Source organism: Molothrus aeneus, chromosome Z (assembly GCF_037042795.1).
Source record: "Molothrus aeneus isolate 106 chromosome Z, BPBGC_Maene_1.0, whole genome shotgun sequence".
Lineage (NCBI taxonomy): Eukaryota > Metazoa > Chordata > Aves > Passeriformes > Icteridae > Molothrus > Molothrus aeneus.
Window position 1 is genome coordinate 52,340,031 of NC_089680.1, and position 144,179 is coordinate 52,484,209.

The window sequence follows — 144,179 nt, forward strand, 5'->3', positions numbered from 1 at the left end:
AGTTGGATTGGATGATCCTTGTGGGTCCCTTCCAAATCAGCTTATTCTGCGATTCTGTAATTCTGTGATAAAAATGTTTTTGTGGAAACAGAAATTCTTTGCTTTTCTTTAAACAACCAGCTTGTTTGACTGGATGAAAGACATGCAGAAATGAAAGAAAGCAGAAATGCTGAAAGAAAAACTCATATTTCCCAGACTGTTTCACTGGTGAACTCAATGTTGAGCTCTCTGGCCTGCAAGAGGGACAAGCACTTACCACAAAGACCCATCAGCCACCACCAGCAGGAAAGTCCAGGGGAGCAGAGCTGTTCTTGTAGTTTGTGTGATGTAAAGGGAGGTATTGCGTTGAAGATGTTGGCATAGAGATGGCAGGGTGTAAGCTTATCCATCCCCAATATGATCTGTGCTCTCACTCGAATGAAATCAGTGACACTTAGACAGAGGGTCAGTTCAACTGCTGACAACATTATGAAGCCAATGCTCAGCTCACAGGGCATTGATACAAGGTGCACCACCTGCAGAAACCAAATTGCCAGCCTTTCTATCACTATCTTGTTCCTGTTTATTTCTTTAATCATTGTTTGCACAGTTCAAGCTGAACTTACAGGAGGCTGCTACCTTTCTGCAAAGACATTGGAGGAGCTGCAGTTTTTAATTCTGCTAAGCCTGCTCGCAGACCTGAGCAAACCCCATAGGGGAGAGTGGAGCAGAAGGGGCTCTGTCACTTTCATCAGCTGCCAAACCAATTTAGCTGTAGGATGAAAGCGCAGCCAAGGCTCACACCCTCCAGGGAATTCATGCAACTGAAGTGGCCTTTAAATTAATCTGGATTCCAGTGCTCTTGCACAGGTTACAGAGGACAAGCAAGGCAAAATCAGGTCATGTACGTATGAGTGGTGGTACTTACAGAGGGAAGAGTGTTTGCCTGCCATAACACCACCACTCCCATTCACTGTCCTTCCTCTCCTCTCTTTCAATCTTTTTCCCCTTAAAATGCAGGTTCAGCACATCCTGGCTGAGGAGAAATCAGCAGGGTCACTGGTGGAATCATTGTTTTTCCCCTTCACCAGCCAGAGAAATTTCTGACAGGAGGCCTTCTGTGTCTGGAATTGTCTGGATACCTTTCTGTGGGATTGATGCTCTCTCAGCACCTCCTGCTCCGAGAAGCCTGCCAAGGTCTTCCAAACTAGGTCTTGGTCTGACCCAAGGCTTTTCTTTTTTTGTACACAAGGTTAAGCTGGCATTAATGTGTCCAAATCTAAATATAGAACAGGTGGCAGGATTCATCCACTACTTTGTGTTTTCCCACAACTCTACCCTTGTGCTAGAACAGTGTGCTCTAGTCCTTAAATATTAGTTTCATTTTATCAGTAGAACTTCAGGTGTTTTCCAGTTAATGGGTAAAGAGCCAGCAATGATATTTGACCTTAGAAGAGCAGAACCTCAGAGAACAACAGCAGCTTGTCCTGCAGTAACACAAAGCCCACATGGACCTTCCCTTTCTACCTCAATTTTACTTGTCAGGGCACTACATTTTTCTCATTTCTCTCTCTCATCAAGTGAAAATCTGCTGTGAATGTTACGTTTTAATGTAATCTCAAAAATATGGGCAGTAGAGCTAACTGCCTCCAGAGACAGGGGTCAAAACACTGCAGGCCCTTTTGGGGTAAAAATAATTACCTGTATTGAAACAAATCAGGTTACTTTGTTTTTTAGTAAAGCAGGTTCAGCCCAGATCAGTTCAATAAATACCATTATAAGCATGTCCTTAAGGCTATGCGGTGATCTGTTTGTGTAGCAGTACACATGAAGGAGTTGGCTCTGGATATTAAAAGAATGATGGACTTGAAAGAAAGTGCTGCCCGTTGGAGATCAGAGCCTGTGTCATGTGTAATGAGGCCTGCAGTAGGCAGCTGACAGCATGAACAATGATATGTATTACACATGGAAACAAAGACATAGTGTAGCTGTACACTTTGTTACACACATTTAGTCCTCTGCAAAACCATGAAAAGGCAGGTGTGGGATTCATGCCTTCTACACAGCATCCCCAGAGCAGTGTGTGCTGTTTGTCCAGCCATGCTCTCCATGGCACAGGATTTATTTTCAAATGTTTCACTGAAGTTTGGGCTTATTTATTTAATTTGAAAGAAAACAGAAGGAAAAAAATGAAATTCAGAGGTTTGCTTTTGCAGTAAGAGCGAAATAACAGCAGGTTAAGTGCTGTAATTATAGTAAGGCACAGATCTCCTGTCCTAATGATTCCTTATATTCCCATGTGACCTAATATAGGGCCAGGCATGCAGTTTCTCTGCTTGTTTGCTGCCCTCTCTTGGCAACATAACCAACCTCCGGGAAAGAAAACTGAAGGAGAGCAAAGTATCAAAGCAAACTCATTTAGAGAAATGAAAGAGTCTTGTGCCAAAGAAAAAGAAAACATTTACATCTTTTCACACATTGGAGAAAGAATTAATTGCATCTAAGAAATCAAATTTCCTCTCTTTTCTATGGTTCATTGACTCAATGAACCATAGAAGGGGGAGAGAAGGAGAACTGATTTGGGTGATGTTACCAAGAAACATCAGCCTTTCCTATACGTTATTGTGAGCATCTAGCAGCTACCTGTCCCTTCTTCCTCCACAAAAACAAGTTTCTATAGAAGAATGATTTTTCCTTTTCAGTCCCTAGCACAATATTTGAGCAGGCCTCAAAGACCTCAATTGCTTCTCTGTAGATTTCCATCTGCAGTACACATATATGTATCTTTTGTTATCAGTGTCAGAAAGGCTAAAAGAAACTGGATCCTGTGAATAGCAGTAATCCTTTATGGGAAATATGAAATCTGCTTTTCATGACAAGTCTTTTCCCAGCTCTAGTTTCAAGAAAAGGAATCCATATCATTCAGGATCCTCTTTGCAGATAAAGAAATGCAAGGCACATAACAGTGCTTAGATCCCTACATCACTTCTGCTTAGGGGTCACACCTCCTACATCAGCAGACGTGACGTAGCGCTTGTGTGGCGCTCACTGATTGGCTCATTCAAATGAACTAACTCACCAATGATGTGACGTAGGAGGTGTGACCCGTAAGTGGAAGTGACGTAGGGATCTGACATCACTGGATGTGACATAGCGCTCTCGTGGCACTTGCTGATTGGCTCGTTCGAATGAATGAACTCACCAATGAATGAATGCGTGCAAGCGCATTATATAACCTATGTATTTTACATCACTTCCAGGCAGGAAAGTCTCCATGTGCTTTGAGTTTTTCATTGGTGAGTTCGTTCATTCGAACGAGCTAATCAGTGAGCGCCACTCGAGCGCTATGTCACATCTAATGACGTAGGAGGTGTGACCCAGAAGCAGAAGTGACGTAGAGATCTGCCATCACCAGATGTGACGTAGCGCTTGTGTGGCACTCGCTGATTGGCTTGTTTGAATGAATGAACTCACCAATGAAAATCATTACAAATGATTTTCAGATCCCTTCTTCACTGATTGGCTCATTCATCACTTCCGCTTCTGGGTCACACCTCCCACATCACTGGATGTGACGTAGAACTCGAGTGGTGCTCACTGATTGGCTCGTTCGAATGAACGAACTCACCAAGGAAAATCATTACAAATGATTTTCAGATCCCTATGTCACTGATTGGCTCATTCGAACGAGCCAATCAGCGAGTGCCACGCGAGCGCTACATCACGTCTGGTGACGTAGGATGTGTGACCTGGAAGCAGAAGTGACATAGGGATCTGACGTCACGCTGATTGGCTAGTTCAAATGAACGAACTCATCAATTTGAGTGCGCCAATGAAAAACTCATATTTCTGGGTCAGGAATGACTGAACTCACCAATGAAAAAATCAAAGGACATGGAGACTTTCCTTTTTCATTGGTGAGTTTGTTCATTTGAACGAGCCAATCGGCGAGTGCCACCTGAGTGCTAGGTCACATCCTGTGATGTCAGAGCCCTACGCCACTTCCACTTCCGGGTCACACCTCCTATGTCACCAGTGGTGACATAGTGCTTGCGTGGCACTTGCTGATTGGCTCATTCGAATGAATGAACTCTCCAAGTGTCCATGTGCTTTGAGTTGATTCAAATCTCTATGCTCACATATCTTGCTTTGACCCCATGTCTTCACAGACTGTGCATGCAGGTCATTCATACTCTAGAAGGCTGCAAACATCCAGTTTCTGACTACCCAGTGAGGAATACTTTTCTACATGCAAATCTTTTGTGTCTGGTATGTTCAACATCTCACTTATGCATAAGAAAGCACATATTGCCTTTTCAGATAACAAAGGTTCTCCCACGGAGGAAACATGCCTCATATTTTTTCTGGATAGTAGCACTTTCAACCTTAACATTCTTCTGCCAACAAGATCACATTGACACAAACCCTTGACCGAGGAGCACAAGCAGTATCCTCCAGTCAGCTTCCTTCCTCCAGGTCATCCTTCCTCGAGCATGCAGAGAGACCACCATCTGAAATAACACTGCCAAAGAGGCTTGCCAACAGATCCTGTTGGTTTGATTCCCCAGGAAAAAAATATGTATCATATTTTTCACTGAACATTTCTGAAAAATTAAGAAGATGGAGAATTAGCGGTGCATAACTTTTAAGACTTCTCAGAAGGATGTTTTTAAATTTCCATTATGAAAGCCATCCAGTAGTCTCAGAGTATGAGAAATATTATTATCCATAAAATATTTCAAAGCTGTGTTTAAGATTAAAATAAGAATAAAACACAAGGAAAATTCTAATTTTCTATATTTGAAATATGTATTCCTTCTATTTTCAGCTTCTAGTTGGGATAATATTGCTCAGGAAGCCAACATTGACTCTTCTCCCAAGACAGAATCAAGATCTATCTGGACTTAATCCTTTACAGTGTGCTTGAGGATGACCCAGTTTGAGCAGGGAGGCTGGAGCTGCTAACCCACCATGGTCTTTTCCCATCTAACCCATGGTGTGACTCTGTGAGATACATAAGAGGATGTAGCTCTGCCTTTCCTTGCACCTGCTTTCAGCTGTATATGTGTGGCCTCTGGCCTCAGTTCCCTCTTATTTACTTAGGGACATGTTTTCATGTTAATTTGCTGCTGGTTTTCACTCACTAGAGTGAAATTATTTGGGTCTCACACCTCATTTCCATGTTCTTGTGGTTCAGGTTGAGAGCACGGACACTTGAGCATGAGCCAGGAGGAAGCTCATGTACAACCAGTGTCTCCAGAAGAGGGAAGAGCAAACTGTCCACTTCTTCATGAGGACTCCATGGCCCAGACCTCCACGGCCCAGACCTCCACAGAATCCTTGCCTGTGTCCCAGGGGTGGGCCCACTGTGCAAAGAGCTCTTTACCTCCAGTAACTCATCAGTGTATGTACTCTCACAAGTAGGCATCAGTGCTGAAGGAAAATCTTTGGTTTATTGCAGACATTTACTAAGCACACAAGTAGGCCTGGAGGTGGGAGCCAAGCCAAAGGATCAACAAAAGGGAGCCTGGGATTTTCAAAGGCTCCTGGCAGTACAGACTTGGATCTGTGATATCATCCTGCTGATATCACTTGAGAGGTATTCCATACAAACCAACTGAATCTGTGCTAGTGCTGGCAAGTGTATGTTCACCAATGCTCATCACAAGTGGTCTGGGCCATCAAAAGCAGGGTACAAATGATGATTTGTATGATGATTTTCACTTCTGAGTTGAAAAGAAGTCTGGAGGCTAAAGAGATCTTTCTGGGGTTTTTTCCTCCACAGAGCTGGGAAAGGAAGAAGCCCTAGGACTCCTCTCCCACAATCCACACAGACCAGTCCCCCTCATCCCACCCAAAAAATTCCTTGGGCTGGAGAAGAGCCTTCCCCTTTGGAAGCAGGTATCTACTTCCCCTGAGCTATCATGTCATTTGGAATTCCTCACTACAAAGTGTTTTTGCCCAGTGGCAGCTTTCTGTGGGGAGGGCACAGAGGATCTTTGCTCTTGTAGCCTGCTGAACAGCAGCCACAGCACTGGCAGTGCCCGAGATGTTGGCACTGGGACCTGCAGTTCTTAGCCACCCTATGCTCTCCTTGGCTCACTCTGGCACCAGATGTGACATCACTCCTCCCTGCTGCTCCACAACACAAACATGTATTACACAGCAGGGGGACACCAGGACCATTGCCTGTGAGACCTTGTACCTGATGTCCCTTCTCTGAGAGGGGCATCCCACCAGAGGAAATCTCAGATCCCTGTGGAGATGTGAGTGTTGAATCTTACCCCATCCCTCCCCATGACAAGGCCAGCAGCAGCACCATGGAGTGCCTTACAGAGGGGAACCTGGGAACATGCTGGGAGCAGGAGGCCATGGACTGAGGAGGAGGTCCTCTCACACATGGAAGTGACACCACCTCTGAGGAAGGAAGGCTGCAGAAGAGTCAAGCCCTTAACTTCAGGGTTTGGGGAGGGGAGGGGTCTTCTTTCCCTTTCCCTTTCCCTTCCCCTTTCCCTTTCCCTTTCCCTTTCCCTTTCCCTTTCCCTTTCTGTTTTTCTTTCCCTCTCTCCTCCTTCCTTCTTCTTTAAATTTTTTTTCCACATAGCCTACAGTAGCTACAACGTTCGAGAAATACATCTGGTGAGCTTCTCTGTTTTCATTTCAAGTGCCACCACAGGCATGCAAAAAACATGCAAGAGATGCAGGTGGGCAGATAATGGTCTCTGCAGGGGTTGGGTGGTTCTGTGCTGCCGTGAATCTTCTGAAAACCATTTTGCAGTTGCTACAAGCACACTGGTTATGTTCCTTTGGGACAGCGAGTGTTGGTGACAGACATCTTTCCCCGTGAGCTGCCACCAGATGGCAAAATACCCATCAGCTGCCCTCGCAAGCCTGCTCACCAGCACCACTGGCTGGAGATGAGGCTGCAGGAGAGTGATGCCTGAAAGATAGGCTGTAAATAAATCCCCATAGACCGGTGTCTATAGAGCAAGTGTTTGTTTATTGCAGCACTGGTGGTGAGGAGAGATCTCCACCTAACTCACCCACCCTTGTCAAGTGCTGTGGTATATTTATACAGTACCTGTTGTTGTAGTGTTGTAGTGACTTCGTGTCACTATGTCACTACAACATCATCACATACATGCCAGAACTAATTTACATGGTATGATCTCATGGTTATAAAAAGCTCTTCTGCACTGCACTTGTCCCTCCCCAGTCTGGGGGTCATCAGGGGTCTCTGATGAAGGCTTCCAAGGTCTTTGCATCTGAACTTTTCAGCTTTGTCTTCAGAGCATGCACAGTTATGGTGTTCCTTGGTCCTAACCTGCCTGAATTCTTTGTTTTCTGGCTAACTGGCTTCACATTTGCCAATTTCTCATTAGTACTGTACTTATCTGTCTCTGAAGCCATCCACCTGGCGTGTTTTTATCTTCTTTTTTGTCTATTCAGCATTAAGCAGCTAGTTAACCATATACTAGCCTTTACATTGTACAGAAAGTTATTTTTTACCAGGTTGTAGAGGTATAAAAAGTTATGATTCAGGTTATATAGGTATAAAAGGTATGATTTAGGTTACTTACATATAGAAAGTTATGATTCAGGTTGTACTGATCTCAGGTTATATAGATATATCAGGTTATATTGATGTCCTATAACTCAAGCTATAGAAGCACAATGTAACTTTGACCTAAGTTATATAGGCATCAAGAGGAGAAAGTGGCAGTCCAAGACAGAGCATGCAACTGCTCCCATCAGGGATGAAACACTCCAAAATGTCTCTGCTGGTCACTGGGCCTCAACCTCAAGCCTGATTTCTCACAGATCTGATTGATTTTGGCAGTCTGTTTCACAGGTCTCCCTAGGAAGTTCAGGTTTCTTAACTCTCATATAATTTAAGCGCTGATCCATTAAGACTGCCTCCTGACTTCGTTAGAATTCCAAATGGGAGGTGTGTTACAGTTGCAGTAGTTGGAATTGAACAAACTGACCCTGTGTATAAAACTGAGTTGCAGACAATTCGTTCTAAGCTAACTTCATTATACAGTAACCAATAATGTGGAATGCATTGATCAAAGTAATGTTATATTTACAATGTGTTTGAGTGGTCCCTGGGTGTTTTCAGTTCTATGCTGGCAGCAGTTTTAAGGTATTTCAGAGTTGCCATGAAATGTTAGTTAGTTCTGGATGTCTTGCTGGGCATTAGCATGAAAAATGACTTTGACTGATATAACTGTACAGAAGTGGATATTTTCCTTTTGAGGGTATGTATATTAGAAGAAGAAAGTATTGCACAACTTCACAGCTTCAAAAATTAGGGTTATATCATTTCCCTCCATTTTGGAAAAAGAGTTCTGGCAATACTTTTCTCAGCCTAGAAAGATCAGTAACCACTGTACTTATACATGGGACTAGGCTTTCCAGGTCCATTTGGTCTAAGGATGCTGGCTGGATCAAATACAACTCCTCACCTCTCAAACAAGACAGGAAGGTTTTTTTCTAGATTGGAATTAAGAATTAACACTGAACTATTCCATACCAATAAGCCTCTAGCCCTCCCAGACATGGCCCATTCTGCCCCAAATCTGTAATATTCATGGGAATGTTATCCAGAAGGAGGGATGCTGCTGAGCCATGTTTCCTGGGAAGGGGATCTTTGCCCTTCAAAACCTTTGGAGCTTCACATGGAATTTGAGCTCTTGAATTCCTTTCTCTTTTGATCTTGTGCCAAGTCTCCAGAGGTTGTAGGCTTTGATTGAACTGGATATTGAAACATAAATGAATGGGGTTTTTTTCTGCTATCTGTACATATTCCTGGGCTTGAACTTAAATATGTATCTCAAAGATATGAAAAGATATAATGCCTTTGTAACAGACAGGTAATGTCAAATATCTGCTAATTTCATTCTTGTTAATTCTCTTCCCTAACTCTCTCACCCCTGTTATTCTAATATGCTAGTTGTCATAATGAAATCCAGATTCATGTTAGCTAACATTTGGATGATTCTCTTTTTGGTTTTGCATTTCTTAATGTTCTTGTAGCCATTTTCTACGTGTATCACAGAGAACCCTGCCTAATGCTTGTATCAGCTGCACAGCCAACCTTTCTCATCAAGCAATGCTACTGAAAGACCAAGAAATGCAAATCTGCAAAGCACTGGATAATTACATTCCCAGAGGGGAGCTGCTATTTTCACAGCAACTTTACCACCCACATAGGCATTGAGCTGCTAAGTTACACTTGAGAGAAACCTTTGCAAAAATTGTTATGATGGCTGCACAAATTTCTTTAATTTCTTTACACAATTTAATTTCTTCACACAATTTCTTTAACTCCTTCATAGTCAGGGTTCTATCATAAACACTTCAGGAGAAGAGACACAAGTTATCAGCATGGGAAAAATGTTGAATGTGACTGGCCTGTTGCTTCCTATCCTCAACTGCTAATCAACAGGTAGATATAATATATAGCTCATGGCCCCAGAACTATTAGGAGCACAAAAGTCCTCGCTGGCTGTTTGAATTTCCAGGTAAGCCCCTTTAAACAAACAGGTTTTTTTTCTGTTGTTTTTTAAGTCCCACCTTTCCAACTAATTTATGATCTGGTGTTCTGGGATTTTTTTGTTTGGTTGGTTTTGTTTGGGGTTTTTTTTGGGTTTTTTTGGGGGTTTTTGGGGGTTTTTTGGTTGGTTGGCTTGTTTTTTGCTTTTTTGGGGTTTTTGATTGTTTATTTGTTTTTTTGTTTTGTTTTGTTTTGGTTTTTCAGGAGGTTTTCAGGGGCTATTTTGGGGTTTTTTTGTGCGGGTTTTTGTGACGGTGTTGACAGGGGTCTCAGGTTGAGGGAAAAGACGAGGATTTGACTCTATGTTTCAGAAGGCTTGATTTATTATTTTATGGTATATATTACATTAAAACTATACTAAAAGAATAGAAGAAAAGATTTCTTCAGAAGGCTAGCTAAGAATAGAATAGGAAAGAATGATAACAAAGGCAGCTGTCTCAGACTCTCTGTCTGAGCCAGCTGGGCAGTGATTGGCCATTAATTAGAAACAACCATCATGGGCCAATTAAAGATCCACTTGTTGCATTCCACAGCAGCAGATAACCACTGTTTACATTTTGTTCTTGAGGATTCTCAGCTTCTCAGGAGAAAAAATCCTAAGGAAAGGATTTTTCATAAAAGATGTCTGTGACAGTTTCTCATTGTAATTTTGTTTGTTTGTTTGTTTTGTTTTGTTTTTTGGTTTGGTTTGGTTTGTTCATGTGGTAACACGAAAATTGGTGATTAAACTCTTTCTAGGATGCCTACTTTACATGGACAGTCTTGCCCTGTGTGAATAATAAAGTTGTTCAAAGATCCGCATGTATATATTAAACACTGCCCTTTTTTCCCCCCTCCCACGTGGTCTAGTTCTCAGCATCATTCAAAATGTATGTCAAATCCCTCAGAATTTTTCAAATATGTTCCAAATTCTTTTGCACCTCTCCTTGTCCTTCTGTCTGTTGCTCATATATTTGACTCTAGAATTACACACCCCACACATGCCAAAGAATCATGGTAGGGGCTTTGGAAAATCATTAAGTCCTTTTGTTGGAAAGGGAACCTAAAAGAGATTACTTAGCACCTCATCTAATTGCACCTTGAAAGCCACCAGCAATGGGAACACTAGGGATTGTTCTTGTTGTAAGAAATGCCTTTCTTACCTCAAGATGATACCTCACCCAGTGCAACTTGTATCACTGCCCTTTGTCTTCTACATGTAGCACTTTGTGAAGAGAGCCTCCATCATCTTTGCAGATGCCCCAGAAGTACTCAAAAAATGTGATTAGGTCCCCTCTGAGCCTTCTCATCTCCCTGAAGAAGAGACCCAACTCCTTCAGTCTTTCTTCATGGGGCAGGTTCTCTAGCCTTTCGCCACTGCTGCTGCTGCAGTGCGCTGCTGAATCATGTCTGGCTTGCTGTCCATCAGGACCCTCTGATCCCTTTCAGCAAGGCTTTTCCCCCACCACATAGATCCTAGCCTGTCCTGGATTCTTTGGTTATCTCCTCAATGCAGGACTTCACACTTACCTTCACCCTCTTCTTTCCTGCCCACTCCTTCAGTCTGTCAGGGTTTCTCTCTAAGATGGCTTTCCCTTCTGATGGATTCACCTCATTACCCAATTTGGCATCAGCAGTGAAGTTAGAGAAGGTGCTTTCAATCCCATCATCAGACAGTTTATGGAGATGTTGAACAGTGGAACCCAGTATCAATCCCTGGCAGAGCCCACCTGGAGACAGGCTGCTAGCCTGACTAAAATACATCATTGATCACCATTTATTCCACCCATTAGTGTAAAGATATACACGACTCCCATGTGTGTGCACAAGGGTTTGCCAAGTGTGTGCAAGGTGGGTTTGCTAGTCGTTTTTACATTACTAAGAGCTGTTATTTGCAAAGGAGAAAGTGCTTTTAGTACAGTTTTGGTCTATATGAGAACTCTAGAGCTGTAACACAACTGGGACACTGATAATGATACAGTAGCAAGGCCTGAGGGCTAAATATCAGATTGAAACTTAAGTCCAAAGGGATTTCCCTCATTAGTGTGTGAAGCAACTCCTCTGTATTTCCATTTCCTTAGAGATGAAATGGTGGTCACTTACTTAGTAATGATGGTCACTTACTTTCTAAACTGCCTTCTGCAGGTGGAAAAGGCTACATAAAACGTAGAGGAACTTGTTTTGGTATAGGTCATCAAGCTGCAGCCAGGGATGCTTTCATTTTAAATGGAATAACTGCAACTCACTGGTTACCAGTGCATGGTCAACATGGAAAGAGGACAAGCCAGAGTGCAGAGGTTGTTGCTGAACCAACTTCCTTCTCAGCCTCAGATCCCACTGAAGTGATCTTCTGATCACTTCTTGTATTGAGTCATTGCTGACTGTTGCCAGATAAGATAATGTTGCCCATTGCACTGTAACTTGGAGCTAAATATGCAAAATCTGTTTTTGAGCATGCTAAGTTCCTTTTTGCATTGTGCACATGACAAGATACCTTGTTTGGCTTGTTGTTGTTGTTTCCTAAAACCTCAAACCATTTTGTCTTTATGGGATATACAACATATATGCCTATTTCTTAGGATTGAAGTGATTTCTGGCAGATATCACTTTCAGTGCAGTGTAAATAGGAAACTTCAAAATATAAGTGACTGACAGACTACAAAAGTGAAAAGCACTGATTTGAAATATCTCAGGTCAAGAGAGACATTTTGTTGTTTGCTTTCCCCCCTATAGATTTGACTATTTTGAGAGCATGAATCACTATAGTTCTTTGAATTCCTTATGTACTACCACTGAGAAAAATACACAGTTCCTTCTGAAAATGAACTGAAATCACAGTCATGTGAACAGGACAGAGGAACCTGCTGCTCTGAGGCAAGGCTCTGTCATGCTGTAAAAATATGTGAAATGAAGTAAAATTTTAAGCATGTTTTTGGAAGCTTTCCTCCTTTTCCTCCCCACTCCTCTTGTTTGAATTGCTTGTACTGTGTTGAAGCTGTGTTGAAGTTGTTCTATATTCACAAAAGTGTAAAGGCTCTGGGACCTCCTGAACATGGACATTTGGCCTCCACCCTCTTTGTGTCCAGGTACTGCTCCTTGGATATTGCTTTAAAGATGCAAGGAACTTGAACCTTTTCCTACAGATGAGAAGATAAGCAAAGAGGAAAGAAGAATTACATCTGAAGAGCCCTGTAGTCAATCCAGAACCCAAGAGCACAGTTTCATGGGATTCAAAGTCTGTCTCGTGGGATATTGCTGAAGTGCTTCCCTTTCCAAGCCCCTTTGACTACAATGTTTCTTACCCTAAACTGGAGCCAAGAACTCCTGCAGCAATGCTCAACTGATCAGATCTGGAAAGAAGGAAACTTTGATAGACAAGATGAAAACATATTTCTACCAACTTTCACAAGCATCACTGAAATTAATCTTTCCATATTTTCTTGAATGCTTTGTTTGAAGTGAAAATTTTAGCAAACTTAATTATAACCTTATGGCAGAATAATATTTCATGATCGGTTTTAAATATCACAAATTTCAAGATGTACTCTCAGTGGTGGATACAACACATCTCAGTCAGGGAGAATGCAAATTGTCATGTTAGCATGATCACAAAGCAAAGTAAATTTACCATAGACAGATAATTTCTCTCTAAAACTCTGACTAATAAAGATTAAAAATATCAAGGTCAGGATGCCCATGTAGAACAAACAGAAAAAACCTACATACAGTAATGTGATGCGGGGCTTCTCCTCCCACTCCCACCTCCATGTATGTGGCTGTTGCACAGTGTTTTTATATCCTGCAAACTCCCCTGTGATTAGCCTTGCTCTGCAGTTGTGGGACAGAGCACACATTGTATATGTTTTTTTATTTCAGACACTGCCCTGAATGCACACCCCATTGTGTATGCAACTTCTGAAGACCTAGGTTTAGATGTGGACCTGGACTGGACACAGCAAGAAGAAAAAAAGCTTGGGCCCCTTGCTAAGGTTGGATGTAGACCTAAGCACATGTTTTTGCAGTGGCTGGTTAATTCCCATGTGACCTGCACAGTTAGCCTTAGCCCTGCATCATGATCACTGGCTGCTTGCAGACAAGCTGGCCCCAGGTCCCTCCAGAAAGGACTTTGGCACCACTTGTCACAGTGATATTTTCATCTGCTTGGATGCTCTAGAGCAAAAAATATGAACAGAGCCAAGTCAGGCACAGTGCCAGGGTTTCAGATTTTCTCTGTGGCTCAACCAGTAGCTACAGCACCAATAGCTGTGTGCAACTGTTGCTAGAGAGCTGCCTGCTTATGGTGATGAGAAGAGACTGTGGAACTGAAACTCAGCTCCCATGCCCCAGCTACTGCCCTGAGAGTCCCACTTTCTTGCTAGAACACAATGCATGCGTTGCAGCTATGTGGTTGTGAAACACCTGTTTGATTATGTAAAGGTATATAAGGCCAAAAAAGGTGAAGGTCTGCAGAAAGAAAACATTGCTACCTTTTTGATACAAGTTTTATAGTGTCCAAATACATTTTCCAAGTAAAAGAGACAATTGATTTAGCACGCAGCAAAGACAAAGGCAAAGCCAGCTCTTGAACCTTGCCAAGATTTTTTACTCCTAAACTCTTTACACCATCCAAAAATATTTTTCATTTGAAAGAATTACTTGAACAACCATTCCTTAAAGAGCAAATTATTATTTATACTTAATGCAATTCACATCAAGGAAAAGTGTTTAGCTGTGGAAAACCAAAAAATAAACAGTGGCCTTTTTAAGGGCAGTGGCATTTCTTTTTTATGCTATAAGTATGTTCCATCCTATAAGCTGAGACATTTCAATCTTAGTATTGAGGTTTATTCCTCATTGGTTTGGTCATTCAGAAAATATTGGATCTCTGAAAATGACCAATATTTCATTATCACAATGAGTCATCTAAATTTTCAAAGCCACTGAAGTGTAATTACAGTAAAAATATGGGACAGAAATCACTTCCAGTTTTGCAAGGTGAGTGCATATCAAGTAAGTGTGTTGGTCCTGCATATGGGAAATAAAAATGTTGTAATTTCACAAACTGGCATGTAGATAAAGTGGCTTGCTCAGAAACCAAAGACACTGAGATTTTTAACTGACATTCAAGCATGGTATTGGAGAACAGAAAGAATTGTGCATACTCCCACATACTACTATTGTTGCATAAGGACAGCTACATGTTTTTTCCCTTGTTTTGATGCCCCTTGTTCTTATTTTCTGCAGCAATTAGAAACACCTGACTTGGGGATGCCTCTGCCCCTGCAGCTCTGGAAGGGTATATGGAATCACACAGAATCACAGAATGGATTGTGTTGGAAGGGAGCACAGTGGGTCATCTGGTCCAACCTGACTGTTTAAGTGGGGTCATCCCAGGGTACATGGCTCAGACTTGCATCCAGATGGTTATTGAATATCTCTAGTGAGAGAGACTCCAACTCTCTCTGGGCAATCTGTTCCGGGATTTAGTCACCTGCACAGAAAATTCTTCCTCAGGATCAAGTGGAACTTCTCCATCACCAGTTTCTACCTGTTGACTCTCATCCTGTTGCTTGGCACCACTGACCAGAGCCTGGCTCTGTCCTCTTGCCACCCTCCATTCAGAAACTCATAGACATTGATGAGGTCCCATCTCAGTCGTCTCTTCTTGAAAAGCAGCAGAGTGTGGGTGGATTTCGGACAGCACACGGGCTGAGCTGCGCTGCCAGTGCGGGTCAGGGGGGCTCGCTCGGGCAGGGTCAGCAAGGCCGAGTCAGGGGGGCCGGGTCAGGGGTCCCGGCCAGGCCGGCCAGCGGGGCCGGGGCGGGCCGGGGCGGGGCGGGGCGGGGGGCGCGGGCGCAGCGCCGCCAATGGCCGCGGGCGGGCGGGGCGCGGCCGCCATTGCCCCGTCCCCCCGCGCTGGCGGCCGCCGGCCATGCTGGGGCTTCGCCGCGCTTTCGCTGCGCTGCTGCCGCTGCCGAGGGCAGGGTCGCCGCCGGCCGCCGCCATGTCCACGCTGCTGATCAGCCAGGAGCGCTACGCGTGGCTGCGGGAGCTGGGGCTGCAGGAGGAGAACCCGGGCGTGTACAACGGGCGCTGGGGCGGCCGCGGGCAGGTGCGGGGGGCGCGGGGGTGGGGAGCGGCGGGGCCTCGGGGGTCGCGCCCCGTCCCCTGGGGGAAGGGGCCCTGCCGCTCATCGCTCTCGTCCTGCTCTAGGTGGTGACCACGTACTGCCCCGCCAACAACGAACCCATCGCCAGCGTCCGGCAGGTGAGCGCGGCCGGGGGCAGCACCGGCGCGGCGGGGACGGGCGGGAGCCGCCCGCGGGCCCCGTCACCGGAGCGGGGCGTCCTGGGGCCTTGGTTTGGGCGCTGCCCCTGCCCGCCACCCGGATGGCGAAGGGCACGAGACTCCCGATTCCACCTCAGGGTCCGTGGGATGTTGAGTCCAGGGCGGCCGCTGGTGCTCGTCGCAGCGAGGGCCTACTGCTGGCAATATGCCTGCGGCTTTCCTGGGAAGAAAAACAGTCTGCCTTTTTCTTTTTTTTTCTTTTTTTTTTTTCCTTTTTTTTTTAACTTCTTGTCTCTCCAGCCCTCCGCCTCGCACTCTTGCAAGCGTTGTTGGGAAGAGCAAGGGCTCCTCCCTTCCCTTTTCGTTTGTCCTGAGGGAAGTTGCAGAATAGGGGCAGATTGTGCCTATTTAGTAGGGATGAGAGGCCTGGGAGCAAGTAGTTAGGAGAGCAACGTGACATTCAAGTAGTAAATTTGTGAATGTTTTTACTGTAAGAATAGCACTATTGTAGTAATCTACTCCTTTTGTGTATTAGGACTCAACTAACCCTTGATGTGCCCAGTGATGCTGATGGAGTAGGACATATTTATATATGTGTGTATGTATGTATAGATACAAACATATATAAAACCGTTATTCTATATGGAGCTTCCTCTAACACCTGAATGAAAATTTCTGCTTATGTTTTTTTTCCTTTCTTTTTTTTTTTTTTTCTTTCTTTTGTTTTGTTTTGTTTGTTTTGGTTTTGGGTGGGTTTTTTGGGGGGGGTTTTTTGGTGTTTTTTTTTTTTAATTTAGGCAGCACATGTGCTTTTCATTGACAGTGGCTTCAGATAATTTATAATATTGGATCCAAATTGTGTCAAGTTACAAGCATCCTGTAGTGCAAGTACTCTCTATAAAAATATCTTGAGTTGGATGCAGAAGCTTTTTTGTGGCATTTCTTTTGGGGATTTGATTTTCCTAACTTTGATTTGCTTCTTCATGTAGGGTAATTTGGAGGATTATGAAGAAACAGTAAAGAAGGCTAAAGAGGCATGGAAGGTCTGGGCTGATGTAAGTTAATGGAGATTTCTCTTTTATTACAGATCTCTGGCAGAGACAGGCTATTAAATTGCCCCATAAAGTGAAGGTGTAAAAATGTGTTCATACTGTGTTTGGTGCATTAGCGCAAAATTCTGCAATGGAGACCTCAAGAAACAAACCCAGATAGTTTGTGTGTGATACTATTGAGGTACAAAGATGAGGGCATTGACTTGTGGGATGTGTTTGTTTTGAATACCCTGGCTGATTTACCAAGGCTTGTGCTTGTGTGCTGTTGCCAACAGGTCTGTTGAAGTTCAGAAACCTTGTGGCAAGTAAAATGTCCCTGTGCATGTTTCACTTCCTGTTGCCCCCTCTTCTGGGAGAGAACTGTGGATTATTTGGAGGAGTAACTTGTGTCGATCTTCTTGTTCTCCTGGTGTGGGAAGAACTGCTGGTTATAAGCATGGGGTTTTTTGTTTCACCTGCTGTCTTGGTATTTCACAGAACAGCGGTGTGGTTCAAAAGCATTAGTGTTACGTTGTATATAATAGCTAAGCTATTTTTCCTCAGCAAGCTGTAGTTCCCCATGCAGCCCTACCAGCTGTGTCCAGCCAGCACCCATTCTGTTGATGGCTCTACCAGGCTTGGTTCTTACAGCTACCTGTTGTTTCTTTGGTAGAAGCTGAAACCTGGATTTCAAAAGGTGATGTGCACTCTATGTTTTAGCCAGCAAAACACCTTGTCTGAAGACAAAGTTTAGGATAAACAAAACAACTTCCTCAGGATATGTTAGTGTGGTTTTTTGTTACAATTTGTGAGTATAATGTTGGTAGCTCATAACATGTTCGGCAATAATCTGAAAGCAATCCAACAGATAAAGAATCAACACATCAAATGTTTCTTGAAGGCTTTTCCTCAAAGCTATTTGTTATTAATTTGTGAACTTTGCTGTTTGTAATGAGCTTATTTGAAAGATATTGCCTGTAAAGAGATATGCTTGCATGGTTTATGCATTTTTCCTCAGTCTTGTTTTTATAGAGAATTGCTTGCATATAGTTTGCAAATTGATCTTGGCTATTGATTATTATTTACCATACTGGTACCATACTGGTATATTAAAAAAATATATTAAGAGTTGGTGTATGAGCTTAATGTTTTCATGATTGAGGTTTTTGTGTGTCTTAATTTCTGCTAACAAGGTAAATGTCGTACTAAAAGGAAGTTTGAAAGTGTGTTATTAAGTACACTTCAAGGCTCAGAAACCAGTAAGTGCACTTTTATGAAAAATGCTTATTTCTTGAGGTGCAGCTGATTGGTTGCATTGGGGGTGATGTAGTTGAACAGCAGTAAGAGAATTAATCTGAATGCTTTTGTCAATATTTAGTGAAACTGAAGTTTTGAACAGACAAAATGTTTGTACTGCTATCAGTCTCTGAGGCAGAAAACAGTTTCTTGTAAAGCAGCGCACATGATAAAAATGAACAAGTAACAGCAATCAGTGCTTGCTTAATACAAGGACAGAAAACTAGCAATATATATACAGCAGGAGTTACAGATTTTCAATCTCACATAGATTCTTCTGGGTTTTTTTACTAGATCCCTGCACCTAAACGTGGAGAAATAGTGCGACAGATTGGTGATGCCCTGAGACAAAAAATCAAAGTTCTAGGAAGCTTGGTAAGGTATTTTCAGAAGTAGCCTACATTTTTTGGGGGGTGAGGGTGAGCAGTATGTCAAAACTGGTTTTTTTCAGTAATACTAAGTTTTCTCTGCAATACTAACCTTAGTAATTGTTAAGTAATTGCTGTTAGTGCCATTAGCATGCCTAATTAACTTTTAATTTTAAAAAGAAGAAAAAAAAATCATTATGGCATAGGAATGGCATGAAGCTGTGTCAGCTGAGAGTTTGGTTACTTGTTGAGAAAAGGCTCTTCACCCAGAGGATGTTTGGGCACTGAACAGGCTCCCCAGGGAAGTGGTCACAGCACCAAGCCTGACTGAGCTCAAGAGGCAGTTGGCAATGCTCTCAGCCACATGATGTGATTCCTGGAGAGAGTGCTGGGCCAGGAGCTGGACTTGATCCTTGTGGGTCCCTTTGAGCTCAGGATATTCTGTGATTCTGTGAATTGACAATTTATAATAGGAAAAGAAAGTTTATTATGGGCTTCTCTGGGATGAGTGGTACACCTGCTTTTTTCCCTCCTGTCTATCAGACAGGGCACTTCCTCATACTAAAAGTATCTTGAAAAAACCTTTCTCTAATACACAGCTTTTAACTTTGAGCTCTTTCTGGTGATCTGCAGGATTTTGCCAAGTGACATGTGGAAATATGAGGCTTCAGAAGTTGAGATGGTCTTAATGAGATGATCTTGCAGTGCTGTGCAGGACATGAAGGCTGAAGGACCACTCCTTGAAAACTCTTGCTTTACTCCTTTTCTTGCTAGGGAAGAAAAGGAGTCAAGTGGGGAACTTCCACTTTCTTTTTGCAGGGCTTGCCTGTCTGTGCTGCTGTTCAGAAACAGCTGTCAGTGAATAACTCCGCGTGTAGTCAAGCCCATATTGTTAACCTTCAAAACCTTGTTCTGCTGTTTCCCTTGATGTTGTCTCCTCAGCACAGTTTCTGTTGTGGAATTAGAGTGCTAATATACTTCTGTATTCAAAAACAATAGAGCTTCCCTGATGAGTGTGGAATACAGAAGTTTGTTCTCTATTCTTGACCAAAACTTACGTCTTCTTGCCATATTTCCTTAGTTTTCCCAAACAGATAATATGTGTGTTCAGCTCTGCTAGGATTGGGGATGAATTTCAGGGTGAAAGAAGTGCAGTAGGTATTCAGGTTTTAGGAATTTGCCTGACTTTAGGATATGTAAAAAGGAGCTGTATAGAAACTCATCTTTCTCATACACTGTAGGAAATTTCCAGCCTCACCTTGCCATGCCCTGATGAAGTATCCAGGTGTTTCTACTGCACTTACAGACCCACTGCTGTGTTTCTTAGTAGATATGTCTGATGCTGCTCTGTTTTTGGTCACAGATAAGGACTGTTCCTTCTGTCTTGAGATAACCACAGGCATCAGAGAAATACAGTTAGTCATCTTTATGTTAACTTTCACATGGAGAGAAAAATCCTGTGGAAATCCTTTGAACTTCATTCATCATTTAACAGCCTTTTTAAAGTACAGTCATCACTGTAAAGTGGCAGGTGTTATCTGTATGAAGTCCACATCTAGCTGTCAGAGCATGACCACAAAACTGCATGGAGATAAGTAGGTGATTTTTCAGTTCCCAAATTTTGAGATTTTCTCATTTCTGGATGGCAATATCTTCAAATACCAGATTATTCTTACTGATATATTTCAACGGAGTAAGTCTAACATAATTTTAAGAGAAGGATGTAGTTTAAGGTCAACTTCAGAAAAAAAAAACCAATAAATTGATCCTAAACATCCCAGGTTACTAAAATACTAAGCATGTAAAAGCATTTTCAGCAGTGCCTGCAAATGAAATCTTTCAAATTTGCTTTGAAATATTGTAAAATGAGTAGTTTGCTTATGAAAAATGTAAGTGGCTGTTTTCTTTTGCTGGAGCAGAGTAATCCCTCTTTTTCAACTTGTTCCTTGCCTGGCCCACAATGCAGGCAAGCCTGCTGATGTAAATCCAAGATATTGTTGATAAAAACATATCATTAGTATTGGACCCTCCTATCAGTAGTTTTTTTAAAAATTTTTCTCCATTAATTTCCTTTTCTAATTTCTTCCTGTTGTATTGGGATATGACCCTTGTCCAGTTGTCTAGTGTGTTGTTTCTTTAAGTTCTGAATAACTGGGGAAGAGGTGAATCTCCTAATGAAAAAGTGTGTGTTAACATCTTACTTGATCAGCAGATACACCTGACATTAAGTGGAGACAAAATACATTAGGGATCCAAGGGAATTTTATAAAAAAGTTTGTCTTACTCTGAATTTTTTCAGGTCTCTTTAGAAATGGGAAAGATTTTTGTCGAGGGTGTTGGAGAAGTGCAGGAGTATGTTGACGTCTGTGACTATGCTGTTGGTTTGTCCCGAATGATTGGTGGACCTATTTTGCCTTCAGAAAGTAAGTATGTGTTATTTTTTTGGTTTTGTTTGTGGAGTTTTTTTGTTTGTGTTTGGTGGTTTTTTCTTAAAAGAAATTAAGATATGGAGGTGTTACTTAAATATACGGTCTTGTAGTGCATCAAGATCTCTGTTCTGTGTGTTATTTAGGGAGCTTTAGGAATAGATGTGGTGGGCAGTAGTGCCAGCTATTGAAGTACCTAATGAAGTGACAGATAAGCAAGTCAGTCCATCCATTTTCTCTGTTCTTTGAAGCATTAGATTCTCTTTGGTTTTTTAATTGATGAAAGGTAGTAGAGAAAAGTATGTAAAAAGTTTTGAAGTGTACTTAGAAAGGAGAGACATCCTTGTCAGTTATTGATTACCACAAGTCATCATTATGTTTAAAATAATAAAACTTTGTTGTCAGATCATTAGCTTTTTACACAATCTAGCTAACCTTGATCCAGGTAAGCTGCAGGACACAAATAACACAGCTCTTTGCAAGCTAAGCCTATGGTGGACTGAAGAGTGATGCTAGGTTTCTTGCTTACATATTTTCCCTTTTTAGAAAAACCCCAGACATTAAATGGATGAAAACTGCATTATGTTGTGGCTTTGCTTTCAGGACCTGGCCATGCCCTTATAGAGCAGTGGAATCCTGTTGGGCTGGTGGGAGTCATCACGGCCTTCAACTTCCCCGTGGCAGTTTATGGGTGGAACAGCGCGATTGCAATGATCTGTGGAAATGCTTGCCTCTGGTAAGAGCTAGCTGTCCACCTTGCTAACAGTATTCTTAAATTGGGAAGCTGTTAACTCAGGCATGAAATTGCTATTGAGTGTCAGGTGTTTCTGGATATTTGATTCTATCTAGTGTAGGCGTAAATCGTTTTTAGTCAGAGCTTTTTTTAATTTTGTGGTAACCTCTTTTTTGAGGTACTATGGTGCAGATCCATCCAGGACTTAGCCAAATGGCCTATGAATGAAGAACCCAGGGTGAGGTCTTGCAGCAGTGGCAGTTAATATATTCCAAGTTGGTACAGCTAAGATTAAAAATCTAAATAAGTAGCTTTACTTTCTCTCCTATCTCCTAGTTTGCTTTCATCTACCTCCTTCATTCTGAAGTCTGGCCTAGCCATTGTCTACATGGATTTCAGTAGAAGTTCTGAATGCTCAGCTGCAGAAGGAAATGCTTGAGTTCCTGTCTTAATTTGTACCTGAAAACCAGCCTAATCAAAGAGTGCTGTAGATCAGAGACCCTAAAAATTGCTCATTTTAATTATTTCTTATTCTTAAAGAATTAAATAAGAAGATAATGTAAATTTTTTTTCCCTTTCTAGGAAGGGTGCTCCTACAACATCCCTTGTTAGTGTTGCTGTTACAAAGTGAGTTCTGGTTTCTTTGATCTTCATCTCAATAAAAAGGAGAACTTCTCCAAAGAATAAATTTCATAGCGATACTTCCTTTAGGTTTATTGTTACTTTATATCAACATTTTGAATACTTACTGTGCATTACACATAACATTTATTTTAAAATGCTAAATAAAAGTAGGTCCCTTAAAATAGGTAATTACTAAGTCTTGTAGATCTAATATTAACTCCTGAGAACAATTACCCCAAACCACTACTACCCCAAAAACCCCCAGACAGTTCTAATGGTTCATTCCCCATTTGCACTTGTCAGAAATCTCTAACATTTTTACATCTTTGATTCCAGGATAATTGCAAAAGTCTTGGAGGATAACAAGTTGCCTGGAGCAATCTGCTCTCTGGTTTGTGGTGGAGCAGACATTGGGTAGGTAATATTTCTTGTGTTTTGTGAACGTTTATAAATGGAAAAAAATATTCTTTTGAGGTATTTGTGAAGTTATTCTAGTCTCTAGGAATACACATGTTGCCATGATTTTTATCAGCTGGTCTGAAACTCTGGCTCAAGTCCTGCATTAAATATAATACATATGTCTACTTGCTGTTGTGAGATCAGCTGCAAACAAAGAACTTGTCAGATATTTAATGAAGAGGCATGACTAAGTTTATATTCCACTTCTGCATATGCTTACACCCAAAGAGTACAGCTAATATTAGGTTCCCTTACCATGTTCTTGAGAGTTTTCAATGTATAGTGCCTTTTAGATTAGTTGTGGAGGAGAATAATTCCCCTTTTCCATGTTTGTGAAGAACTCTGCACTTGCTCATAGATGTGTATCTGTGCTTGGAAGCTGTACAATCGGAATCACTTTGCTTGATTTTTACTATGAGGAAATCCCCAGTACAAATGTATATTCAGATATATCTTTTGAGTATTTTAAGAGAAGGCAAAGCATATGGCAAACATTAAAAAAGTCATAGATTTGCATGTTTTCTTGTGGATCATAACAATTGGAACTAATCTCACAATATACTTTAGACTGAATGTCAGTGTTACTACAGGTGATGCTTTTTTGGCCTGAAAAGGTGGATGGAAACAGCCTTGTTCCTTTTTTTCTGGCTAAGGGGAAGCTTTCCTGCCATTAGCTCAGTTGCCTGATGTTTCAAAGAAACTCTAGCTTTAAAGCTCTCCCTGGTTGAAGCTGATGTATGTGGAAGGTGCAAGCTGCTTTTCTGTCTGCATTTCTTTTGTTGAACACAGTGCTTTGTGTCCCATTGTGTAGGACAGCAATGGCTAGAGATGAGAGAATGGACCTCTTGTCCTTCACTGGCAGCACAAAAGTGGGCAAACAAGTAGCACTTATGGTTCAGGAGAGATTTGGTGAGTGTGTGGGTTCTTCTCTATTTATTTCCATGTTTGGTGAAGGCAGCAGTGCCCCATAAGATTTTAAAATAACAGTAACACAGTTTTCAGCTGTGTTACCTTTTTTTTTTTGTCTTGGATAAATGGGAGTTTCAAACTGCTCATAGATACATACGGCATTTTCAGTTAGTTCTGTTACAATTCAGTTTTTTTTTCCAGTTTATCTGCAAATCCATAGTCTTACAATTAGTGTGAGGAGAGGTGTAGTGGTGTCCATTAGTGTTTAGTTGTATGGGGATTCTTAGGGTGAACAACCAGGGCTGATGGTCTTTTGCCAATGTGAATAGAATACATGAATACAGTCCCCCTCACCTTTTACTCCTGATAAATATAATGATGATTTTGGAGGTGCTGTTTTTGTTGCAGATATTTAAAAGTGTACAGGCAAGAATCTCAGCTGCTAGATTCTTACTTCTTAGTTTATGAGCAGCACCTTGCAAACATATTTTTTTGTTTTATACATATGAAGTTCATGCAAGTGTAAAAAAGCCCCCCAGAAACCAGAACAGATAGCAAATATTCACTCAGATGCAGGTTGTGATTTTTAGTCTCAGATTGTAGATAAACAGAAATAAATGAGCTTAGTTAAATTTTGTGTGCATTTTGATCTTTGTAGGACCTTATTCTTTATCTATGTCATACTATTTATGCTGCAACTTTTTCCTGTTTCAATTTTTTTCTTTCCAGTGCTATTTTTTTGCCTGTCTTTTTAAACTTCATTTTGTCATAGCTGCTGTGCACGTATCTTCATGACATGTGATAGATGTAGTATTTGGTGTAATTTTCTGCTTTGGCTAGACTGTGATCTCTAAAATGTTTTGTTTATCCTTAAAAATATGTTTCATGAAGCTTAGCTCTAGTTAGAGGTAGTCTCATTGACTGAGGTACAATGAATACATGTGGCCATGGTATAACTTATTTTTTTGTGTTTTTCATTAGGTCGAAGCCTGCTGGAATTGGGAGGAAACAATGCCATTATTGGTAATATGCTGTAGAAATTTAGTCCCATAGATGATATTTGGAAACTAGTATTCATAGCAAATATTCATAGCTAATTGTCACTTTTTTTTTGTTTATTTGTTTCCCCCCCAGCCCTGGGCTTTTAAAAGTACATCTAGTTTGTGTAGAATAATAGAATGTTGTGGGATTTTTCTGTCTTTGGTATTGTGGAGGGAGCAGTGTTTTGAGACAAAAAGTAAGATTCCAAGGTCTCTTAAGTAATCAGTGTTGAAGAGGAGAATGAGAGAAGCAGTAAGCTTCAATAATGGGTTGTGGACAATGTTAAACTAAGTAAGTTTGATTATAGGATAGTTTTAGTTGTAGAATCATTAAGGGAAAGACCTTTAAGATTGACTTTAGCTCTTAACCCAGCAACAGCATATTCATCACTAAACCATGTCGCCATGTGCCTCATACCTTCTGGATGCTTCCATCCATAATAACTCCACCATTTTCCTGGGAAATGCCTGTCTGCACTTTATATATAATCTTGTGAACACTACACTTTTAGCATTTTAGAGTATAAGTATATATATATATATATAAAGTATAAGGTCCTCATGATACTTGAAAGAAAAGCATAAAGGTATTTATTTCAGTAGCACATTTTTCAGGTTTAAGTACCTTAGGGTATGATCCAGTTCCTAGAAAAACAACAAATACTACAAGGCTGAACAACATTGCAGAAAGAATATATAAGCTCAATAAATACCTAAATTGCTGTCCTGTTGTGCTGTTGCCTTTTGATTCACCTTTCTAATATTCTGGACAAATGTGCTTATTTACATATATATAGTCTTTTGAAGTACAAACATGATGCTACATCATCTACTCTTTTGAAAATCACATTTGAGCAGGTCCTTTTTTTCTATGCTGCTTTGTAGCCAGCAGTATAAACTTGTTTTATGCTTGAAAATTGTTTATTTTTTAATGTTAAAGTCCTGGTTTTTTGGGAATTGACTTTGAATGATCACATAATCATTGTTTGGCTGGACTTCATCCCAAACTTCATAAAGGTTTTGGATGCTTAAGAGACTTTTTTTGGGACCGGTTAAGCCAAGTGATATTTTGGGGATTGTTTGAGCTTTATAAAGCATCTCAATGTCTTCTAGCCAGATGTATTTGTTCAGCTCATTGTACATTTTATATTACTGTACACCTGTGTGTTGTAGCTGTGCTTTTTGCAAGGCCATGTGGATACACTTTATGATTGTTACTTTATGCTGATAAACTTCTCAGTGAGGGACAGATTGGAGAAATGGCAAGAAATTGCTTGTGGTTTCCTGAATTAAAGGAAGCTAGAATTATTTGCAAGCTTTATTGCAAAAGGCTCCCTTCAGTAGTTCAAACCTATAGTTATGTCCAATTGCATGTGACTAATTCCAGCTACAGAGAAATAGTAGGAGTTTCAAGGTGTTTCTTTGTATCTTACCATGTGCTGTGCAACTGTTCCAACTACTGCAACTATTCCTAAAGATTCTTGACCAACCCGTCAGTTTCTAATATTGTTTAGCATCTTAAGTCTTGTGAACTGCCTGTTTACTCCAGTAACATGCTCATATTTTAATTTTTTTTAAAGTGTTTGAAGACGCAGATCTGAACCTAGTCATTCCATCTGCTCTATTTGCTGCTGTGGGAACAGCAGGTCAGAGGTGCACAACTGCTAGAAGGCTGGTGAGTAAATGTGTATTGTCTGGTTTGGGTAGCTCTGAATTTGAACTTAATTCCAGATTGGCTCAGAAAATGACTAACAACTCCTAATATTGTGAAGAGCAACAAATAATATTTGAAACATGTTTTTATTTTTTCAAAAAAAGTATGTGAGGAAAATAAGAACATAGTTTTATTCCAGTGTAATTCTAGCTCTAAACATTTTCTTTGTATGTATTTCTAAATGTGTTTTAAGTCAGGAAAATAGTACTTGGCAAAGTTCTGTATTTCTGTTTTCATTGCCAGAGCTTTGCTTGTGACTGCTACAAATTTTGGTTCAGTGTTTATATTGCAGCAAAGCAAGGGGGTGTGTGTTACCTACTTTGTTATTAATTCTTAGCCAATCGTTTTCAACAAATTCAACAGTGTTATAGTGTCATTGTCTGTCTTGTCACTGTTGGGTTGATTCAGTAAATATTAGGTAAAATGGATGGGGGTAAATTGATTCAGGTGTATTGGATGGGCAGTGATTCCTCAAACTGGAGCAATAAAATTTCTGGAATGTTTGTTCTAGAATACTAAACTGAAATGTTTACAGTGCACATTGATAGTACTGATCTGAGATGGGGTAAAATTAAAACAGATTTTTGTTTCTTGGCTTGTTTTAAATTTTTATGATGAAGGTTTTATATCTTCATTTTCTGGTGTTAGTGCTGTTTCAGAGGCCTTGGCCTCTGTCTCTTTTTAATTTTTGGATTTGCTGAATATGAACAACAGTATTTCCATTCTTTCATTCAGCCCCCTTCAAAGGGCAGTAGTACTTCAGGAGTAGTTACATAGGCTGCGCTATCTTACAACTTTCTTACCGTGTTTTAGTTTCTCCATGAAAGCATCCATGATGAGGTGGTGGCAAAGCTTGCCAAGGCTTATGCCCAGGTCCGCATCGGTGATCCATGGGATTGTAAGTAGCTATTTCCATCTCATGGGTTTAGGAAACAAGTTGCTGTTGGTTTCTTTCTGTTTAAATTCTGAAGTGATTATAGATCCAAATTATCTAAGTTTAGCAATTTACCAGGGGGTGGAAATAGCTGGTTTCATTTAGAATACAGACTCAGAAAGGAAGATGAAGAGTCTGGCTAATACTGCTCATCCTGGACAGATTAAACAGTTAATTCTAAGATAAGAATATTTGCAAACATACACAGTCTTGATTCTAAATCTTTTTTCAGCTGACACTCTGTATGGGCCTCTTCATACCAAAGAAGCAGTGAAAATGTTCCTTGATGCTGTAGAACAAGCAAAACAACAAGGTGGCTCTGTGGTCTGTGGTGGAAAGGTGATTTAACTTTTTTTTTCCCTGCTACAGGTTGTGCTCTAGGAAAAAAAATACAGTAACATGATAGCTTAGGCTAAACTTGCACTTCTGCTTGTCCTGTCAGCCACTACAGGATGTTTGGTTAGTCAGATTGAGAATTGTTTGAATTGGAATCCTGTCTTCAGGGTAAAGGCAATTCTACTTGGAAGCTACTCTTACACCACTCCCCAGATGCAAGTGTATTAAATATTAGGCCCCGAATGTTTTGGGGTGTGTCCTGCCTGGCTTCGTCTGGCCTCGCTGCTAGACCAAAGGCGGCAGCTGTGGTGTTTTTACCCCAGAGATGCCTTTGGCTGGCTGGGTGCTGCAGCTGGGCGCTCAGAACAAATCCAGGCAAAGTAGGAACTCAGTTTACCTCTGGTGGAAAAGGTTCAGGCGACGGTGAAGAGAAAAGGAGCGGGTTCTGCCGTGGAGCTTAAATCCAGAGTTTTATTGTAGCATGGTAGACTTTTGAATGTGGTAACAGCTCTCAGACAGACAGACAGACACCCGGCCGCAAGGTCTCTGTGTCCTTTTAAGCCCTGGGGACAGGGGGAGGGAAGGGACAGGTGAGGGCCAACCAGGTGTGAGGAGGGGAGGGGGCAAGGGATGTGGATGCTAGGACAAACCAATGAGCCCAGGCCTGGGGGGCATCTGCCAATCACACGACGCCTTGCTGGAAGGTGAAGATTAATGGACAGCTCCCAGGCAGGAGGGCAAAGGGGGAGGGGGAAAGGTTGGTGTACCTGAGGGGGATGGGATAGGTGAGACAGGAAACCACACTGCAACACAAGTGATAGTGAAAATAAAAAAAACCCAACATAAACGGTGAATGTCAAACATGTAAAAAAGGAAAATTGCAGTTCTGTCCCTCACAATATCTAGCTTGAGGAAATACTGGAGATACAAGACAACCACTTGTACATCTTAATCATATAGGATGTTTAGTTCTCACTGACTTATTGTTCTGGGGCTTCTTGTCTTTCATTTGCAACCTCTATATACTTTAAAATTCTAAGTAGCTTACAAGTAGGAGAAAGGAAGTTTCAGCTGCTAGACATTACAACTTGATTATATCTTTAGAGGACATAAGTTGTGCTTATATATTTTAAATACTTAAATAAGTAAAATTTAAGTTATTCATCCTATCTGGCCTTCTGTTTCTGATTTCTCAACTGTAGTGGTCAGACTGTGTAAGATTCCTTTTCTACACTAATACTAAGCTGGATGCTGATTGGAACTTACTTGGTTATTTTTTATTTATTTTGAAGGTTATAAATCGCCCTGGGAACTATGTTGAACCAACCATTGTGACTGGCCTTCCTCATAACGCGCCCATTGTCCACACTGAGACGTTTGCCCCCATATTGTATGTGCTGAAATTTAAGGTAAAATAACAGTGGTGAAACAAGTGTCAAGGATGGTAACAGTAGAGTGACAAGAGAGCAATCAGACATGTGTCACATCTATACAGTTGTCCCAGCACTTCAAGAAGTGGTGGCTCTTGTTCTACACTGTGAAATAGCCACTGTTCAACTCAGTGTGTAGCTCTATTTCTGTGAAGAGTGCTGGAGTTACGACAAGATACAGGAACAGATTGCTGTTGCTAGTGTTCATGGTCGATACTGTTCACATCTGTTCAAAAGCAGACTGTGTTCTGTGGAGGTATTGCTGACGTGGCACATATGTATTTGCCCAGTGCCCTTCTGTACGTTTGCATTATGGCTGTGGTTTGTTGAGTTTTTTCTCACAGAGCTTCTTTGTAACTGCTTTGCTTTGGATAGTCATGGCTTAACCATTGACACATGCTTCTTCTAGGAGGAAGAGGAGGTTTTTGCCTGGAATAATGAAGTAAAACAAGGTCTTTCCAGCAGTATCTTTACCAAGGATTTGGGAAGGATTTTCCGCTGGCTAGGGTATAATTTAAATTATTATTTTACTTTCCTGAGGTACATAAGATTAGTCTTTCATGTCTTTTGTAAACCTCTGCATAATGTTAGTTGAGCATTTTACAGCCCTCATTTTAGGGAGGTAACCTTTCCTGATCCTAAGGAGGAATTGTACCTTATCTTTGTTTGTAGGCCAAAGGGATCTGACTGTGGCATTGTGAATGTTAACATCCCAACCAGTGGAGCTGAGATTGGAGGTGCTTTTGGTATGTTACTTGTGCTTTGTCAAGGTTCTAATCAGTGAATTTAAATGACTAAATGTGATGATATCAAAGTTAATTTTGAATCATACTGCTTTAGCAGAAAACAGATATTGACAGTTAGATTTAAACTTTTTAAAATAGCTGTATTAGGTTTTTAAAAATTCCATGTGTTATTTCGTTCTCCTCCTCTCCATCAAAGGAATGTTACTCAGATATATATTCTGGAGGTATTTAAAGATATGGCCAGGTGGAAAACTATATAAAAGTTTTAATTAAAACAATCTTGGGCAATTCTGTGTCTATTGGTAAGTTTATATAAGATGTATGGCATGTAGCATTATTGTCAGAAAATCCTATAATAAAAAATTTTGCCTTTTTTTCCCTTTTTTTATATACTTAGGGAACTAAGAGGGTGGAAGAAGCATTAACCTTACCATTTAAGCAGTACAAGAACCAGCACATTCTTGTACTCTTGTCTTGTGTTAAGACAAATGTTTTTAAAACGAGGTCCTCTAGTGCCACCATGAAGGGATTTTGAACTCCAGGGAGATATTTTTTTTACGTCAAGCATGAGGAGAGAGCTAGCTGTGTGTGTTGTGTGGGATGGTAATTTAATTCAGATATAGGACAAGGAAAAGGAATCGTTTTTCCCATGTACTTTTATAAAAATGTCTTACCTCGTGGAATTAGTCCAGATTGCCATATCCAAAAATAGGTTTTAATTTAAAATGTTTTTGCTACAGGTGGTGAAAAGCACACTGGTGGGGGAAGAGAATCTGGAAGTGATTCATGGAAACTTTATATGAGACGGTCTACTTGGTAAGACAGACAAATAAATTTAAATTACAGATTAACTTCCCCAAGTTCAAAACATATAAATCTTTGGCTACAAGGCTACTGTCTTTACTGAATGTGAGATAACCATCTATAAGTGTAATTGCTTTTTCTTCACATTCATAGCTAAAGAGCATTGGAAGGGTTTTTATAAAGACATTTTTTTTAACTTTTCAAAGGAAAAAAATAAGGTGGTTTTGGGATTCCCCCCACCATTGGTTGATTTTAAATTCATCTGAAAAATGCTTGAAACTTCTCAGGAAATACACTGAGTTGCAGCCACAGTGAGGGGCCACCACTATTGCCTCTGGTAGGTGATTCAGCTATATATTGGTTATCTATCCACAAATCTCCTGACAGCCAATAGTGGATGAGCATTAGTGTTCTCTGCTGACTTCCATAGCCCTTACCTGTGCTATCTTTTTTTTTTTCCATGCAAAGACTTATGAACATGAGAAATCCCACCTTGATTTTTCTATCTGGATGTTCTCCTAGTAAGGGATTAAATACATAAAGAGAAGTAAGATCCTCCATAAAGGAAGAGAAAATGGCAAATGTTGTCTTTTCCTGTACATGGTTACTATATTGAAAACTGGAGTAAAGTTAGTTCATAATTTTAAGTAGGCAAACTGCTTTAGAGAAGTCTTGTTTAGATATAACAGCTTATACATAAGAAGTGTACTGCACAGTCTGTCTCAGTGATTAAGTCTGGTCTCTAAATTGTTGTTTCTCTTTCAGTACAATCAACTACAGCAAAGATTTGCCCTTGGCTCAAGGAATCAAGTTTCAGTAACAACCTTATGAGTGGCTGTGCTATGAACCATCCTAGAATTTCTGAATCAAGCAGCTCCTAAGCATCATGGGGATAAAAATTAATTATATGAAACCAATTCTGTCAGAAAATCAGCTACTCTTAAATTGCTTCACTTTCTATGAATGTATTTACTAATTAGTCTTCAGATCAGAAGTCTGTGGTCTTTGGGAGGAAGGGAGGGTGACTGAAACTAACCACCTTGGGTCCAGGTGGCCTGGTTAACCTGTTGCCTTAACACTGTATTTCAGTACTAACACTGCCTCTATCCCCTCCACACCTTTTGCTCATATTTCCAGCTACGGCATCTGTGTTTCAAGCTGTGTGCCAAGTTTCTTGCAGTACCAGTTACTGGGGGATATTTGGGAACCAGTACAGGGCTATTTTTCAATGAATAAATAAAGGTACATTTTGTGAAATATCTTGGGCTTCTCATTTGTTTTACTCGCTGGTTTTGAGCAGGAATATTCAGAGGACTATCCATTTTCACACACTGAGTTGCTAGCTGGGAAAAGAATCTTTGGGCTAAAAGTTCTGCTTTAGTTTTCCTGCCTCTCCAGAAAGGAGACTTTCAGGATACGTTTGGGAGATAGAGGTCTACTGTAGTGTCTTGGAATCTCATTTAACACTTGAAGGGGTTACAGCCAATTCAGGTTGTCCATATCAGGTTGTGATACCCTACAAGCAGACTGGCTGGAGATGAGACCTGGAGATGCAGTCAGAGGAAATACTTTTGTAGGGAAAGACATATTGTTTACTTGTGTTTCACCTCAAATGAGAGCTTCTTTTGGCCACTGGAGACCACAGGCAACAACAGCTCATTTAGGAACCTTGCTCAGGACTCAGGATGAGAAAAGACACAGTGCTATTAGACTCTAAATCTATTGGAGATTTTAGATTTCCACAGAGGAATTTCTGAGGATCTTAATGTATTGTTTCTGGGGATTTCTTTTCTTCTCAATGTTATATACCAAATTTCCACTATCTCTGAATGTGACAGAACTGTTTATTATGGGCTCAGATTCTAGGAATCTGATTTGACAATTGATTTATTTTGATGTTATTTTGATGGCAATGCCATTCAAACTGGATTGAAAGTCCACCATACCACAATGCTAGTTGGTCTCCTTTCAGCTTTGTGTTCAATTTTAAAATGCATAGTGTTTAGAATTTATACAAGGTATTTTGGTGTTCTGTAAATCAGACATTAGGCAGCCAAAGCTTTTTTTCTTATGGAATCTCTTACTACCAGGAGTATTCTCTCCTCTACTTCTTTGTGTCTGAGCATTTCATTAAAGAACGTTGTACCTTAGCACACAGAATGAAATGGTGTACCCTAAACAGGCAGATAATCACTAGGACATATGGCAGAGAAGCAATTCAATTCCCAAATATAACTGCTTAGCAAATACCACCAATTTATAGAAATTGTACTCTTTAATGTTATTCTGTGATACTGAATGTTACTATGAAACTGTTAACAATGAGAAATTAATTCAAGAATTCTCTTTTCTTGCTGCTTATAATTGTTTTTGGATAGCCTCATGTCACATCTGATTTTTTCTTGAAAATAGAAGCTCTTCTTAAGGTAAAACAATCTCACAAGTCCAGTTGTTTAATTTACAGAAATAAGGTTGATTCTGCCACCTGGCTTTAGGTATGGGAACTCAGCTCATGAAGAGAACAAAACTGGTATGGTGAGTCTAGTGTTTGACTGGTCTTCAAATCTTCATGTGCAAACTAATATGAATGGAATAAATGTACAAATGTGATGAAGAGGTGGCTGCATAGCAAATACACTAAACTTCTGAAGGCTAACTTGACATCTTGATACATAATTCCTCCTTCAATACAAGCTTTTGTAAGGGTAGCCTTACAGGGGACTCAGCATGAAGTACTCGTGTAACTGCTTCTGTGTGTTAGGAGTAAGTGTGTTAGATCCATGCTGTATCGGCAGAGAGAATGGGCTCTCTGTAAGTAGGTTACAAACTCAGCCCCACTTTTGCTAAGTATGGGAATTACTATTCCAAAGATGTGTTATCTGTGCTGTCACCAGATTGCAAGCGTGGCATCAGAGCAGGTAATCATAGTGCTGCTTCTCTTTCCAGACAGCTTTGAATTCCTTACATGTGGTGATGAACAATCCTACTAGAATTGGTTTGCTGAATGACTTCCTGTGAAGTGGCTCTGGGAAGAGCATCTTTTAAAAACTGCAGCAGACTGTAATATGCTTTGGCAGGTATGCAGGTGCCTATAAATAGTTATCGTTATGATGAAGTAATGAACTAAGGAGGTTTAAAGATGCTGTAAGCACACAGTTTCTCAATTTCTGCTTTAATTTTGAAAGTCCACTCAGGAGACTGTGAACTGCATTAGCTGTCAGAGGGTTATCTCATCCAAGGAAAGCAATTTTGAGAATTCATAAAATGTGTCTTGGAGCTACTGGTATGTTCAACATAATGAACTTGCCGTTTTAATACAAATTCTATCAGCGTCTTCCACTGTTGCATAAACTTAATTACCACTGAGTGTGTAACACTAGTGAATAACAAGTGTTAAATGACACATGCTCAATAATTCATTTGTTAGCACAGTATTGCTTACTGTGAAATGACCTTGATGGGAACAGTCTTACAAGTAACTTCCTTTCTTTTTGCCATATTATTACCTGAAGAAAGATGATAATTCTATTAATATTTCTGCTGATAAACAGAGAAATTGATTTTTAATGAAATGTGAGAATGGGAGATATAGGCTGCTTTTCTTCTATCCTGTTGTGTCCTATCACAGCTTCTTGCAGAGGTGATGATTTTTAGAAACCAAGAACACTACTTGCCAGTAGTGGGTCCCAGCTTTGGACTTTGCAAAAAGTGGTCCTGCAGTGTTGAATTTAAATCAATGGGAAAAGTGTTCACCATTTTCTTTCAGCAGTAATACACCAGCCCATTCATGTTATATCATGTTATTTTCATCTGGTGTTTTCATCATTCTGTGTTGTTGCTGGGTGAGTTCAAAACCACATGGCTGCCAGAACTTTTGATTTGTGGCATCTGTGTTTCTGTATGAGAAATCATGTATTTAGGTGCTGCATTCAAGATTCATTACGTGTACTAACCCGTTCGTGTCTCTGCATTAATTTCATTAGTAACTATGTGAAAAAGTGTAAATTACAGGAGAGTAAGGAGACTTTGCCTGGATTTCCTTTTGAATCGCTGTCATTCTTGGTCCTGCACTAATGTGTTGGTCATGTATTGCACAAGTGTGTCCTCCTGTTTTCCTAGGTGGAAGCAGAAAAATAATTAAGGCTTATAATATAGGGGTAAAATGACTTAATCACACAGAATCAAATTCTTGAGTAAAAAACTGTGACTTAGTAAGGATTTTTTTTAGTATCTTCTCTTTGGTATTCCTTAATCAGCAACCATGCTGTCATGTGATACATGCTTGGTGTTTGAAAACTAATGGATTAATTGCATTCAGTGTACAAACATCTGCTGCCACTGAAGTGTTGCTTGAAGTAAGTATCTTGGCTCACATTTTGAACAGGGTTGCCCAATGGATAGCTGGTACAAAGGTAAATACTGGTTAGAAGTCTTTAATTTCTGCTAAATTATTAGCGCTGATTTTCCATACAGCTGATTACTTTCCTCCAAATAATAAGAAAATGCATATGCATTTTGGACAGGGACTTGCATAGCATAGCCTTTTTAAAAACCTTTATGTTCCTCCCGGTGTCGCTGTTGGCCAGGCTAAAGCCCGCCCGGGGCAGCCTTTTCATTTGCTAGCCAGCTGTGTAGAACACAGACCTCTTTGTCTGAATGCTTTTTATGTTCCAGTACATCTGGGACTGCTGCCTCTGAGCTAGTAATTAAATACACTCTATTCTGCAAAAGCCTCAGTTGATTAGTGCAATTGTTATACAAAACATTAACTCCAAAAGCCAAAGGTTAAAATGTTTCAGCCAGGAAGAACAAATGGTTTAATGCCTACTTTACTCAGTATGCTGGTGTTCTCTGGCATTACAGCTATTTTCCTGCAGCCTGATTTCAAGATGGACTTACAAGGAACAAACAGCTCAAATTAGATCTCTGAATTTCAGAGAAAGGCACATCCTTTCATTACATTAGAGTCTGAAAAGCTGTCAGTGTGTGGCATTTGTGTTTCATGCTTCCCTGACACCCTCCTTACAGGTGTCCCAAACTTCCTTAGCCGTGACAGTGAAGCTAACTAACATCACCTGCTCGCTTACTGAGCAGTCTTACAGAGGTAATGAAATGGCAGCGTGTGAGTTTAAAAATGGGAGATTCAGAAGGAACAGGATAAATATAAGCTCTCTTGCTTCTAAGGATTTTTGGTTAATCCACGAACTGTTACTAAGTGGTATTGCCTCCTGTCTTCTGTGGATTTATAAGATTACTCAGTCACTGGCCTGATTAAACTGACCTATAATAAAACAGCTCAGTCCAATGTGGCAGCTGTACTAGAAATAAGTCTAAAAAGTGTAGCACATGCCTCTCCTTCAGTTGTAGTTTGTCTAACTAAATTTTTTACCACAACTGCTGATATTTTGTTTAACACATGTACCACAAGAAGTGTTCAGGATTTCTGTAGAATCTGAGAATATAAACCTCTTCCTAGCTCCTATTTGACTGTATTCATGTACAACTGTATGTGCTTGTGATTATGTGTGGGAGAGATGGGGGCTATCTGTTTGCTACATTCCTCTTCTCAGTTTGACCTAGACAACAGTTGATTTATGGTGTTGCTTTAAAGCAGAACAAATAGCAGAATAAAGTTATGGTGATGTTTCATGAAACAGTGTAAGTCGAGCTATCCTCTGAAGATTTGCTGTTGTAGTGAGTCCTTGTAGGTTAAAAATCCAACATGAGGACTTCAGTTTGGCTTAACCAACACTGGCTGCTGTGACTCTGTTTTGCCAGCTTGTTTTCTTCCCATATTTTTTAGTTAGCTGTGTTACTGATTTATTTATTCATTTTTTCCCCTGCCTGAAATGCTGAAGTGACTCCCTGCAAAGTCTGAAAAGCACCTTAATTTTTCTGGAGAACATGTTGGAAGACACCAACTCATTGTTAGCTGCAGAAAATGAAAAGGCCTTTAAGGTGAGGATGAGGAATTCAAAATCACCAGAAAAATTATGAGATGCTGGTGATGGGGAAGCCAATGTGAAAGTCACAAGCAGGATTCTAGGCAGATAAGACCCAGTACCAGGATTTTAGCTGCTGGATAATACATTTGGAATGCTGGGAAATATCAGACTATTTCAAGTGGGAGGTGGGGCAGAGTGCACAAAATAGGATAAATTGAAAGAGTGTGGTTTTGAATATATAAAAAGATAAGAGAATTACTGTGTGAGGAAAATGCAGGGAAAGGAGCCAGATGTAGTTTAAGCTAACACATATGGTAGATGAGACATAGATAGACATATTCACTAAGGTACAGTATCACCCCAAACCTCCAAATCTGTTCAGAATTCATCGATTGAAGCATGAATCTAACAGGCTGTCAAAACTATCTCTTGCAATTAAGGAAAAAAAAACCCACCAAGAAGACAAAGACATCTCAGAAAAGAAGAAACATTATTTCGAAAGTTGTATTCCTCTTAATATGTTCTTTGCTGTAAAAATTGTCCCATTGTCATGAAGCATGCTTTGTGGGAAAAAAACCCAAGCCAAAAAAACACATCAGTCTCTTTGTTCTCTGTTTATAAAAGTCATCTCTGATGTTGCAAACCCTGCATTTCAAATCTCTGTAAGATTTATGACATCCATTGTTTGTCTAAGTACTCTGGCTTGCGTGCTGCTCATATCATTTTCTCTTCCGGCTGTTCACTGCCTTCTTCTTCACAAACAAATGCTGAAAGTTCACAGAAAGGGTAACTCTTCCTTGTACTTAGCCTGGGTTATTCCATGCTGTGTTATTCCTATGGGAAACAGTAAATTTGAAGAATACTTTGCACAATTCTTTTTTGAGTTCTTCACAAATTTCCTAATTAAGTGAGAAGATTGTAATTCCTCAGAGTCTTAGCTTGTTTCTTTGGGATTTTTTTGAAACTGGGATAAGACATTGGTATTTTGGAGCCTGCTGAATATGCAAAAGATGAATGATTTTTTTGGTTTTCAATAACTTTCGGCTACACAGAAAACATATTTTGAATTCTGTATTTAAGCTGCTAAGAAAACTTTTTCTGCAATGTGGGTTAGAATGTGGAAGCCATGGTCTTTCACCATTTGCCTGCTGTAAATGGGACCAAGTTCTGTTGCAGAAATATAGCAGATATTATCCAAGTCAAAACAGTTAATTTTCCCCCTTAATGCCTGTAGACTGACGTAATAGTCTCTATAGCATCTCGACGAATTTGCTATTAAAAAAAAAAAATTATCTGTTTTGTCATTCGGTAGCTTCTCATTCCTTGGTACTGAGGGATTAGTTAACTTTTGTTATGGTTCAGTAAATCATGAGAGCAGAGCCAAAAATATTTGTGCTCTTTCTTCTTCTGAATTTGTACTCTTTCTGTTTGCATAATTCTATCTAATTACTCTAGATTTGTATTTTCTGGGGATGGAGAATCTGGATCTACCAGGCCACTTAACTAAAACTCAACATATAAATTTTTGCTCTCTTCCACCCAGGCAAGATGAGTGCAAGCCAACTCACAAAAATCTGGTTCTGAACATTTCCTTTTCAGCTCTTTCCCAGGAGAGTGGCTGCAAAAAGCTGTATTTTTCTCCAATATGCTTTTCTGCTGTCCTACTTGTTCAAGAAAAAAGCTGTCTGTGCTTTTCTGCTGCCTTTCCCTGTGGAAGCCTACATCCACCCAGCTGGGGTTGCCTTCCAATTTCTCATCAGCAGGGCTGACTGCCAGGGGTCAGAGTTACCAAAAAAGGCCTCACACTGCATGAGCCACAAAAATGTGATGTTTTGACTGCAGTATATGCTGACTGCTGGGAGAGAGCAATCCAGGAGCATCTTGGGCTGAGCGGTCTGCTCCTGCCTACAAGATTTCCAGAGGAATCATTATTGCTCCACAGCCACACAGTGCAGTGACAAATTTCTATATGAAGAGAATTCCTTTACACAGATGTGGTCAGAGCATTGCAAAGTAAGATTTTGGCTTGTGTGTTGAATCAGAGGCTGACCAGGATCTTGGTTACACTGTTGCCTCATCCTGCTTTTTCCACACAGGGCATGTGCTCCCCTCTGAAACAATGCTGTTCTCTCTGTGGCCCATCAAAAAGTCTGCACCTGTTGCTGTCCCAAAGCATTTGTCAGCCTAATTTGGTAAGCTTTCTTTATGCTAGGACAGGGAATCTAACAAAATTTTGCTGCAACTGTTTTCTTTTTTGTCTAGGGATGTGTATGATGGTTCTACTCAACCTTGGCCTAAGCACAGGAAAGTCCTGCTAAAAGGGAAATAGCCACCTAAAGCAGCATCTTCCCCATCTGCCCCTAAGATATAAAAGTATTATTCTCATAATTTCCAGTTCCACATTCCTCCACCAAACTGATTACTCAGATGTTCTAATCTGTTTAGCAAAGCTGATGCAGCAAAGGTGATGCAACATGCCTTTGCGATATGGACTTTGCACAAAATAACTCCAGCTGATTTTCCTGGAAGAAAATAAGGGATACTGCACCACAGGTGTACTAGTAGGGATGGGAAGCAGCAGCACATGATCAGTAAGGTAGTGATGGTAGGGTGACAGCAATACTGGTTTGTAAGGAAAGCAGCTGCTGGCAGGTTGGACAACAGTCACAACTGAATTAAGTGCTTAATGGCAGAGGGGACAGACATGCGCAAGAATCTGAAGGGACTTAGGCAGATGAATGACTAAAACCTTAAGGATCAGACACTGCTGATTTTTTAAATGAATTTTTAATCTCAGGAAAGACACCAGAGTTGTGTAGAAGCCTAACTTACTGCTGCTGACAGATCTGGCCCATTGTCTGTGGTCGTGGCTCTCTGGGGAAGCACACAGGTAGAGGACAGGTGTGCAGAGAACTCGCCTCAGGGTTCTTGCCAATATTCTTGCCAAGTTTCCAGTGTTTCTTCACATTACATCGAATACAATTAGAGAAACAATTGAGGAAAAAAAGTTGCAATGTCAGCAAAGCTCCTAAAGCACTATTTTAGGCATTGCTCAACATGCCTGCATTTAATACTAGGCTCTTTTACAGACTCTTATCCTTGTCTCTGGTGGAAAGTTAACTGGTTTTGGATGGGTTACTATTAAGAAGTTCAGCTTTTGGAACCAGGCTACATCTGGTAGAACAACATGGGAAAGGGAGGCAGAGGATGGTCTACAAAGAGAAGAAGGGAGTAGCTAAATACTAGAACTCTCAGTATTCAACTACAAGCAGTCTCATATCCTTAGTCCTACACCTAACACAAATCTTGTATTTTCCTAGTTCAATTAGACTCCAACCCACAAACTGTTTTTGTGGTAGCATTTACTGTGATGGTCAAAGAGTGATTGCAGAATCAGAAATACGTGAAGAGACTTGGAAAAGAAAGTGTGGAAGATGTGTTCATACAATCACAAACTTGGTCTTTCACACAGCATTCTTACAGCCATTATTATTGATCAGAGTCTTTAGAAGTGTGACCATTTTCAAGCCAGCTAATGTAGATTATATTGTTTTCTTCATGTGTGTTGTCAGTGGCATCGTTTAAACAGTTTTTGGAAAAAACATAGAAGGACATCTCTTCATGTGAGTATCATAAGCCAGTGCTGAGGCATTTAAGTTTCATGATCCATTTGTGAGAGAAGGTCTGTGGATCTTTATATGTGTTGTGGAAACAGCTGTTAGTACAAGCTGACTTTCCTCCTACCTTGCCTTTGTTCTGGAATGAGCCCACGTGTGCACACTGCCATGATAGCAAGCTTTAAGTGCAGGAAGAATTCAGAGCTGGTTTTTGTCCTGCATGCCAGATCCAGCATGTAAGGTTATAATTAAGTTACTCATTACCTTTTCTTCTTGGAGGGAGCCTTTATCCATCTACCTGTAGATAGTGTGAAGAGCTGATTTTTAATTTAGTACTTGACAGCACATTGGAATGACTTTCCTTTAATCTCCTGCTAAAATGCCTAGTCAGTGGAAAATTACCTTATCAATACCATTAAGTGAGAACAGGAGTTGAAGGAGCCTTTATTGTACAGTCCAAAGTACCTGCATTGCCAAAGACTATAAAATCCTTGTTATAAAGCTTAATGTAGGATGTCACACCTCCAGAACATGATGTAGCCACTACATCATCATGACATGAGCTTGCTGTTTATGTAAAGCCAGGGAAAGGTATCTTTTAAAATTTAAGAACATAATGAACATTTAAGCAGTTTCCTAATGGACTTAGTACAGAAACTGGAAAAATAAAAAAGTCACATAGACAGTAAAATACATCAGTAGAAGCTCTATCCACAGTGGACAAATTTAAAAAAAACAATCAGGCGGAAGAGCTATCCAGACTGATCTCATGGAGGCTGGCAGGGCAGGGCAATCTTTTCTACAACAACTGTCTTCAAGAACTTGAACTAATTTCCAAAGTCATTAGCACAGGTGTTTACTTAGTGAACAGACATCCAACTCAGGGTGAACTTTTTGGCACAAATACTGCCCATTGTGGGGAAAATAGATAAAGTGATTCAAGCAAAGCATTTGTCACTTCAGTAGGGGATAACTGGAATATTCTTGTCCATTTTGTAAGTGAGACACAGTCTTGGGAAAGGCTTCACTGACATACCTTTAATTCCTGCTCAAAGTCTATTTGCTAAGGGGCTGCATCCTGACCCGTTGTTTGTAAATTTTAATAGATAAGAAACTAAGTACAGGAGAAAAAAACCTGCTTCTGATTATCATACTAACCCTGCTAGTATCCTCTCATAGCACACTTCTAATCAGTTCCTTCTTGGGATCATCCCTTTGAGGGTACTACAAATAGCAAGTGTGATCACGGTCTTATAGATGCTAGATCTAGGCTTTGTCACCCAAATAATTTGAGATTTAATCCAAGATGAGTAGGCATAGTCTCACTGGCCAGTTTGACTAAATGGAAACTTGAGGGGAAGTAGGTGCCTCCAGGAAGAAGACCAGAAGGTCTGAAACAACAACAGTATAAGTGAAATGCCTGTATTTTGGACAGGATTAGTGACAGGCATGACAACATTCCATGACGCTCAGGGAATAAACTCTCACACATGCTGTGGATTTACTGTAGATTGTACGTTGTTTTATTGTTTGCATTTGACTGATTTTTTGTTAAAATCCAGGCTGGGTTGTGATAAACAGGGAGTAACTTTAGATGCATTTAAATGAAATTTACTGACATACATTTTTGTGGCTGTTCAGTGAAAAACAGGATATTATGAGGCTCTACATTCAAAAATGATACTACACCGATTTTAAAACCCAAGAAGGCAAAAAACCCATCTCTTTTGTAAAGTCTCATTACATGCAACCATGTTTAGCAGAACGGTCCACTGGGTTCAAACCATAAACCTAGAAGCGTCAAATGAGATGAGTCAATTTTCCCTCTTGAGCAAATTTTCTGTCAGACTCAGATAGTCTCACCAGGGAAACTGAAAAGCAGGTGCTGGTAAAATCCTTTCAAATGACATTATTCCTCTGTTGTTTATAGAAGCATACACACAGGCACTGAACACAAAAAGAACTGTTTGCTCTGTGTCACTGTTTGCTCAGTTTTCTGTCTAAACAGCCAGCTTTTTCTGATCATTACTACATGTCACACCTGCTCTGTAAATGCAAAATCTCCTATGTATTTGGTAATAACACTTCGCTAGCAATAGCCTGAACCAGCTGAGCAATAGCCTGCAAAGGCCTGGATATCAGCAACCCGGATATTTCTTTATCATTTGTCAACTGACTATGAGGTGGAAACATGGAAATGAAAGTGCAGATGTAGGAGGAAGCAGAAAGCATTACCACACACCTGTACAAAGGTTCACATGCAAGAAGTTAATAATATTAAATTCAGATATACTCAGACAAAAACACATGCAAAACTGTTTGTCTTTCCTGCAAATGCTAATGGGACCTACTACTGTTGAGAGGGAGGCTTTCAGCTGATCATACTTCCCGCCTAGAGTGCTAGCTGCATCCTTCACACCAACAGCACTGTAAACTTCTGTCATGGTTTGACACTGGCACAATGCCAGTGCCCCCATGAAGATACCTTCTCCCTGGTTTCTGCTGTGAGATGTGACCAGGAATAAGCAAAGCAGGCTCCTACTTAGGAAAGAAAAGAACCAGAACTTTATTAACTACTCTACAACTACAAATAAAAAGGAACACACACATACAGGGAAAATGAAAACCTCACAAATGCATTTCCTCCTCCCCCCACCAAATTTCCAACACAATACATTTGTTCCTCAAATCACCAACTCTCGGTCCAGCACCACCCTTCAGACAATCAATCCTCAGTTCATCAAGAGGAGAGGAGTCCTTCTTGTACCATGGGCTTCCCCTGGAAACACAGTCGAAGCCTCGTGTGTTCCTGTGTCACTCGTGGCACCGCCCGTAGTGCATCTGCCGTTGTGACTTCTTTCTTTCCATGTCCAGTGCTCTCACCACTGAACACGGACCAGAACTGCTTCTAGGGTTGTCTTTTAAGGATGCTCTGTCCCGATCCAAAAAAGGCACAGTCTCTCCTTTGGGACACCTGTCCCCACAATCTCTCCTTTGGGACACCTGTCCTCCCCATATTTTTTCACCCCCTGGGGCCGAGGGGCATCAACACTGAACCCTCTTGGTTCTGAGGCCATTGCCTCCCCCTAGAATGCAGTCTCTGTATCACAAGGAACATGGTTCTGTCCATGGCTATACAAAAAGAGTCCAGCAAAAGCCACTCCATCATCTCTTCCCACTAGGATTCTTCTCTATTCTTCCACTCTTTCTCACTCGCCCAGACCTCTCTCACACTGGCCCATTTCCTTCCTCATCTTCCACTCTATCTTCTAGGAAAGGTCAATGTTCTGTAAAGTTCTCATTCTCCAAAAAGGGGTTAAAAGCTCCTACAAGCGGCCGGCTGCACTCCCCCCCCTTCTCCGTCTCAGCTGCCGGCGCAGGCCCATGTTTATCAAGCTTCAAGGTTACAGTCCCAGGCAGCGGCTCTCTCTCTCTCTCTCTCTCTGTGTCTCTCAGGGGGGGCTGCCCGATGGCTCCAGGTGTCTCTCTCTCTCTCTCTCTCTCTTCCACCCTTCCACCCCCGGGCTCAGGCCTACCTCTCTCGGCCTCATGGCTTTCCCCTCCCCCTGCCCAGCCAGCAGCTGGGCCGGGGGAGAGACCCGAACTCTTTCCCGCTGAAAACCCAAGAGCACCTCCCAGGAGAGAGCTCTGCTTTTAACCCCGTGTTCTCAGAGGCGTGTCCATGTCCCAATGGCCAGGTTAAATGCCAATATTAAAGTCTGAATATCCATTGGCCAAAAACACAGCATCCCAAAAAACACATTTCCTGTCAAACCACCACAACTTCATACCTTGATACCTTGACAGAAAACTAATTCAACAACCCCTCAATCCAAATAGCCATTACAAATCCTCATTACTTTTTTCACTAACCACAACTAGAGAAAGCAAAAGTGATGTGCCCCTCTTGCCTTCCACCTTCAACTCAAAGCATCTTCCCAGAAACTGGCACTATCAATCACTAGTCCTGCATGGCTGGCAGAACTCAGCTGGTTTTCTTGTTTGTTTTTCTTCTTTGTTTTCAGCCTCTGTGCTGTCAAGGACAAAAGGCAGACAAAGCTGGAAAAAGAAACACACAAGAAATTTTAAAACCATCTTTTAAAAGCAGATATGCAGCAAATTATGAATGATTGTTACTAAGAGTGTGTGCTAAGAATTTTGTGTGCATTTTTGACTTCCCTAAAGTCACACATCTTTCCCATCTACTTCTGCAAACTTGCGCTTTAGCCAAAAGGCAAAGCCCCTCCTTGTTGCCTTTGTATGCACTACCTGCCACAGATACTGGAATAAGTCTCCTTGTTCTTTAACAGACTCCCAGCCTTGGGAGCAGCAGCTTTTCCTTGCTTATCCCTGCTACTAGTTCTTCTCTCCCAAACACTGGGGCAAACCCCCTCCATCCCAAGTCTAAAAGCCTAAATCACAGGATTTAAATCACTCCACTCCCTTCTAAGCTTCCTCCATGTGGGGCCTTGCAAGGCTCCCTGGGGTACCTGAACACTGCATGCTGCCCACCTATGCCCTGATGCCTGAAGAGCGTGACATCCTCGTCCTCCCTCTAGGAAAAGGGGGAGTGAGGGTAGCACCAGAGGGGCAGGGTAGGGGACCCACAGAACTGCACCACTGCGCTCAAGTGGCTGCTGTGACTGAATTGTCACAATCCAATCCTTTCTCTGGAGCACAGCTCACTTTCCTGCGTTAGAAGAACAGTTACACCTTTGTGCAGACTCACCTCCCCTGGCATGCTGCTGCAGCAGGCAGAAGGGCACACACCTACCTCTGATTGCTCATTCCATACAGTAATTATTGTGTTCCATATGGCTAATGATAAGGCCTTAGCCTGCCTGATTCACTTAAGGCACCTATCAAATATTATGTTCCCTGTTCTCCTATAGAAAAGCACAGACTTGACAATGTAAGGTAAGTAAAAGGCTAACTCAGTTCAGCTGCTGGATATAACCAAGTCTTCTTTTTAGTTCCTTTGATAAAAGAGACTCATGGCATCAATTTTTCAACCACAGAGCTAGAGACTCCTGATACAGAATTAAAGGGAGGGAACAAGGTAGAGGATGAGGTGAGAGTCCAAAACATTACATAAGCTGTGCAACTGTAGTGGAAAGTAGGGGGAAAAAACCAAACTTTTTTCAACAGTTTTCTTGTGAAGCTGAGTTTTCCAATAAAGTCACAATAGCTGAGGAAGCAAAAGCAGGTATTTTATTAGGGAGAACAGTCAAATCTCAATTTCTTACATACTGTACTCATGTGGAATCTTGAGCCAGGCAGGCATGTTAGAGCCTGCAGAGCCCTCAAAGCTGCCTTGGCATTCTGATACCCATCCAATATCCTCCAAGGAGGAAACTTGAGAAACATGGGGAATTTGAGAAAACTATTAACATGTCCCCAAAACTCTGGGGGCCGAATTTGCTCTTACCGTTGTCACTGAGATCCAGAAAGAAGTCACACACAATGGAGTCAGAGGAAGGACTGAAGCAGGATGCAGTTCCTAACCCCTTGTGTTGAGTGCTGGGTTTTGCACAAACTGTACCATGAAGTATGAGCCTCATGAACATCACACTTGACTAAAACTGATGGATGGACTTGGGTTCATCCAAATTACAGTACTGAGTCACTGGTTTTAAAAAAGTTTATTTAAACAAAGTAGGTACATTTCACAGAAATGGTTATAAAATGCATAGCATATTATAAAGAGTACTATTACTTCACAGATAGTAGTTATTCTACTAAATATTGCTTTTTAAAAACTAATGAGCCTGCTTGGTGAATCAGAAAGCTAAAAATCCCCATCTTAGGCGCTCTGGGAAAAAAACAGTATGTGATACAATGAAGCAGGTGTCCACTTTTTCATTCACTCTACTGATTGTTTGTATTGCTGCACCATTAATTTGCCAGTTCTCATTATGTGGAAATATCCAGTCCCTGGAGTCACATACCAAGACCAGACTTCCATTTAATGGACTACAAATTGCACTTGCTCAGCCAACCAAAACCGCATGAACTCCAAGGAAAGCTGACTGAGGATCTTCACATTGACTAACTTAAAGGACAGAGACCACATGAGTGGACAGAAAACAAACAGTTTTTCTAAGTTGTGCAGGTGTGTCACACCCATATTGCTATTCATAAGCAACTTGATTGCAAATTGGCAAGTCCATACAGATTTCAGGCTTGACTTCAATGGAACCTGAATGCCCAGCAGAAACAGACCTTACCCTCAGTGGTGATACCATGTCACAAAAAGTGGACTTGAGCTTTTTTACAGTGCTGGAGAACTGAGCAGACCTCAAACATTCGTGACAGCATAACCAAACACAGAGGCATCTGTTTTCGTCAGGGTGCAGAGAAGTAAGTAAAAATGAAGAGCACAGCACCAATCTATAATCACAGCTAAAACAGATACCTGCTCATTCACACAACACTTCAGTACATGAATCATGACTGACATTCTTCACATCTATACTTGTATGACAATAGGCATAAAGTAAATGTTGAGGTAAAAGGATATGCACAAGGTTTGCACTGGTGAAAGCAACTCTAAAATCAAGCAAGCTATAAAATCCATTAATTCACACACAACAGAGAAAGAAAAATCCCCACATTTTTAAAACATAGATACATGTAAACCAAACCATATATGTTTGCAAAATATATAGATACATGCTGAAGAATCAACTGACTTTTTTGCATTATGACATGAGCTTTACAGTAGTTTAAGCTTGGCTTGGACTGAAAATAAAGAAGCTTGAACTCTGGCCAGCAGAGCTCCTTTGGAACAGTTTGTCAAGACAGAAGAATGAGGTCTGAAGCAGTCCAAGAACATTGATGTTTCATTCACCATCTTCAAGTAGTTTTTGTAAGTTGTTCTGTATCTTAGAAAAAGAGAGGGAAAGAGTTGTGAGGCAAGAAGTGTTACACTGCATTTTAAATTAAAAAAAAAAAAAAATCAAGACATACTCTTCAATACACTCTGTCTGCATGTTAATTCTGTCACACCTTTTCATACCTCTGGTATTCCTGTTAAATGCTTCCCTTATTGTAAGTGTAATAAAAGTGCATCAAATGTAACACCTAGACAATCAACCAGCAAGTTTCATATAATGAATATCCTCTGAAATTTTCTCCTATAGATTGTCTCCACCATTAGTCCTAAGATAGAAATAAAAATCAGAGCTAGAAGCAATGGGACAAGAAAATGAATTATTTTCACCTTGATCAAAATCCAGTAAAAGCCTCAAACTTCCAAGTCATAGCTCTATGGCTAAATGGATAATTCAAATAGTTTTTTAACAGCTTCAGCCATGATATGTGCACAGTACAGTCTTGTAACCATTAGCAGACATGTCCCATTTAACAGATTCAGTGAACTGATTGTGGACTATTTTCCTTTAGCTGCAATGAAAGTAATGTCAGCCAGCTGCATCCTCCAGAATAATTTGAACAGATCTATTTTTACACAGCCTAATTATCCACTTTTCATCTCCTTGTCCTTAAAAGCAGAGAGGAGGGAATAGAGTGGGTCACATCCCCAGACACACACATTCTCAGTATCTCAGTATCTTAGTAACTTGCTGGCACTGGTTACAGATATAGTCACAGCTACTTTCAGGCTTTAATTTGAGGAGCCACTGTACTTCCTGTTCAAAGATACCACTTTTCAGTCCTACGTCATGATTTCCATCCCAGATGCACACCTTTCTCAAGAAGGACATTTTGAGGAAAGGGAAACACTAAGAAGACCTAATTTTATGAGAGTTGCTTAACATGTAAACAGGAATTTCCTTTTAGCTTGGTAAGTTAGTGTAAGGGAATGAGTAATATTAGGCCACATTTTCCCTCCCACAATTTAATGCTTTATCCTTTGATAGACACGCTGCATTTTAACAAGCTGCTAAATGCAATTAAAAGCCAAGTTAGCAGAATTGTGCTAAACAATGGCAGTTCCTTGACTCCAAGTATGAAGGAGAACTTGTAAAAATCACAAGGTCACACTGAAAAAGTCATTGCTACATATTCATGCATTAACCAATTTTTAACTGCAGAGTAATTTTTAGTTTTTAATCTAGATAATCTCAGTGCTCCAGTTTACAGTGATGTAGTCACAGGGAAAGTAAGGGAAGACATGACAAGTTATACTAGAACATGTATGCTACCTTTGCTGCTGCAGCCACTTTTCACTAAGGCATATGAAACTGGTAAACAACTGCAGCAACTTTGCTCAGAGAACAAAAAGCTGTTAGATTTCTAACCATTGCTCATCTAGATTAGAACAGGATGTGGCAATATGCAGGTACAGGCAATTCTGATTTGGCTTGTATGCAGAGCACCTCATCACCCTGAATATCTGGCAGATAAAGGTAAATCTTTAAGGCTCCAATCCTGTAGACACTAAACAAAGAAAGCAAGACACTAAGCAAAAAATGCACACCACTTAAGACTCTAATTCAGGACAGAAGGTCACTTCTCTGGGAACAGCTGAATGACCTAACCATCCAGCTGTCCATTACTGTCTCCAAGCAGAGACTATATAAGGGAGTGGGACAATGCCCAGCCTTGCTGCAGAGGGCTGGCCAGCTTCCCACTGAAATGAGGTCTCCTATGAACCATCTTGCCAGCCTGTCCCAGACAGCCAGAAAGCAGTAACCTCTTAAATGACCTAATTTGGCTGAAGACTGTATCTGATAACCATCTGGTTACCAGAGCATTTTTCCTTTGTATTCACGCTGTTATTATCCAGAAAATACAGAGGGGTTAAGCCAGCATTACTCTATATTTCCGTAGCCAAGAGGGTGAAGATGTGGGGGAAGAAACCCATTTTTGGCACTATTTCTAAAACCTATGCCATACATGTAAACAGTGATATTTTATATTCTTAGCTTTATGCTATTTGAAAAATTTGGTTTGGGGGAAAAAAGGCATTGAAAGACTTTGGCACAGACTCAGTTTTAGAAACAGAGGCAAAAATATCCCACGTGACTTAAGCACAAAGGAATTCAAGTAACTTTTGGTTTTGCTCCACTAGTGCTTTTATCATGTTCTGCCTGTGTATGTGTACCCAACACACAGCATTTCACCCACCTGTACTGGGCGAATTTGTCAAGGTTTGGGGGCAGGTGGGGCAAGGTCTGCAGGGGCAGCAGCAGTGTGCCAGGGCCAGGGGCTGCCCTGTGCTGGACACAACTATTCCAACAGCATCCAGCAGACCCACCCCATGGCACAGCCACAAGAGCAGTGGAGTCTCTGGTAAAGTATTTTGGAAAGGTGAAAAACACCAAATAAGGAAATAAGGTCTGCACACCCACTTGTTTTGCATAGGCTTCCAATTTAAGTCACCAAATATGTTTAGTTTTCCAATTACAGATGGTAAAAAGCAAGGGTCAGGTATAGGGAACTGCACAACAGGTGCAGCAGCATTTGCGCTACTGGAATAAAACAAGCAGATCTCAGCCACTCTGTGTGAAGTAGCTGACTGCATATGTAAGCAAGCGCCACTTTTCTTAATCAAAACTCCAAAAAAGCCCCCAACAGGAAAAATTAATCAAATACCAATAAAGGTTGATTTTAAAATCCTTAGCCCTGATGGACTAAAAAGAAAAAAAAAAGAAAAAAAAAGTTGAGATCACTACATAATGCAATAATCACCCTGAAGTGTCTGCCTCAGGGACACTTGGCCTGCTTATAAGCTTCGATTTAAGGCAAACCTTTTACACATGCCAATGTTTATACTAGGGTTATTTTATAGTCTGAAAATTAGTCCTTTGTCTAGGAAAACATGCCACCTTTTGGTATCAAATTTGGGGTAACTTGACACTTTTCAAGATACAGGATCATAGAAACACAGCAAGAACCTGATTGGTCTATCAGCATTTGCATTATATCATACAATGTTACCTTTTCCAATTTTCTAAGATTAGCAGTTAACTCATCACAAAGGGCATTGGCATTAATTTGCAGGTGAGATCCCAAATCTTGGTGCACTTGATGCCTGTCAAATAGAATGAAAAAGTTAAGTATGACAGACTCAAAAAATAAGGAAAACAGAACTGGACACATACGTAGATGGCAACAGTGCCAAAATTGTAAACTGTACTAGTTTACAGAAATCTCATTCTCCAGAAGTTTGGATAGAACACTTTTGAGCTATTTCCCCTGAAAAGTTCTGTAAGTTCCACATCCTTGGAGGAAATTGGAAAGCCCAAGCCCTTGATACTGCAGAAGCGCACATTAGATCTTCCTTCCTGTATCTTGTACTGTTTGGGATCAGAGCAACAGAATCAGTACTTTCTTGTGTTAGTGTTTCTGAAGAGGGATACAGTATCCTGCTAATAAAAATATGCCAAAAGTGAGAAAAATGCTTTTGACATTGCTTAATATGTGGGACATGTTTACCCCACCTCTTGGATTATAAAATGGTAAAATATAAATGCAAGGCTGCATAGATAGAGCATCATTTCCTTCTATCCCTTTTTTAATGAAGAACCTGGCTCTGTCTTCTGACACATGCATACAAGTCCTACTGCTTTTCACACATGACAGCTGAGACCAGTTGGATCATAAACAGCACAGTCATTGTTTGATATGACCACAAGTGCAATGTCAGAGTGACCTGTTTTGTCATGGATGGGTAATCAAAGAAAGCTGAATTTAAAAGCACACTTATGTAAGAGCTTGCTAAATTTGAACCACTTTACAAACAGTTCCACCATGCCTGAGTCAGCTCTGTCTTGAATTTTATTTTTCCCTTCTCTTTTTTACGTGGTGCTTTTCCAGCTGTCATCACTTCCACTCATGTTGCATGTGGCTGCAGGTTTTGCACTGAGTTTATAAATGACTTTCAAAGCCATATTTTTCAGAGCAGTTCAGGGAAAAAAATCTGTTATAAGAAGGGGAGAAGAGTTAATGCAAAATCTAATACTCAATAAACTGATTAGTATTCTCAGCAGTATCCAGTTTAACTTCCAAAGACAAGAGCAGGGAGCCCATACAGCTTATAGAGGGAAGTAAACTATTCTGGAAAAAAATCACATACCTCTGCACTGCTGCTCCATTTAATATTTGCATATTCCCATTTATGCAACATGGAGACAAAAAAAAAAAACCAACCAACCAAAAAAAAAAAAAAAAAAAAAAAAAAACAAACACCAAAAAAACAAAACAAAACACCTAACTGCAGGGGCAGATGACAGCCATGACTTCAGCTACAGAAAGGAATTATTTATGTAACTATGGTGCCTTTCTATATTTCCTCTTCAAATACACAGATACCTGTCCCTTGGTGTGTTTGGATTTTGCTTTGGTTTGTTTTTCTAGTGTGGGGTTTTTTATTTCAGAAAGACAGGATATCAGTTTCTAAATGGTATATAGACAACACAAAGCTTTATACAAGCAAAACAGATGTATTAGCTCAAAGAGCATGAAGTATGTTTCGAATATACTAATCAAATTACACTAAGACTGAAGACAGAAGTTACACCTTTTTCATGGAATCATTGCTCTGGAAAAAGATTTTAAATCCCCAATATTTTTCCAGAGTTTATCTTACTCCTTAATATGTGAATCAAAGGCTGTCATGGACATAAGGCGTTCCTCCAGGACACTGATTTTATATCTCATGTAGAAGGTAGAAAGTATTAAAACACAAACACTGTAAGAGAGAAAAATAAAGTGTATCAGTTAAGGAAACTTTAGCAGCATCTGACAAATTCGTTGTTAAAAGCTATTTAAATTATTACTTACACATGTTCAATAATAAAGGTATTGTTCTTAGAAACATTTCAGGAATAGCATCAATGGCATTCAGACAGTTATGAAAATCTCAAACCTGAGTATGTGTTTGCTAAGTGACATGCAAAAGGAACCTCTGTAAGTACTTAAACACTTTTAAAATTTTCTGACTCAAAAGACCCTTTGCTTTTAAAAGTAAATGGCCAGTTAAGTGTAAGCCTGACGCAGCAGGCTTATATAGATATATGTACATATGTATGTATGTATATACACATTTCTGGGAAGTATAAAGGCCACAATTCCCAATAATTTCCTTTTCTCAAGTAAAGCTTAGATTATATCAATCATGTAAATGTAAGAAAATCCTAGTTTTTCACAATCTTGTTATTGCTAACTTACAGAATTGCATAAAATACAAGTATGTGGTTCAGAGATAACAGCTTCTGGGACTTCACTTTGTGGAGGAACCTGAAGGCTTCAGAATGGCCTGCAAAGGAAAGAACCAAGTCTTACTTTGAGCAGAGCAGACCACAGAATATAAACAGTGTTTTGAAGAATGCAACAGATAATGTAGAGAGAGAAACAAGAAAGAGCTTTTCCATGTTATGTGAACTGATGTACTTTGTAAACTTATCTCAAGTTATTCCAGCTGCAGATCTGTCCTTGATTTCTTACCATTTCGAGGACTGTTTCGGGCTTTTCCATCAGGCCCACGTTTACTATGTGGATCTGAACGAACAGACTTGGCCTCAGGCTTGGAAACTTTCAAATGAGTCTCTGTTTCAACAACATGATAATCTGTCAAAAGAAAGAATTTTAACAGAGGTGAAATTGTTGATAGCTTATTTTGGTCAAGAAATAGAAAAAGAGGAAAATTTTAAAAGGTGCATTTCTGTACTTTTGGGTGAAAAGCAGAAGTTGGTTCAAGTATCGTTGAAACAGTTTATGTACTAGTTCCACATCAACATAAAAAGAAAAGCACAAATAAAAAGAAGCACTTGGACTGAAAAAAGATAATATATGTTGCATTTATATTCCAGATCTTTTAAAAGATAGCAACCCATGAAAATCTTGAAAGCTACTATTGAATTTCCAGGCAGAAGATTATAGTCACAAAAGTAATCTCTCAAAAGGCCTGAATTTGCTAGAATAATGATTCCAAATTACTTTAATAGCAACACCAAATGAGGATAGTGCATTGTTACTTTAAAAAAGACATTAAAACTTCCTCTCCGGACTGTCTTTAAAAATGCCAGTGGTATCTTGAAAGAAATGGAACAGAAAAATCTAATCACACTCAGTTTTATGCTCTACTGGTTTACCCTGGACTTGCTCTAATGATGGACAAAAAACAACCATGAGTGAGAGACGTGCTACCTTTCACCCCTACTTTCAACTCCTTTTCCTAGGATGGTTCTTTGCCTGCATATTAGTTTTCATTTGTGGAAAAAGAAATGGCTTGAAGTAGTTACTAGCCAACAGGAAGTAAGACAGCAAGTTAAAAAATTATTTAGAAGCACTCTGTGGCATGTGATGACGCCACAATTTAATGAACAGCACCACACAATTAAAGACAGATGCACTGTAAATGTAAAATACCAATGAAAGCAAATAACTCCAAATTATTTGGCTGAACAAAAGACACAGAGAAAAAAGGAGTTAATAAAAAATAACATGACAGAGAACTGCTATAAAAAATGACACTGTCTTTCAGCAGTTTCTTATACAAATTAGTCAAGATGGAACCCAGAGTACTAACAGCATAACAACACATTAATATCTTAATATATATTAATTGTGTAAGAGAATACTCTAGGTTTTCATAACAACATTCAGCATGAGCTACACAAAACAAATATTGCTGTACTCATGAAGTTATGAAGTATGATTTATGAAGAACAGCTGCTAGTTAGGTGAAGAACTTGATACAAGAGATTACAAAGAGTGTGGTAAAGAAAGAACAACTTTGGATGGTATTTTCAAATATCTTAATAGCAGCAAAGAATAAAATGAGTGTTTAAAAATCCCCACAAAAAAAAAGTCAAAAATAACCTTGATGACCAAAAGTGACCATAGTACAAAGTGTTATTTGTATAGATCAGAAGTTGCACTGTGACTTGAACTACTTTAAAATGGGTTTTGATTGTTTGTTTTTCCTTCGTGTTTTAAAGCATGAATGGCTCCTACATTCTATCTCTGTTCACATGGCTAAGCAACTGGAACAAGCAGCAACAATTTAGATCTACTGATGACAAAGTCATTGCCTGAGTGTCGACTTCAGAGGGCCATAGTAACAGAAATGCAGATACTGGGGCCTTGAGGAAGATCTGAAAATGCACATAATTCTCCAGGACCAAACAAATCTAGATTCCACATCAGAAGGGGATACAGAAGCAAAACTGAGAGCTAGTCCATTCTCCTTCTCTTGGGGCACCATGATCTCACTCACCTTGGAAGCACTCCAGCTCTGGTGTCTGTGAGCCTGTGCTGCTGGACTCTTCCATCTCTTGTCTTCGCTGCTGCACTATTCCATCCAGATCAGAATAATCTTCATTGAAATCCTGATGGGGAGAAAAAAATCACAAAAAGCCTTAGCCCTGTTCTAAATCAAAACAATCTAATTTCCTCTAGAATCTGAACCAAAGATCCAAGCTTCAGAACTGTTTAACCAGGAACAATCTCTGACATCAACATGTTGAGATCAAACTAAAAAATAAGGTCCATAAGATCACCAGAATTCAAGCTTCATCTCCTGCCTTGTCTATAAGAAAGACTGTTAAGTTAGACAAGCTGTGAAGTCTAGGGCAAGTCCATAGACTTAGACTCTGGTTATCACAGGCAGCTTCAGAGTTCTTGCACATGAGTAACTGTTTTACAGAGGAAGGTTTGCTACTAGAAACACTGCAAAAACTGCCCATGGCAGACTTTATGTCAGTACAGTGAAATCTGACTGCTAGACAGAGATATGGAAAACATGCAGACATTGAATAAATCCAAAGCCTACGCATGTATATAAACTGCACGTCACAGATAATTATGCTAATTATTCCAACTGTTTTCCAGCTTAAAGACTCATGGAAATTTTAGAAACAGATGTCACAATTCTCTTCAGTTTCCCTTCTTCAGGCATTATAAATAGTACTTGCAATGAAAGATGCCATGCAACAAAAGAACAAACTTTTAAGCCATTTACCAGGGGCAGAGTTCTAGGGCGATCAGCCCTGAAGCTGTTTTCTGCAGAAGAGGGATTTGGACTGTTGCCCATGCTTGTATCCTGAAAAAAAGTAGCACTGTCAACAAGGAACACAAGCAGAAAGTACCATTTCACAGCAAGATAGCAGTAATAATGAACACAAACTACATACCATCTTCATTGCCACTAGTACTTACGTCAAGATGTGTACAGATAGATTTTAATAGCTTGTAGGTGGTATCTCTGGAGAGTAGTGAGACAAACATGTACTGCAAAATAGAAGTTCCAAGACTGTTTGCAGAAGACATACAGTTTTCCTCTTATCTAAATAAAACTTGACAGGTGATTTTGCTGGTGATCAAGTAACAAAGTATGGTAGCAAAAACCTGTAGTCCTTTCTAAGCCTTTGACTTGATGTTTATCACACAAACACAGAACAGGCACATATAAGTTACCATGTTCTGCTGCAGGAACAAGAGCATAATCCAGATCTGTTTTTTCTTTTAAAACGCTTTTCATGCTACATTTTACCTAACCCTTAAAAAAACTCCAAACAAACAAAACCCCAAACTTGCTTTTAGGTACTGTCTCCTGCACCCACAGAATATTTGTGCAAAGAAAATGCATTGTTTCTGAAGCTGCTCATAGGATAATCATATTTTCTACTGATTGATGCAAGTACAATTCCTGAATATCACTGTAAGCAACAGGTTTTTATGTGTCTAAAGTATGACTGGTTAGGTAAGAGATACAAATAAATGGAAGAACACTGACAGAGCTGCTAACAAAGAAGGTAACCCTCTGTGCATGCACCTCCTGACTCAGCTTTTCCAGTTCCTCTGGTGCTATGAGTTCTTGGAAAACAGGGAGTGAATGATTACAGAGACCATGTGGCAAACAGAGATTCTATTCTTTATTTTCTCACTGAAATACCTTGTCCTCTACCAGTACTTACCCTATCTGTCACTGTCGCTATGATCAGAGCATTTGGCACAAGAAGGGCAGTTTTGGTTTTCTTCAGAAGCGTCACTGACAGTACAGGTATACTAATCTGAAACAAGGTAAATGTAGCATTGGAATCCCAATACTCACATACAAATCTGCATCACACTCTCTGCTGAGGGGCCAGCCCAGCTACTGGGATAAGCTAGACCTTCAACACTCACCATTTAAAGATGTCTCCAATGCCCTTCTGATTATTATTATTTCATGTAAAATAAGAAATAGTAATAATCTGAAATCACACCTAACTACTTTTACTTCTCCTTTTATAATATGCTAATCCAGGCATTTGTTTGTGTCTTCCTTTCCTGATCCCTTCTGGCTCCCACAAGACTATGGGCTTAGTGCACTGCAGATCAGCAAAATGAACCAATCTTAAAGCTATGCTTCTTTGTCTAGAAACCAAATATTTCAGAATGTGTCAGACAAGAAAAGCTTGTTGAATGATGAGCACAAAAGTCTTCTCACCACTTACAGATCTGCAACAAGCAGGTGAGTAAACAGCTCGTCCTTCAGCAGGTTGAAAGACCCAATACTGATACACCTGCTGACTTCAACTGATTCCTGTGTGTGCCAAGGAGGCAGTCTACATTTACACTGAAAAGTTCTCAATTTTCCTTCCTCCTTTATGTTTACATCCAACACCATTAGAGTAATGTCTGCTAAGTTTCAGAGTATTTTGCTTCAGATATTCTGCATGGGTTCTTTCTGTAAATCCCAATTTATAATGGTAAAAATCTGTTTGAAGACAGTGAGTTGAAAACCCTAGAGATTTAGTGAGTTAGGCAAATATAATAATCCTGGATATGTATATAATATAATAACACCCATGATTAAGAAACAGATCCTGTTAAAAATATTTTTGGCACAGGCTCTCAGATCTACCTGAGAAATTTGGAAGCAAGGTTAGAAGTGTTCATAATTTGTTCAGTCTGCAATCACAACACTGAATTAAAATATGCCATTGGAGGAAAATGAATTTACTCTGTGCAGTTTCTTGTTAACTTTTGTTCAGACCAGTAACACAAAATCATGAAATGAAAAATTGTACCGGGTAAAAAAAAAAAAATCTTTGTAAATAACAGTTTGGTTGCAAGACTGCCAAATACTGCTTGAACACAAATCCTGCTACAAGAAAGCAGCTTACAATTTTTCTAGTTGGTTCAGTTCACAATTCACCTTAAAGAACTTTAAATCAGAGATGTAAACAGCATTCTACTGTGTGTAGTTTAGATGGACAACATCACTGTAATCAAAACTAATGTGTGCATTCAGCACTTGCTTACTGCACTGCTCCCACAGCATTAGATTGGAAGGGTGGAATCACTGTTTGATCACAAATACTTTTATCTGGAACAGTAATTGTTTCAGAATAAAAGATTTACCTGAAGGCAACATAGAAAGTAATTTAAAAGGGTAAAACAATGTCTAAATCCAAGAAAGACTCAAGGCCAACACATACAGCCAAATGAGTGCTACCTGGAAAAAAAGTTTTTCAACACCTATTCAATCCTGCAGAAGCAATCTTTTACTTTTGAATATACACGCTGTTTTTACTGCATACTCAAAACTCCTGAATTGCATAGCTGTTCCCTGCATGAAAGCTTTCAGAAAAAAAACCCAAACCTGCAGCTAGAACTCCTATCAAAAATTAACTGGAATGTGTAGATCTGCTGTTTCTCACAATAAAACACTTTATCCCTAAGCTTATATGGTTTTACAAGTTTTAATCAACAGAAGCTTTGTGTACTGAAAACTTTGTCAGTGTATCTGACTGCTAAGAATGCCCCTCTTCCTGTCCGGCTTGATTTCCTCCTTCCTTTCCCATGACATAATTTTTTACTGTATCCCTGATTCTCAAGCTTTTTTCTTGATGGTATTCCTAAAAGCAGAATGAAGCTGTAAATAAATGATAAGGACTATCTCCTTCACTCTTAATTTTCCCTGCAATGTTTTCTGAAAATAAGACCCAGAACTGCGTAATTTGCAATATTGCTATAATTACATTTCCAGTGTTTATTCTACCCTATCTTGTAAAATGTTTTCACTCTTCAGCATATATGTAAGCATGTATATATTCCTGAATTTAAAACCTTGTTGACAAATAATTTCCTAGTACTACATCATCATTCTGCATATTTTACCAGTTTTTCTGCTCAGTAAAGTTTTACCATATTCTTGTATACCTTTAGCTTAGTTGGCACTCCAAAGCTGTTCCACAGTTTGAAGTAGCTGTAATTGTTCACACTGAACCAAAGATTGCTAGTACAGCAGCTTAAATGTTAAGAAATTGCAAAGATAGCTGTTACTAATATTGAATGACAGTAGTCAACCATTTGTTTTTTATTTTGTGTCATACAGCTTTCACCAACATACACACCCATCCACATTAACGTACTGTCTGTGACTAGTAGAATCCATTCACTAGAAATCAACAATAGTCCTGGGACAAGTGGTGGAAGACAATAACCCATAAGGTCACTATGGACAATGCACTGTCAATAATATTAAACAATCTCTAAACCTTTTATACTTTATAAAAAGCCCTTTAACAACAGATGGTACACCATCAAAACAGTTGACCCCAGAGAAATGACATAATCTCAACCCCTAATCAACCCCTAGATCACTGGATCTAACCAGAAGCTTTGTTCAAGGATACACCTGAAAGGAAGAAGCCAAAGAAATCCTTGAAGCATTTTGATCTGTTTCCCCAGACGCAGTCAAAACCAAAGCAGTTTATGTAAAAAAAGCGCAGTCCAAAAGCTCCAAATCAACAGACCCAAGTCTTTGATTTTTCTGTATGCACATCATTCACCTCAGGGGTACTAAGCTTTAGGTGGATCACCAAGAAAGACTAATTTATGATCTTCCCAACAGTTCACATTGCAGTTCTGATCTGCACACTGGGCTCACAAATAAAAATCTTGCCAACTTGTTTTTCTTTTATCCTGTTCTTTGTTTATGCAAAATAGGACTGCTAGAAGAATCCTTCAGAAAGCTTTGCTACTCAAGTCAGAAGCCAGTTTTAATTCTTGCTTTCTAAATCCCTTAATATGCTTGATCCTTCTCTCCAGTGCCCCAGCTACAGCCTTGAAGGCCTTAATATTTTTCAGCCTTCCTTCCTCCAGCTCCTCCTCCTCTTTTATGTACTTAACCCAAGAGAAACATTTTTGCAAATTGTGTTGCATGGTTTTGCCAATACCCTCACTGCTGCTTGTCAGATCCTCTCCTCTCATCTGTTTCTTTCCGACATGAAGTCCTTAAACAAAAGATTCAATCTCTAATAATAATAGTGTTCAGTTCTAGACTGTATTTCAAACATCACTTATAAACAGTGATTGTATTCAATAAAACTTGGAAATATTACTATTCTAGCCTCGCACAGTAATTTGAACTTCTGGTGATGAACAAGTTTTTAAGAATAGCATTACTGTTCTATATACAAACATTTTACTAACCTTAGTGTCTTTACCAAAGACCTTGGAATGGAAGCAAATCCAGTTTTCAGAAAGGAATAACTTTCCTTGGTACAGAATTTCTTTCTGCAGAGCACATGTAAAGCCTGAAACAAATAGAATTCTATAATCTTGAATGTAAATCACAACCCAAGCCAAGCCAATCTGGTTTCTGGGGTTTTTTTGTTCTTTTTACAAAGCTATGATATGTTTAGGTTTATGCCTTTTGATTAACATTGTCAAACCTTAAAATTTTCAGTAAGTTTAACTAATACTGACAAGCTCAGATGATGTCACAGGCCTAAGTTTAGACTCAAAGTATTTGAAGGACAACAACTGAAATGAATAAAATGAATAGCAACATGCAAGTGGCCTCCAAAGGTCAAAAATCTTTTCTGAGAGAATGTGACCCATCTTCCTATGAACTTTTTACTAACTTCTAGGTAACTGTATTACTTAAATGTGAAGAATTTTAATGAAAGATTTTGTCTTTAAACTTCCAGCTCTACAGTTGTTGTCTAAAATGGATGTCCAACAGAGATAGAACACATGTAAAGTAATACTGCTTTTACTTCACAGACATTGAGCAAACCAGTTCTTGCTCATGAACCACCTTCCCTGCATTCCTTTCAAGAAACACTTGCTATACATGTCTGTGTACAATTCTCTTCTTTTAAATACTACATCATTAAAACATCATTAAAACATCATCAACAGCAAAAACTCCAGCTAATCACTTGATCAATGCTGTCTCAAGTAATGTCTTTTATTAAGAAAGATTCAGTACCAAAAAATACTGCATTAGATTAGGCTACTCTCCAGGAATGGCAAAGTGGGCTACAATTTCCAAATAGACCAAACATGTAGAGATTTAAGTTTTCCAAGACTATAATAAAATGCCCATTGCACGTGGATCAAGGCCCTGTAGCTCTAAGTAAGTGGAGTTAAAAGTTTTTTAAATTTAGGTAGCTTCTCTTGTACATCACCACATTGGTTGGGTAACATTATCTAGGATCCACAGACAACAACAACACAGGGATAATACTTACTTTGTTTCAGCGGCTCATCAATGGGAACATCTAGAAACAGCTTATGAAAGTGTGCATTTGCCTTCAGCTAAAAAACAAAAAGCCCGACAACAAAACCACACACACTTTATTAGACAGTCTGACAACCAAGTGACCTGCTTCACTTCCTGTCCTCCACACACCTTCCCATTCTGCCTACTTGTTTTACAAGAAATCCTTTTTTTTTTTAATGTGGTTATTAATACTATATTGTGCTTTACCCAGACTCAAATACACTGATGACAAAGGAACCTGTGTCCTTATACAACCATGAACTATAGTGTTGCTAAACAAAAGCCCTGTCATAGTAGTTGTGTTTACTTTTACTCTATATAGGCAAACAAATAGAGTCTCTGTCTTACCTGATTTGAGGCACGTTTTTTCCTTTCAATCTTGGAGTCACCCTTGCTTGTCAGGACTGGACTATCTGTGCTGCTCTTGGTCCTGAAGATTTAAAGCATTTGATGTAAGCCTGGCCCCAGTTCATTGGTCTTGGTAAGTTACCAACAGGATGTGCTTTTCCATGGAACATAATAATCCTTTAGATAACTTATCTAAATCATCAAGGATTATGCAGAGATAAAGAGGAGTCTATCTTTTCTTAAACTGCTGACTGTGACAGTCTGATGAAGGGGTCCTTTTAATTTAGAAGGGGTATTCTAAATAACCAACTATCTGGTAAGGAAATACAAAAAGTTCAAAACATTTTTCCAGCTTAATGAATTATCACATTGCTTAGCTTCACCTTCGTTTCTGGGCAACATATGAAATACTAATACTAAGCAAACACACTCCTTACTAATTCAAGATAAAATGATAAAAAGCTTAGTAGTTGAGGTGGAAGGCAGCGTACAGAAAGCTATGACCTTGTAACACAAGCTACGAGCTCATTTGAAAAGTGCAACAAAGAATAGGTGCACAAGTCAGAGGATGGCTATGAACTGTATAGTGTAGCGTAATGTAATGAAATCATTAAGATAACCAGCAACCCTACAGGAAATGAAATGGAATTCTGAGTGCCAGCTGTATAGGTAGCTGTACTTGTACAGCTCCAGCCATTTATACTGGGAATCCAGACAAAACCTCAAACAACTTTAAAAAATCAAGTACAGATCAAATTCTCTGTGGATGGCTGGGAAAATCAGTTTTGCTATTTTATACAGGAGGAATTAATGGCATGGATTCTTCAGAAAAACAAACAGAGAAGGGGACAACTGTTTCATAAATCAGAAAGAGGAGAGCACTCTCTGAGAGCACTCTCTCTGAGATCTATGTGGCACAGAATAAATGCATATTAACATACTATAAAAATCAGGTAGCTCTTTTTCAGAGGCCCTCAGGATGCAAACTGAACAGTAGAAGAAAAAACAATTCACATGACTCATACTGAATGAACTGAAAAATATGTTGTGCTAAAGATATAGTAGGGAAATAAAGGTGCTACAAAAGTTTCCATTATTGCACCATATGAGTGAGAGGAAGAAAAACCCTAAGTGCTATGGAGACACAGTAGGAAAGAGATTTTATAGCAATCTGACTTAGACACTGACTTAGCAGAGAAACCAGCTGCATATTTCAGGCAGTCCCTAAAAACTCAAAAATATGTGAGTACATGTATTTGTGTGCTTATATAAAGTACAGGTCAAACTGAAACAAATTGTGAACCTGACAAAAATCTTATATTTAGCCTTCACCAAAAGTACTCAATTATAGCATATGAGAGGTAAGACTGCAGTGTTTGGAGGGAAAAAAAAGTGATAACATATTCCTTCAAATATCTTTTCCTCAAAGATGCTTAATGAAATTAAATTAGGTTTTTTTTAAATATTTGCCTTGTGACCAAAACAACAGTGTCAGGCTCACCACTGACTTTTGCACTGACTGTTCAGTTGACAAAGTGAAAGGGATGCAAAGGTTCAAGCCATCCACGTGGGATTTTAGCTTTTAGAAGCACTTAAAATGCATTTCAGTTCTCAAACAAAAGAAGAATGAATATCTTTGTGGAGACATTAGAAAAATCTGATGCAATATATGGCACAGAGTCCAAAATTAAAACTTATGTCATAGTTTTACCATGGACAATCAATATTCAGCATGAAAGTGTTCTGGAAACAGGCCAGGACTAAAACTGCAGCTCTGTTTGACTGCCTGTCAAATTGATTACAAAAGGAATGTAACTAGCAGTGGCACCAAACAGTGCAATATATTTTTTCCTAGAACAGGGGAACTAGGCCAGCTCAGAGTCTAAATTCTATTGTGACTGCTTGCAATGGGTAATACAGCAACTAAGGAAGGTGCCTGGATTCCAATTCACGTGCATAGTGTATCCTAGGGCAAATTAACCCTAGGATAGCTGATAAATATTGCTACCCAGTCTAGCTTTTGAAGTGGGTTGCAGCCATTTTAATTATCTTACTAGAAGAAAACTAACAGTATTTCTGGCATTACCTATCAAGATCAACTTTTTTCCGGTCATCAAAATACTCCATTTCACTGGTAGGGGTCTGAAGTAACACAGTGGGTGATTTTCCAGCCTTTCTTTTTTCATCAGTTCCATTTTCTCCATCTGAACTGCAGGGGGGAAAATAAATAAAAAAATAAACAAACAAAGAACCAAAGAAATAAAAGTGTGTATTACAGGACTCACAGTAATGTTGAGTGCCACTGCAACATGTTGACAATACAGCATATATTAAAGAACAAAATTGTTCTTTATAATTGTAACTTATATTTATTCTGATATCCTGAAAAAATCTTTATCTACTGACTCAACAGTACTATACATCTGAGCTCCAGATGGAATTTCAGCAATGAAAAATGGAAAATTGAAAGATTGCCATGGATATTCCAGCACTCATAAAATTTGTAGCTCTAGCTTCCGTTCTGAAAAGAACGTCTCGTTTAGGAAAAATGCATTCCATATTCAGTACTCCGACTCAAATGACTAATGGAAATTAATTTGATTGGCAAACCACGAGAAAAACATCTTGCATGGCAGCACGTGGTGCTTAGCAGACTATTTGTGGCTCAATATTGCAAGAGGAAGATAGGTCCTATTTTGCCTCTCACTTCCCATCTTCTGTGTGAATCCACATGCAGTATCTTTGCAATAAAGATTTCTTTCCAAGTACAAAAAGCATTGGTTTTATTTTAAAAAGCAACACTGCCACCACAGTGCACTGTTTTTTCACAGCACGTGCCGCTGCTTCAGAAATGTGGACCCAGAGTCTGAAGGCTAAGCAATGTACCATTAGAGCCTCCCCCTGGCTTCCCTTTTCATAACTTTCCAACAAAATGACAACCCAGAAAACTTAGAGAAAAAGAGCTGTTATTAATAACAGGTGTGAAGAATGATGCTATTCTAAAATGACATGACAAATACATACACACACTTGCCTGCAGAAACCCGAAGCTTCACAAAAACCATAGAATGCTCTTAGGATTAAAGAGGAAAGCCAAACGATGTCACCCACTAATTTAATGCCTGGCCTGAATGATTCCATTTACAGAAGCTTTCCATTATAATATTTAATTTCTGCTATTTTACAGCAAGACTACAGCCATCATGTGGCACTGTCTTTACTATGAACAGTTTTTTTTCTTACTAAGGCAAAAGTTTTGTTAACAGAACTTCTCAAACTAATTTAATCTTCTTTTAGGAAGGGCACAAAAAGATCTTTTGCTTTTATTACATTCTGATGAGTAAGATCAGAAGATACACCTCATTCTAATTGAGGTCTAATGAGGTGCTATCCTACCTCACAGATAAACCAGAACTTATGTCACAGGACAAATGCTGCATTCTCAAGGCATCTTATATTCACATAGAACAGTTATTTCCATATCTAAGCCTTCCTCAGCACCCTTAGCACTCCCCACCACAGGGGCACTGAATTCCTACTCCCAAAGTCTCACGTTATTACTGTGACTTTCAATTCTTTCAATTATACACAAAGCTGATAAGGAAAAAACCCTATTATATTCCCATAACTTCACTCTTGGATCAGCTCTCCCTTGACCATACATCATTAGCTTTTATTTTCAGTTGACATAAATGACAACTAAATAGGCAATTCATGAGATTCAAGTGGAACCCAATCTGCCTGAAAAAACTGAATAAGCAGTTTTATGCTGTTTGAGATTTTAAACGGACAGACAAAAAGACTACCTACTCAAAGTTCTCCCTGCAAGCATAGGGGAGTTTGTATTCCAAATGTCTGCAAATCCTGAAAATGTCTTATTCACAGTCTTGCTGTATTTCTATTACCTAAATCCTTGGGCTCCAAGAGTGGCCAGAGAGTGCCAGAAATGAGTGGGATAAGGAACAGGGTGAGGCAAAACTGCCAGGTTCAAAAAAAGCAGCTTAGCATGGAAACTCCCAAGTGAATAGAACTACGTAACACAGCATTGTTTTTAAGATCAGCTGCTTGAGCCTGAAGCCTGACTGGTATCCATCATGGCCTTGGTCAGCCTGCTATTCTCATATGGCAGTACTACCAACTGATCAAGGAGGCCAGTCTCAGGCCTCTATAGTACAAATATCTTTTAAAAAAATCTATAACACAGGTTCTACCACTTACTTACATCTGTCAACATGGTTAGATGCTTTGCTGCTGCTTTTTTACTTACAATTCACACTCCCTTTTCCTCATCCATTCTTTCTATCTTCTTTACTAACTTCTACTACTCCTGAATCTCTAGCGTCTGAACCCATTCCACCCAGCTGCTTTCAGGTGGCAGAGAGCTCAGGCATCCCAATATGCTAATCCTGCTGACAGCTGTGTGTGGGAATGCTGAGCTAACTTGTGCCAGCCTTCTCCCCTCTCCAGGATACCTCCAGAGAACAGCAGCACAGCTGTGAGGAGACTCACCCATGTAACACATGACACTGACAGTAGCAATAGGGTGTTTTCCTACTAGAAACTGATACAGTTTCATCATGTCTATCCTTCACCCTATGTCCTTATGCCTCCTTCACATAATGAAAAGCTACAGATGGATTTGTCCTTTTATTTCTGATAATTACAGCTCTACACAGCAGGTGCTTTGAAGAACCATCCCTTCCCTTCCCTTCATCACAAGGAAATTAAATCACTTTTCAAATTTTCATGAGTGAGTCAGTACTCATAAATGCTTTGTAAAAAGAGCACAAAAGTCAGGAACAACAACAACAAATTAGATTAAGAGCACTTAAAATCACTGTAATGATTCTTACTACAACTGTTGGGAGTAGATGCACATAAAAAAAGAGCTTGGATTTGCAAACGTCAGGGCAAAGCAGAATAACTTTGTGACATTGCAACCATTGAAATGGGAAAAACCCCCACAAACCCAAACCTCATATATTTGGTACTACCATCAAGCCTATTAAAATAATAGCTAAAAGAAAAGAAGTTCTCTCTAGTTTCCAAATAAAGAACAGTTGTCATAGGGATTATTTTCAAAGCCAAGTCCTGCACTTACAGTGCAATCATACATTGCATCTAAACTACTTAACACAAACATTAGTTATGTTTAAGGGAAAGTGCTATGAAATACATAAACCAAGGCAGTGGGCTTAGTCTCATTCTAATGTAGTTCAGAAACACATTATTCATCAATAAATTTTAAAAGCTAGAGGAACTTCATCTCTTCTGATCTGAATGGTTTATGGGAAAACAAAAGTTTGTGGCAGGCACATGTCAAATTCCTTGTGTTGCATAAAATTCTTTGAACTTCAAACTTTCTTGTTTGGCATTAACCTTCACCAGGACCTGAAAAATTCAGACTCACTGTGTAAGTTACCACATTGCTGTACCACATTAGTGGGAATTTTTCAAGAGAAAAAAGATTAAATACATTAATCTCAAATAGCAAGTTTTCCTCTATTCCCTTCAAGTATAGTTTGAGTAAGAAGCATAGAACAAAAACAATGAGAGAGAGAGAAGTGGTAATAGGCCAGAGTTTGGAAAGTGAACCTCAAGGAACAACTGCTGTCTTTGACAACCCCAGTACTGAACCAAACACAACCACTTCTCAGGCATAAACATGAGAGACCAAAATTCCAGAACTATATGGTGGCTACTGTCTTCAATTCCCTGCAACCACACAAATCCTTCTAGAAAGCTTCCTCAGGACACCCACGCTACTTGGTCTGCCTGATAACTGCTCTAGAAGTTCAGAAACCACAATAAGTTGTGACAAACCAGTCTGCCAGTCCACAAATTGCAGATCAGTTATGTAGGAATAAAAAAGACCTGTTGAATAATCTAAGATGTTAGATCTTCATTTGTTTACAAAACTGGAGTCAAAGCATATTTCCCAAGGGTTTAATGTGATTCAGCATTGGTGCAACATTCCTTCTGGGGATGGAGCATATATATTAGATCACCATGTTACCTTAGAAGCCTTGTTGGTCCAGTTTCACTTGTGTTATACAAAAAGGATTAATTTTGCAACAGCAGTTAAATTGCTGCATTACTGCAAATGATCAACCCAAGAAGTTGGGGAACAATTTCACCCCCAAAGTTCACAACTGTGCTTGGTACAACCCAAGACAAAATATCCATCATAAATAAAATGACATTCTGTATCTTTTGGTTCTGTTTGATTAATTGGGTAGCTGTTGGCAGACTGACAGGATTTGACAAAGAAATCAAAGTAGTGTGAATAGTCCTAATGCTAAGAGATAGTTATTTAAGCTATTCTTAGTCTCTTACATGAGTCTATTCAGGTAAAGGACTGTGTCACTTTTACAGAAATTTAAAGTCAAAGGGAGAGACTCCAAACATTTAAGGGTCCCAAATAAAGACGACAGACTTTGGCAGGTTTTTAAAAGCAGAGAATATGGAGCAGGATGAAGAGATTTATCTAGGCATTATCCAAAAGACATACCAGCAACATGCTTCAAGCAGAGATGACTACAAGAGGGTAAGATGGAATGCACCAGTGCTTGGAAGGACATTGTTTAGCATGCTGCAGGTCACAGGTCTCCTCCTAAGCACATCGTTTCCTTGACATATCATGTGCTAGCAAAGCAATCATCTCCAACTACCTTTTACTAGGACTTAAGTCTTGAAGTTTTCTTTCAGAAGAGATGTCCCATCATTCTACTAGATATTTTTTCTATGCTACACCAGTCTGAACAAACCTTTTTGGCATGTGTAATCAGATTCTGGATTTCTTTATCTGATGAGCTTGCATTCATACTGTACACAGTTCAATTACTTCACACCTGGACTGAAGCAAATACCTTTCCACTGTAAACTTTCCTGCTGTCCTCTCCATCCTGGAAAAACTAGCAATAGTGCTCAAATTGAGGATTTAGGTGTTGTCTGTACAGTCTGGTCACTCAGATGCAAAATGCCTCCTGCAGCTCTGCAGCTCTACAGCCATGCTCGTGTTATGTGGCATACAACACTGTTTATGTAGGATAACGCATCCCTCAGAAACAATTTTTCAGAATGTTGTGATTTAATCCACTTTGAAGATCACATACTATTCTTACCATGCAAATGGACAACCAAACATTGACTATCACTAAGACTCTCAAACTATCAAAACAGGCAGAAAACAAGCTACAGCTACTCTAAACACAAAGGGGAAGAAAGCTGCTTAACAACCGCTAAATAGATTCTAGATTAATATAATGTATCTATTTGGTATTTGTATAATTCTATATACTTAGTACATAGCTTGTACTTAAGGCTGAAATCGGAAGGTAAGAAAGCAGCTGATTGTGAAGTGCACAATTTTGTACATCTTTTGTATAGTTAATCTACAGCCAGCAGATGTATTTATACCAAATCAGAGAGCAGCAAAGCATTAATGATGGTGCGGAGATGCGAAACCCTGCATGACAGAGAAGGTCAGTTTGCCAATATGAATAGGTATGAACCAGACTGAGATTTAACTTCCTCTCGTTGTTCAGGGATCAGGCTAAGTCTCTTCTCATGAGATCAGAGTCAAACACGGCATAATGGAGGCAGAGTTACACAGCTGCACATCAGCTGTGTGAAACATGCATATGGATGGGCACAGTTGCACATACACCACGTGCTTCTCTAGGCATTTCTAGGATGAAACACATCAGTAGGCACAGCTGGAACCTTGATGTCAGATGGCACCAAAAGAGAAATGAAACCAATTGTAGGACTTCCTCAAAATCTGAAACTAATTTTATGTATCAAGCTAATTAATTGCAGAAATGCTTACTGTGTTCTATAACTCATCTATCTCTTAGAAAACAATTACTCACCTGTGAATAGTTTCATATGTTTGTGGTGTAATGCTTTATTAAAAACACAAATGAAATTTTGGAGTTAGTACTGAACAGAAAGCCCTCCAACACTGTTAAGCACAGAAAAAGCCAGGTTTTTCTCCTCAACTGAATAGACATTTCACATAATAACTAGATCAAGTTTCACACTGCCTTACCACTTGGACATCAGCAAGATCACTGTGACACCGCAGACGTCATTAGCAAGTATGTAAATTCTCTGCTCTAAATACCATCTATTATTAACTGTCTGTATTCCCTGTCTAATCAAAACCAGACTGCTATCAAGTTCCATAGAAAAAAAAAACAAAAAACACAACCACAGAAGAATTCCCTGTGCTCTGAAACCAGAGACACTATAACAAGATATTTTACTAAGTTAACACTAGAACAGGAACACAAGCCATTTAGCTCTCTTGTCTTCTCAAGAGTTTCCGTTTCATATACCCACTTCAAAAAGCAAAACCCCTTTCATATGTATCTTCACTCAACTCCACAAGATTCCCATCAAGCAGCTTCCATGGGAGTTTCAGTAGGATGACCAACAACTATTTATCTGAACATAGGCATAGCCAAATCTAGCACACAACAGAAATCTTGGACAAACACATTTCTGAGGGAGAAAAAAAAGGAAATGAAGCAAGATACACTAATTTATCCCTGCTTTGGATAGGAGCATGTGTTTTTCTCATTCTTCAACCTGCTTGCATCCTTTAGGAGAAAATGTTTTCATAACTCCTTAGTTCTAGCCTACCTAATCTTCTAACCCAAAGCAAGACAAAAATAGAATCACAATTCATACTGAAAAGGCAGCGTACAGTCTTAACTCACGTTTTTATCTTTAGCTTTCAGAAGTGGCAGGAGAAAGGGAAAAGAAAAAATTCCTGATTTATGACTCATTAAGGGTGCAAAAAAGATAAAAAAGGCACTTACGTGCCAGGTCTACCAATTGTTCAATACCAAATTCAATGAGAAAGAAATTGTATATAGGTGCAGTATTTATCTATGTTCAATGCTACCATATAAACATCTATCAATCAGAGCTTTTCCTTAACTCAGCCAGAAACAATATGTACCTATCTGAAAAAATAAAAGCATCTTTACAAATAAGGCCTGATCACCATAGAATAATCATAAAGGTTTGGCCTCATTGCCTGAAGCTGCACCTCTGGTTCTGGAAGAACTCCAGAGAAACACAGCTCAGCACACTGCAAGACTTGGATGACAGTTTCCAGCATTAATTGTGCTTTTGAAAAAACTCTAAGTAGTTACATCAGACTCACACACTTAAAAACAGAACAAAACAAAAACCCCAAAACCGCTAAAAAAACTCAAAAACCAAAATGAAAAAAAAAATCAGACACCTGCAATTATATTAACAACTGTTATTAAGAATGCAGTTGGAAAGCAGAGGTTTGGGAATAATCTTATCAACACTTTGATTCCATTCTCTGCCATTAAAAAGTGAAACTGCCATGAAACCCTTGACCAGCAGCTTCTCTTCTATGGTAGGTTTAGAAATAGTGACTCACTATGCTATACAAAAAGTGTTTTAATCAATGTACATGAGAAAAAAATAAATTATTCTTCTGAAAGGTTATATACAAAGAGAAGGAGGATTGAATTTTCTAATAAAGCAATGTCTTTGAAAACTGGCATTGATAAAAGATAATCCAAAATCATTGATAAGATTTTGCTGTTTAAAGTGTGTTAGATTCTGCTCCTAAATATCTTATTTACATTTTCTCTGAGGTTCCCCAGCAAGAATAGTGCACAACAAAGCCAAATGAAAAACAATGAAATGAAAATGAACTTCTCATTGCTTCTATCTACTGTGCTTTACCAGGCTTTCCTAGTTTAAAACACATCTAATCAAGGAGACAAAAGTTTCAAGAAACACCCAAGTACATTTTGATGCTTTTCACCAAGGACAGAAGTGAACCATTCACCAAGGATCTGGCAATGCTGAATTTCCCATTATTATCTTTTCAACCTATGACTACTCTTACAGACCTGCTCATGTGTTCACGGAAAAGACTAGAACAATGTGGATAATTGAATACAAAAGCTACTATTTCACACTAGGAAATACTAGCTCCCAACAACGGATCTAACCAACACCAGTCACAACAGTGCTTTTGACTGTGACACCAAATATAAGGAACCATTTTCATTCCAGAGTCTTGGAAAAAGGTAGTCTTATTAGGATCAGATGTGACACATGGTAGCCAGACATCTGCTAATGACAATTGGTTTTCTATTTTCACAATTTTTTTTCTATTTTTCTATGTTACCATGACACTGAGTCTGAATGCTCTCAAAGCTTACTTCTTCAGTCTGAGCCTTTCCACTGGCAACAAGCTGTCCTCCACGGCAAAACACACCCACTCTTATGCTGGCCATAGCACATTTACATATATTTTAAACTTTCTCAAAACCAAATAGGAATAGATATAATCCTGTTATTTAATGGACTTTTTTAAGATAAACTTCCTTCCTGTTGAGAAAAAGGCTGAGCAAATCTAAACAGCTCTTCTTGAACTAGTATAGCATAGATGGCAGCTACAAAAGAACATCAACAGTCTTTTGTGCTCTGTCTTTCACAAACAGACTGAAACTACAGTCAGAGGGCTAAACTGAGGCATGTGCAGGTCATGCCAGGGTATGGCTGGTTTTATGGGGCATGTACAGAACTACTGTTTCATAGTCAGATAACTAGGTTTGCCTTTTCTATCCACTGAGGGTAAAGGCTTCAGTCTGCCTCTATGTTCTCTGTTCCGCTGAAATTGTCTGCTGCCTATCTGCACCCTATCTGCACATATTATTTCCTGTCACTCTTTCTGGAGCTTATTAACCTCCCTAACCTTAGTGTGCTATTTTTCAAGGACAGAGGCAAAGATAGTCAGTGCCAAGTAGAAGTTGAGTTAAAGTAACACAGGTCTGAAAAGATTCATTGGAAAGGATATACGTGGACTTGGCAACAGCTATGTACAGAGCATTCAGATCACTAGTCTCAGCAGTGGCCTCATTAGATAAGCACATAATTTCTAACCACATGACTGCAATAGTTATGGAGATGGAAGTAAGATGGAAGTAAGTAAGACAATACTGTGATGGGATGTTTATGCATCATCTGTCAAATACCAACAACAAATCCTGCTGCCCAAAGCTGTAGTTATTATGTTGCCTAATAAGCATTTCTCACAGATTGCATATAACTAGTAAATACATTAGCCACATGAGGCATCTGGGTGGAAAGAAAAATCTCTTCAGATCCATACCATGCATTTACACACAGAAAAATTATTTTTAAAAATCTGCTTTTATAACTTAAGCATGCACATAAAGTGAACACCATAGTAATGGCAAGGAGAAGGGAAAAGAGGGAAGTGATCAAAAAACATCATAATGAACAAATGAAGGTTCAAACCTAGACTGGAAAACTCTTGTCACACACATAAATTTAAATGTTTCATTTACAAGCCTCTCCTTCTTTGGAGATCATGTGTCACAACTTTTGCTATAAAAGTAAGGAAGAACTACTAGGGAAGAATTAAAAAATATGATACTTAGTATGCATTCATATTTTCATCCCCTGAAAATACATACTTACACTTTTCCTCTTTGCAGAAAAAAAAAAACAAAACAAAAAAACTCCCCACTTTTGCTGGAAAGGAGTTAAAGTTTTATTTCAACTTTGATCTAGGTTAAGTCGGTAATAAATAATTTCCCCTTTTTTCTCTGCACTTTGTATTTTTCTCAAGTAAGAGACTTTAAGAAAAAGAAGTGAATTTTGATTAAGCACAAGCCACTCAATTAATTCTGTTTTAATTTATCAATTGATAAATAGTTATTAAGAAACATCTGTTACAGCAGAATAATGTGGTAGACAAACAAACCATAAAAATCACATTCTCCCTGCCCAGAAGTACCCAAATTGCTTGCAAGCATTTTCCACTGCTTGCAGTAGCATATCTTCCCCAGTACCTGCAACGCATTTTTGCTAAAAAGAAAAAAATAAAAATTGAAAACCTTCCACATATTTCAGATTTTCAAGTCCCAGTCCCTTCATTTCTTTAAGTTACACTCAGTAATTGGACATTACCTGATTCTGTAAATCATAAGGGGATAGAATGTGCCACTTAATGTTAGTGAAATGCTGCCATATGGTAACCCACCACATTACACTTATACAGACAGATTGAATAATATGAGAACAAATATTACCAGTGGCACCAGAACGTGCTACATGAACTTTGTCAGAAGCAAGCATGGGTAAAAGCAGAGGGATGCTAACAAAGCATGAGAACTACTTGCTATTACTCCTCTGCCATTTCTCCTTAATGTGCCACACTCTTATTTTCAGTGCTCAATTTTCAAACATCTGTTCCACCTACTGTCCCTGAAATAAGGCTGACAGCTTCTACGGGAGGTCCAGTGCCACCACAAAACAAACACACCCCACTTCCCAGTCAAAAAAAAAAAGAAAATCTCTAAATACAGTGATACAGTGTAAGGGTTAACTCCTTTTTGGTCCAAGGCCACATCAGGAGGTAATGGTTAGGGACCTCCACTTGGAAAGTTTTTTTCCATCCACAAATTTTTTATTTGCTTGGAAGGAGCTCCACATAATGACAAACTTTTGGCACATCACTATTTTGGGTCTGCATAATAACAGTGCCCATCTTCCTCATAGTATTATCTCTGGGGTTACAACTCACAGAGCTCTACTGGAAACTTTGCAAATATGTAAGTATCCCTAAATATGCCAGAGTAGGCCATTTTCTGATTCAGTATGAAAGTACTTAACACTCTTCTGAATCACTGTTGGATAAATATGAACTTTGAAGTTTCTAATCTTGAAACACTTAAGAAAAACTAATCCAAGAAAACACTGAAAAAACCAAAAAAAACGAAAACAACCCAAAATACTTTTACAGCTTCAGTCCTTCAGATGCATCTACCCCTCAGAGAGCCTTTATGGCACCAGCAGCATAGTAAGCTATGAAGTTCATCTCTAAATTGAACAACATTGTAAGCATACCTCCAGGAAGTACAGGTACATAAATCTCTTCACACATATGAATCTCTCTTCCCGCTGAGCTTTGGAAAACACTAAAGATTCCCTAAACCTCTATAATCCCGCTAATATTTTTTTCAAATAGAGGTCATCATGAGCTCTGTTAGCTGCATATTGTTCCTTGGAAGTACATGAGGGGAATGAAACTCCACCAAATCCACATACACTTATGTACAACATCTTCTAATACCAAATCTTCAACAATTCAACTTCTAGCAATCTCATTTCCAGCTGAATTAAAGCCATGCTTCTGCTCTCGATCTGAACAATCTCCCCTGTAACTTCACGTTAGTCAAACCAAAGATACATGGCTTGTGAGGTTAACTCACAATCAAATGAACACAAGAGTTTCTCAGACAAGTTTCTCAATAAAATGAGGCTGGAAAAGAAATTCCAACTTTGTTTCCGAAGAGCAAATGCTTCAACAATTTTCTAGTTTAAGATGATCTTTTCAAGTTTTTCTTTTTTTCTTTTCTCTCCCAGTCTTTTCACCCTCCTGCTGTCAGGCTACTATGGCTGAACACTGTATCTTAAAGTGTAACAAACCACCTAGCTCTTCCCTGCATGACACCTACTGAACAGCAAAAATTGATAGCTAAAAAAAGCCAGAGAGTCACAGTGAGTAAGACTTCTCTGTTTATCACACTTGCTAAGACTGACCTTGCTTCTAAAACTGTTAACTGATGAAGGACTGAAAGACTAAACACCTGGGGGCAAAACAGATGGTCAGTTACCTGTGCATGTTCAATACCTCTGAGATCAAGCTCTCCATATACTACCTAGTTCTGTTTTCAAGAGAAAAATCTGATACAGATCTTGCATACCTGAAAAATTTCATTAGGTTCACTGGCATAATTCTGTGCAGGGACCAGGATCCAAGGCTTGAAGTCAGAAGACTGTAGTGAAGGTCTGGGACTTATGTTTCATTTGTGGTGTGAAGTCACTGATGTGATTACACCATACAGGATAAAGGACACTTAGAAGACACTTTGATTCCCAGTGCTCTCTAACAAGCAAGTTATTTCTGGCAACAGATTTCACTGCAATACATACTTGAGGAATACACCTGCTTAGACATCATGCATACAACAGCTGGGGAAAAAACCCAAAAACCAACACAGACTTTCTCAGAATTTGTTTCAAGAGAAAGAGCTAGCTGGTGGTAACTTGTTTGCCTTTCTCCTGGAAGCTGTTTAAGATTAAATATTTGTGAAGAAAAGTTCTTCAGGAAGAGGAATCATCCCAGTTTAGGAGAAAGTTAACTCTTATTTATTTCTTTTGAGGAGAAAGCTCCACATGTTTTAGTTTCTTGTTTCACAGATGCTTAACTTCTGTCCTTGGGACTGCCAAGACCCATGTGAATTGGGAGCCTGGTATGGAAACAGACAGCTGCTTGATTTCAGCAACATTTTCACGTGATGGTCATGGCCATGGCTCACAAGCACCTAAACAACTTGAGACCTCTGCAGGAAGCAAGAGACCAATGCAGGAGTGAACCTTTAACTCTGGACATTCTCAGTCATCATCAGAGGCTGGGAAGGTCAGCAGCCTCAGGGGAGTTCTCCCACCCCTCTGAGCACTCTGACGTCCCTACTTTCCATCAGTTAGTCCAAGCAGACTGCCTTTACCAGCCAGCAGGGCCTCCTCTTCCTCATGAAGAATATTTCCGACCTCTTCACTTGCTCAATTTTTACGGTACTTCTCAGGTTAGAAAGCAGAAACGTGAGTATAGGTACGGCCCCGCGGGGAACCATGCCAGGACCAGCAAGTGACAACCTTCTCCTGAGAAGGGGCATCCTCTGCTTTCTGGGACATCAGAATGAACTCCTATTTTAATGTCTCTTGCCTGTATCAGACTATGTCAACTTTCGATAAAGTTCTGGGTTTTCCTGGCACCCAGAAGAAAGGATCACAACTTCCCACAGGAGCCCGTGCACTTTAAAATAAGCGATAAAGCACAATTACTGTATTTAAGTACCACAGCGCAGAAAGATTTTCAGGCTGTTGGGTGAAACTACTACAAGCAGTATTTATACTCTTTGCTCCTAAACTGCAACTTCGGAGTTCAACGCTGAACTCGAGCGCGGATCTTGCCCGAGCAGGGGTGGGTGTTCGAGCTCACTTAAGCCTGGAGGCGGAGGCCCCTTGGTGACTCTTTCCCGGGAACTTCCAGGCCGACGCCCCCGCAGCGCGGCCCCAGCGCTCGGGGCTCCCCCGCCGCCCCGCCCGCAGCTCCCCGCGGCCCCGGCGCTGCCCGGTGGGCGGCCCGGGCACAGCCCCGCGCGGAGCTCCCCTCCCGGCGGGGCACTACTCACAGCCGCGGAGCGCCCCTGTTCTCCCGCCGCCCGGCGGCCCGCGCTGCCCTCGGCTCCTCCGCATCGCACCGCGGCTCGGTCATCAGCACCATCGGCACGGGCAGCGGGACTCACCCCGCGGCCGCAAGGCACTCCGAATCGGCGGGCCAGGCCCGCTCCGCCCTCGCCGCCCCGCCCCGGGGCGGACCCGCCGCCGCTAGGGCCGGCAGGAGCCGGAGCCGCCATAAACCGGTTGGGCCCGCCTGGCCGGGCCGGCGCCGCCCGCGCCGCGGAGCTTGTGAGGGTTGCGGAGCCTCGCTTCCCGTGAGGCCGATCCCTTACGAGCTTTAAATTATTCAGTCGGGACGCTGTCGCGTGAGAGACCGGCTCCCGCCGGCTCCAACAAAAGCCATCCTTAATGTTTTATAGGGGGCTACAGGAGATATGCGGTTTGACACAGACGCAGTCCCGGGGGAAGGTGGTGGTGGCCAGGGCCCTGCTTTCTGTCAGCGCCTTCCCCGGCGAGTCGTGGAAGCAGGCAGTAGTCCAAATACTGATACTGGCCTCAGGACTGCTCTACTAAGGTGAACTGCTGAAATGATTAGCTGGTATTTCCATCTGCGGCTTTACATCTTGAGCAGACAAGTAGGCAGTTATGCTTCCTTACTCAACAGCAGCACCCCATGCTGCTTTGCACAGAAAAATCACAAACACACAGAATAGGGGATGTTGGAAGGGACCAGTGGGTCCAGCATTCTGGCTCAGGCAGGACTATTCCGAGAGTGTGTGGCACAGGATTGTGTCCAGATAGTTCTTGAATATGTCCAGCAAGGGAGACTCCACAACCTCTTTGGGCAACCTGTTCCAGTGTGTGGTCACCTGCAGAGTAAAAAAATTCTTCCTCATGTTCAGGTGGAATTTCCTTTGCATTGGTTTCTGGCCATTGCCTTTCCTATTGCTGGGCACCAGTGAAAAGAGCCTGGCTTTGACCCCTTGGCATTGATGAGGTCCTCACTCAGTCGTATCTTCTTCAGGCTAAGGTGCCTAGCTCCCTCGGCCTTTACTCAGATGAGAGGACTGGAGCTAAGCTCCAGAACCTTGATCAATTTAGTCCTTCCTGCTGGACATCTTCAGGAGTTTCTAGTTTTGTATTCAGGAGCCCTGTACTGGACAGACTACTCCAGGTGACGCCTCACCAGGGCCAAATAGAGGAGGAGGAGGATCACATCCTCCAACCTGCTGGCACTGCTCCTCTTAATGCAGCCCAGGATACCATCAGCCTGCTTGGCTGCAAGGACTCACTGCTGGCTCTAAAGAGCTTGTTGTCCACCAGGACTCCCAGGTCCTTTTCCTCAGAGCTGCTTTCCAGCAGGTCAGCCTCCAACCTGTGCTGCTGCACTGGATTATTTTTCCCCAGGTGCAGGATCCTGCACCTGCCTTGGCTGAATTTTAGAAAGTTCCTCTGTGCCCATCTCTCCAGGCTGCTGAGGCCCTTCTGAAGGGCTGCAGAGCCCTCTGGGCTATTGGCCACTGCTCCCAGCTTTGTGTTGTCAGTGAAATTGCTGAGGAGGTCTCTGCCCCTTTATCCAAGTCACTGATGGGTAAATTAAACAGGACTGGCCCCCCCCTGCCACCACTGACAGGCCTCCAACCAGAGCCTGTGCCACTGATTGTGACTCTGGGATCTGCTGTTCAGCCAGTTCTCAATCCACCTCCCCATCTTCCTCTTCCTGGGTTTGCCTGTTAGAGACAGTGTCAAAAGCCTTGAAGATCCACTGCTCTCCCCTTGTCCATCCATGTAGTTGTTTCATCATGGAAGGCAATCAGGTTAGTCAAGCATAATTTGCCTTTAATGAATCTGTGCTGACTGTCCTGATCTGTCCTGATCACCTTCTTGTCCTCCCTGTGATAGAAGTGGCCTCCAGAATGAGGTGCTCCATCACCTTTCCAGGGACTGAGGTGAGGCTGACTGGCTGATAGTGCCCTGCATCCTCCTTCTTGCCCTGTTTGAAGACCGGGGTGACATTTGCTTTCTTCAGTCCTCAGACACTAGTCCTGATCACCATGACCAGGATAAGGTCATGGTGGAAAGATAAGGAAGCATAGCTATGATGTCCATCAGCTGTCTCAGCACTCCTGTGTGCATCCTGCTGGGGCCCATGGACTTGTAGATGGCAAGTTTCCTTGGGCCCGTGCTGGCAGAGCTGTGGGACAAGTTGAGAGCCCTCAGGAAGGTTAGATTTAAGGCAGCACTTGCCACAAGTTATCTTGCATGGCAGGCACTAACTATGAAAAATGTCTTTACTACTTGGTTAAGTAAGTTAGGTTTCAGTTTGGTGAAATTATGTTTTAATAAAACTTAAAGGGACTCTGTGGTTGTAAGTAGGCAATCAAAGGAGAGAAAATCCTCGGATGAGAGTTCAAAGTAACATGTCTAGGCAAAGGTCTATTTTCATGTTTTAATAAAATTATGAATAGAATAACTTCCTAAGAGCTGACTATTCACATGAGCTAAAGGGAGAATATGTACAGTAGAGAGGTTTCTTTTAGTGAATATCTGTGTAGGAGATAGATACTAATGTAAATTTCAGATTGAAAAGTGTATGAAGCAAATTAATCACCTTTGGATATTTAGTCTTTAGGGCACACAAGAAAAAAGTTTTAGGTATTGTTGCAATACTTTCAGGAAATCAGTGATAAAAAGAAGGTGTTAATGGTGAAATGCCTCAAGACTGCCATAGCTGCTTGGGCACACAGATCCTGCAAAAAATGTGAGATTGCTGTATGATTTTTGCTAGACTGTGTGGGTTTAATTGGCTCCAGTACAGGAAAATTTAAAGACTATGTGCTAAGATGTATAGAATGGAAGACATTTAAAATGACTGTATTTCTGGGAGACACCATTAACTAATGTTCACATAGTATTTAACATAAATGTCAAGGCACATGTGGAAAAATGAGATTTAATTTACAAGGGAGATTATTCAGCCTGTTAGGCCCTGTAACTGTGAAACATTGATTGCTGCTATTATTCCTTGTGGAACCCCTGAGTGCACTTGGCACTGCTTTGCAGAGCCTCTCCCACTTCCTAACACAGACACAACCTGTGGCAATATAACAGCATTTTGTTTATCCAACCATAACAGAATAGGAGCCATTTCAGCTGCCTGGACTATGAGTAGAGCTGGCACTGAAAGGGCTGGGGAAGGCATCATGTGTCTCTTCAGGCCCTTTTCTTGGGTGCGGAAACCTGTGTGAGGTTTTAGGTACCCCAGGGATTGTATAAATGTGCACTAACAAGGCAGACACAGGATGATTGGAATCAGTAGGAAAAGTGACTGCCTACCCCTGATCTTGTTTTTGGAGGCTTTTCATTCCACTAAAAATGTAATTGCTAATTTTGTCCTAATTTTGAGGCAGACTTGTGGTTGAATAATTCCTGTGTAACTATATGCAGTTCAGCAGAAGTACTGTTTTTAGTAGGTGAGAATGTGACTTCTAGATATTTGAATAAATAAACTTTGTTTTCTTTTGAGTGCTTAGATTTTCAGTCTGTCAGCTGTAACCACCTCTTTTGGAGATAAACACTGCCACTGACTGTTCTGTTCATTCATTGCCAGAGGTTCCTGTCTTCACCTCAGTGGTGCAAGAACTAGAAAGGAGTTGCTTGGTCCTGGAGCTCAGTCTCTCTTGTAGTTTCATCTGACTCCATTCTCAAGGTGTGCACAGCTCTCTGATTTAAATAAATCTGTCTAGTCATTTAGTGCAGAAGAAACTTACATTAAAATAAATTGATGTCTAAAGCCTTGACATTAAAAAAAGGAATCCTTGCTTAGTTATTTCTTCCATATAATGATGTCTTAATTCTTGTCAGAGACTTGGTTCTGGAAGATTGGTGATAAATGTCTCCTTAGTCCAGTTTGCTCTTATCTGATAATGACAGTGGAAGTAATAAGCAATGAACCAGGACTATAGCTTGTGGGGTGTTTTTAGGATTTGAAAAAGAAACTCTGTGACCAAGCTCTGTCAAACTGTATATGGTACAGCAACTTCAGACTGAGAGGGGACTCTCCTGAGTGATAAAAGCTCTGAATACCAGGATTCTCAGGAATATTCAGGGAGGAGTGCCTTATATTAAACAAGCAAATGTGGGACTGCTCATGTGAGTGGAATATACTTGAAAAGCATATGTTTTTATTATGATCAAGTCTTACATTAAAAGGAAAAGCACAAAGGACCTTTTACTGTAATGTGATAATTGCTCATATATACAGATACAGTAAAGCAAGTATTTGAGGATCAAGCTGTCAACAACAGACTCCTTGTGAGAAAATCTGCGCTGTGTTTTTCTCTAACTGCTGAAGGGCAGATTGGGGAGAGAAAGTAGTGTACTATAAAGTTACTGATTACTTTTTAATGCCTGCAGTACTGGTGATGCTGTATAGACTAAAATTCACATGTTCCTACTCTGAAGAGTATATTAAACCTTAGAGGGTATTCAGGATTTTCAGTAATTAGAACCTTCAACATTATGTGTAACATGACAAAGGATAAAAAATTAGGGATGGAACAATAGGAAAAACTTTCATTGCAAAATAAAAAGATTTACGATACATATGAAATCACAGAAAAGCAGAATGGGGAGAGACTCACTGAGTCATTGAGTTAATTTCCTGTCCTGAGTTAAGGCCTGCTATTCCTGTGTCACTCCTGGCAAGACTCTTGTCTTAGTTGTTCTTAAAAGTCCTAAGTGTGCCCAGGCCACTAATTCCAGTGTTTGCTATCATCTGGGGGATGTCCTCAGTCCACAACATGGTCTTGAATCCTCGTTGCTGAAATCTAAAGCCATTACTTCTTAACTTATTGAATATGAAGAACAGTGAAAACCTGTCTACTGTTTCTCATAGTTTCTCATCATTTTCATTTTATCTGTAGTCTCAGATAAAATATATAAATTGTGGCTTTGGACTTTTTTTTTTTTTCTTTCTTCTATGAACTGTCTCTTGTAGGTTTAGGTATTTTCTATTTTCTGAAGCATGATCCCTCATACTCAACACCAGTAGTTTTATGAAGATTGTATAAAGAGGAGTTTAAAAGATTACTTCATCTTTCCTATACACAGTACCACTGGTCATATTTTGTGGTAAAGTCTTTGTTGTGTTTCACGACAGGAAGGCTGGCTCAGGTTTAGTATTCAAGCAGTATGACCTAATGAAGCTTTTCTAAATGTCAGCTGAGATGCTGTTCTCTAGTACATCAGCAGCAAATTGTAAGACTTGATTGAGTATGACTATCTACATATCCTTTGTGCATTTTGCTCTTTTTTTTTTCTTTCCAATCTGTTTTCTCAATTTATCAGAATAGTTATGAATCATATCTTGAAGGACATGAAGCAAGAAACAGTAAAAGTGCCTAATGAGACACACTGGAGAGGTCAGTATAAAAAGCAGTGCAACTGCTATCCATGCCTAGAGATCTAGAGATTCATGGCTAGGCCATTGCTGTTGAATGATGAAAAAGACAATCTAGCTGGAAATAGCGTTAGAGGCTGTCTTAATCAACAAGGTTTATTTCAGTGCATTCATTGTGGCTGTTCATAAAGTATTTCTCAGTTTAACTGGCAAGTGTCAGCATGCCTGAATATGAGGGAACTTCCTTGGAAAGAAACAAAGCAGAAAATTAGTAAAGTGGTTACAAGCATTCTGTGTGCTTTGAGCACATTTCTCTTCAGTAGAAAGTTCTTCTATATGTCTTTGTGGGTGTAAAAATGTATTAAGAGCTACAGCCTCAATAGTGCCTGAATACAAGTACTTTTGCCTAATAGGTCATTGTATATGTCTTCACTTTTCTTTGTGATATTCTGCATTGGTAGGATTCTGTGAAGGCTATGCAAATGTTTTGAAAGCCTTTAAGCGTTGAAAGACCTGTTAAGTCCTTATAGTTGAAATGTGATAGTAAAGCAGTCTTATGTTAGATACTATAGAAATAGGAGCTCTGATAGTATGAGACACAAACTAATAGACGTTGAAAAGATGTTGAAACAGGGAAAAAAATTCTAATTTCTAGAATACACACAAGTCATCCACAAATCAGAGTGAAGCCAGCTTGTGAGATGTACACTACAAAAAACCACAACAACTGGACTAAAAAGGTTGTGCAGCATTGGAAGAAGTTGCCCAGAGTGGCTACAGACTGTCTTTGGAGGGTACAAGACCCAGCTAGACAAAGCCATACCTGATCTGAGCTGGTGTTGATGATACTCCTGACTCTATCAGGAATATTCAAAAACAGTGTTTAAGTTACTCAGCATACCTGAAGTATGCTCAAAATAGGTGGAACCAAGGTCCAAAATAGTCTGTGGAAGATAACTAGGGCCAGACACAGTGAATGGTGCAATTTTATAATGAGTGAAAAGCAGTTTTGGCAAGTTGAGTCTTGTTCCTTGCCTGGATTAAGAATTTAATAATTTATTTGCTTTTAGAAGTTTGAGATTAATTTATAGATATATATCTATATATCTATAGGTAATATCAGGTAATATTTTTCTTCTGAGCTATTTACTGAAAGTCTTACCTGACTATCTCTTCCTGTTTTTTGTTTAAAGTAGCCTGGATTACTATATTGGTTGAACCCCCCTTTAGACAGGGCAGTGCATGGGGCAAATGAAGTAAGCTGGGCTGAAAGCTAGTTGGAGAGTTTATCACAAATGGAGGAGCATACCAGGGCTGTTCCTTGTGGCTCCATGCTGAAACAGTTGGGTGAACGAGACCATGTTACACTCGTGTTGTAAGACCTAGCAGGACAAAGGAGAGAGACTGCCACCAAAACTTCTGGGGTATTAGTTATATGGTATCAGCCCACCTCTCAGTGAGCATGTAACACATTGCACAGGTACTCGTCAGCCCATTTACTGCCATTTTAGGACCAATTACCTTTAAAATGACCTGTGTAGAGTCACAAAAGACACCCTTCATGCTGTGAGCCTCATCACGGTGTCTTACTGTGCCATGGTGATCAAAAGAACAGTATGGGATGAAGGGTTAATGGAAAAACCCTCCAGTACAACCGTTGAAATAAAGGAATCTTCAGCTCACTCCAAATTGTTCATGGCAACTTTCTTACATACTGGAAAAAGCAACCTTGTGATGTGTTAACAGTTTGAATTTGCCAGCTATGAGAAAGCACTCAGCCAGTTGGCATTTTGCTGAAAAATACATGTCACTGTCTCCTCTTAGCTCATGATAAAAAAAAAAAAAAAAAAAGCAGTTATGGCATATTTTCAGGTAGTATATTGGCCTGGATGCCACATGAATGTCAGTGCTAACATATTAGAATACTGTGATGCCTAGATCTTGTAATTAAAAATGATTGTATGAAATCTCATGGCAGCAAAATCCGCGCTTTCTCCATTTATAATTTAAAAAAGATATTTCCATTTTTAATAAAAGAGCTATATATTCTCATTTAATATATTGTCCATCTGTGCTAAAAAAGATAAATGTAAGTATTGCTTGTTCTACTCTGATGGGTCACATTAGCTTGGTTTGTCATCCTTTGATTAAAAATGTCCAAGGAAATCCTGGACAATATCCAAGTGTGACATATCTGTATAGAGATGACTTGGACAAAAATTTCAATCCAGCTACAGCTGTATGTTATTATTCATTAGATACACACAGATGATGTGTATCTAATAAATAAGGCGCATGCATGTATATAATTACTCAATCTGTGTATCATAAATGAATACATGTGGGTCCTATTTGGAATCACATATGCCCATGTGCATGCAAACATTCATGATATGTGTAAATATGGTGATCATTTTGTTGAGAAAAACCTTTAGTCATCTGGCAGTCTCTGAAGTGCAGCAGTATGGTACATTAAGTATGTAAAAAAATGAAAACAGACTTGTTTGAGGATAAATTGAATCTTCTACAAGAAAATAGAGTGCCCAGACTTTCCAGAAGATTAGGAAAGGTTTGTCCTTACCTTTAGAAGAGGAAGGTTAAAGTGAGGAACACAAGATAATGTGAAAAAATTAATCATACTCTCAGTTTTTTCACAGTCTTTACATCAGATAGGGCTTTGAATAATAAGCTAGTTGACTGTGCTTGTACAGTTACTGTTCTGTCTTATTTAGAACTAGGAGTTATATTACTCTGGGGAAAAAGAAACCAAAACAAGTGTAAATATGTCTTCATATTCAGGCCAGTAAGGGTGAATGCCAGAACCCAGATGCAAACCACTGAGCAGTAAGGTAGTTGCCAGTGTTTCAGGTGCTCATAACTGAGCTATAAAAACAACACACCTTTTAGAAGGTGGAGTGTGCCTATCTTTTTAACATGACTTCTTAAATTAGTCTGAGATAAGCCTCAGTCTTACAGCAGTACACTGGAAGATTCTGAGGGATATAATTTCAATGTAGAATTTCCTTTAAAAAAGCTTTCTGTCAAAAAATCTTCATAGAGGAAATCTGGATGTAGGGTTCCTTTTTGTGTCCAAACAAAAACCTGTCTGTAACAAAACCATCTTTAAAGTTTATGCTACTGGTTGTTACTGGTTAACAGAATTTTTCTGTTATTTTGTTGTAAGCAAAAAATAGGTAAATATTAATGCCAGATCACAGATGCAAAATGTGAGTGCTGTATTTACTGTATTTGTATATTGCAGTGCACCAAATGAGCTTCTGTGTCAGGACTGGAGTTGAGAACTCTTTTGATTTCCATTTTGATGAGATAGTTAGAAAACAAACCTCTCCATGTTCTGTAATTTTAAAAACATTGTTCTTTAACTTGTAAATTGTAATTTAAAAAAAAAATGTTTTTAACTCTCACCTAATATCAGTGTTACTGACCAATGCTGAATTTTTTTAAAGCATTTAATATATAACCTGCAATGTGATTATTGCTAAGATTGATGTAAACATACATAGCATTATGACATTCACAGAACTGGTGGTCTAAATTGCTGAACTAATTTTCTTGTGTTCAATATGTTTGGTTTTTTTTTTTTTCCTAGACTCACTCAGGGGATTATTCAAAACCAAAAGCCTTAAGATTTTCCTAAATTTTAGGAGAACTGGATACAGAGTATTGACTCATATTACAGGGATGGGCTCCAAATGGGAGCTTGGAGATCCCTGTTTTTTTAGCCCATATTTTGTTCTGATGTCAGAACAACTCTATACATTCATACTGATAAAATGCTGCAAAGATACCTGGCCAGTACTTTTATCAATACAAATTTTTTATTGATAATGTGTGGCTGACACCTCAGCTTTAGCACAATTTCCTTCTGAAATCAGTTTTGCTCTATGTCAGGAACAACATGCTGCCATGGCAATAAACTGTGAGCTCCCCTTTATGAAATGTTAATAACTCCCTGGTTTCTGCCAAATTCATGCTCATCCACATGCCAATTACAGTGAGGTTAAACCAGATGTATATAAAAACTTAGGCGTATAGGCAGTTTTTCTCCTCGGGCATGAATAATTAGAATGAACAAGAAGGATCATTAAATTTTCTCTGTGGGTGAATCTTCATATATAGAAAATATGCTACAAATAAATAAGACTGTATGAAAGGAGTACCTAAAAATGCAGAGCCTGCATTTACTTTTTCCAAAATAATTTTCCATGATTTTTTATGTGGCTCATTTTCAATATCATGACTGTGACATGAAAACACATGAAAAGCAAGTTTGGTGAGAGTTCAGTTCATCTAGCTCATTATGTGCCATTGTGCATCCTCCTTATACGATTGCCTAGTATTTGCAGCCTGCTACTCCATTTTTACTATTGATAGAAGTATGGTTTCAAGGTTTTATAATCATATTATCCTTACTGAACCAGCAACTGAGTAAACTGGTTTTCTAGAAGGCCTGCTCCTACCACTCAATACCTGGCAGGCAGGTTGATTATTGAGAAATCTGGGGTAAAGGACCTGTTCTTTGTAAGGCCTGGTCACATTGCCCCCAGAGCATATATGGCAGCTTTTTGGGTACTGGTTATTTAATGGTAAATAAAAATGCAGGTAGATCTGTCTGCCCAGTGTTCTGGACAGGACACAGAAAGGAGGACAAAATTTGTATTGTTCAAATTAGGAAGTGGGTAAAAATCACCAACTTGTGTTGTCGCCCTCTGAATACCTCTGTATGTTACTTATGTCCCATGCAAAATGAGATCAAGAGGCATATGAAAAGTCATGTGAATTTTTTTTCTTAAAAACAAGCTCAAAGTTCTAGATAAAAGTCTTAGAAATCTCTAATTAAACTTTAAATTTCTGATTCTTTATTATCTGTCCAAACTGTCGGACATTATCTCTCTGACATTTGAATTGGAAGAAAGGATGATATGCAGATATAATATTAAAAAGCCCTAATAATATTCCAAAAGAGAAAAATTAGGTCAACAGGCTCTTTTATAGTAGTGACCCAATTAGTGATAAGATCTGTCACCCCATATAAAGAATTTGTGCACAGCCACAAAGAAATGTAATTCAGCCACACAAAGACTATGTAGAGGTTCCAAATCACTCTTCAGGGTTGTTTGGCACCATACAGGACCAGCCCTTGGCAAAGAATTTTCAAGCAGATTAAGAACCAATAAATGTCTCATGATATTTTGAATAGCTTTTTAAGCTATTTTATTCATGAATGGCTGACATAAGTACTGTGTGTATTTACTTGTCTTGCTCCTGCAGTAGATAAGGAGGAAGTAGATGAAGTAGATGAGGAAGCCCTCTGACATTGCCTTCCCTCATTTTTTTGTGCTGTCTAAAATGTGCATGATTTATCTAGAACTCTGCATTGCCATGAATTCCACCACAGAGGGAATTTGCAATTCAACAAGTCCACACTTCCAAAGTAAGAAAACAGATTTTCCCCTATTTTTTTTTTTTTTTTTTGCAATGTTCTATCAGGAAACCCTTTACCAGAATTCATTTAGTAAGTTTTCTACTTCCTTGAGTATTTCTTGTGAATAAGGTGGCACTCATCTGGAAAATTAGTTTAATAAACATGATGAAGTCTCTTTAGGCCAAAACACACATGAAAATATTTTGCTAAAGTCCCTGATCTAACAAGGTTTACATTTGTTTTTTACAGAGTTCAAATATTATAGATATTTGGGTGACCCTATAGAAGTCACTTTAAAACTTGAATTTTATTGGTATATAGTGTTTTATACACATTCAAAGCCCTATTTCAGTGTCAATAGATAAGGAAACAGAAAAAATACCCTTCTGTCCTCCATCACAAGTTTCTCCTTTACAGTAGTGCTCCCCTTCCCAGTGCAATCAGTAGCATACATGAAATTGCCATCTCTGTGTGCATCCTTTTTGTATTAGGCTTCCTTATCTAGGTATTTTCGTTAGAGTACTTGTCCCAGTGCCCTCCTCTGTTGCTGCCCTGTTCCCCCATCATCAAGCACATGCAAAATATTCAAATATATTGGGATTTACCTTATAAATACTGATCCAACACTCTCCGTAGGACTGGCTGGGGTGTCATTACTTGATTTTCGGAAGCTGTTCTGACTTTCAGAAAGAAAAACTGAGTCCTCCAAGGAGCTTCCTTTTTTCAGCATTTTAATGGAGCTAACTGCAGACTTAGGTAAGTTCAATTCTGGAGCAATCCGTGAAACACACAGCCTTTCTCTGCTGTAGGAAGTGCTGTCTTGGTGTGACTCCAGCTCAAACTAGGTTTAAAAATCAGTTAATGAGTAACGTAGTGTTGTGATATCATAAGGGAGTTTTCTTTTTTATCTGCAGCACTTCAGAAGTTTACCTGAGAACAAAAATTATCAAATCTAGGTGAAATGTGTCTTTGAAATTTCATTATAAATAGCAATAACTTGTTTGGCTGAATTGAGGAGTGTAAAACATGAACTCTATTTCAAATTATGTTTTTTTTTCAGGTTTGTACCTAAAACTGAAACATGTTCTGTCATAAATTCTACTTTGTGATCTATCTACCTATCTCTAAGTGTCCAAGTTTGAATAACAAATTTGTGTATTTTTAAGAAATGACTACATCTACCTGTTGTGAAGATGCCAACATTATTATATTGCACTTCTCCAGTGATGAGTTGGCCCACATGTGTGCAAGTGGCTGCTATAAAAGTCAAATCCTTGCAGTTCAATTTAAATACAGGTAGTCGTTTAATTCTCAGTGCACAGGGACCCAACTGGACAAAATCAGTTTGTCTAACCAGTTTTCCATAAATTGGCAAACATTAACTACAAACGTACATGGTTTTCTGTTTGTTGAAGATTACTATAATGATTAGGTTAGGGAGTGAAATAATCAGAAATCTTTATATTGCAAATCCTCTTATAGTACTGATTTAACATCCAAAGCATTTAGAAATCCTGTTAAACTTCATCTTGGACCAGCATGTAATGAAGATTTGTCTATGAGACTGACCAAAGATGTTTAATGTAATACACTCTTTCTGTTCTCAGCATCTATGAACAGCTTGTGAAACAGTACAAATCCATTTGGACTATCCACAGGTTTTATTGGTAAATGCAAAGACATCTAAACAAACTGATGCATTTTTCTCTTTTTAAATTTCTTTGTTTCTGGTTTCTTTGCATAACTAAATACCTAGACTTTTTTAAATATAAAATTTGCTTGTGATCAGTGTTAAGCAAATTGTAATGAAATCTATAAATGTGTGAAACAGTAACTATTGAAATACAGGATTAGCATAATAGTTAAGAAAGGTAAAGATGAAACAGCTGCTTCCTTGGAAGCAAAAATTCCAAATAAATGTGAGAAGACTTTTAATAAAAAAGACAGAAAATAAATAAAGTATATGCTTTTCATCATCTTTAAGTATTCCCCATGAAACCTGTGCTTAAGGAGCTGTATTTAAGCTACTTGGATTCTGAATTAATGCCTCGAGTCATTATGCTGTACATGTTTGGTTTCCTGCTATCTAGGCCTTTTTGTTAGTCTGTACTTGATCCTGTGTGATCATAGGCTACAAACATGGAGCTGCCTAACCAGGCAAAGTCTCTGTACTCTATTACTCTTCCATAAAACAAGTGATATAACCTTCAACAAATACAAAAGCTTTTTCCTTCTCTAATCACAAGAAGAATTTGCTTTGGCTCTGTTGTGTTCATATCTATTCACTTAGGATAGGAAGTCTTTATCTTTTTCAAAGAAAGAAATATTCTTAGAACTATTTAGAAAACTTAAGTGACATAATGAGCTTGTAAATCATTAATATGACGTATTTATCTTTGAAAGCAATCTATTTGTACAGTAAAATGTAATGAAACCCCTTCATTAAGAGTCAGAATAGCAACTGTGTTCTTTCTCTATGTTAAAGAGCAAGTACAGTGAGAGGGCAATTGAATTTTTCCCTAAATGAGTAATTGCAGGAACATTCTTAGCAAGAAAAAACTATGACACAATTACTTTCCTCCAATTTTATGCATCTTTGCTGTTGTACAAAACAGTCAAGTTTTGCAGTTTCGTAGAGGGGACCGTGCCTGCTTCTAAACTACTGGTTTCTATCCTATACCACAGTAGTAAGTGGTAAGTGTGTGTTTTCCAGCCTACAATTATATGGCTACTTGCATATGCCTGTGCTGAAGGGCTTCTAGGTTTGCCATGCTAGTGCAATGCTAACCAGGTCAGGGACTAGGCTGGGGAGTCAAATGCTCCTGCCTACACAGCTGGTGTTACTGAGATAGTTTAGGTCAGCTCAGGCCTGAATACACAGCATCACAGAATCATGTAAATCAAGTCAATCCATAGACCTAACACTGCCAGTTCCACCTCAGGAGCTTTGTTATAGTGACAATCAGTGTTATGTATGGCCATGTGAAGAAAAACAGGTTTGTGTGACAGTGCCCTGAGACTCTCATGGCTCTTGCTTATTAAGAGGTCTTATCTGCCTTGAATGTTGCAGCAATAACTCCCTGGATTGTGAAAAGGAGCAGGCCTATGAGATGCATTTCTAGTGGGAACAGGAAGGTACAGTGGTGGTACTGCTGTCACCTATACTCAGGAGATGGTTTTTCCTCATTATCAGGCCCACACAACCTGAGTTTACTATTGATTTCCAGTGCGTTGCACAACTGTGATCTCGAGCTGTTTTGGAGATCATTTTAGGGCTGAAAATACTAGATGGTTAGTTGTAGTTAGGAGGCCAGAAGGGCTGACCTGATGGTGTCTGTATAAGTGATAAGACTTGGATTAATGCATTTTTTATTTCATGTGGATCTATGCTGTATTTTAATATTTGGAGTTGCCCTATTTTAATGCAAGGATATGAAAACCGTGTAGTTTATAACCACTAGGCAAATTTAAAAGCAGTTGATCGCTCCATCCGTCTTTCTGATATTCATAAATATTTTCAGGGGAGGTCTAGATACCTACAGAAGTGTCACCGATAGAGATGTGGGGCAGATACAGAACTTACTTTTTATAGCTGCTCACTTCACATCCCTTAGCAGTAGTTAACAGACACCAGTATCTTTTCTCTTTCTGATGCGGTGGATCAGGTGTGGGAAGAAGTTGATACTCCTGATGGTGTGGCTATCTGCTGTACGTGGACTTCTCCCCAGAGAATTGTTCTTCATGTTCTGAAGAAACTGGTAGCTCAGTAGCTTGTAAGCTTGAGTAAATTTTTTTACTCTATCTCTTGCTGTCTCATACAATGAAAACAATTTTTCCCCTTTATTTCTTGAGTTCCTCTCCCTTTAACCTACTTTTCTTGAACTCCATATTCATATTTGACCAAGCGTATCCTTATTTTTCTCAATTATCGAACTATGCCCTTTAATTCTGACCTTTGTCACTGACACTCTGTTATCGCTTATCTGCTAGACTATATCTTGTGGAGTCTAGGACTGTTGCAATTATTTCTGATAGGCAGGCAGGGAGGGAAAAAATGTGGCTGGTGTCCTTGAACTTCATACAATTTTATTTTCAGTCTGCAGCAGTTGTCACTAAAAGGTTAGAAATTATCTGGAAAAATGTACACTTTTTTTTTTACTTTATGACTACTGTGGGGTTTTTTTGTTTGGCTTTTTTTTTTCCCATCAAAATAAAGTGAATTACTTCAGGAAAAGAAATGGTGGATTATTCTTGCTTTCTCAGTCCCTGGAGTATTTCTTCTGAAGATAGAGATATTCAGAAATATATTAACAATGCCAATTGTGTTACACACATTTTAAGTCCTTTTGTACTAAATGGTCTCCTGTTATGCGATAGGAAGAAAAAAGTGGTGAAATCTGGGCATTCAGAGCAAGAGATTTCATTTATGCTAGGGATGACTTTGTGCCTTGTGACAGATGACTGCTAAGAAACTGCCTAAATATCGCAAGTTGAAGTGATCATACAGGGAGATGCTGTTAAACAGAATTTGTAAAGAGATGTCAGGAAGTATATATTGAAAAAAACATTCAATTTTATTACCATCCAGGAATGAACCAAATGAGCAATAAACCAGTTGCTGAACTTGTGGCTGAAGGTTGTATTAGTGACTTGAGATGGTAGTGAATATTATTATGTACATTCTTATAAGAGCTTACATCTTGGCTGGAATGTGGCCACAAAAGCTTATAGATTTTTTAGTAAGGAGTAGGGGAATCAATGAGTGGTCATTTTATCAGTTTGTTCTGAGTTTCAGAATTTACTGGCCTGTAAATTGGACTGCATAATTAGTCTGTTATGATCCCTAGAATAATGGGGAGGTGAGTTCTTGCTTTATGGGTTTAGCTCTCATAATTTTTGTTTTCTGTGGTATATACAGAAGCAGCTGCTCTGATTCCGAGCCAACATTGTCTTCCATGATTAGGATTGTCTCATTTTTTTTCCTTGCTTGTACCAAGTCTATTCAAAAAATAATATTTTTTCCCTCTTAACTGGACATATGAAAAGTGCACCTTTCCACAAATAATTCCAGAAAGAAATATGGGTCACATGTTGGTCACTCTAAAATCAGTTTGGACATTTTTAGCTAAGTTTTATATCTAGTTTCCAATATTCCATTCCTTTTTCTGATCTTAGATTTCTTGGTTTCCCTCTTGAACTGGGGTTTAATCTGTTCTAATCTGTACTTTATTTGCAATAGTGAGAAACACTCAGTTTGTATGTAGGGAGTTTTCAGTTCTGCCTGTTCCTGCTTGAACTTACACAAATGCTGTGTTGAGTATGTGGGATGCTACAGGCAGATATGTAGAATTGCTGTGCCTCCTCCTGTGCTACTCTGAATGCTGCATGGGACCAGAACTCGTGTAAAATCACAGACAAGTTTGTGGAGCAAGGGGACAGAAAACTGGTCAGGTGGAGTGAGAGTGATAGAAGAACGTGTAGCATAGAAGAATTATGCCTAGAAGTACACAGGAATTAAAACAATGGTGCGGTGTCCATATTTGTGGAAGCCAGTGACTGTTTTGCTTTTCAGTAATCTTGTTGTTAGAACATGCTCTTTAAACTATGTCTTTTCTGCTCCCTCTCTTGGTGGTGACCTTAGTATATGCTGTTTCAGTTACTCCAATGTATGAACATCCAATTCCCTTCCTCATCCTGGAACTCCCATATGCTCAACTTTTGGAGGTCTGGATTTGTGTTTGGAAGCTTCTACTTCCACGCAGCAAAAGCTTTTTAAAGAAACACACCCAATGAATTTGGAAGAAAGCCATTGGGGTGGAGAAGACAGTCTGATGTGGTGGGGTTATGAAAGGCAACTTTACCTTAGATGATGAGACTTTGCAAAATTTTCTTTTAACAAAAGGAAACACTGAAACCTCAAAATTCAAGCCTTAATTCTTGAGCACCTGAGGCTGATAAGGAAAAGTAAGACAAAAAGTGTCTGAGACAAAAACCCCAAGTTTGTTGCCCTGTGTGAGAGACTTGGGTTTGTGATTAAGAAGAAAAAAACCCACTTCATCTGATTGACTGAAATACCATTACTATTAATAAATACTGGCTCTTTGTAGGATATGCTTTAAAAAGTTAAATAAATTCAGCTTTGTAAATGGCTGTGTTCTCTAAATGATATATAGACTTTTGCTGTATTATCAGTCCACTAAAATACTTGAATTGATCTATTCTCTTCAGTACTGTAATACTAATGTTAATATCTTTATTTGCACAGCTGAATCTGATGAATTTGTTCAGGTCATGTATTCAAATTTTTTGTGTTAATGATTAAGATTACTGAGAGACCTAGAGTAAAATGTTGCTAGGAGTGAGAAGTAACTATTTTACTAAGCTGGTGGCTGCTGACATGAAAAAAAGAAATTAATTCAGCGAATAGCATTGTGAAATGTTGGAAATTTCTGCTTACCCATACTAGTGTCATCTTTGTGGTGAGCTAGCTGCCTCCTGGCTAGACCTCTGCTTTATTAAACACGTCATTTGGTAAATGAGGTATTGGTATGTCCCATGTAAAATATCATTGCTGACTGTACAGTGACACTTCCTCTCAAGAGGTGCATGGGCAAAGGCATTACTGAATAAAATAGGAAATTCCAGCAATGTTCAGCTAGAGTAGCAGCACCAAGAAGATGCATAAGACCATAATAACATTAAAGAGATACCACCTAATAATACAGCTGTTAGCAAAGCAACACAACATGGTTATAGGAAGCCAACAAGGACAGCTTTATTAATATATCCATGTAGCAAATAATTGAAACAGGAATGGCATTTGAGGTATTATACAAAACCCCACTTAGGTGAATGGAAACATCAGAATTTGGATCCAATCACTGTCAGACAACCCTGTGCTGCAACACTGAACTTAATTTGCAGGTAGGAAGCATGGAAAACCCTCACTGGATAGAAACTTGCCTACAGTAATCATAAAGATGATCTGAACAACTCATGGATTTGGTTGCTTTGATTTTCTCAGGAAGTAATTAGACTAGGCCAGGAAGAAAGTAAACAGATCCATGAAATATAAGCACTTCAAACTTGTTTTTCTCTTCTCTATAAGAAAAGTGGTGGTTTACTGCCTTCATGTAGTCCCAAGCAGAATTTGCCCCCACTTGTTTATATTGTCCCTTTCTACCTCTTACCATATATTTTTATTTAACACAAACAGTAGAAGGAAAAGTTAGAGATACAAGATTAATCTTATGTGATTGTGGAGTAGAGGGCTTCCTGAAAGTAGAAAGCTTCCTGAAATAAAAAGACATATTCTGTTTTAAAAGATACTTTTTCCTTTTGAATGCCTTTTCAGAGGTTAATTTCTATCCCTGTATACAAAGACATGGCTTTATCTACTGTCTTTCACTGTGTTAAAATCTAAAGACTTTTTTGCCCAGGAATTATAATTTGAAGGAGCATTTGAAGGTGCATTTCTTTTCCCTTGGAGGTTTGGTATTTGTCATGATTTAAATTTATATAGGCCTGACATCCTTCCTGCATGAAGAGGATAGAAGACCACAGAATTGACATTGTTCAGAAACAAAATTCATACTTGCAGCCTGCATATTGCTTTATTTGATTTTGCTTTTGTTTTTGCCTTGATTTGCTTAATTTATTTCATTCCAAATGATTTGCTGTACATGCTTGTCCTGTGTAGAGGATTTTTTGAGGCATTTGCAAGCTGAGTGACTTCATCTATCCCTTTTATCACCACAAGCACAGTTCCAATAGCACAGTTTAGGTCCTGTGAGAGAATGACTATCCTGACCTCTGAGTGTGTATCTCTTCTAGTGTGAGAGAAGGCAGTGAGTGAACTGAACTGAGGGTGACGGTGAAGGCTGTTGCTATAAAATACAGATGTGGTGAGCTGAAACCTGTAATTCCTGGAGGTATTTAAAAGACTCATAGGTGTGGCATTTGAGGACATGGTTTAGTGGTGGACTTGGCAGTGCTGGCCTCAGTGGTCTTAGAGGTCTTTTCCAGTCTAAATGATTCCATGTTTCTATCTCACTGGTAGCTGTAGGGCCCATGTGGTGGTGCTGTGTAGGGCTGTAGAGAAGAAAGGAGTCTGCAGCACCCTTCTGCAAGTGGGTGAGGTCCATAGTTGGACATATGTATTTTTTCTTTCCTCTTTAAAAAATATTTTTTTATTCTCTGAGGCTAATAGGCATACAGCCTGCAGCCTAATGGAAAGATTTATTTTAATGTACACATCAATTAAAACTGATTGTTGTACCAGTACTTGCCATTTAAGAGAGTTTGCACCACATCATCTACTTATAAAGAAATTGCAATTAAGCAGGGATAGGTTATAACAATAGAGCCTCATTAGTCTAAAATACCTCTGTGCATGTTTTAATGAGGAGCTTAACACATTGTACAAACAGCACCTAATGAAGTTAATGCCACCCTTGAGAGTTGAGTAACGGTAGACCTGTTTTTACAATTACATTAAGTGAAACTTGAAGATGTGAGGGTATTTGGGAAAGGTTAAAAGAACTCGACTGATTTCAATCTGGTCTCTGTTACCAATTAATGCTGAGTGTTTAAAAAGCCTATTCAAGCAGCCCATGTCATTCAAATAAGTGGGGTAGGGAGAGCCTTCAAAACTTCAACTCTTCAATTTGACCAGCAATACAGGACTGTGTCCTTGAAAACCATTCCACTTTAGATGAATTACATAAAGCTATGCTTTGGATCAGTTTGCAGTAGATAGCATCACTTAATGGAGCTGAACCATGGTAATTTTAGTCTATGTGTGCCTGCATGCATTCCTCAGATGATGGTAATTGGGTTTAGGTTTTTAGCAACCTTTTTTACAAATCTGTTTTAATATTCTTACAGCAAATTTTCCTAACCCTTGAATGAGGGTGAACAAATTTAAAACAGACTAGTGCAGCAAAGTTGACAACTTTGTATCAGTATTAGTACACCTAGAAATTTTTATCAGTAATTAGTATATCCAGATACATGTTTGAAAATATAAGGAAGCACTTTTAAAATTTTTACTAGATCTAGCATTATATAGCAACCCATTTTTACTTTTCAGTGCTAACATAGTTTATTATTAAAAATTAGAGGAATTGAAATTTTCATCAGCTCATTACTCTCTGTACTTACTGTATTCTACAGTGAACAATAAAATATGTGGTAAACTACCAGATAAGCTAATAGCATAAGAAGTTGTTGATTTGTACTGAAAAATCTTTTATGTTGAAATCTATGTTTTGTAGGTCAGTTTGCTATGCCAAGCTATCAATTTGTTATTGGTAGTATAGCAGTGAACAAAGGCTGTTTATGCTTAAACAGAAGACATGGCCCAGTGTTCCAGTAAAACTGGAAACAATGCTTCAAGTCTTTTAAGATCTTTAACTTCACTGATGTTGTTTTTAATTACTAGCAATTAGAAATTATAATAAATATTGTCTATTAATTTACTGAATAATCTACTCTGGTAGTATGTTATTTGTGCTAATGAAAGACAGAAAATATCAGAAATACTTTATTCTCTTAGTTCTTAGTTTTCTGGTTTACCTTTAACCTTGTTGTCAGCTTTATATCTGAAAGACTAAATTAAACACCTGCAGTCATACTTTGAATCAATTTTGGTTTATAATCAGAATTATAAACCAAATGTTTTGTAGTTTAGGAAGTTTGTATTTTGTGCTCACCATTCTAAGGCTATGTAAATCCTATGTGATAGAATCATAGAATCATGACAGTGGAAAAGACCTCCAAGATCATCAGGTCCAACCTGTGCCTGAATATCACCATGACAAATAAACCATGGCACTGAGTGCCACATCCAGTCTCTTCTTGAACAGCTCCAGGGACAGTGACTCCACTGCCTTCCTGGTCAGTCCATTCCAATGCTCAAAACCTTTTAGTGAAAAACTTCTTCCTCATGTCCATCCTGAACCTCCCCTGGCACAGCTTGAGGCTGCATTCTCTTGTCTTGTCTCTAAAACAATGTCTTTAAAATGCTCTAAAAGTCACTGTTTTATACTAGGTTCTAGAGGCATGATGGTGATTTTGCATATATAAGCAGTTTTCACCAGCATATTTGCTTCCTGCATATTCTTGCTCAGGCAAGCATTGGATTTGTTATTTATCTTAGATGTCAAGCTAACTTTTGGGTTCAGCCTTGTTTCTGAGCTTTTCATAAGAAACCAGGAAAAGTAAATTGTATTGTGATCCTTGAAAGCTTCTCTATGAACTTTTAGCCCTCCAGCAATAAGCAGCCTATTTTCTAAATTCTACTGAATCTGCTAGTGATTACACCTTCACTGTCTCCCATTATCACTCTTATTCTTCTTTTACAGTATGCTGTATATTAATGGCTTAGTGCATTACATACTTTGTCCCTGCCCCCTTCAGTAAAATTTCCTCTTGGCTCAACACATTATTCTTGCCTCCTAATCCTACATGTCTAACCTCTCTATGTGTGTATGTGTGTGTGTAACTTTCTTTTTCCAAGAGAAAATTACCATCCTTTGTGAGCTAGCTGCCATTTTTACACCAAAATTTCTTGTAGGTATTACATACCCCTGCCCCCTTCCTAGCATGCACTCAAGGTTCATGGAACTGTTAGGCTGTTATAGACTTTTATTCTGAAATGTAGACAAAGTGGAACAAGCCATTTGGAAAAACTAAACTTTGTCTTCTTTCTGTGCAGTGAACTTATGATATTTGTCAGTGAATAAACTGGAAAAGGTTCAGGAAAAAAAAGGTCATGTTCTGTTTCCTACAATCTAGGTTTTGCTTTTTATTTAATCTGCAATGTAAATTTTTTTCAAACCTAACTATTTCTTTGAATTAATAAAATGAGAGATATTTTCCAGGCTGTAATTTAATATATGGTTGAAAAATACACATTATCACTAGAGCTGTCTAAGAATTGTAAAGTTGTTAAATTGTTGTTAAGCCTAAAAACAGTTAAAAAAGAGAGAATATATCTCTAAGCCCACTAGGCCAAAGTTTAGTTTTCTGATCTAATGTTGCCTAAGCAAAGAGATTTGATGGGGACCCGTACCATTCACATGAATTATGAGGACAAAGCAGATAAAAAAAAATTCTTCCGAAACTTTTTTTTTTTTTTCAAAAATTGTAGCTCTCAATGCGTATTTTTTGTATTTTTCAGACAAACGTACAAAATATGTGGTCAAACAGCACCATCTAGCGGCTTCTACCACCCTGGCGGCCTGTGCCAGGGGCATTTGCTTTTTTCTTCCCGCGGAGCCGCAGTCATGGACCCACACCCGCACCTCTCTGGCTGGTGCTGCAGCTGCCAGTTCCCATTTGCCTGGGATGGGGCCTGATGCCAATGATAGTCAATTTGGAATGCATTATGCAGAAATTTAGTGCATGCCTTTTCTACAGCTTGGGGTGAGTTGAGAATCTTTAAGAATTCATTGATTAATTTAATTGTTCTAAAACTATTCTGATAATATATCAGTTAAAAACATCCTTTTCAAATGTTCCTCATTTGAGAGTGCTCTTGATTATCTCTGCAGTGCATTTATGAGTATTAACAGGACTCTTCACCAATGGCCTTCTTTCAAAGAAAGCTTTTTCCACTGTGAGTCATGCACCCTTCTGACTCTCATAAAGTGCCTTAAATCCAGATTATTCTAGCAAGAATTTAAGTTAAAGCTACTTTAAGTGGTTGAGCCAAGAATGATGAAACAAACAAGAAAGCTGATATCCAACAGCAGGCAGGTGTCAAAACAGGTGCTTAATAATTTACTTTTTGCATGTCACTTGTTAGTTTTAGTGCAAAATCAAGAAAGTTATGTAAACAGAAGGAAGTTTCATAATTTTTTTCTTTCTAGAAAAAGCATGTTTATGTGGCTTTTTGCTCAATGTTGTCTACATTATGTGTCAATATTGCGTTTTCTACATTTGAGATTATTGGATAACAGATAATGTATGTCCACCAGGTAGGAGTATTTGTGAGATCCTGATACATAACGTGTATCTTTTTTTGTGATTGGGATGTTTATTGTTTGTTATTTATGAGGGAGGTTATAAAAGTTAAGATGAAGAGTTCATAGAATCAGAATCACAGGAAAGTTGGAAGGAGCCTTAAAGACCATTTATTTCCAACCCTTACATCACAGGTGGGGACTTCTTCCACAAGATCAGGTTGCTCAGGGCCCCATTTCAACCTGGTCTTGAACACTTCTGGGGATGGAGCATTCGCATCCTCTCTAGACACTCTGTTCCAGTGCCTCGCCACCCTCACAGTGAAGAATTTCTTACTTAAGAACTGGCATACTTAGTAGTGTGAAGCTCTTAACCTGTTTCCCATTAAATGTCTGTCTCAGATTTCTTCATATGCACAGATGCATTAGTTTTGATATTGCTTCCTTCCTTTGTAGCTCCCCTTAGTACTAAAGACAAAGGAGTATGGTAATGGAAGAACATGTTGACAGACTGAACCTCTGGATGTAAACCTGCATAAAAATCTTACAGCAATATTCAGCTGGAAACATAGAGCTTGCATAACTAAGTGAAACTTCACTTGAAGCTGGAGAAAGAGAAATGTCACAGTGTTGTTGTTTCACCCCAGCCAGCCGCATGCTCATCCCCCACCAGTGGAGAGAGAATCAGAAAGGCAAAGGTGAGAAAAGTTTTGAGCTGAGATAAAAATGGTTTAATAGGGAAAACCAAATCCATGTACACAAACAAAGCAAAAAAAAAAAGTTATTTCACTGCTTCCCATGGCAGACAGGTGTTCAGCCATCTCTGGGAGAGCAGAACCCCATCATGTGTAACACTTGTTTGGGAGGACATATGATCCCCCTTTTTGTTTCTTCCCTCCAGCCTTAGGTACTGAGCACGAAGGCCTGGAAATCCCTTTGGTCCCTTTAGATAGGGATCACCTGTTCCAGCTGTGTCTCCTTTGAACCTCTCATGCACCCTCAACTTCCTTATCAGTGGAAATACAAACAGTAGAAAGGGCCTTGGCTTTTTGTGTAAACCCTGCTCAGCAATAACAAAAATATTTCTGTATTATTAAGCCTGTTTTCAGACCAAATTCAAAACACAGCCTCACATCAGCCACTGCGAAGGAAAGGAAATTAACTCAGCTGAAACTAGCACACACAGTCATAGAAGTCAGTACAGACTGACACAGAAGTACATACAGTGCTGGTTGGTATTAGCAAGAAGTGCTATTCATTGGGTACTTGAAATTATTAAAATTCTGAAAATTCATTGCAAGAATTAATTCATTTATTCTTCATTAGAATTCTTTATGGGAGGGAAAAATGCTTGTGTGATTTTCTTGTTTGGCTTTTTCATTTTCAAAAGAACTCCTCACCCCTTGGCTAAAAAGAACCCCAAACTCACTTTTAGATTCTTTAGGACCAAAAGTATCTGAAAAAAATTTATAAATTACACTTTCTTGAAGGAGACAGATAGAAGAAGTAGAAGAGATAGAAATATCAATTTTTCCATGAAATGTGCTGAAGTGTTCTACTTTACCTTCTTTTCACCTACATCTGTTTCTGAGCTCATGACTTTTGAAGGCTTCTGCAGTGCTTGACTTTATTTTCTAATTTGAAGACTGAATTTTTCTGCCCAATTTCTCTACACAGTGAGTAGTTGTGCCTCTTCTGTTCAGACAGTCACGAAGTCCACAGTCAGGGTTCTAGATAGCTAGAATAGCTGATTGCCTGTATTGATATCATATTTAAACTAGACATTTTGTGTTTTTGCTTATATGAACAAACTTTGTGGTCTTGAGAAACAGTATCGCAGAAATTAAAACAAAGATTGAGTGTACTTAAGCTCTGTTTCTTCATCTGCTAAATTTCATTATTTAGTTACATAAATACAGGACTAAGTATCTTTTTAGTGGACATTATGTGTCCTGTCACAGCTCCTTTGACCTTCACACAGCTAGAAGAAAAAAAACTTTACTTCAAATTTTTCAAATCTGACTATTAGTGTATTCTTTTCCTCTGTTAAATTGCATCTTGTAGGTTTCCTTCTTCAAGCAGCTTTTCAGCTTGTGAGAGGTTGCAGTACTTTCGCCACTGAAGAAGAGAATATCTAGTATCCTCAATTTTTTCGTGTGGAAAGTAGTTCTTCAGATATTTCAGGGTTAAAAGTAAAGTCTCATCCACTTTATCTTTCATTGTTGTTATGGTAACAACTGGATGAGCTAGTGTGTGCTATGAAGGACTTGGAGGTGTTTTGATTTCCTATTATGTTTGATTTTGTTGTATGAAGCCTTTGTGTGCAGGAAGGCAGAAGGGTGTCAGTACACTTCTTTCAGCAAGAGTACCATTGGCAAGATGGAACTATTAATTTTGGTAATGCTACCAATGTTACTTATTGAATGTACTTCATTGTAGTAAATACAAAACTCTTTCCTCATCTGCCAGTCAATCAAAATGCAGGCAATTGTATGCTGTTGGCAAATTGGCGTTTCAGCTCATCCCAAACCATGGAAATTAAATCCAAAGTGTGCAGATGGTAATGTGTAATCTCCAAGGCCTGTTATAAAGCTAGATAAAACTGCTAGCTGAATGTGCCTGTGTTCACTTATCCTCAGAGGAGCTTCAGCTGGTATGTGAAATTCATGATGCCTTGCTGTTATTCCAGGGTTGAGAACACCTAGTCTTTAAAAGGTTAAAGAGTATGCTGGTGAAATGTGCAAGGAGTGTAGTGAAGAAAGCAAAGCTGTCCTGGCCTGTGCTGCTTATATTGAATGTACACAGCAAAGGCTGCACTGAGTCCTGTGTTGCTTTTTGGGCTATGCAGTATCAAAAATGCATGCCTACCCTGTGAGGCTTCAGCTTTTATTTTTGATGTCTCATTAAGTCTCTGTATAGTTGTTTTGGTTCTTTGCTCTTGCTGTACTTAACAGAGCAATAGTCTCTTCAATTTCACATACAGAGTTTGAAATGCCATTCTAAACCCAACTAATGACTGGCTAAACCTGTAAAATGTTTCTGTATCTGAAAATACAGTTAATACTGACAAAGAAAAGTTAAAGAATTTAAAAGAAGAAGGTTTTTCAACAGTCTACAAAAAATGTATGTATTGTGTAATTGAAATACATTTCTTTTCCCAATCAAATAGTTCTATACCTTGGATGATCAGGAATGGGATTCCATTTTATTAGAAATTAGGGTGCAAACAGCAGAGGCTTGCTAGCAAAGTACTGTTCTCATTCTTGAATTTTCATATTTCTAGGATACTATTTCAACAAAATAAAAGAAGACAGAAGGAAAACACATATAGCTACACACCTGTAGCATTGTGTGTTTTAAGATATTTATACAAGTTTTATTGTAAAGTTGGTTATTTTTTATAAGTTGAAATTATGGTTTGATCCTCAGTTCCCCCCATGTGCCTTCCTCACAATGGTTTGTCCCTGAGTTGTTTGTCCTTTGTTTTCCCGCCAGTGGCCTGTCCGTCAAGGTGACTGATCCCCTAGTCCTTCCCTTTATGTCCTTATAAGTTTATCTCCTCCCTCCTGATGCTGCCCAGCTTCCCTGTCCATCATTGTAAACACCCCCCTTTATTTCGGGAACCTTCTATGTCAGTTATCCCTTACTTAAGATATGATTTACCTCCTGAGCCTTTTCCTTCCCTTATGCAATACTTATTGCTTCAGTTGTGCCCCTCGCTCCTCCCCTGGGCTTCAATTATTGGTTCCCTTGTGTCTCCTCCCATCACACCCATCCCCTTTATCAGTGCCTCCCCGAATGGTCCTTCTTTGATACCGTCACTGGCCCCACCTGGGATAATAAAGTGCCTTGGCATCTACACGAGTGTCCGCTCTCTCCCTCCTTCGCCTCAGAACTTCGTAGCCACGCTCTTGCCTGTGCCACCCATGCTGCAGACAGCACCACTACCCGGGGTTTTTGTGAAGAACCAGGGAGTTGCAGAACTCATGGTCTCCTCCGGCCACACTCTGGGAGTGGCTAGCCAGCATACGTCCAGCTCCTGTGGCTGCGGGGCAAGCTACACACACCCTAAACCACAGGAACAATCTGAAAATTCCCAGGTTGCCCTAATCAGATGCCTAAGTGCTGTAACTTAGAGCATGTTGCTTTAGGTAAGGTCACAGGGTGAGGGGCTGTGCTTGTAAACATGCAGAGGAAATGACTGTTGCAAAAAGATGCAGAGATCCTAAAAGTCTGTTAGGCCGTATGCCTTGGTGCACTGTTGGGAAAGTATGGGGGCAAGAGGTTGGGCCACCTTGTGCACCAGTTACAGGGCTGCACTTGTGCCACATCTGAACTTCAACTTCCAGACACTTCACCTTGTACCTCAAGTGATGCAGGATAAAAAGAAGGCTGACTCCATGAAGGGATACTGAGAAGAGACCAGCTCATTTGGTCAGAACATGGTGTTAATAACATCAAGGTTTGTGGATGCAATCCCTGTATATTTATTTAGAAGCTGGACTTGATCCTTGCAGGGTCCCTATCAACTCAGAATATTCTGAGTCTGTATGTGTGATAAGAGACTCCATGCTAGCTCCTGGAGAACCCACAAATGTGTGTATGCACATGAATCTAGGAAGGGGGATCTGTGTGTATGTATGTCTCTGTTTGGAAAGGTAAAATCATCAGCTTCACTAGAACACTTCTCTTTAATAAAGGGGATGTATTCTGTTGGTACTTTGGTTATCAGTGCATGTTTGGAAATGCTCTTCTTCCTTGAAGGATGCTAGACCAGCTTTGCAAGGTGTTTTCTTGTCTTATTCTCGAGGGACAAAAGAAGCTGAGTCTTTCAGCTGAAGGGACTTATCCTGGGCAGGAGCAGATTGTGTTTTTCCTGGAGATGGCTCCTGTTCAAACTCTCTTGTCACGGTTAGAGCAGAGTGATTCCTAGCCATAGGCATTTCCCTGGGCAGCTGGGCTTGGTCCTGCCAGACAGCAAATGCCAAGGAACTGGCACTGGCTGGCTGCAGGTTCCAAGAGAAAGTTCTCAAATGTCACCATGATGCTCCATGGTGGTGACATTGCGGCCTGGAGCTTGTGTCCTGGCATGCTGCAGCAGCAAGAAGGGAAGATGACAAATAGCAGTTATCACTTTTCATTTCCTGAGCTGCAGGTGTTTGGACTCAGGACTCGAGCAGTAAATCCAACTGCTGTGGAATGCTGTAGGCTGTATCAGGGCAGTGCGGAGTCCTGTTGTCTGTTAGAGATGTTGGCCAGGGAGGGCCCCCTTCCCTATTGAGGGAAGACTGCAGCATTAGGTCTCAAGTGCTCCACTGTGAATGTCAGCCAGTTGGGCACCATTTCCCCATGTAGAAGTGTCCTTGTCATTTTTGCTGAAGTGGTGGCTTTGAAGGTCCTGCTTGAGAGCCTCCTGAGCCAGAGTTGTGATGGACAGGTGCCCAGCCTCCTGGAGTTGTGGGGTGACTCTTGGCCTGGACTTTGGAATTTATGCTGCATGGGCAAGTCAGGCTAGGATGAGCATCTGGGATTTGGGCATACAGTGGCCCTGGCAATGCCAGAGCAGAGGCTGCTGCCGGAATGGACAACCATGGGAAGCAATGTGTGCCTGAAGAAGAGCCCCAGAGGCTTGCAGAGCTGCTGTGCAGGTGTAGGAAGGTGTGAAGACTCAGCTATGATGTGCAATGTCTCCAGTTCCTTCTCCTTTGAGCCTAAAAAGAGTTCTGTGATTTCAGTAGCATTCCTTTAGTCCTGTGATGCTCCAAGATTTCAGCAGCCTCACCATATCTGCTCTGTAGGAGCAACTGGATTTAAACCATTAAGTGCATTTTGCAAACAATACAAATGGGACAAATGCAACGTCTGCCTCCAATTTCTTTGCATGGAATCGATCCTATGTTTTCATTTTATACTTAAAATTCAGAAAGCAAGTTGACAAAATCTGTTATGTCTTATAAACATTCTAAATTAAGCACTCCCTACAGGAGAACTCAATTTGTGAATGTTATCATTTTGGACCATTCACACATGCAGAAACACACCTGTACACTCTTTGTCACAATCTTGAACTGTTTTTTCTGACAGCTGCTACTTCATGAGCAAGTCCTAATGCTGTATTGAAACTTATTACTTCATAATAATAATATAATTTTAATAACCATATTAAGCCTCAGTAGCTCTGAACTGATCTGCCAATGATATTGCATCTGTAATATATTATTTAATAATTCTGTGCAGTGTCTGTTTTGCTACAGAGTATTTTCAAATACTTTTCCCAAATTAGTACTGTAACAACAGACTCTTCATTCAATAAAGTGATTTTAAAACTTAATTTTTATGCTAGATTTTTTGAATGAAGCTAAAGATATCACAAGAAAGTGAAGATGAAAAGTTGGGTTCCAAAATGGGAGAGCTACAGTTTGTTTCAAAAATATGAAGGAATCATTCCCTTGCATTGATGAAGCACCAGTTGAATTAATCTTGATCATGATATTCAAGTGCTTTCAAAACTGCAGGTGCCACAAAACCTGAGACAGAAAAAGGCCACACAGCATGTGTTGTATCTCTTTATCGAGTAGCACAATACTCAATTAGCAGGTACTGAGAAATGAAAGACATGAATAGTAGTAGCTTCACTGTCTTGCTTTCTGGGGAGGCAGTCTCCCCAGGAGTGGTTTGTATTCCTTCTTCAGTGTTTGCAGGCTGATTCCTTGACTGCTGCTTCAGTAGAGCTGCAAATCATAGGCAACTGAGGTGTGAAAGCTTTCTTTTTGTACCTTAGAAGTGTCTGAAATCAGAATTGCATAAACCATTCTATTTCTAAATAATTAATGAAAAATTATTATTATTATTATTATTATTATTATTATTATTATTATTATTATTATTATTATTATTAATAATAATAATAATAATAATAATAATAATAATAATAATAATAATAATAATAATAATAATAATAATAATATTGACCCTGCAAATATAAGTAGTAAGTGGTATTGCAGGTTTTCAGGAAGTAAGCTTCACAAAACAGCTACAACTTGGCAGATAGTGGGTTTGGTCCATTTCTGAAGGAAGATAGTGCCTGAAACTGTAGAGATGATTTGAGGATGTGGAATACTACAGTGCATGAAACTGTAGTGTATAAACACAGGGAGATCTAAGCTGTTGCCCAGAAAAAAATTGTATTGGGCCTTACAATTAGCCAAAAAGACACACCTTTACTTAAAGGGTGGATAAAACTTATATCAGTACTTACATTTGCAAACCTTAGCAGAGTTTGCCTTGTATGGGAGAAGATCAGGGACTCCAATACAGCTGTCGTAAGGTTACTCTTAAATGTAATGAGAATTCCTCAGGCTTAAGGTAGTTTGCAATGTGCTGAGTTTTTAACATTTTTGTTTGTTTGTTTGGGGTTTTAGTTGGTTGGTTTTTGTTTTTGTTATAATATCAGCTGTGCATTGTCCAGTGTCCTGACAGAACAGTAGTTTTAGTAATACTATGGGAATCCACAGACACAAAAGAAAAGTTTATTTGCTTCCAGAGAACAATTTTATAACATGTGAGGCCAGCAGGACTTAACTCTTATGATCAAGTAGGGAATTGGGACAGATGTTACATGAAAAAACCCTAGGCAAGATAACACCTGTTACTAGATAAATATGTAAATGTGCCTGACAACTTTCAGAGAACACTTGTAAGACACAGCCTGAGAACATCTGCCTGTGGTAAAGAAGAACTCAGCCAGGGCAGTAACAGAAATCAAAGTACAAAAGCTAAAATCTAGGTGCCTTCAGTTCTTTAAAAAAAAGCCAAACACAAACCAAACCAAACTCCCCAAAAACAACCCAGCAGAAAATCCCAGTAACTGGAATGGATTCTCCAAGAAAAAATACTGAAAGAGTATGGGAGAAGGCCATGGAATCCTCATTATGTGTGGAATAAAACTTGCCCAATTTCCATTTCCTGCAAAGGAGAAATAATTGTGAGAAGAGAGCTTAATTATGAATATTTTTTTGATTTAGGAAACTTCTTTCAACTTACAGGATAAAGTGGGGGTAGAGGACAAAGGACAGAGACACACAACCATTTCTGTTGTGAAACATTTTTTCCAAAGCAGGTTGTTTTGTTTAAAAAACAGTTGTATCCTTGAAAGGTGCCGCTTGATTTGACTTGAGCATAAGCATAGAATCTGCAAGGTCTGGGGTCCCTTGCAATCATGCCACACTGAAATATTTTCCTCTGGCAGCAGTAGTGCTGTTCACTGTGATCTTGCTCTCAATTGTTCAAGTATAATTAATTAATTTACTCTGTTTGGATATATGCATTTGAAATAGTTTGAGGCTGGGAGACACATGCAGGGGAACTGTTCATTGCATAGTTTTTAACAGGCAACATAGAGGCTTACGCCATAAAGTAGCATTAGGGGGTAGGTGAATTATTACCAAGCACTCTTAAAAGATGATTTGGGAATACTGCAGTTTCCAGCAAGATATAGCACATCTTCATGTGTAAGTAAATGGACAGTGTCTCAGAGGGTGCTTTTCCTACTGTATTTTGAACAGTCAGTATGCTTGCACAGTATACTGAACAGCAGTGAAGTTAACAAGAAAATTGTAATAAACATTTGGAGTATGAGATCAAAGCTTTCAAAGGCTTATAGAGACTGAATGATATGTAGACAGGAGTATTTGATGACTGATGTAGAGAAGAGAGGTCTTAAAACTAAGACAGATGAAACTTGTCCTTAAGAATTTAATTTTCATTGCACAAAATCTTACTGAAATTTTTATAGGTCACTCAAGCCAAACTCCTGCAAACAAACCAAACAGAATGACCCAAAAACCAGAGCTCCAAGCCAAAACCCTAATTAATTATTTGCATGTTACTTCTAACCCTGAGCATCCCAGTTCACATACATGCTGAGATTTCACAATTAAACTATAATAAATGGAAATTCTGTCCCAAAGACTTGAAAAATCACATTGTACTGACTTGAAAAAGCTTGTAATCATAATGTTAACTTTGACTTACATGCTTTCATTTATCATCAGTAAAAGCAAGGGAATCATAATACTCCTTTACCTTGTGAAGTGTTTGGAGGAGCACACTAAGACAATGTGATGGGTGACAGGCAGTCACCCACCCTGAGTTTCTCACAGAAATTAGGCCACAGCATCACAGAATATTGTGTTGGAAGGGACCTATGAGGATCATCAAGTCCCACTCTTGGCCCATTCAGGGATTCACAGCTCTTTGATGTTTTTAGCACTAGGGTCTAACAAGCTGAGCTGATCTCAGGATCATTATTCAGAATAAAATGTGAGGAATATACTAAAATGTAACTCTATGCTGAGTAGTAAGAGCGACATTATAGTGCTGAGTACTTTCTATTCAATGAGCATCAGCATCCCAAGCTTAGATGATTGTCTTGTAGAAAGAAACCTGATTGTGTAATCAAGGCTACTGCTGCTCACAAGCTAGAAAAAACTTGTCCGCCTGGGCCTTTTTGCTTCTATCACAACTGATATAAATAAAAACCTGAACAAGTATGGGGAACTGGAAGAATATTTTCTTTTGCCAAGTCTTAAATCCTCCTTAGTGAAGTCTAAGATAAGGGGATCCAACTCTTTCCACTGTTGTGGGTATTTTTTGCCTAAAGGTGCTTTAAAAGGCTCTTCTAGAAGAGAGAGGAACCCCTGGGAGACTGCAGCAGTCTCTCTGGGATAGAAAAAGTGTGTGTACCCAGTATGCCACAAGGAAGAGAACCCAAATTCTGAGTGCAATTATTCTTGCCTGCAAGAGATAAGAGAGATAATGAAATAGGGAGGAGGTGCTGATATTTCTCTCTGCCTAACCTGACTGTAAGAATGTCATATTAGCCCACAGTCTTCCAAACTTACATATGAATTATAGAAAAGTTTCTAGACAATATGTCTTTCTGTGTTATTTCTCTGAATGAGGAAAGGCAGCAGTGAAGGTACCTGAAGAAGGAGGACACATGGTGATCCCGCGGAGGGATTCTGGGTATCTAACACAGATTGATGTGGTCTCTGGAGCACTCAAGGTGCTATGTCATATATTAGGACCATTAGCTGCACTGATGCTACAGCTTTTTGAGGGTATTTTCTTTACATGTTTTGATTCCTTCTGAGATTGCAATTCAGTGAATGAGAACCATATATGAGCAAGATTATGCTGATCTCTACTTGGCAGTTTATTCTGCACTATAGAAAAATCAAAGTGTTTTGCAAGACAGCAAGCACCTTGGAACATTTGTAAGGATGAAGGAAACAGGCATCATGCAATTCAGTTATCTTTAGGGTACTGCTAACCCCTACTGGTAGCAGAAATTTAGTTTTACTGTTGCCTGTGGCTCAGAAGCTGTTATATTAGGTTGTTTATGTTGTCATTTTTCACATGCTTATCACTTTGAAATTACAACCTGAAATGCAGTGAGGGATTTTACTGTAACTTAATATAGTTTCACATGAAATTTTTGAAAATCTATGATAGCTGTGAAGTTCAAGGGAAAAATTTGGTTATATAGTTAATTCAAAATGGATTTATGATTTCTTAAAAAACACCAAAGCTGTAACATCCAACCAACCTTCCCTTAAAATATGGAAGAAAATAGTCTTAAAGCAAGAGTAAGTAATGCCAACCATATTATCTACATAACTACATAAGAACTCAATGGACTTCTTTTCTGAAACTTTTATTGTTTCAGTTTAAAGAAAGGAATGTAAACACTGAATTCCAGCTTGATTCTGACCACTATTACAGGAAATGGGCCTAGAGCTCAACTTTCTTACAAGAAAACACAGTTCCAGTTCCCTTTGCGTTGTCTCTGCTCTTACAGTTGATCAGCCACCTTCATAAATCCTCCATTTTGTTTTGGAGAACAAAATATTTTGGGTATAGGGAATTTTAATTTTTTTTAATATTTGGTCTGCTTGACTTAGCCAAAGAGATGAGGGAACCTGAAATTTCCCCCAGGTCACTGTGTAATTATGCCATCTACTGCTGCATTTCTGGTATCACATTTGAATATTCTGCCTAAGTGAAAAATACCACCACGGGCAATACATAGTATTCTAGCAAAGATAATGGCCTGGCATGAGACAGCATTGTTGTGCTTCAAGTGATGTGTAGCTTTAAGCGAGACACTGAACACTGATCAGGTGTCTTCTGTTTCGTTAATCTTGTCCTCCAATGGCAAAGTTCAGAAATGGTAACATGGAACTGCATCATATCCTTCTTCCTTTTTATGATTCAGCTCCAGAAAACAGAGGTAATATCCAATTTGCAAAGAATATGTGCCATAGATTGGCAGTCTACTGAGATTTAAAAGTTAGCAAAACACAGTTTGAATGGAGAAGTCACTGAGAATCAGAAAGGAAAAGAGGACTCCCTGCAGTATGAGACATTTTGTCTGTTGTGGTGCTTTTGACCCTGACTAGATACCAGGCTCCCACCAAGCAGGTCTATCACTCCTCAGTTGAACAAGGCAGAGGAAAAGTAATAAAGGCTTGTGGGTTCAGATTAAGAACAAGTTGATATCACTCAGCAATTACTGTCACAGGCAAAAGCAACTTAACTTGAGGAAATTAATATAAGTTCTTGCCAAGCAAGTCAATAGAGTAATGAGAAATAAAAACTAAATTGTAAAACACCTCCCCCACAATACTCCCTTCTTCCTGGGCTCAATTTTAATCTCAATTATCTCTACCTTTTCCCCTCCAGTGGTGCAGAGGTATAGGAAATGGAAACTGCAATTCATCACAGTTGTCTCTGCTGCTCCTTCCTCTTCGGGGGAGATTACTCCTCACACTTTTCCCCTCCTCTTCTGTGGGGTCCCTCCCACAGCAGGACCTATGAACCTCCATGAACTTTTCTAATGTAGGTCCTTCCTACAGGCTGCAGCTCTACATTAACTGGTCCAGTGTGGGTCCCTTTCCACATGGTGAAGTCCTTCAGGAACAGACTGATCCACTGGCTGACAGGCCCTGCCAGCACACATGCTCCAGCATGAACTCTTCTCCTCATGGGACCACAGGTGCTGCCAGGACACTGTTCCGGTGCAGGTTTCCCATGGGCTCACAGCCTCTTTGGACATGTAACTGCTCTGACTTGGGCTTCTCCAGGGGCTGGAGATGGATCTCTGCTCCACCATGAGCTTCCGTGGGCTGCAGGGGCACAACCTGACTCACCACAGTCTTGGGGAATCTCTGCTCTGTCCCCTGAAGCATCTCCTCCCACTCCTGCACTGACCTCGGTGGCTGCAAGATTGTTTCTCTCACATATTCTCGGCTGTCTTTCCCAGCTGCTATTGAGGAGCATTTTTCACCTCTTTTTCACTACATTATTGCAGGGATGTTAACCATTGCAGCTGTAGGACATGGCCTTGGCTAGTGGTGCAGTGACAGTGGTTGTCTTATAGCAAGCTGGAACCAATTTGGTTGGGTATGTGTGGAGCTCCTAGCAGCCTCTCACAGCCTCTCACAGAAACCACCCTTGTACAGTCCTGCTACCAAAACCTTGCCGTGCCAACCAAACAAAATGTAATTAAAATAATTCACATAACACTTTCTATAGGACAGATACTCACCTCTACTCCCAATCCCAACTCTTTTTACTTGATTATTTAATTTTGGATTTAATTAGAGGATAAATGTGATCCTCTTACTACCTGTCAGCCATAGAGAAGTGCCCAGTCTGCTGTCAAATTGGAATGGTTCTAGGTGCTGTCTTGCATTTCTAAAAGTCTGGGATGTTAAGCCTTTTTTGTTGGCATGTAAGTAGAGCTTTAAGCCTCTAGGACCACTATTTTCTGTTGACCGTGGCACACGTTTATTCTGATGTACATTTGGGTTTTCAGCCCCTTTCTTCTTAATCCTTCTAGACTGGTTATTCCAAGCCTTTGGTTATTATTGCCTTTTCCAGCAGGTTCACCTCTATCTTGAATGAGTGTTCAGAACTGGGCATGACTAGCTGAAGGCAACTCAGTCACTTAAATGAATGAAGAAGTTCACACGGTTGACAAAACCTATTCCAATTATGCATTTGCTCTTGGATCACAAAATACTCTGGTTAACTCCTAGATCTCTTTCTGCAGCTTCAGCTATGCATAGAGTAATGTGTTTTCCTGTGTCTGAATGGTTTACCTCTAAATGTAGAACTTTGCATTTCCTGTTTTTGAGCAGTGCCTAATTTCTGTTGCAGTCAGTAAGAATTCAGTTAACTATGATTTGGAATTCTAACTCTGATCTTTATTGATATTACCTGTAATAAATTTGGTTACCATACCTATTGTTTCTTTCATCTGAGTTGGTAAGGAAATACGGAATAGTTTTGGGCTTGGGATAGACTCTTGTAAAACCTCACTCCGTACCCTGATCTGGCTTGTTGATAACCTGCTGATACTTCTGCTGTTGAGCTTGTCCTACATGATGCTTTCTCTTAACTTGATTTTTTAATTCTTACAAGAAAATAATCTGGACGGCTTTGTAATCAAAGATTAAAGTCAAGGTATTAGCACTTACTTTACTCCCCATTCAGGAAGATCTATGCCCTGAAAGGAAGAGAAGTGCAAATTATTTGGCGCTATTTGCAGCTCTGTGGTGCTTGAGCTTTGTTCTTTTTTTTTTCTCTAGGAATCAGAGGTAAGCTCATAGGGCTCAGATTCCTAAATTCTACCCTTTCTTTTCCCCTGTTTAAAAGTTGTCATGATTTTTCTGTCCTCTTGTCAGTTTTCAGAGCTTGTCCAGATTTTTCATGAAATCCGAAGCATAACTTCTGATTTGTTCTTGAATTGCTTCCTGTGGCCTTTTGCAAACACTTGTTTTGGGACTGAAAGGTGGGCCAATAAGCTGCCCATTGCTGGCAAGGAAGCAGGTTCCTCTCCTCTGCCCTCAGATTGAGTGCTGTTAGGTTGGCTCCACCATTCACAGAGGCACTGGCCTCAGTCTGTGTGATAGTGTATTTCAGCTGCACTGCCAGCTTCAAAACATCCAACATGCTCTTTGCCCCGCTGGAGTTTCTACCTTTCTGTCACTTAGATTGGTCATGTTAAATGCTTCCCCAAGTGAGGAAGGAGGCAAACTGGTATTGAATATGTCAGTCACTGAGAACTGCAAAGTGGTGCTTCCTCTTCACTGTGTGTAAAGCCAGCTCTTTTGGTGCTTGTCTTTGTATTGAATTACTTACCAAATAAGTTTAATTTATCCTTAAATCTTCAAAGAATGGCCTTTCTATGTTTTCTTCTCTTTTTGTCTTTTTTAAATTACTAGTAGTAATAAAGAATAATATAAGCTAATTTCTACCCAGGGTTCTCTTTTTGAAATCACTGAAAAACTGGAGCAACCAAGTCAGTGTTTGCCAAGCCTTACTTGTCCTTCCACTGAACTGTGATGACTTGCACCCATGCCCTTTAAAGGTCACCAGCTCTACTCATTCCTGTTTCTTATCTAGACATCCATCCCACTAGAGCTCAGCAACCTTGCTGTAAAGTTATAGAAGTCTGCTTACCTGAAGGCTATTGATTTTTTCCCATGCTTTCCTTCCTAAGAACCAGAAATGTTATTTTTATTTTTATCTTCATCTAAGTTGCTTTCCACCTTTATTCTCTGCCACTTCCAAACAGAGTTTCTGTCTCATATTTGTACTTAAATGGCCCCCCTTTTTTAGGGAAGACCTAGTGTATATCCTGCTCTGTTCTACAGTTAAACATGGAGATTGCACACTATCATCATATTTGTGCCTGGGTGACACTGCTAGTGGTCACAGAAAGCACTGTGAACTCTGACCTTGCCAGCCAAATTAATATTAATTTTTTTCTGTGTCATCTTTTTTGTTTTTGGCTTCTATTATTTAGCACTTTTCAGGTTACTTGGCCTGAGCACATAATTAGGGTGTAAAGCAAGTATGCATATTTGTGATATTATAAAGCTACAATTTTTTTTTTGGTGTTTTTTTCTAAAAAAAAGATATATCATTCTAGATTTCACATCCAGCAGGTATCAAGTCGTAATCTATATAGTAGCATTCTATACCATAGTGTTTATTCTCCACATAATATGAATACAATTGTCCTTTCATTCTTTCAGGGCCCAATACTCTGTTGGTAACAGAGTATTAAAGAATATTGCACTGGAAAAAGAAAATATATGACTGATTTTTTTCCTTGTTTTTGTAAAAAGTGTTTAAAGGATGTATGTCTTGTTATTACTGTGGAGTAAGAAGGGCAGAAAAATAGGTATTCATGTTTCCTGCAAGTTCCACACAAGCAATGAAAAAGAAATAAAGGAATATTCAGCTATTCACTTCTTCATCATTTTGAATTTAGCAACTGGTATCAAGTGCAGGACTATAATTTGCAGAGTTTGGAAGGCCCAGTGCTCTGCCAGACCTAGATATGGTTAGCCTGTCCCTATGGCTATAGAAGTCAGAATGTCTGGGAAAAAAAGTATTAAAATATGAGTAACAGAAGCTCCTCTGACCTTGTTATCTTCTACGTGGCAAACCAATTGATATAAATTAAAGACAGCACTGTCTTTTAATATAATCAGGATATATAGAGATTGAAGTATATTTATGTATATATAAATATATATATATTTATCTGACTACATGAAAAAATGGTGCTGTGTTTGATTTGTATCAGTGATTTTACTCTTTATACACAGGGTCTGGATACAAAGCTATCTTAAAAAAACCCACAGGTGTTAGAATTCAGACAGAATGCTTATTTTATAGAAACATGTCCTTCTAATAGCTTTCCTGTTTTGGATATTTTTAATTTCTTGTGAAACCGTAGGAATATCTTTACATGAAAATGCTGTAAGCAAAAACATATTGAAATCCGTAATGTTATTCACTTGTGCAGCAATGGAGACAAGGTGGGAAGGGAAGAACCAAGGAATGGATATTGGAGTATTATGTGTATTATGCATGGATATGTTTGTGCATTATGTTCATGTTTGCGTCAAGGAGTGCTTCTGTGGCTTCTGGCAACCATAATCTCAAATCCCTGTAAAATACAGGAGGAAATCTGGAAATTGCTAGAGCAGCACAGTGTGTACATATGTTAATATGTTAAATTCATATTAATTTGAACAATGGCTTTTGTAAGGCATTACTAGAAAATGTCAGGACACACACTGAGGAAGAAGCAAAAGCACAGAAAATAGGCTGACTGAAGTGCTGATGTATGTTTTTCTTTAGCAGTGTATTGGCTTTTCCCCTGCCTTCTCTAATACTGTGTTTTGTCATGTCTGCTGACTGCCAAGATATATATTAAGCAAAGTAGGGAAAATATGGAAGTGGCTCAGTTGAACCTATCAATAAGCTGTTAGTGGCTTTAGCAGATGTAGGGATTATTTTTTCCCCCATTCATCTAGATCAAATAAAACTGTAATATATTTTCTAGTCATCATGAAGCATGCCTGGAAACTCACTGCATTTTGAGACATAAGCAGATTTTTTCTAACTTGCTAGAAACTTTTTTTTAGTTAAAAGATCTTTGAGTTGCTGTTACCAAGGGTTACCTATGAGAGTTTATTTCAGTTCTTGTTTGTTTCTCTAGTTGTTCATTTTGCTTCATTTTAGCAAGCAAGTAGTAGTTGAAAGTGTTATGGTGGTGCAGTTGGGATAACATGAGCTTCTTTTCTTTTAACACTTAGCCTACATGACAGTTGTCTCTCAATCTGTTCACTCTTAATCACCTGCTTCACACAGAGAAACAGCAGAAAATTACATACTGCTTTGTACATGAGCATGCATGGGTGTGAAACCCACATTCTCACTTCTAACATGCAGCCACTTTTTGTCTTTGAGCAAAAGCAACCTGTTGATCGTCTATGATTCTTTCTTCCACTTCATTTATTTGCCAATTGCTGTCCATAACTGAATGAGGATATGAATATGCACATCGAGTTTTTTGGCTGTTCAGACTCTTCATTTCAAAATAGCTAGAGGGAAATACAAATTTCCCTCTCTCATATTTTTAAAATAGACATTGAGGGTGTTTGCATGGGGATATGTTTGTCTGTATCTGTCAATGAGAACTGAATTACAGAGCAGGTTGCTCACTTCAAAAGACAATAGATACACTAAGGTGATAAGTTTATGGACCTTTTGCCTAGGCAGTGGTTTCTTACACCACTAGTGCTAGAAGGCTAGGAAATGACAAATGCTTTGCTTGATCTTTTAATAAAAATGCTGTCCAGTTTAGTGGAAATTAATACAATTGCTCTGTGAGGTGGAAAAATTTATAAGTCCACAAGCTGATGAAACTGTGAGTCAAATCTTAAACCACTTAAGGAGAAGATTGTTGCTTTTTCTTTTGAGCTTCATGTGGTCAGCCTTTCACCTCCATCTTGTCAGCTTAAATAGCTTGTCACTTAAATGCTGCCCTAAAATTCAAAGTTTTGGTGTTTCTGTATTGACACAATAGAGGTCACAGCAGTGTGAGCAGCCGTGGCTTAACAGAACCTTTTAGAACTGGTGACCAGTAAGTCACTCTGGGCTCTGGTTCCTAAGAGGGATTTTCTTTGAAGGAAAAGGGACATCCATTTCCAAAGAAATCAGATTAAACTGTTCCAGTTTATACTGTGCTTGAAACTTGAAAAGTAAGATGGCCAACCTTCCTAAATTTATAGGTCACATGTCAAAACTGGCCATTTGCCATGGACTAGTGACACAGGTGTAACAGGTTTCTCAAAGCTGTTTTTAGCTTCAACTCTGGGGCCACCTCACAAAAGGGAGACAGCAATTGTTGCTTCCTTTCCTGGTGGGCCTTTTTCTTGCATATACTGCCCAGGTATCAGAGTTGGGTGTGCTGGTGCCAGTCCTGGGAGCGTGGTTTTCTTGTTTCTGAGACTGAGTTTGCCCAGCTGGGATAGCCCTTTGCCTCTGTTAAGTAGCCCTTGCCTTTTTTGAGATCTTTTCTGGTGTTTTGGAAGAGGGAGAGTAAAATGGGGAAATTAGTGATGATATAGACTGAAGTTACCCATTGCTTAAGTTTTGATGTTAGTAGAACCTGATGTGGAAAATATAAGTAACACTTACTCTAGAGGTTTAGGTGTTTTTTTCTTTATTTTGTTGTTTATTATAATGGGTTGTATTTAGACTCTTTTTTTGACCTACTTTTGCAAGCATTCTGCTTGGTAACTCAGTTTACTACTTACTTATCAAGAAAGATAGAATACCTGCATTAGCGTGAAGTTAGGAGTAGGTGAGAAGTTGCAGCTGTGCAATCGTACACTTTGTGGGCTGTGCTGATGATCTAGTGTGTGTCCTGTGTGACAGCATGGAGTTACAATGTTTGTGTCTAATTTCTCTCCCTGATGCTGAAGGAGAGAGTACAAGTTGTTCAGAACATCAAAATACCCCTATTGCATCTTCCTTCTGAAAGCTGCCACTAAAAAACATGGACAGCTTGGGACAGCAGTGCTTGTAAATGGTCCATAGGCACTGAAAGTGGCCCTTGTACCTTCTCAGCTCACAAATAGGAGGCTTTGATTTATGAAAAAGACTGAAATACAAACGGAAACAAATTCATGTAGTGAAATGTTCTGAACTTTGGCCCTCTCCATTCTTCATGCAGTGCATTAGTTTCTCATATAAAGGATACTTTGTTGGTGTCCAGGTTAATAGAGGAGATGACTGAGTTCATAGAGTGATTACCCCATCATGAGCTAACTTTAAGATAGTTATTTATGATAATCAAGATTTCTTGCTCACTTTGATGAAGTTATTGCTAAGCTTTTTTGTTGTTGTTTGTGCCTGCTATGGGAAAAGTGGAAACAGAAAACATAGTTTAGATGTTCCCTGTTTTCTGGATGGATGCTAATTATTTCTTTCTCTGGTGTTGGTTATTTTAAGTATTTGAATCTATCTTTGATGCTGACAGTCAACTAGTGACAGGATTAAATCCTGAGAAGTCAAACAAATATTCTGTAAAATCTGGTAGCCCTTAGACCTTTAAATAGAGGGTGCCTGGTGTCTCCTTACTAGATTTTCATTTGTCTGTTCTGCCTTTGGTGTTATTAAAAAGCAGCTTACCTGAACCATCTGCATATCAGCCAGTCATTCACAGAATACCTCATCTGATCATACCTAGAGACAAAGCCACCCTGCATCTTGCTGGCATGGTAGAGGTGAAGAGAGTGATCTGTAGTAAATGCTCTGTAAGGGTTAATGGACATTGTCTGATCTTGGAAGAAAGTATTCTTTTATTTAAGATAAATCTATTGGATTTTTAAACAGCCAGGTTAAGTAAAATTGCTCTTTTGTCTTGTGAATGAGCAGAAAAAAAAAGGAGTAAACAGCCTTTGTATCTTCTTTCCCCAAAGACTAGAGATGGTTTCTATAATCTGAGAGAAGCAAAGTAAAAGTCAAGCCAAAGGAAAGTGACATGCAAAAATACGTGCTCGGTCTTCTCAGTGTTGTTCTCTCTTGTGATAAAAGGGTCCAGATCATACAAAAATTTGAATAAGCAGTAAGGGAGAAAGCTTGGTCATGCAAATTAGCTGCTATATTATTCTAAAATTATTTGAGTCGTGTGGACTGTAGAAAATTTGTTCTTCACCTAAAGCAGTGTCATGACCTGCAATGACTAGGATTTGAATATTATAATCTGGATTTACTTAACAAGATAATTCAATATTTAAAGTCAGTTAAATAGAGGATAGGATGGATTATCTCTCAACATTTGCAGATTTCTGCCCTTCTATTTGTATGCATGGCTGAACGTTCTTAAATTTTTAGCTACAGCTCTCTTTCAGATTTCATACCTGAGCTTCTGCCATAACAATTAGGACTGTGAAGAGCTTTTTCTTGCCCTAGAACTGAGGGAAAAGAAATTATGAAATACTGAATAAGATGAAATGGGTTTAGTATTCATTGCACTGTGGAAAAGCACTCATAAAAGTTAATTAAGCTCAGGAAAAAGACAGCAAGATAATTAAGATTAGGCCTAATTTTACATGGCAGGAATTCTGTGATGTTTTCCAAGGGACATCATGTAGAGAAACTGTAGGCTTTTAGTCAGATTCTCAAAAGATTGTTACAGATGATGTTAAACAGCAAGACAGACTAATGTGATGAGGCATATGTTTTCTTTTACGTTGCTTTAAAAGTAAAATTCTGCCATAAACCTAAACAAGGACTAAATACACAGTTTATTATTACTGGTAGTGAAGTGCCTGAGGGAATCTGTTGCTGGAAACCCATAACTATTAACACAGAAATCCTGGATTCATTTGTTGCTTCCTCTGCCAGACTAAAGTCTGCCGTGCTGCACTATGTCTATTATGTTCTAGAAAATGATGAGAAAGATCTTTTGTTTAAATCAGGCATGAAGCAAGTAAACGTGATTACTTTTCACAGTGATCACTTTCTTCCCATTGTGCACTTTAGATGTAATCTGTAGTATTCCATCTGCTGGCAGTGTAGCTTCCTAATACTGTTAGATGAAGAAAATCCATACAAAACCTAATTACCATCTTATCCACTTCGAATTTTTATTACTAGGTACACTAGAAATCTTAGACATGAAAATGAGGAATAAATAACATGGAACTGTGGATTCTGTTTTTTTTTTCTTTTTTTTAGTGCTTCTACTAATTGAGTGTGGAGCAAATTAGTCTCGTTTCTTATTAAGCTCAAATCAATTGTTTAGACACCAGTGCTGTATTCTGTATACCTAGTCTCATGCACCAGAACTGTCAAAACTTTCTATATTCTAGGTAATTGATCCCCAGAAATATTTTATAGTTTCTTTAATATTTTCCATCCAGTAAAATTTGATTATATTGATTCTGTGTTTTTTTGTGTAATTGAATGCCTTGGTTTTTTTGGTTCTTTTGTCTTTTTTTTTTTTGTATTCATGTACCCTCCCTAGGGAAACTAAGTAAGCTGATAGAAACTGTGGGGATGTTTTTGTTGATTTTAAAAAAATACCAAGATTATTTAGACCTGTATGTACTAGAAAATATTTTCCCTCATATCTGCTCAGAGAGTACCAACAAAAGTTCAAATAAACATATAAAAATTGATTTTTTAAAATCAACTGGAATACATAAGAAATTAAAAATGTAATGACGTGATTATGATCAATGAGTAGGTTTAATACATAGTGCATGCATGTCAAGCAGATAGGAAAAACTGAATAACCCTCAGACAGATTAAATCCTCCCTGTGATGCCAGTATTGTGTCATGGATGTAGATTATAATCAAATAATGTAACACATCTGCATGTCCTTATCACATCTCAAATATGGAAGTTTCATAGTACTGCTTTGACTGGCAGCTTATGTTCCTGGATTCATGGTTGCATGCAACTTTTACCTGTCATCCTAAAAATATTTTTAGTTGACAGTCTTTAGCGAAAACCTTGAAAACATGCCTGAAAAGATTTCTTAAAAGAAAGAAGTGGGTTTTGGGCCAAAGGCATCCACCTGCCCTTTCTGTAAAGGGGATTTATAATAAAGATGGGGACAGACTTTTTAATAGGGCCTGTGGCATTAAAACCAGGGGTAATGGTTTTAAACTGAAATAGTTTAAAGTTCAGACTCTATGTAAGGAAAACATTTTTTTTCAATGAGACAAAGCATTTCTTAAAGAACCCAAGCCTTAATTAATTTTAACTTATAAAATAAAAAGTTCTACCAGCAAAATATCTAAAATTTATTTGGTGTTTCACAAGTCAGGGCCATGATTTTTTCAGAATTAACTATATACTTCAGATAAAAAAAGTGGACTTAAGTATTAAAAAGGGAACAAACTGCTTCTGGATAAGCTTCTCCACAAAACAGTGTCTTCATATGCTGACATCAATGGATACAACAACACAAGCCTCTGTGCTTACTCAGTGCTTTGAAATCCTGCTGAAAGTGTTGGATTCTTTGTTTCAGTAATTTCCACCGTTTTTAAAGTTCACTTTTATTAACCTCCCTCCTTGCTTTGGACTGGTTATAGGTAGACTGGTTTGGAAGGTGTAGTGTGATTTTTTTGTAGCAGCTATATTGAAAGCCAAAACATGTTTGCCTGCAAGGAGGAGTTGGATCTGATGATCCTTAGGAGTCCCTTCACCTTGGGTTATTCTCTGATTCTCTGATTCAGGAGTAGTGCTCCTAAGGCAAATGTGCTCACTTCTGAAGTGCAAAATGAGTGTAAAGCTAGCTGAGCACTTCTGGTTTTTATGTATGTCCTTCAAGTGCTAATATTTTAAGGTCCTTTGTACGTGCACACTGCATGACCTTATTGTTTGGTTGCTGATTATTGTAATATCTTTTTTATTCTCTTAACACAACAGAGCACAGCTAGATGAAGCTATGGTGCCTTGCTTACATTTATTATATTAAAAGTTTTGTATTGTATTATAGTAAAACTTGTGTTGCCATCACCATCCTCATTCTTTTAAACTCAGCAATAAACCTCACCACGCTATTTGGCAACAAAACTTTTCTATGAACCTGAAAAAGCTTTCCTTTTATCTTAACATTGAATGAAGTTTGTGGGTTATTTGAAATTAGAATTTTTTTAATAGCTTTTTTCCTTACATTTTTTAAAATTTGTTTTGCTGAGTTTTGTTTGTTTGTTTGTTTGGGTTTTTTGGTGGATATATAGTGTTTTTGAGGATGTCTAAATTGATGCTGGCTACTTAGTAGTGCAGATGTTTTTTCTGGATAGCTGATTCTTGGTGTATTTCATGGCTGCATATGTTCATAATGAGTGGTTATATTTATTGTTTTGAAATAATATGTACCCATTCACTTAACCTGAAACCTAAACAAATCATACTCCATAAAGTTTTCTGTTTCATGTATGCAGCTCATTTCCAGAACATAATTTATCTTCAGAATTTTTTCTTTTCCTCATGGGATCCTGGAAGGTTTTTGTCACCATTTCGATCCACACTCTATTACAGAAGCACAGAATGGGTCAGGGTGTGAGAGACCACAGTGAGTCATGTGGTCCAACCTCCTCCTCAAGCAGGACCACCCACAGCACATGCACAGGACTGTGTCCAGAGAGTTCTTATATTTCTCTGGTGAGAGGGAGTCCACAATCTGTCTGAACAGTATGTCTGACTCGGATTTTGTGTCCTTCTGCACCTATCCATGCTTGTGTCTTGGCACTGAATGTTTTACTGAGACTTTGTAATCAAACTTCATGTGTAGTTATTTTTTTAAGGCTGGGTTGGCACATTTATTTGCTTCATGCAGCTGTTAAAAGGTTAAAATTATAGCTGCTGATTCAAAGCTTTGGCTTTTGGCTGGCTGTGGTGCTGTGATAGAGTGATATGACTGAATTCCTGGATACGGGGTGTAAACATGCTGCTGGCAAACAGCCATCTGTTGTCAAAACCACTCAGTTTCTAAAGTGTTGCAAACACTTGTCTTGGGTTTATGCAGAACATCTACAGGTCACCATCTTCCTTGAAATCTGAATGAAGCCTCTGTTGTATTGTTTGGAATACTTTTGCTGAGGTGGTGATAAGGATGGTCATGATCAGCCTTGCTCTCAGGCAGAGAGTGTGTGTTACACTCACAGCAGAAATAATAGAGGGAACATACAAGTCCATATGTGTTCATCCCAGTTCAGTCTTTGCTGCTGAGGTAGCGGCTTGTGGTTAATATAATTTGTTTATGTCAAAGGCTGGGCCACATCACTCGGTGTTGCCTTGCTCTTGCCCCAAGAGTGAGTAACATGAATCAGTTTCTGAGTGCTCTGGGTGCCTACACTCTTTCAAATCACATTGAAATCAGATCAGCAATGTTTTATCATAGCATGCTGGGTAGATCCCGACCAATTTCATATTTTGACTTAATAGCTTGCAAGTTAAGAAGGAGTTATGTGTTTAATGAAAGCAGATCTGTATTTCTGTTTCACTCATTTGCTGTGCTATTCTGGCATGCAGAGCCTTGACAAGTCTGTTGGTCAATGAAATACTCCTTTTCTCTCTCCCTGAAACTGGGAATGCTCTCAATTTCCAAGAAACTTTTTTTGCTTTTGCTGTATTTTCTGGAATGTCTCACAATTTTATGTTGCATATCTTTGGTCATGTTTGGCAAATATCTGTAGAAGGCTTGACTTAAAATCAAATCCAGCCAGAGCTGGTTGGCTATCGCTAATCAGCTTAAAATAATTTCACAAATTCTGTATCTCAAGGACTTCAATGCTTTAATGTACAGAGACAGATTTTGCACTTGATGATCTTAGATACTTCAGAACATTCAGTAACTCACCCCTCTTAGAATATTTGATGCAAATAGTCATAGAATATTAGTTTGTGTTTAATCGTCTTTTTTTTGTTTTGCTTTGTTTTTTGTTCTCTCTGAAGAGATGGAACTAGTTCAGTTCATTTGCTTTATCTCTGTTTTCCCAGATGGTGCAGATCCTCTTGGCCTGCTGTAGAACAATTTTAGATCTAAAATGATAGTTTTAGGTAAAAAGTGTAATGTTCATCTCTGGCACTGTTTACTGTGCAAACCTTGGGAAGTGAGAACGTTACATGTACAGACCATTACCAGAAGGTTCCTTTGGAGCACTCTTTTGTGAGTGGAGCACTTTGGAGCACTCTTTTATGATTGGAATCTGTCTTAAAAATATGTATTCTTAACCTTTCAAGCACTGACTAATGTGTCCATGACTGTCATTCCCCTTTTTCTGAATATTTATTTGACACAAATGACTTAACAGAAATTACCCATAATTCCTTCTTTTTTCTGTTTGTTTTTTCCCATTACTCTCATATCACAAAAAGAATCAGGGGTCTGGATGATGTATTGCTTAGTGTTTTTATCTGGTTTAGTGTGCTTATTGGCAGGATGCTCTGGTCCTGTAAATCTGTCATAACAATCTGTACCACCTTTGCAGAGATCCCCAAGGATACTATGGGTCCTGGCAGAATGTGCTGAGTGCTGGTGGCTTTGCCTGAATGTCTGTTCATGTATCATATGGTTTATGTCCTTGTCCTACCTAAAATTTTAGCATCCTCACCAGAATTTTGCAAAGGATTTGCATTATCCTAATGCTGGACATGTAAGACTGAATAATTTTATCTTTTCTCCCCTCTTTTGTAGCTCTTTTTTTTAGCTTCATAGTTTTACTCATGCCCCACTGACTGCTTGGCATTCAGCTGACTCTGCCTACTAATGCCTTGTCTTTGCATCTGATACCAGTCTGAATTCTAGAAACGATTACTTTGTACTATTTTGCCTTGCATTACAGTCATAAAGTGCAGAAACTTTTCTCTCAGATGCTGTTTTGCTTTCAGAACATGTGATTTTTTTCCTTACTGAAAGCTTTAGCACACTGATGCAGCTGCCATGTGGCCCAGTAGGCAGGGCATTTTTCATGTTCTTTACACCAGCTCAAGACATTAATTTTGTTCATCTCTCTAATTTTGCATTTATGCATTTCTTTCTTACATAGCTTCTACTTTATTTTTGCTTTTTCTCTATGATTAATGCATATCCTCTGCTGACGTGTTTCATGCTATAAAAAAATAGCTTTCAGCCTGTTTTGGAATAAAAAGTGTTCTTGGTACTCTAATAATGTATGTATTTATCCCATGTCTGAGGCAGACCTTGTACTTATGAATATCTTTTTAGTTTGCTGTCATTTTTTCCCCCCAGTTCAATGAAATATTCACATTAATTTAATCTGCAGTATTTCAAACTGTTTAATCCACAGGACCTTTAAATTTGTTTTCTTTGTGAAAAGACTCTGCAACCCAGCTGTGTTCTCCTCTTGCTTCTTGTCTCAATACTCTCCTAGTTGTAAAAATATGTAGGATCATCTCTAATTTGTGAAATCTTGCTCAGCCTTCAAACATAAATGAAAAACCATCAAAGGTATTGTAATAATTGAGACCTTATTACTTTTCTCTTTCTCTTGTTTCTTTTTTTTTTTCTGGTAAAATCTTAACTTCATGCTTCCTATTGCAAAACTCCTAACACATGAAACATATGCTGTCAGAAAATTGCAGTACTGGGTGTTTTTTCCTTTCCTATCTCAGGCACTAAAATTATTCTTAGGATTGTTTTTGTGGGTCAAGCTAGAGACCTCAGATGTCACGAACTTCCTCCAAACTGGAAACATTTCTGGTTTACTTGCATGTCTAGCAAAGAAACAATATAGCTTAATGATGCGCTTGGGGGCTATTTTTAGGTAGAAAAACAAATCTTATGGAGAAAGAGGCTGATACAGGCTTCAATTCCTGTATTAAATTCCTGAAATGAGAGGACTGTTCCAGTAAGAGTATGCCCTTTCCTGAGAATTTATTTGCATGTGTTCATGTTTAAAAGCAGTTTGCTTGAAAGCTCTCTAATGTATAATTAAGATAAAGATGAGAAAGTATATAAAGATCAGGAAGAAGTGTAAATTCAAACAGTGTCAACATATTTTAGTCTGGAGCTCAATAAACCTTTTATAGTATGTTACATTATATCATCAACTAATTGCTTGATTTCCAGCCTGAAGTTAAAAGTTGGAAGGAGCACCACTGCCATTAAGGCTATTTTCTTCTCTGTGGCTGTGTTTTCAAATCTTGAAGCAAAAATATAGAAATGTTAGTAATTCTTTTTATAAGAGTAAAGATGTACAAAATCCTGTCTTTTCTCTAGGTCATTGACAAAATGTGGCTCGTTCATGTGGCCCACTTATTATGCATGATTATAACTCTGGTTAGTTAAACCTGTAATTTTTCTGTTATTTTTATTCTGAATGTCTAGCATTAGTGTTAGTAAAATGATGACTTCAATGTGTGTGGGATTTTTTTAAGAAAAAAGAGTGCTATGTCAATATATATCACAGCAAACATTTAAGATGAGTTTCAGTAAGAAGGTATTCTCCTTCTAAGCTATATAAGATCACACTATTATAATGAAGTTTCCATATTTAAATGTTGACAGTATGAATTTTCTTTTAAATAAATCTGTCCCTGCAGCATCTCTTTAGCTTTTGCAGTCATTTCCACTACGTGAAAATGTAACCAGGAGTGTGTTTTCTCTGAGATGTTGTCTTTTATGCAAATGCCAGCAGAAATTTCAGGCTGAAGCATGAATGTCTGCTGATTTGTCTCCCACTGTGATGATTTATTAAATTGCAAAATGAAATGCATAATTGCTAATGAAAGTGACTCCATTTGAATAAGAATTAAAACCTAAAACCTATATCTTCATCAGAGCTGGACAATTTCCCCAAGTCTAATAAAACAAATCCATCTTTACTTCCTTGCTGGCTGGCACTTTGCATATAAAGCAAGAGTAATATTTGCTCTGCATATATATATGTGTGTATTTTACCACCCCACATGTATGTTAATGCAGTTATATGTGTTAGTAATTTAGATATGACACAGATCCTGGAAACAGTTGCACTTAGACATACCTGAACCAAACAGGGTTATATGTGTCTATACGTGGAGAACTTGTGCTGAAATGTTTTGTGTAACTTGGTTCTAGTTCAGCAGAACTCAGCTGTGTGTAAAAGAAAGCACAATTGAACACAGTGTGAGCTCAAAATGATGTGTTTGACATGCTCGGAAAGTATAATGAGTTTCTGGAAAAAATATTTCATAGAAATAAAACTTCTTTTTCCTGGAAATACCTGTTTAAATATGTTTTTTCATTGGTTTGTTTGGTTTTTTAAATTAATAAGCACCTTTGTGATATTTGCCTTCTGGCTGGACTTGGTAGGTGGATCAGGAGCTTAGTGATATGGGTTTTTTTACCAAGTGATACTTGACTGCAGGATCCCAGGTGTCCAGACAACCCAACTACATACATAGGCTGATGCTACCAAGATTTCAGTGACCAACAGTGCTCTGATGGTTACAGAATCACAGAATCACAGAATTTTCAAGGTTAGAAAAGACCTTTAAGATAATCTAGTCCAGCACTAGACCTTACCGTTCCTTATCAACTAAACCATGGCACTGAGTGCTACATCCAGTCTTTTTTTAAATAGGTCCATGGAAGGTGACTCTACCACCTCCCTGGACAGATGATTTCAGGGTGCAATTACTCTTTCAGTGAAGAATTTTTTTTCTGTCTAACCTAAACTTCCTTTGGTGCAGCTTGAGACTGTGTCCTCTGGTTCTGTCTGTTGTTACCTGGGTGAAGATATTGACCCCCACCTGACTATAGCCACCTTTCAGAAGTTGTAGAGAGTGATAAGGTCACTCCTGAGTCTCCTTTTTTCCAGGCTAAACAACCCCAGCTCCCTCAGCCGTTCCTCACAGGGCTTGTGTTCCAAGCCCCTCACCAGCCTTGTTGCTCTCCTCTGGACACGCTCAAGTGACTCAATGTCCTTCCCAAACTGAGGGGCCCAGAACTGGACACAGCACTCAGGGTGTGGCCTCACCAGTGCTGAGTACAGAGGAGAATGACCTCCCTGTTCCTGCTGGCCGCACTGTTCCTGATACAGGCCAGGATGCCCTTGGCCTTCTTGGCCCCCAGGGCACACTGCTGGCTCATGTTCAGCCGGCTGTCACCAGCACCCCCAGGTCCCTTTCTGCCTGGGCATTGTCCAGCCACACCATCCTCAGCCTGTAGTGCTACAGGGGGTTATTGTGGCCAAAATGCAGGACTGGTACTTGAACTTCATGTTGATGGACTCAGCCCATCTACCCAACCTGTCCAGCTCCCTCTGCAGAGCCCTTCTACCCTCCAGCAGATCCACACACGCTCCCAGCTTGGTGTCATCTGCAAATTTGCTGCTGGCGGACTCCATCCCCTCATCCAGATCACCAATGAAGATGTTAAACAGGACCAGCCCCAGCACAGACCCCTGAGGGACACCCCTCAGGGTGAGCAGCCACCAGCTGGATGCAGCACCGTTCACCACCACCCTCCGGGCCTGACCATCCAGCCGGTTCCTAACCCAACTAAGAGTGCTCCTGTCCAAGCCGTGGGCTGCCAGCTTTTCCAGGAGTGTGCTGTGGGAGATGATGTCAAAGGCCTTGCTGAAGTCCAGGCAGACACATCCACAGCCTTCCCTGCATCCACCAGGTTGGTCACTTGACTAGTGAAGGGGGCTTTACACTAGATTTGTAAGGGAAAGGCACTGTCCATCCCAATCCTGCCAGTCAGGTGCTGACACCTCTAATGTATGCCCAGAGAATTGCAGGGGCATTCCAGACACTCCTGCTAGTGGGCTGGCTTTAACCAGAGCCTGGGGTCTGGCTGAGACACCTCTACATGAACACACGTGTTATGGGGAACACACAAGAGGAGCTAGAGACATGTGGGGTGATCACTGGCATCATGGAGACATAGTGGGAAGGCTCCTAAGATTAGAACGTTGGAATGGAAGGTTTTAGGCTTTTTAGGAAAGACATGCTAAGGAGATGAGGAGTGCGTGTAGCCTGTATGGAGAGTATGGAACTCTATCTGGGAAGGATGAGGAGCCAGCTGTGATGGGTCAAGATCAAGGAGAAGGCAGGGACAGAGGATATTATGATGGGATCTGCTGCAGACCACCTGATGGGGGATGGTGTGGATGAAGTGCTCTACAGGCAGACAGGAGCAGCTTCATGTTTGCAAGCCCGGATCCTCATGGAGGTTTTCAATCACTTGATTGTCTGTTGGAGGGACAAATGGCAGGGCACAAGCAATCCCAAATTATATGGTCTTTTAGGTCCATTCCAACCACTTGGCGTTCTGTGATTCTATAGTTTTGATCATAATTTACCAAGATCCTGTGCACCTCAGAAGTCATTACAACTTCCAGTGAGGAGTCCTTTAGAAATAGAATATCAGTTTCAGACATTTATCACAGGTTGAAGAACAAATTCTACAGAAAGTTGGGATGTTAGGAGACATTTGGAGACCCACAAGTATTATAGGTATGATTTCATTCATATTTCTAAACTGAAGTATAATAATAAGTCCAATAATAAGAAGTCTTCCATTAATAAGGAGTCTAAGGAACATCTTAGAAGAAATACAGGCAGAAAGATAATCTTTGTGTGCTGATGAAGCAATGCTGATTTAGCATGGATACATGACCAGATACTAAATATAACTAGATTTTATGCAAATCAAAGCCCTGGTGCAGCACTCCAATGACAATTGAAAAGAACTCATTCCCTTCCAAATAACACTTAATTCCAAATGCAGTTCTCTTATCAATGTAAACCAGCTGAGGTTTAAATTGTACCCAGAAAAGCAGTCAAAAAACCCACTGCATTACACTTCTAGCTACCATGTTACTTTTTTCTACCATTACATTTAGTTAAAAAGAAGTCACTGTGATTTATACAACTTCATTTGAATTGATAAAACATTTGTGATGCAAAATAAAAGGCATGAAAAGACAAATACGGGTCACTTGTGAGTATATTGAGCATGGTATGCAGCTAAGGAATTATAAAATTGACAGGAAGTACTAATTATTGCTTGCTAATAAGAATCTTTAAATATCATCACCTTAAGCTCATTCTTTGCTATGACATCAGTATTGCTGTACTACTTATGTTAAATGAAAGTCAGAATGTGTTATGTGTGGGACCTTTTGGGAATGCATCAGGTTGATTTGGTTTTGTTTGGCAATATAAATAGGAATTTGCCTTCAATGACAGCATGAAAAATGGTCTATGTCCTTTTGGAAAAGAGCAGCCTATTTTCCTAATGTTATTTAAACATATTCATTGACTAGAGTATGTTATTTTGGCAGTGAAATTTATTACTTGGGGAAATGAAAGGAAAATAAATATTTGGTGTCTGAAATCCAGTTATCAGAAGAGAAGTAACACCTGAAAAAATTCACCTAAGTAATACATACACCAAGTCTAAATTTCCTAGGTGTTTTACAGTAAATAATAATTCAGCTGTAGTCACTATGGATATGCCTGCACCACCCCAGCTTTAAGTAATGACAAAAATGTCATCTGTTTTTAATAGAAAGGTGCATTAAAGGAAAAGCACTATTAGAAAATATATCCTGAGTGACATTCTTGGCACTGGTGAACTGCATTAAGGCGGTGCAGTAATTAAAAATTAACTTCAGAGGAGCTTATTATTCCTTAATTCACAGTTACTCCATCTATCAAGGGTCTCCTGGACCCAGGCATTATGAAAACATGATGCCTCCATTACTTGCTAAATTTTTGACTTAAATCTTCAAAGGAGATGTAAAACTTTCCCAAACCATACAGATAAAAATAATGAATAAGAAAGACTGAGGAAGCATTTAGAATTCAAATAATTAGGCCACAGTGGATACTTTCAAAATATTAGCAGTTATGCCAATATTAAAAAAAAATCCTCATTAAGTTATGTGCCAGTATTTACAAAAATATTTAGTCAACCAGTCATTTCTAAAATTTTATTAGTAGTAGTGTGACTTAACTGTTTTAAGAAAATCTGCATTCAATAACACTTATAATTCTGGAATTATGTGAACTAGAAGAAATGTATATGTAAACTTAAATATTTCCTGGTGGGTGGATATTACAGGCTTAAAAAAAAAAATATATATATTCATATTTCCCCCCTTGTGTTTATTTGGGTTAGTTTTGTTTTTTTTTCCCTCTTTTCTTTTGAATTGTAGACTTCCAGCATGGAAAGTATCCTCTGGGTTACTTTCACCTGGAGTGAAATCCACCTAGTTCACCACTAGGTGGATTTTGGACTGATATTTGAACTGGGTTTTGGACTGATATTTTCATAAACCCATCTAATTTAATCACATAATCTTTTACAACTAGAAACAGTCAGCTTAGGAACTATCACTCTATATATGTTTTTTAAGTGTATCACCTTTTGTTTGCATTGCATTGAACATGTTTTGGAGGAAGGCTGCTTGTAAAAGATTGCACAGGAGCCTTGTGGTACTGAGTTACTAGGCAGTAAAAAGCCATGGCCTTTCATAACTCTTCCAGAAGGCCTGATCTCCTCCTCTTCCCAGTCAAAAAAGAAATGGAAACAGTGAAGATGATTGTCTTAAATAAGTGTAGTGGATAATATCACATGAAGTGTTACAAAGCTGCCCAGGCTTCAGTCTGCGGGAAGAAATTTTTCTCCCAAAGCTTTACTCAGGAATCCCAGAATAATGAAGGCTTTTAAGCCTAATGAGCTTTTTAGTTTCCCTTTGAAAAGGCTAAATTGTGTTTATGCCTATGAAATATCTGGTTTCTGTTTTAGTATTATTAACATTCTGTTAGATAAGCGGAATTGAGTATAAGTCAAGACAGCTGATGTACTTTGCTAGGAGTGAAAGATGCCTATGAAAAAGGAAGGATTTAAACCTAGATCTCCAGTGATCTTAGGGATCTAAGTTATTAGGCAGTGGAAAGGATTTGCTTTACTAATGATTTTAAATTGCATAGATTATTGTATGTCTAATGAATTTGATGTTGAATCATTAATCTAATGCTATTAATCTGTTAATTACACCATTTCTTGGAATCATCTGTCATATACTATGATCTGGTATCCTGGCTGCATAGGAGTTGCCTTAAGAATCTCACTTGACAAGTCAGCAGCAGCGTAAATAGGTCCTGGGAACCTGTGATCAGGAGATTCAAGCGCAGTGACCTAAATCTGTTTTTTGTTTATTTTGCTGCTCTGTGTTTTTGTAGTGCTAGCTTGACAAAAAATTATTATTACAACTTTTTTTTTCTCACCAAAATCATCCCACAGAAGGAACCCCTGAGGCTCAGATCAGGATGCAGCTCACTTATCTAAGAGAAGAAGGCCCTGTATGTTAACACAAGCTGGCCAGTGCACTTGCTTAATATTGTTACTCTTTGTTTTTATTCTTCTTCTCAAGGTCCACAAATACATCAGAAAAGACATGTGGCAGTGAAATATTAGGATTTTTCTAATATGGTTATCTGAGTGACCATTTAATACAAAGTGTAACACAACATGTTGTGTTACAACAACTTGTTACTTGCAACAAGAAACAAAGCAGCTAAAAGGAATATCTACACTTACATGGACATGTCTACATTTTACAGGCCCTTAAAACACATATTTTGCACTAATTCAGATTACTATTTTGCCTATGACTCTTGCAGCTCTAGTTCACTATTGTTTTATTAAAGGTGTGTTGAAGGTCAACTGCCACTAACTATACTGTTACATATTGATTTAACAATTTGAATTAATGTAATTTTCTGTTGTTCTCCCTACTAAATGTACAGCAGCACTTCAGTGCCCCAGTCAATAAGATCAATAGCACTCATGTGAAGTTCAGGCTATGGCTGTCGCTGGTTTGTTCTCCCTTTCTCCTTGCTCTCTTCTCACAGGGTCAGGCAAGTTTTAGTAAATGTAAAATCTATGTTCCTGCTAATAGGCTGTGGGACTTCTCTTGATGGATGCATTCTGTGCACACCAGTTATGCTGAAGCAGAATATTTCATGCCTCATACTGATGTTTTTTAACCGCGCTACTATTTCTCCTTTCATGAGAGAAAGAAAATCAAATGCTAAAGGCATTTTTTGTGCTTTCTCATCAGGCTTTCTGCAAGCCCTTGTTAACAACTATTTATACAAGAAGAATTTCATACTTGGTAATTTTTAAATAGCAAATCATTACTCAATAGCCCTTGCTAATCCTGATGTCAGGGCTAAAAGACCAATATATAAAGAGATAAATGTGACTAAGTTAAGCATGTGTTTAAACATTTGGTTAAATGGTTCAGAATTGATCTACTAGCAATCTGGAAAGCTATGCCTTAGTGGGAGTGAAAATATCTGGGCAGTTAAGCGTTAAGCACTTGGACAAAATAATATTTAAAACACAATGCGCTTTGGTGTTGCATGGAAAAGTATGTGCGATTGTTCCTATTCCATGGATGGAACAAATGTGTGACAAGTGGAAGTCATAACTGGTATTCAGATAGAAAAATTATGGTAAGTTTAGAATTGAGCATGTATGCCCTGAGTCAGTGTCTCTTTCAATAGTTTTCAAGAAATGTCAGTGGTCTTATTTGCCTGCTGCCTGTCTCTTTTAAGCTAGTACTATACAAATGTGCACAAGTGGATGGAAAGCATCTGTGAAAAAGAAAGAACACGAGAGCTAATGTCTTTTGACTAATTTTGAGAATAGAAGAGGATATCTATTAAATATGAAATTGATATTTGTGCTTCCATTTAACAGAAGAATGGCAGTAGCTGCAATAACCAAAAAAAGGAAAAAAATATCTTGGCAAAAGAACCTCGCCTCTGCTTTCCTTCCTTAATTCACAGAGAGGTGCAGATTGACATTGTGATGATCTTGTGCTGCCAGACTTTTCCTTGCATTCTCTTCCACATACAGCATTGTTCTACACACATGTTCACTCACATGTAAAGAGTGAACACGTGTGAAGGATTTAACACGTGTTACAGGATGCCCTGCTTCTCCTTGAAGCAACAGTGGCTGGATGTGATAAAGATAAGGTTACAGAAAGTCAGCAGGGTTGATGCAGCTGCTGAAGCCATGTGCTTTACATGCACAACAAGAAAAGCAATACACTCCCTCACCCCTGCACTGTAAAGCTTAGATAATGTAATTAGAGAATAATAGTTTAACCTGGGAAGGTACTAAATTAATCCAGACAAGCATGATAAACAGAATCAAATTTTTTGTTCTGGCTCCAGATAATAGAATGAAGCACATGGATCAAAAGTGAAAGCTGCACATCTTTCTGCACTGGCTGACCATCATGGAGGATATATCCTGAGAATTTGACTGTTCATGGATTTCCTTATATATTTCCATGTGGTTCTTCTTTCTGAAAACAGATGACAAGAAATAAGATGAAGAGGAAAATAGTAGATGAGTGCCAACAGTTAAGGTATGTCTATGAACTTGAGAAAGCTAAAGGATGATAACTTTATATTCTAATTTATGATGTCAGCAATTTACAAGTGTCTTCTGTGAATATTAAACTCGGAAGCTACTTTTCTCTCAGAATGAAGGCTAGTGTCTTTGTTAACAAAATGCGGTTGTCTTTGTGCTATCTGCCCATTCTCTCTGTCCATTTTGTTGCCTTTCAAAACCCTTTTAGCTGCATGGAATGTAACAGATTTAAAATGCCTCAGAGGATCTTTGTGCTGAATTGTTTCTTTTCTTACTTATTTTTTATAAATTATTCTTAATAAAAAACATCTTGTTCTTACAGTTAATTTTTCTTCTCTCTTATGTCTCTCCCCTGCTATTCCACCCTCTGTAAAATTACTGAGAAACACAATGATTAAAAATTCGCATCATGCCCATCTGCCTCTGTGCCCTGCACTTTGTCATCTGACATTTGGGTATCAAAGTAGCCTCATCAATGCTCTTTGAAAACTAAGCAGATTGGACATGCAATTTATATGTAAAACAATTACACTGTGTTAGCTGGCTTTTGGCAAGAATATTAGAGCTCATCTTGGAGATAGGAAACAAAAGCAGCACTTCATCTTCATAAATTTTAAATGAGGGGAGGTATATGTATGTGAGAGAGCTGTCTGGCAGGATCTTTTCCCTACAATCTTTCTCTAACTAGTTCTTTTCTTTCTAAAATATGTCCTAGTGTGTTCTACCGACATTGGCTGGAATAATATGTATTTTCCTATAATGCAGGTAGTGCTAATAGATTGTCACACTAGAGTTTCTTCTTTGATATTCATTTAAAACAGACGGCTGTGCCTTGGTGACAAGCTTCAGAACCAAAACTAAAGAGGGTTAAAAGAGTTAATTTATGTTGTATAGACTCATTTTCAGCCAGACAAGTTTATTTTGTCATATTATCTGTGCAGAACCTACTGTGCTATGCTTTTAAACACTTCTAAGTGCTCATTCTCAGATCTTTATAAGCAGCATTCATGAAAGTCTGTCTGATAAGAACACTAAACTGAATGCTGTATTTTTTTCAAAACATCTATGCAAAACCCATCATATGTTGCTGTTTTCTAAAGTCCTTCAGGGTGTTTGAGAACAAGCGTGTGATGGAATGTACTGACTTTAGAGAAATTGCTTTTTAGGGAGTATCTAAGTGCAAGTTCAATGGTAATTATGCATTTCAGTGTGGTGCATTTGTTTTTGTCTGAATGAGAGCCATAATCTGTCCTGCAGCACTTGTAATGAAGTTCTGAACAATGTCAACAAGAAACTAACAATGTGTTTGTCCTCCCCAAGAAAGGTCTTTACTCTGAACTTTAATGCTTACCATAAACATCAAAAAATTCTGAGTGATATTAACCATGTGACTGAAACACAAGTCTGAGTTGCAGCTTGCCAGCATTGTGCAGCTTTGTACTTGAAGTTTGGCAAATTTTTTTGTTTAATGAGGGCAATATGTCTGCCTTAAAACTAAATATACAGCATTCCTCTACTTCATTAATTTTTTTTTTCTTCAATAAATAAAATGCTTAATTTAATGTCACGGTGATGAGATTTTTTTTGTGTTTGTTTTTGTGTTTGTTTTTTCTACAATCAGAGGAATCTGATTGTAAAAAAATCTTTAAAATAATATTTTCATGAATTCTAGCTGTAATCTAGTCAGTTTTATTGTAGTTTTCATCAGCAGTTAAAAAGAATTTTTTCAAATTTGAACCAAATATCTTGTCCATAAAAAATTCTACTCCTTGACCAGGACATTCCTGGAAATAGCTTTTATTTTAATGAGTAGAACAGAGCTGTCGAGTCAGCTCTGGATTCTTACTCATATTTTTTACAGGAAATATAAAAAAGAATTAAGATGGTGTGGGATGGAAAAGTTTTTTACTGTTTGTTTGTTTCTTTGTTTTTTTCCCATGTCTGCCTATTTGAAATAATATTGCAGTATCAGATATGGAAAGTGATGTGAAGTTTATACTTTACATTGAGATCTGAATTCTGGCAGTAAGCTTTTAGGGGCCAGTAAAGCGGCCCCTAAAATGAAAAGTAAACAGTAAAACTTCATTGTATATAAGTATAAAAGGTTTGCATCATTTCCACAATCGGCCTCCCTTGAGGAAGGCAGCAACCTCCAGCCAGAGGTGTAGTTTTTATGGTGCTCAGAACCTTTGGGTAACTTTGGGGACAGATTCATTACAATGATTTTCTCTTTTCTATTTTCTTTGAGGGAAACAGTCTTAAAAATCAGCAGCGTTCTGACCAAGGATGTAAAATTTGATCCTCTCTGCCAGAAAGAATGGTGAGGGTTACCTAACTTACCACCTGTAGTAGGCAGTTGATGTTGCCTGAGATGAGTTCTCACTTCAAGCTGTTGATCCTCTCACAGCTTGCTTAACAGTATCAAGATAGCTCCAGTGTAACTCATGTAGTTTTTGCGATCCAGAAAATCCACTATGGTGAATTTTGGGGTAAAGGAACAGTGAAGGTTTTTTGTTGTATATAAAATTTTTTAACAGCCATTGAAAAGCTTGTGCTACTTCACTGAGTGGGATGAGAACTTTAATCTGGATGATCAGATTGTCCCTTTCTCTATAGTGAGTAATTACATGATTAATTGTGAAGCAGAAAAGAAGCAGCCAGAGAGATTTTCAGTGTCATTTAGAGTGCTCTAGGATGTTGTGCTCAGGAAGTTACAGCCTTGACTTCACTGTTGAAGAATTAACCACTTTGCTATTTCTTTTAGTTATTGATTTTTAGTAATTTGGAGGTGAAGGCTTCTCTCTTTTTTTCTGTTACAGCTGCTCACAGTAGAACAATATACAAATCAAGTGAAAAAATGTCATTTCTGTGGAAAAGAAACCAAAATTTTGTAAAGATGACAAAGTACTATGAAAATGGGCTAGAAATAGGAAAATTATTTTTTGACTTATTAATGGTCACCAAGAAAGACACTGTACTATTTATTCATGAGAAATTTGTAAGGGCCAGCACTGGAGATGGAGGACCACATTCAGGGCCACCTCCACTGCAGTCCGCACAGAATCCTGCACCTGAAATTCATCACCATGGTCAGTACTGTAACTATAACAGCATTCCTGGGTATTCCTGTGGGTTGAGTGCAGTGTGAGGACATAGGGAACATATTCTGAGATCAGATTCCCTAGGCAATGGCAGCTGTATGGTTTTGTGTGTACCCACAGGGTCTGTTAAGTGTGGAGTGTTTTTCAGTGCTCCCTGACAGGTTAACAGTAAATGCACCTGACTAAAAATGAAGTAAGAGCAGATTCCAGCTGATGCTGTAGCATGGTCTCTGCAAGCAGAAGCAATCCTGGCCCTGATCTGACGGAAGGCTGTGCTGTGGCTGTATCAGCCTGCCAGGGACAAATGCATTTTATCACTTGGTAGTGAAGGAGGATTGCTGTCTGGCAAACCCTCACCTATCTGTTTCCAAAGCCATGCTAGGAAAGCTTTGGCTCTTGAACAATATAAATATTGCTACCAGCAAGATTCAGTCCTCACTATTGGTGGCTGCATGTGCTTGGCAAGGTTGGTGGGCCTGTGCAATCCAACCTTGGTTTGCTTCAGAACTCCCCATATGGGGAAGGATGCAGCACTCCTGGCTCTTGTTCATTTCCAACAAACTAGCTGCAGATCCCTCTATTAGATGACACAGAGAGAAGAGAAATAGTGTAAATGCAGGTCAAGTGAAATAGTTAAGTAATTCAAAGAAATCCCTTTTGAGATACTTATGGCTACTATCATCCACCTTTCTATTTTGATGCTGGCACATTCAAAGCTCCATAGCAAATTTTTGCATTTTTAAGTCTGGAAGGTCATAATTTTTAAACTGTTTTTATATGTGTCTGAACATCTAATTGAGCTGAAAAACAAAAATACAGGAAGTAAAAAAATTTTATGCCACATAGATAATGAGTAGAGTTGTAAATATTTTAAATGGTTTTGAATTTTTTTACCCAAAGGGGACTGATCCAATAACTTAAGTAGATTATTTTGAGTTCATAGGAAAGCTCAGTTCACTACTAAATACCAAGCCGCTGATCTTAAAATTGTCAACTAGCTGTCACAGATGTGTTGAAAGAGACCTCTTCTTTCTCTTAGAATAATGTAAAATTTTGTTTTAGTATTATAGTGTGTATTGAATATTCTTGAATTTTGAAGTGAGAACCAAGGAATTTTAATTAGCAGAAAATCAAGAAAATTATATATGCTGGGCCCTAGGCATTAATTAAATGCAACGTTAAAAGCTGTTTAAAAGAACAGGAATAGCACCGATGCCCAGTACAAGGACAGCATCTGCCTGGAATGGCTGCCAACCCTGAATGTTCAGGTGGTAATACACAGTTCTTGTGTGACAGCATTGCTCCTGGCAAGTGAATTATGAAAGCTGGTTCTAGTGATAGAGGCTGCTGGAAGCGGTAGCTTTGGCCTCCTGAACTGTCAGAATTTGGTGAACAGAAAGGGAGTGACATAGAGGTGTCATTGCCTTTGCACTCCTTTGTCTCTTTTGGGCCTCTCAAGCTTGTTTTTGATCAGAACTAAAACGTGTAGGTTTTGACCACCCCAGAACATAGTGTATTTTTCAGTTTTTTAAATGAGCTTTTACTATCTTAATGAGTGAAACCAAACCTTCAAATTTATATGCTTCTGTTCTTCAGCTGTCTAAATTTAAATTTATTATATCAAGCTAATTTCTAATAGAAACTGTCAGGGATGTGATCAAAAGTCTTTTTAAGTTCAGTGGACAAAAGTCCACTGCCACTGATCTGCAAATTTTTCTGTCAGAAGATGTTTGAAATGCTTTTCACATTGTCTGATTCCTGCCTGCCCCTTTGTGAAAGTCTATTTGATTAAAAAGCATTGCACAATTCATCAAGCCTTCTGATCTTTTGGACTAGGTGCTGGTTAGCGTTTCTGCAACATATCCCTAAATGGGAAACTGAGTGGTAAGATGTCTGTTTGAAGAAGGAGACTTGTCTATTTGTCAGAGGTCAAAAGGAAAAGTAATTTTTACTGTAACTAATAGCAAAGTGGTGTGCTTGAGATTCAAGAGAAAAAAAGGCTTCAAAATGTCTCTTCTTCTGCCACCCCCTTCCTATGCTAAAATTAAGCATGCAGATTTTACTGACCTTGCTTGAAGTATGTGTGTGGGTGAGTTCTGAAATCAATGTGAGATCATGGTGGACTAAATTTTTTGGACCAAGAATTTATGTTCTGCAGTATGATGAACAGCTTTTGTCACCTTGTTAAAGGAAGGGTGTCTAAAATGGTGTGACTGTCACACACAGTGTGATGAGCCCAAACCCCCTTTCCACATGCATGCCTCTGCTGAAGCTGGCAGTGTCTGAGCTGTGCCCAGAACTGGGTGTAGTGTTCATACACCTCCATGGGCAGTTTAACAGAGTGTGTGGCTGTAGCTGCATTTCTTTTTTGCCTGAGCTCACTCATATTTGCCAAAATGTACTGTGCCATTGGCCAGTGCAGTGCTGCTCACTGGCACTTGTCTGTGCCGCAGGACACTGTGTGGGGAACTCTTCAGACCACCACGTGGCTTGGATTGACAAACCAGTTCTTGAGAGGTAAAATCAGTGCAATCTGGATAGCTAAAGGAAACAAAAGCACAAGAAACAGCTGGCAATAAAGTTGTATCCAAAAATAAAGAAGACGTGTTTAGGTGCCTTTTAGCTAAGGCTAAGCACTGTAACTATTTCCTTAAGACTATGTTAAATTCTTATTCCCACCATTCAGAGACTGAGTGTCATCTTCAAACAAAGATGACCCAGAATACTTGGGGATGGTAATGCAGATTGAAATTCAATGGCTTGGGTGTTTTTGAGGTCTCAGTAGCCAGTAAGTTCAATTGCTGACTATAAAGAAGACTTGTTTTATTTTTTTTTCTTGTTTTCTGTTAACTGGTGGTAGAAGCTTTTAGGAAAGGATCTGTTCACTGCATTTTAATAGTGCTGGTACAATAAAGTTCTCACTTGGATTTTTAAGCAAGTTATACATGAGAGATGAGTTAATTTTTTTTTAAATATGACTCTTTAGGAAAGAGGTTGACATAGACATGATTTGTATTTAAATTTCACATTTGTATGCCCTCCTACAAAGCCCTAGCAACTGCAGCTTTAGTCTGTGGGACAAAAGAGTTGCTGACTTCTCTGCTGTGCTTTTCACCATCTGCTTGTAGCAATGTAAATACACAAAAGGATGGAATTTTATGTTTTTTAGATAAAAAAAAAACAGTAATGAAATACTCATGAGTCTTTTTTTCCCAGTTTTAGTTAACTTGCTGCATGAACTTTTCTTCTGTATCTCCAATGAACATTGTCATGTAGGTTTTGTAAAAGTTTTCATTGATACTAGTATCAGGGGCCCTACTTATGGTTGTACCAGCTTGGTGTATGATTGGGTTAGAAATAATAAATTTCTATGCATGTGAGTGGCACCTCATTCAGAGTTTTTTAGAAGCTGTGATGTTCTGTATCACTGAGCCTTGCTTACAGTCATGTGAAAATGACATTCCTGTCCAGATACTGCGAAGCTTTCTAAAGCTATATTCTAAATAGATGGTGGAAGACACTATAGAAGAAACAAGTAGTAGGTGTCTTTCTCTGGTTTTTCTTTGGCATGAGTTAAATTTTAAGTGATTTAAAATTCTTAAAAAAAAAATTTCTTAAAAAAATTTTTTTTAAAATTTCTTAAAAAAACCCTGTTTTTCCTCATCCTGTGCATTTATTTCTTTTAAGTGTCTTTGTTGCCACTCCATCTCCTATGATGTGACCGTCTTGCAGATTATTTGATAAGAACCCAGTCATCTTTTTTTATGTTGCTTTTGCATTTTTTCTGTCTGCACATATGTGACTACGCCTTTTTACTTCATCTTCAGTAAATAATCTCTTGGATTTTCAAATGGACACAGATAAATAGAGAATGGAGAGGAATTAAGATATCTCCTTAATACTGTCCAGATGAATGCCTCTGCTGGTTGAAAATGAATCTTGGAGAAATAAAATTCATTCTTCCCTTACAGTTTTCCCATGAAAAATCCTGTGCTTTGGAGAAATGTATTTCATTTTGCACAATGCAAAAAGCAACAGCTTGCTTCTCTTTTGCAGGTGAAACACAGGGCAAACTGCTGTGTGTAGGGTCTACTACAGTCAACTACTCTGTGGAGTCAAAGTCCCGTATTTGACTGTTTCTCTGATTTAATGCTGGCAGAGCCCTCTCTGAAAGCATAATATAGATTTTAGTTTGGACCTAGTCACCAGTTTGCAGTTTGCCCTTTATGTTATACAGCTGTCAAGTCTTCTGTGCTAGATTGATTTCTCCCTACACTAAAAGACCAGCAATGAGACCAAGTGCCAGTCAGTTTTCTTAATTAGGTTCCTTTTAAATGCTTGCTTGCACTCCTTACAGTGTCATTTCAAGCTGGATCTTGCACCCCTTGAGGTGGATCTGTTATTTTTAAAGGCTCATTTTTGCATTATTGTCTGTTTGAGCATTTGTTTTTTCATAGATTTCTCTTTTTCTTAAATGTCAAAATGCTTAAACAGTGTATCAGTAAGCTGTAAAGTCATGAACAGAATTAAGAAATAGAGAGCTTGTTCTAGAATCATTTAAATGCTTGTGTTGCTGCTCTTCTGACATCACCCCGTCTGAGAGTGGCAGGACAGTGCATAGCACCTTCCATTATGTTTCATGGATCTCGGAATTATGGAAATTACAACTATGATTAAGAATTAAAGGGTAACAATGACATAATAGACATGTCTTCATTCCTTCCAGGAAGGCCTCTACTAGCACAAGGAGCATTGGCACTTATGGAGCCCTGCTGGTGCCCCTGTGCAATGCCTTTGTATTACCTTGAGAGAATAAAAAGTAAACATGTTCAGGCAACTAAGACTTTTGTTTAATGTTGCTCTGTGCTTTGCTATTTGATGTGATTGGTCTTTCTCCCATTCATAATTTATTTTCAGAGGATTTTTGTGACCTTGAACATGAGATAAAATGTTGCTTCCTCTGGGATCTATACCTGAGATGTGTTGATTTTAAAGGAAATCTTTAGTCAGAGAATTCCCTGAGAAACTTAATGTCGTAATCTTAAAAAAAACCAAAACCAACAATAAAAAAGCCCCCAAAATATCCACTTTTTTTTTTTCTTTTCATGCAGTATTCTTGAGATTTTTTTTATTGTATTCCTCCTCTTTTCTTGGGTTTAAGCTGGGAGAATAAAGCTGAGAAGAAAAATCAGAAGTATTGTGCTTGGCATGAGTCAGTCCCTCTATAACACTACTTCCAAACATCACAAACAAAAAAAGTTCACTCTTACCATAACTGGCTTTTTGATTAAGTCCACAAATTGCTGATTCAGAACATTCCTGAACAAATGGAATAATTGTACATATAAATGAATTGAGAATTATACCCATGGTGATTTACTAATTAGACCTGCTCATCAGAAAGCAGAAGTGTGTCCATCTGAAGTTAATTTATTAATGTAACTGGCAATAAGTGAAGTGGTTCTGTTTCAGGAGAAAAGGCAGTGCCTGGACATACACAAAAGCTATGGTAGATAGAGGGTCAAAATGTGGCCAGATTAGCAAAGATCTACAGTTACAGTGAAAAGAGCAAACATGAATCTCCTCACTTTTTCCTGGGCCCTAAAATGAGGTGAAAAGCATCTAAGTATTGCCATAGATGTCATAGGCAAAGAAGTAGCAAACGGATATTTCCCTTTAGGTTTGGTGGCACCCAAAATTGCCCTACAGCTCACAAGAAAGCTGCTGTGTTACCTTAATGTGGCCCATATTGCATCCTGCAGAGTGGAGGCTAGAAATCTTTTGAGGAACTTGCCTCTGACAGTATTTTTTTTTCCCCTAGTTGTGCTGCATCTGTAGTGTTCCATGGCCCAGGCAAATCTGGCATGTAGCAGCAGTGTGCTTGTTCTCAGTGTCAGTTCTGTGGCCTCTGGACCCTAATTAATTCTTTTGAGTTACTTTTGTAACCCGCTGTTATAATTTTAAAACAAATAAAATGGCAATGCAACTAGAGCACCTTGTGTTCCTGCAGTGGCTTGACTTAAATTCCCCATGGTTCTGACATAAGATACCAAGCGTCTAAGAACAGCTTGTGATATCTTTAAATCACGAGGGTGCATGGAAGCCTCTCCACTTGCTTTTCAGTATATTTATTTTCATATGATTTTAAATATATACAAGGAATAAGAGTACTCTTTACAAGTACACCAGGGAAGCTTTTTTTACATGGGGTGGTATAAATAGATTTTTTTGTACCAAACCATAAAAGAAGCTCTCCATTTCCATCATTAAAAGGTTCTGTAGCTTCAACTGATTCATTTCTCCAGGCATGACTCTTGTTCCTTAGCTAGAATTTGGTAAAAAAATTATTATTTCTTTCCTATATTCTGCAGCTGTGAGCAGCTGGAAGTAACCTGAGAATTTCTCTCCTAAGCTCACCCCTGACCACAATTGTTCCTCTCTCTTTCACTGCATTCACCCCTGCTCTTTTCAATGCGTAGGGTGAAGACAACTGGTCCCTGCTGGTGTCCTAGCTAGTTGTCTGTCCAGAAAAACCCATGTATTTGGTAGAAAAGCTATATCTTTCCTTCAGAAGATTTCATTTGCATGAGTTTGATTATTTCTGAATTCTGGCATGCCATCAAAATTAGCTGGAATTGCTCCAGTCTTACTGGGACACTGGTGGACATGAACCTAAAGCTTAATCTTACCTTAGAAATTACATCTCAAATGCTTTTTTGCATGACTTTACACATTTTTGTCACTTATTTTGAAAAGGGGGTTTTGTACTATATGCATACACCTTCACAGTTGTTATCACTTTTGTGTACTGTTCTGTGGTTGTAACAAGTGATGCTGCAGGCTTGACAAACTGTTGATATGGATTATTGACAGTCATTTCTAGTGACTTATGTAGAGGCAAAAAAATTAATGTCATGCTGTTTTTTTTTCTGTACAATGGCCTAATAATGTCAAGTTATGAGATATACCAACATTGATTCTTTTAGGATTAGGGGAAAAAAACCCCAAAAGTGATTTCTTGCTGTTCAGGTCACTTACAATTGTTTTAGTGGAATAACAACAATTACTTCCTTTTTCTTTTAACTGCAATTCTGATTCTAGAGATAGTGCTTTCTCTTTTCCATTCTCCTCTATGTAACTAAAAC

General features: G+C 39.0%; 2 protein-coding genes across 3 annotated transcripts; one reads left to right on the forward strand and one right to left on the reverse strand.

Annotated features, from left to right (window-relative positions):
* The first annotated feature begins 15,433 nt into the window (after positions 1-15,433).
* Positions 15,434-31,914, forward strand: ALDH7A1 (aldehyde dehydrogenase 7 family member A1). The gene is made up of 18 exons (XM_066568771.1): positions 15,434-15,629; positions 15,731-15,784; positions 16,795-16,860; positions 18,427-18,507; positions 20,800-20,923; positions 21,530-21,662; positions 22,242-22,286; positions 22,620-22,697; positions 23,554-23,651; positions 24,633-24,674; positions 26,272-26,366; positions 27,219-27,303; positions 27,572-27,678; positions 28,968-29,084; positions 29,515-29,612; positions 29,778-29,851; positions 30,592-30,667; positions 31,421-31,914. Exons 1-18 carry the CDS (start codon positions 15,450-15,452, stop codon positions 31,473-31,475), a joined length of 1,608 nt encoding a protein of 535 aa, XP_066424868.1. The 5' UTR covers positions 15,434-15,449; the 3' UTR covers positions 31,476-31,914.
* A 13,926-nt stretch (positions 31,915-45,840) lies between these two features.
* On the reverse strand, positions 45,841-76,475 carry GRAMD2B (GRAM domain containing 2B). Of its 2 annotated transcripts, none has more exons than XM_066569005.1 (14): positions 76,440-76,475; positions 63,122-63,244; positions 61,036-61,117; positions 60,656-60,722; positions 59,610-59,713; positions 56,102-56,197; positions 55,344-55,415; positions 55,147-55,227; positions 54,403-54,514; positions 52,629-52,751; positions 52,353-52,440; positions 51,772-51,873; positions 50,121-50,214; positions 45,841-47,101 (listed from the first exon to the last, which is right to left on the reverse strand). In XM_066569005.1, exons 2-14 carry the CDS (start codon positions 63,160-63,162, stop codon positions 47,060-47,062), a joined length of 1,104 nt encoding a protein of 367 aa, XP_066425102.1. In that variant the 5' UTR covers positions 63,163-63,244; positions 76,440-76,475; the 3' UTR covers positions 45,841-47,059. The 2 variants fall into 2 exon arrangements, with proteins under 2 accessions (XP_066425102.1, XP_066425101.1); XM_066569004.1 differs by having other exon boundaries at positions 76,326-76,457.
* Positions 76,476-144,179: the final 67,704 nt, after the last annotated feature.

Coding starts and splice junctions, on each gene's coding strand:
- ALDH7A1 (XM_066568771.1), top strand. CDS start 15,450: ATGCTGGGGCTTCGCCGCGCTTTCGCTGCGCTGCTGCCGCTGCCGAGG. Junction 15,785..16,794: donor CCATCGCCAGCGTCCGGCAG/GTGAGCGCGGCC, acceptor TTCTTCATGTAG/GGTAATTTGGAGGATTATGA. Junction 16,861..18,426: donor CATGGAAGGTCTGGGCTGAT/GTAAGTTAATGG, acceptor TTTTTTTACTAG/ATCCCTGCACCTAAACGTGG.
- GRAMD2B (XM_066569004.1), bottom strand. CDS start 76,417: ATGGTGCTGATGACCGAGCCGCGGTGCGATGCGGAGGAGCCGAGGGCA. Junction 63,245..76,325: donor AACAGGGGCGCTCCGCGGCT/GTGAGTAGTGCC, acceptor TCCCCCCTGCAG/TTCAGATGGAGAAAATGGAA. Junction 60,723..61,035: donor AAAAACGTGCCTCAAATCAG/GTAAGACAGAGA, acceptor TTTGTTTTTTAG/CTGAAGGCAAATGCACACTT.